We start from the raw sequence: 144179 nt of genomic DNA on the forward strand, positions 1-144179 counted from the left end.
AAAGAAGTATTGATGGTAATTAATATGCTTAGCTTTCAAAAAGTGGGAAAAGCAAAACTGCATCAATAAGGGAGAATATTCAGGAATTACTGTGAGCCTAGAATGAAAATTTTATTGTAAACTGCAGATTTTAAATAAAGTGAATTTGGTGAATTGCACAATTCATTGTAAACAGATAGAACAGTCTGTAGTTTAAGAAATGATCAATCAAAGGGCAGGCTTTTAAATAAAGCAGAAATCACCTTATTAAAAATATGGATATATGCAGAACAAGTGAATTATGAACACAGAGATAAAGGAATTAACTTAAGAAAAGGAAGTGTGTAACATAAAATGTGACTCAAATAATACTGTAAACATGAAACCTAAAGTTAAAATGTACAGCAACAGTAAAGGCAGTATGAAAAAGAGCCAAGAGCTGCACAAGGGTATATGGTACAGCTGACATTCAAGACTTGTATACTAGATGTCATTGTGAGCATGAGAAGAAGACATTATTCTCTTCTGTAAACTGTGTTTTAGGAAGAATCATTTTGCAAAGATGCATAAGAGAAAAATTAAAAGAGTTCAAAATAATTTGCTTGATATTGAGGAAAAGCATGAGAATAAGCTAGTTGGATAATCTGTAAAAATGAAAAGAGCTGATTTTGTGACATTGTTGAGTAAGTGATGCTGCAGCAAGATAAGACAAACACACTTAGTAATACAATCTAAGGATTAACAAGTAAAGTGTTGAATTTAAACTAGATACTGTATCAGGGCTAGCCACTTGGCAGTGTAGATACTGGTCTAGGTGATTTTGACACCCTGACTAACACTGATATGACACTCAAACTCTATATAAAAGTGAGTTGATGATAGTATTGTACACATTACTAACTTACTTTGGTCACCACATAAAGCCATTTGGCCAAAAGCTATTGACATGTGAAAAAGCATGAACGATTTTCTTTCAAATAGTGACACTGAATCAGAAATGTAATTTCCCTAATGTATGGGGTTGATTTTGTTTGTGAGAAATTTGATATGTTTAAAGATACTGAGTGCACGCACAGAGTATATGTGTACAGAATCAATCGGACAGTAGCAGTGGAATCTTGAAACAGCACAGTGCTGTGATAAAGACATTTTGCAAGATTACACTGATTTATTTACTGGTATGAAGTACTTACCTGGAGAATATCATACTCAGAGAGGTCCAAATGCTATGTTAGGAAAACAACTTCCACAAAATGCACCAGTAGGTCTCTGAGATGAAATGAGCAAGAATTAAATCAAACATAGCCAACAGAAATGGATAAATAATGTCATCACTGTTGGTAATGGGGACGAGAGATGTATTTGTGCTGATCTGCAAGATCTTAATAAAGTGATTAAATGAGAGAGGGGTAATAGATTTGTATTTGTGTTGATTTGCAAGATCTGAATAACATGATTAAATGAAAGCATTAGCCATTACTTATGGTTGAGGAAATGCCAAGCTCCTTTCTAAATCTATTAGGGCAATGTATTAGGTTCATAGGTTCATACTAGGCTATCTGCCCTGGGGCAATTACAAGCCTAGCCCGATTCTATATGGCTTACGCCACCCCTTGATTTGAGTATACTGTGCCCTTTTTAAGGTTTAGTTTACTGTGCCTCTGTCTAATAGTGACACAGGAGTAATCCCTGGGACAAACCTACGATCCCCCATCCACCTATCGAGATTCTTCTTGAAGAGATTCAGTGAAGTGCTCTCCCTCACATGAACTGGAATTCTATTCCAGAGTGAAGGGAGCCTCTGGGTTATGAACCTGTCCCTCCAGCAAGTTCTATTTATTTCTGTGCTGAGGTTCAAGTCCCTCGAGCATGTGGCTCTAAGGGATTTAGATTTACTGATGTGGAGCATGTCCATTAATTCTGGATTTGACATAGCTTTGTATGTCAGGCATAGATCGCCTCGAAGTAGGGGGTATGCAACTGAGTAGAGCTGGAGTTTTTTTAACCGAGCAGCATATGGCATCTGTTTGAGACCCTTGATCCTCTTGGTGAGATACTTTTGGGGTCTTTCTAATTGCTGCAGGTGTCGGGTAAGGTACATCCCAAAAGGTGCATTGTATTCTATGATGGGCCTGATGAGGGATGAATAAAGGGGCACGATTACCTCTCTTGATCTAGATGTAAAACCCTTCGTGATGAGGTGGGCTATGTAGAAGGTCTTTCTAACCACTTTGGCAATGTGGTTTTCAAAGGAGAGATTGCTATCAACTTGGGTCCCCAGGTCCCTAATAACTTTCTCTGTACTTAATGGGTTTCCACCTATGTCCTAATTTGTGGGCACATTGTTTTTGCCAAAGGGTATGACTATACATTTTTTGGCATTTAGCTTTAAACCATGGTGCTGGCACCAGTTATCTGTTTCTGTGAGACCTTTTTGAAGGATGTTTGTGTCAGCTGGAGAGTTGATTATGGCATCCAGTTTGCAGTCGTCTGCGAACTTGGTGAGCCATAGTCCTCCCACGTTTGCCTGTACACTCAGTGATGCCCAGGAATGGAGCTATACACAGGAAGGGTCTATGTTTACTCATCAAAGGTTCACTTCTGCGATCCTCCATTTGTTGAACAGAAAACACAGAACGTTCACTTCAGTGAACATTCACATCACCGAGTGTTTTACAGAGGGAATGGAACTAGTTTGCCAACATTTGGCCATCACACACACCACAGTATGTCAAACCCACTCGGGTGGTGGGCTGCATCCCTCACCCCCTGAACTATATATACCAACTCTGAGATTGTACTGCAGTGGATAAATGGAAGTTCACAGAGGTGAACCTTCGATGAGTATACATAGACCCCACAGGAAAGGAATTTTGAAATGCTTAAGAAACTAGCAAGCAAACTGCATAAGTTGACATATTATGATATAAACAAGCCATCTATGTTGATGCCATATAAAATGGTAGTTAACTTCAGGGAAAATAGATCATGTGCCTATGAATCAAGAGCACTTAAAGATGTACAAAAGAGATATGCTGGAATAGAAATAGCATTCTTAGCAACAGTGTACAAATACAACTAATTCTGTGACTATATGCATGGCAGAGAAGTACAAGTAGAAATAGACCATAAGCTCTAGCTAAACATATTCAGAACATCTTTGTACAAGGCTCCTCTGAGAGTACATAGGATGTTGTTTAATCTGCAGAAGCATGACCTGAAAGTAAAATACAGGCCAGGCAAGGCACTGCATGTAGCTGATATGCTAAGAACAACATATTTATAAGAACAGAAAAAAAGAGTTACTAAAACAACTACAGATTCCTTGAGTCTTTCTGTGAGATCTGCAAAGGAAGTTTAGGTTAATAATGCAGCTAAGAGCAGCTGAAAGAGTCACCCACAGACTCAGTTCATATGCTACCAGGCCATCTCTTTATTGTAGACTGATTATCCAGTCACCATTCACATGACTTGCAAACACAGTTACTGAATGTCTTAATTAAAAAAGCACTGTGCACATACTCGGTTTGTGACTCCCCCTTTTACTGAAGTAAGACCTTTTCTCTGGGTTTAACTTTTATACAAGAATTTGCAAGACTAATTTGACTCTAATTATATCTATATTAATCATATAACAAAATACACTGAAATAGAATTTCAGGCAGTAAATCTGGTTCTGAACTACTTACACTGTGAATGCTTGAATGACTTTTTGATAAATTGCTCAAATCTAGTGCAGCATTTATAGTTCCTAGATGCTTACAAGTTTCCATAATTTGACTATCAACATTCATATAACAGCTACAACAGTCATAGGTTTCTCCTAAACCATACTAATACTTCCAGACTGGATTCATTACATAAATTCTACTTTGGCAACTTCAGTACAACTTCTGGAAAGTATTGAGTAGTATTAGCTAGCTTCTAATTTGAATCCATTTCTGGCAGCTTTAGCAATTGTCTACAAATAATTCTGTTCAATTGTATGCATCCTCATGCAAAAAACAAGATCTCAGCTGATAATAATGATTAATAAAAGTAGCTTAACTTATTTATTTATTGATTGATTGATTGATTGATTGATTGATTGATTGATTGATTGTATTTGATTACCAGAAAAGTCTGACTGGACAATAAAACTCGTTTTCAATGGATGCCTGCGCAGAACAGCTCCAACTGATAAAATATATGTACATAACATACACACCACATGTGAAGGTAGCAAACATTTCTACTAAGGTAAAAAGAGTAAAATAAAATTCACATTTTCATACAATGTACAGTATTGCATTCACGCTGCAGTCTACAATATACAGATTTTCATTCTTATTACATTTCACCACTAAAAGTGATGGATATGCATGTAGAAATTTAACTTAGATTAAAGAAAGGGCAGCAATGCAATCATACAAACAATCTTCGGGGTTGTGTCTGCATTCCAGAAAACAAAGTTCCTTTTCATTACAATAATTAACAGCGAGAGATATATATGTGCAGACTTCATTTTTAGATTCACTTAGTGAATGCAAAGAATATTCTGTAATAAGGAAGTAAGAGAAGTTGATAGTTGTAAATAATATATTTATGTCAACAAGAATTAATTTACAATTGTTTTGAGAAAGAAAGAGAGGACAACAGAATTTGGTCCATAGGAAAACAAATTAGGAGACTGTATGGGAAATGTTACCTGAAGTAATGAGGTGTAAGGCAGGATCTAGCATGGAAAAATGCAGGAGCACAGCCAGAGCATGCCAGATATAGTCTTAGTTGTGGTTTAAAGGACTTTAGATTGTCCATTTCTCTGAGAGAGGGAGAGGGAAAGTGATGGAGTTCCATGTTCAGTGATAACAACAATACTATAGACTGTGTAACAGTGGCAATTAAGACAACTCTGCAACATATAACAATTGCTGGAGTGTATAGACTGTCAAAGTCAAGTGTTGATGACCTAGAGGAATTCATACATTTCTTACATGAAACACAGGAGGGAAGAATACTTTTAGATGGGGACTTAAATTTGCCAGAAACAGATTGGAATAATATTGATTTGACAATATTAATAAGGAAATCATTAACAACGTATGTGCAGAAACAGCAATTGCTTCAGATTGTAAAAAACCTACCATGGGATGGAACATGCAAGACATTGTTTGTGTTCCTAAAAAAAATACTGTAACTTCAAGTTAAGTTTCACCACTGTTGATGTGCAGTGATCCTGGGTTTATAAAGGTTAATTTGTTGCTAGATAATTTTGCCAAACTGAAATCTAAACCAATTCACAGAACATTAATTACACATTATATGGAAGCAAAACAGTCCCTATGTAAAACTAACTGGAATGATGTGTTCTGTGAAAAAAACTGCAGATGGAATATGGAAAGTTTTGAAAGAGAAATTGTTTGAGTGCAAAAATTGTTTAACATCAGTATGTAGGCATACAACGTCAGTGAGACGGAAAGAGAAGTTGCAATACAACTTTGAAACCTGAAATAAATAAGCTGGACAAACAAATTAAGCATAGTGTGAGACAAGATCAAGAAAAATTTGAAGACAATTTATATAAAGATATTGAGTATAATAGGAAGCATTTTTTATATAGACATCATCATCATCATCTTCTTCTTTCAGCTGTTCCAGTTAGTGGTTGCCCCAGTGGATCATATATTTCCATTTCTTCCTGTTCTCTGCATCTTGCTCTGTCACACCAACCACCTGCATGTCCTCTCTCACCACATCCATAAACCTTATCTTAGACCTTCCTCTTTTCCTGTTACCTGGTAGCTTCATCCTTAGCATCTTTATCCCAATATACTCAGCATCCCTCCTCAGCACATGCCCAAACCAATGTAATCTTGCCTCCCTGGCTTTGTCTCCAAACCTTCCAACCAGGGCTGACCCTCTAATATACTTATTCCTAATCCTGTCCACACTCATCACACCCAGTGCAAATCTTAATATCTTTAACTCTGCCACATCCAGCTCAGACTATTGCCTTTTTGTCAATGCCACCATCTCCAACCCACATAACATGGCTGGTCTCACTACCCTCTTGTAGACCTTCCCTTTCACTCTTACTGGTACTCGTCTGTCACAAATCACTCCTGATACTCTTCTCCACCCACTCCATCCTGCCTGTACTCTCTTCTTCACCTCTCTTCCACACTCACCATTACTCTGAACTATTGATCTCAAGTATTTAAACTCATCCACCTTCACCACCTCTACTCCTTGCATCCTCACCATGTCTCTATCTTTCCTCTCATTCACACACATATATTCTGCCTTAGTCATGCTGACCTTCTTTCCTCTTCTCTCTAGAGCATATCTCCATCTCTCCAGGGTCTCCTCCACCTGTTCCCTACTCTCACTACAGATCACAATGTCATCTGCAAGCATCATAGTTCATGGGGGCTCCTGTCTGATCTCGTCTGTTAACCTGTCCATCACCACTGCAAATAAGAAAGGGCTCAGAGCTGATCCTTGATGTAATCCCACCTCCACCTTAAATGCATCCGTCACTCCCATCGCAGACCTCACCACTGTCACACTACCCTCGTACATATCCTGTACCACTCTTACATACTTCTCTGACACTCCCGACTTCCTCATACAATACCACAACTCCTCTCTAGGCACCCTGTCATATGCTTTCTCTAAGTCTACAAAAACACAATGCAACTCCTTCTGACCTTCTCTGTACTTCTCCATCAACACTCTCAGAGCAAACATCGCATCTGTAGTGCTCTTTCCAGGCATGAAACCATACTGCTAATCACTAATCATCACGTCCCTTCTTAACCTAGTTTCCACTACTCTTTCCCATAACTTCATGGTGTGACTGATCAATTTAATCCCACTGTAGTTACTACAGCTCTGCACATCACCCTTATTCTTAAAAAGTGGTACGAAAACACTTTTTCTCCATTCCTCAGGCATCCTCTCATTTTCCAAGATTTCATTAAACAATCTGGTTAAAAACTCCACTGCCACTTCACCTAAACACCTCCATGCTTCCACAGGTATGTCATTTGGACTAACAGCCTTTCCATTCTTCATTCTCTTTATAGCTATCCTTACTTCCTCCTTGCTAATACATTGTACTTCATGATTCACTATCCCCACATCATCCAACCTTCTCTCCCTCTCATTCTCTTCATTCATCAATGCCTCAAAGTACTCTTTCCATCTCCTCAACACACTCTCCTCACTTGTGAGTATGTTTCCCTCATTATCCTTTATCACCTTTACCTGCTGCACATCTTTCCTAGCTCGGTCCTTTTGTCTAGCCAGTTGGTACAGGTCCTTTTCTCCCTCCTTAGTGTCCAACCTTTCATACAACTCTTCATATGCCTTATCCTTAGCCTTCGCCACCTCTCTCTTTGCCATGCACCTCATCTCCTTATACTCCTGTCTACTTTCTTCATCTCTCTGACAATTCCACTTCTTCTTTGCCAACCTCTTTCTCTGTATACTCTCCTGTACTTCCTCATTCCACCACCATGTCTCCTTGTCATCCTTCTTCTGTCCAGATGTGATACCAAGCACCTTTCTAGCCATCTCCCTTACTAGCTCTGCTGTAGTTACCCAGCTATTTGGTAACTCTTCACTGCCACCCAGTGCCTGTGTTAACTCATCCCTGAACTCCACCTCACAATTACCCTTTTTCAATGTCCACCATTTGATCCTTTGTGCTGCCCTCACACTCCTCCTCCTCTTCTTGATCACCAACGTCATCCTACAAACCACCATCCTATGCTGCCTAACTACACTTTACCCGGTCACCACTTTACAGTCCCCAATCTCCTTCAAACTGGCCCTCCTACATAAGATATAATCCACCTGTGTGCATCTTCCTCCACTCTTGTATGTCACCCTATGTTCCTCCCTCTTGGTAAAATATGTATTCACCACAGCCATGTCCATCCTTTTCACAAAATCCACTACTATCTGAAATAAATAAAAACATACAAATTGATAAACAGTGTGTAGATTCTAAAATTTATTCTCAGACACAACCAATTATAGTGACATTCAGGTCACCTCAGATACTGGAATCAAATTAGATTATATTGAAAAAGAATTGAGCAAACTGGATCCAAACAGGGAGGAGACGGAATTAGTACTACTTACCTGAGAACAATACAGCAAGAACTTACAGTACCATTATCTCTATTATTTACTAGGTCATATAAATATGGGCTAATTCCTCATGCTTAGAGACATGTGCTTATTAAACCTGTCTTTAAGGGAAAGGGGATTAGGACAAACCCAGACTCATATAGACCCTTAAGTCTACTTTCATGTTATGGAAAAATAATGGAGAAGGTAATATTGGATAAGTTATTGTCAGAATTGGATAGGTTGGGACTTGAAACCATATATCAGCATGCATATGTTGAAAATAGCTCTATTAACACCTGTAACATAATGTTTTATAGAACCATAGGATCATAGGAGATTACTAGGCTATCGACCTGGAGGTCATTTTGAGCCTAGACATTTCAACCCAATATAATACTATAGAAGTATTAGTCAATACCCAAGACTGTATTTAGTGATGCGTGCCCATGTCCAAGAAGGTTGTGGGCACTATCCCCAGTAAGAATTTACAGCATCCCTTCCACTCATCCAGGTTCCTCTTGAACAGTGTCACAGAGGTGCTCTGTTTCACATGAATTGGTAGCCTGTTCCAAAGACATGGCAGTCACTGCTAGGTAAATTTGTCCCAACAGCAAGTCCTAGTTAAGATGCAGCCCATATTTAAGTCCCTGTAACAGGCAGCCCTAGACTCATTTGATTTATGGATGTGCAGTAAGCTCATTAAGTTTGGCTCTTGGGTTGCTGTGAAGGTCAGGCATAAGTCTCCCCTAAGAAGTCTATACGATATGGAGCATCATGACAGGGACTTTAGTCAGTCCATGTAAGGGACATTCTGGAGGCCCTTGATCATCTTTGTTAGAAACTTCTGAGTTCTCTCTAATTGGTGCAGGTGCTTAGTACGATACATACTGAATGGGGTGTAATACTCGATTATGGGCCAGATAAGTGCCAAATATAGGGGGTTTTAACCTCTTTTGCTCTTGAGACGATGCCTTAATCAAGTGAGCTATGTGGAAAGCTTTTCTTACAAAGGTACTCATATGGTGGTCGAAGTTAAGGTCACCATCAATCTGTGATGCCAGGTCCCTTACCACTTCATAGGTATTTAATATATTGTTGATTTGATAGTGTGAAGTGACATTGTTTGTGCTGAAGGGAATGATAATGCATTTATTTGTATTCAGTTTGAGACCGTGACTAATACTTCAGTGGTTGGTCTGTATGAGACCCTCCTAGAGTATACTAATATCATTTGGGGATTCAGTGATTGCACCTAGTTTGCAGCCATCTGCAAACATCGTCAGCCACAACCCTTTAGTTTTCACCTGAATGTCTGAGAAGTATATACCAAACAGTAGGGGGCCCAGCACTAACCCCTGTGGCACCCCACTGGTAACAGGTCTGTTGGTTAATGTATAGTCACCCGCTTTGATAGTGTGTGTCCAGTTTGTGAGCCAGTTGGCAACCCATCTTACAACAAAGGGGTTTACATTCAGTTTTCTAAGTTTATGCCTGAATGTGGGATTGTGTTGAAAGACTTTGCCAAGTCAAGGTATGCTGTGTGCACAGATTTGCCCTTATCACTGACCTTGGTCACACTTTCAAAGAAATCCATCAGATTTAACAGGCAGGATGTGCCCTTCACAAAGCCAAATTGGGTTGGATCTATAACAATATAATAACAGTTATGAATGAAAATTTGTGCTGTGATGTAAGTTATATAGATTTAACTTCAACATTTGACAGGATCATACACAAAACACTGATCAATAAATTAGAACAACCAGGTATCGATTTACTCTTGATAAGGTGCGTGGCTTACAAATAAGATATGGGAAGAATCATAACAGCAATTGGACAGGTGAAATTCTTGGTTACAGTCAGGGTGTCCCACGGTGCTTTGTCCTATGCCCTTACTTGTTTAGATTGTATCTTTCAGACCTAACTTTTTCATCTGAAGTCTTCTACAGTCTATATGCCGATGATCTGAAACTGGCTAAACTGATTACATGTGTTACAGATAAGGCATTTCTGTAAAAGAACTTGACTAAATTGACCATTTGGGCACAGGAGAATAATATGCTGATAAATACATCAAAAACTAAGCATATGAGATTTGGGAGACATAAATTGAAAGGTGAATATTTAATACAGCACACAGTGATTGAAACTGTAGATTCATTTAAGGACATGGATATATGGCTAGATCTAGTTTTGAGTTTTTCTAATCATATCAACCAATTGGGTTATAGAACTATAGTTTGTATAAAAAGATTTATAAAGTCTTGGAAATCAGAAATGATGAAGCCATTGTCTATTAGTTACATTAGACCCAGATTTGAATATGGAATAACAATATGGAAACTTTATAAGAAAACAAGCATGAGTAAACTGGAAAGAATACAGTGGAAATATACCAAGGGTACCCATGGATGTGAAAATTTAAGTTATTATGAACGACTAAATATCTGAACTTGTATAGTGTCTCTTACAGATATCTTAGAGGAGATCTTATTCAGGTATATAGGGCATTTAGAGACAACTATTTCTGGGAATTCTTGGGGTTATCAAAAAGTAGTAAGGAATCATCAGGCAACCTATGTAGAAGATTCTATAGTAATGCGAAGTGTAATAATTGGTTCACCGAGAAAGCAGCTGATGCTTGGAACAGACTACCAAATTACATTAAAGCAGGCAGTAGTTTAAATATTTTTAATAACAGCCTGGACACATTGTGGGAAAAGTGTTTTGGTATATTGGCAGACTAGAAGGGCATTAATGTCTGTGCTTGAAATATTAGTTGTTGTTGTTGTTGTTGTTGTTGTGTCTTTCGGCTTTTCCCGATTAGGGGTCGCCACAGCGGAACTCCGGTCCGCTAATGATTGGTAGTTGATTTTTACATGCCGAGTTACCAGCCCTGAAGCACAACCTTCAACGAAGGTACGCCCATTCACGCATGTCTCCACGCAGAAGATGCTCTAGCTGAGAATCGAACTGGACAGCATCTAAGTGTGAGGTGATAGTGCTACTTTTTAGAGATGTAGTTGGTGTACAGGGAGTCTCCTGCTGCATTAGTTGATTTGGTTGCTAGTAGTTTAAGAGTTTGCCTGTAGAATACAGCATTCTACTACTAGGGCACTACATGATTACACCATTTATGGACGGATAGTGTTCTGGTTTGTTAATAAGATTATGAATAGTAACTAGCTGTGAGAAGGTTAGATAGTAGGGCAGTCCTATTCAGTTTAACCATTTCAGAGCCAGGCAGTGGTGTATCCTATGAGGTAAATTAGATGCAGATCTAGAAACTTTGCTATGCCATTGTTCTAACTGACCTTTCTGTGTAGATTGTAGGATTGCAAAAATGGGAGTAGCAGTGTTCATTCTGGCATTATCCATTAGGTATAGCTTGATCTGACCAAGTGAGCTGAGATTTTGGTGTTTTTTTAACTGTGTGTTCTATGTGAAGCTCAAATTTCATGTCTTGTATCTATGATTGGGTCTAGAAATTTAGTGTGTGTGTGTGTGTGTGTGTGTGTGTGTGTGTGTGTGTGTGTGTGTGTGTGTGTGTGTGTGTGTGTGTGTGTGTGAGAGAGAGAGAGAGACAAGTTAATTTTTTGTACTATTTGATGAGGTTATGTAGAAAAGAACATTTTGTGCATTCAATTCTTTTGAAGCAAATAAAAATGATTTACTTGAAGTAATTGAGAATCTGCTAGCCATGTTTCTTAAATTACTCGTAATGAACTAATTCTGACTAAGAACCATTCTGATCCTTTCTGCTTTCCTCAGAATGGTTATATTCTTAGCCATTTTGTCATAGAACATTTTTGGCCTCAACTATCTACTGTGTAACAACTTTAACACTTGTTCGCTGTAATCTGGGACTAATTATGGCAATGAGGCAGGAAGTCCTGACCCTTGTGATATTCTAAAATTGACAAGTAACATCAGTTTGATTTAACTAAACTTTTTCAAAAAAACATAATTTGTCATTTCCAGCATTGAATTTGTTTTGAAATTGTGTTTATGCTGTCCCTTCTTTCCTCTTAAGATTCAAAGGAAGCACAGTTTTTATTTAATTTGGGTAATCTTCTCACTGTTTTAAAGACATGGGGTTTACCTATTTAATTATTTTTACTTGTTTCCTAGCTAGTTGTAATATTGTGGATGAAGAACTGCTTAGACAGCCAATTAGCTGTTGTGTTAGGCTTTAAAACACACTAGGAGCAAGCGAAGGACTTAACGACATCGTTTGGCATTTCCAGTATTGAAATCTTGATTTTGAAATGTTGTTGGCCTTTCACTTTCTTCCTTTTACGGATCCAAAGGAAATACAGTTTTATTTAATTCCGGTGCTCTCCCCTGTCTTTTTAAATATGTGAGAAACACACATTTCATTATTTGAACTTGTTTCCTGGTTTGTTGTGATCGTATGGGTGAATGATTGCTTAGGCAACCAGTTAGCTATTGTGCTAGGTTTTAAAACACACAAGGTATGAATGGATGCAACAACAGCGAACGTCTGGCAATGACATGAAGATGCAGAGATGCATGATAGTATTGTGTGAGTAAGTGCAGGATACATTTTACAGTTATAGTTTAGGATAATTATCACACATAAAGTTATGATTTTTGTTCTGCTTAGTTTATATAAATAATTTGTGTATTGTCTATACATTTAAATTTTTGGCATAACCCCATATTAAAAATTACTATTGTTCATCTTGAATATTACTTTGTCATGAAATTAATTTTTGTGTACCTTTTCCAGGAAAAGATATTAACAATTATTTATTTGATAAGATCCTGAAAGAAAATCTTAAGAATATTTGTGAAGTCTTAGAAGGAACCACATTTTTAGACTTCCTGTTTCTGGACTAGAAGTTAAAACTTTGTATTTTGTTATAGTGGTTTTAATCTTGAGCTTATCTGAGAAGTGTTACATGAACTATTCCTTTTGAATTTGACTTTATGGAATATATATTAGAAGAACTCACTGTTTCTAAATTAATTGTATAATAGAATCTTCAGGGCTGAATCATTAAACTAAAATATATTTTATGCTTTAATATGGACAGGAACAACATGTACAGTCTTCTTTTGTGTTTTAAGCAAATTGTTGTATTGATTGCATTAAGAGCCAGCAGTATATTGGATTACATATTGTTTGCTTAATACTTTTCAATTAATTGTATAATATTATTTTCTGGGCTGAAAAATTGCACTAAAATATTTTTTCTGGTTGGACATGGGCAGGAACAATTTGTTATACTGTCTGCTTTGTATTAGACTGCATTAAGAGATAATATCTTGGATAATATATTGTTTGCTAATCTGTTAAAATATAGTATTAGACTTTATAATGGATACTTTAAAATATGTATGCTTTGTATTATTTATTAAAATACAATTTTTAAAATTGATGTATGAGATGCAAAGCATAAATAAAAAGTAATTGTACTAAGACTGAGGAGTTAATGCTAATAGAAGGTAAACATATTGATGCATGAATAGAATGTCAATGTAGTAAAGGTAAATCTTTAAATTCAATTATAGATTATCTGAAAAAGTGGAATGAGGACCTAAAATTAATATCTAGAGATGTTATTCGGAATGTTGTTGCTTGTAATAGAATTTCCAATGCATATACTACTGAGATTCAAGAAACTTCAGGCAATCCAGCTATTGTTATCAATACTGAAATGATTACCAGGGCAGATCAGGTTAAAAAAAAGAAATAAGAAAATTAAATATTTAAAAAGACAGAAAAAAATGTAAGTTAATTCAAATTAAAAGACTGGCTCCCAGAAAGTTATTCTGTTGGTAAAAGTGAAATATCAGAGGGTGTTAACTTTTCTCAAATAGATGCTACTTCAGGGTTTGTAACATCTGATTATCTTAGTTTAAGAAGTGCAGAATTAGGTGAAAATAAGTTATTAGAAGTACATGTGGCTGATCAAGTACAAGTCAGAAATAAAGATCAAACTTCAAATAGGAAGTTAGTTAAAATAGGCCTGGAGAAATGTTAACAGTTTTACAGGATGTGAGTCATAGGAATAACAACAGTGAAGACACTCAAACATCTACATTTATGGTAGGTACACAACTGTACTTTGCATAATCAACTTCTCTGATGATATAAAAGCTGACATTTTGAATGCACCTTTAAGTTCTAAATTGGTACTTCTGCTACACAGATTCTCAAACAGTGGGATGATAGAGGCAAATTAATGCATGGCATATCTAGGATCCTTCATGTACATGAGTTCTCCCCAAACAAGGTGCCTCCCTTCAGAGGGCATAACAAAGAAAAATCCCAGCCAAACAGAAGTCATGGATTGAAAAGGAAATGGCAGAAGGATAATTCTTCTAAACCAAATAAGAGAAGTTCTTTTCTGAAAAAAGGATCAATCCCTGCAAAGCGGTGACTGTGTTGAGTTGCAGAGCACATTTTCTTCTCGTCTGTTCTTCTTTCCCCCAGGCTCTTTCTCAACTTTCATAAAATGGTTTCTGAGAATAATTTGTAGAGGATACAATTGGGATTGTATAGAAAATATTCCCCCTGTCAGGGGTGTTCCCCACACCAACCAGACCAGACAGAGCTGTTTTCTCTAGTGCTCCATTGCATGGTAGAAGCGGGGGTCAAACAGATCCTCAATCATTGAGTGGAAAATCACAAATTCACCCCCAGTCTGGCACCCATGTCTCTGATGGACAGAGGTAGACAAGTAAGTAAGTTAATCTCCAACTAACATACCCCCCACATAACCCTTAGCTACTTCCTTACTAACAGACCCCACCATATAGTTGTCCAAGGTACTCGGGGACAAAACTGGGTTGGGTTGCACAGCTAAGCTTATAAAGACCCTGGTGGTCATTAGCCTAGTATAAACCTATGAACTAAGGAGAAGAGCTTTAGGTGGAGCTAATATAATTGATTTAAGGATAATGTGAATGTACTGATAGAGTAAAAATAAATTCTTAATGCTGGCAAAGTCACTTTATCAGGAAAGGTCATAATAAAAGGCTATGTGAATCTATTGACAGAAAAGAAATAAACTCTAAAGACTGTAACAGAAATGTTAGTTCTTAGAAACTCAATGCATAGATATTCTGATAGCAAGCTAAGTTCAGTTGATAAGGAAAGGGTCTCATTGTCATTAGTCTAAGGTCATCAGTTAATAGACCTTCCTTAAATTATTGATACATTGATAAATGGAAAATAAAGTTCAATGTAATAATAATAATAATAATAATGCATGTCAGAACCAATGATCTCTGGAATACCCTAATAAATCAAATGAAAAAATATCAATGAGATATTAGAGTCTAATTCAGTCAATGGTGTTAAGTGAAATCACTCTGTTATTTATTTGGAATGACTATTGATATATATAAAAGCTCGTTTATTTAATTCCTGGTTACATCAGTCAATTATTATATAGAATTTATAGTTATTAAGAACTGGGTGTGGGGTTAACATTATAGAAAAATGTTCTCACAGGATATTTTCTATCTTAGTCAGTATGGTATTAAATATTTAGTAGGAAGGTTGTCAGAATATATGTATTTTTAGGGAACCAAAAAACATACTGCTGGAAACAGATGACTTAATTATACTATAAAACATATTATACTGATTATATTATACCGATGTTCAAAATGTATATAATAAGGTTACTAAATTAAAATATATTATTAATATCTGCAGTTATGACATGGTAATAATTACAGAGATATGGGATTCTACTAAATTTCTACTCCGAGGATTCAGAAAATATGAGTGTTTAAGGCAAACCTTAAGGGGAGGTGAAATTATGATCTTGATCAAAGATTGCATATAGTGAGAAGCAATTCTAGCTGATGTTAACATGAAGACATTTATAGCTGATTAGTTATATCCCATTTCTTCTATAAGAGCAATTACAAAACTTAATTAAAATAATGTTATACTTCTGGGAAATTTCAATTATCCAGACATTGATTGGGGTTTCTCAATACTACAAATACTCATGTAAATCTGGGTATATTCTATCATTTTATAATTTGAATCAATTGGTCCAACGCAACACTGGGAAATATAAGATGATGGACTTAATAGCAACAAATATTAGTTCCTTAATAGGTAAAACAGAAGTCAAATGTCTTTTGGACAGTCAGAACATAATTCATTAAGTTTTAATATAAAGACAGGTAAAGCATATATTAAAAAGACCATTATGTATCTTCTTCTTCTTTCGGCTTTTCCTGGTTAGGGGTCACCACAGCAGATCACCTGTCTGCTAATGATTGGCAGTGGAGTTTTATGGTGTCAAGTTGCTAGCCTAGCACCCAACCTTCCACGGAAAGCACACACACTCACACCATGGCCAATTTAGAGTATCCAATCCACCTACAGCATGTCTTTGGGATGTGGGAGGAAACCGGAGCACCCGGAGGAAACCCACATGACCACAGGGAGGACATGCAGACTCTGCACAGAAGGCACCCCAGCCGAGGATTGAACCAGAGAACCTCTTGCTGTGAGGCAGCAATGCTAACCGCTGCACCACCGCGGCTGCCCAAAAAGACCATTATGTATGATTATGGGAAAATTAATTATAAATTAATTAAAAAGGAAATCAATAAAATTAATTAAAACATGCAATCAGTTGTTCCTGATTCTGAATATATTTTGAAAAATATCTTGAGCAGAAACATGAGGTAATCGATTGTTAGAAAAAACATATGATAAATATCCTTTTGGGTGGAATAATAATTTAATTAAATTACATAAGAAAAGAAGATTGTTCATGTGATATTAAAAATATTCTGCAAAATATAATAAAAGTAAAATGTAAAAGAGTTCCAAAGACTTGCAGCAAAAAATAAGAGAGAGGAAAATTAGATATGAAATAATAATTGTTACTAATAATAACAAAAAGCATTATTACAAGTATATAGATTTATAGAATAAAAATTATAATCCAGTTACAGCAATTGAGTTGGAAGGAATTAAGTTATTTGACCCAGTAATAATTGTAAATTAATTTAATAAACATTTTACCAATATAACAAATGTTTAGGAATAAAAGATTTTAAATTTAAAGTGATAAATGTTCAACCTAAAATTTCAGTAGTGAATACAGAGAGGGGACTAAGAAAACTGAAAAATAAGACATCAATGGACCCAGACAAAGCTCCTTCAGTATTGTTGAAAACAAGTAAAGATTATATAACAGTTACTCTTATTTGTATTTGAATTCATTATTAAAGACTTGCACAATGCAAGAATCTTGGAAATTATCATTTTTACATGAATATATAAAAAGGGAAAACTTCTAATATGAACAGGTGCTCTCGCCCAGTAAGTTTGATGTAAAGTTTTAGGAAAGTGCTTTGAAAAAAGCTTGGTAGATCTGATTGAGGAGTATAGAGTAATTAGTGAGTTGTGCGATATTAGACAGCATGGCTGTATCAACGGGAAGCCAGCATTACCTAATCTAATGGAATTGTATGACTCTGTAACATTAACAATGGATCAATTCACCAAAGCTACCAAGAGTTTGGCCGGAGGAGTGGACTGCTTCAAATGAAAATTACATCAATCTGCTGTTGGCTTCTGTCAGAGAAATATGTATTAATATATATGTTTAGTGCTTATTAGAAGCTAAAAGAGTTAACACATTTCATTCTATTTTATGTACAGCTTAATTCTGTATGAAGTTATAAGATGCCTTTTTCAAACTGCAGTATGCTTTCTGAAACTGCAAGATGCACCCTGACCTAGTGTTTGCTAGCACAGCAAAATTCATGTTATGCCTTTTGGAAATGTACTGAGAAGCAGGTGGTTATCTGCTAGGTCAGGAAAATGAATGAATAGTGTATGAATAGAACAATACTGTTTTCTATAACATGACTGCATATTAACAATCAGCTCTGTTCGTGTTATGAGAACATGCACAGCTGCGGAAAAGAAGAGATACAACAGACAAAAGACTGCTTGAAGAATCTGTACTTGCTTTGTGCTCGAATTAGCTATAGTACCTTGAATGGTAATATAACATAGTGGGAAGCTATATCTAACCGGTGGTCACCAAGGCCACGTTGTTTTTCTTAGGAAGTTTTTCATAAAATTGATAGTGCAAGCAGAAAATCATAGACAAACAGCTGCTATGAAGTAATGATGTTAAAACTTGTGATCTGTTATGTCAGCTTGGTAGGCAATGTCTTGTTAGAAAATGTATAAAGATGATCTTACTTCCTGATTTTAGTTAGACAAACTCTGTATTAGCACGTTTTTGTCTCCTTGCTGCAAGATTAAAGTGCCTTAACCTGAACCTGCCGTGTATTGTTCATTTTGAAGTTTATTTTTCCTTTGACAGCTTCTACAAATATAAGTATTGATTTTTACTGATCTGCACTTCATGAACTATTTTCTGTTTTGCTGCTGTATTTTTACTGTTTTATCTAATCTGCTGCACTTTGGAAGTTGTAACTGCTTTAAACTACTGTTGCCTGCATTTCCATACCTCATATACACAGTTTCCTTGTGCTTTAGCAAAGGCTAGATTCAGATCTGCTGAACCTTGACTTGTCTGTGACCTCTTGAGCCCAGAAACCAGCCAACTTACATTAAGAGGGCATCTTGTGACAGAAACGTGTAGCAGGGCCTTTCCAAATTAGAGTTTGCTGGGAGAAGGCTCTGTGTGATTAGTAGTTGGGTTAATTTTGTTTAAATTCGATGGTATTTAAGCCTCACATTTGCATGGTCTTACATGTCATACAGCACTGCACAGTGGGGGTAACCACTGGCGGTTATAGATGCAAAAACTAAATTAGCCTTATTTTTCCTTAGAAGCCACCCTTTCTCTGACTGAGGAGTCCTTTTAAATTGTGCTTAGCTGCTCAGGGAGCACTTCAGCTGGGCCTTCTATAGCACTTGCTACTTGAACCAAAACACCACCTAATCACTTATACTCCTTTATAGTCTCGAACCTTTTGAGAGCCCTAATTGCATAGATCTGCTACTAAGCCCACAATATAAACACATCTATTACTCTCCCCACTAAAATAGTAAATTTATATGTGGCTTTATGGACAGTCATATTTCCTCCATTTCTCCTGCTAACCTGATTGACATGGGTATCCCTAGGCAGTGTAGCAATTGCGTCATGTACACTGATAACCCACTACTCCTATATCACTCAAGTTCAATTTGTGAGAGATGCATGTACTCTAAGAATTTGGAATCTTTGCTGTCTCATTCACAGGATAATGACACTGAACAAGTTGTCAGCCCACAGACTACACCACCTGCGCAAACCATGCACTCACCACATAGACCATCCTATGCAGAGTTGCTCAATAGAAATTTACCTAAACACCAGAGACCTCCAAGAGACAAACATGCTACACCTAAAACAGTAATACAGTAGATACTACACCCCATAAACATAAAACCATAAGCACAAGTGTTTCACCTAACAAGCCCCTAAGGCATAGCACATCTAAACAAATTCTTTTAGTCATAGGTGACTCCATAGTGAGACATGCAGATGTCCCGCTCACCAGGCTGAATAAGGAGAAGGTTAGGTGATCTGTCTGTCAGGTGCCAGGATCCACTAGATCACACACACACACTCAAGTCTCTCAATATCAGGTTCTGTTTTGACTCTGTCATAGTTCATGTTGGTGTGAATGACTTGAGACATACCTCACTGGACTATATGAAGAGAGACATGATGCTGCTCTCTGAATATGTGTCCCAGACAGGTATGTCCCCAGCCTTTAGCAGCATACTACCATCACCTAAGATGATACCACAACATAAACAAAAAAATAATTGACTTCAAAAATTGGCTTAGCTTCTGGTGTCATTCTAAGGGGATCCAGTACATGACAGCCTGAGATGACATGGTAGACAGACCCCGCTGCTTTGCCAGAGGTGGTCTTCACCTGTCACCTCTGGGATTTTGGTTACTGGCTAAGGTGTTTGCATCCTCCTTAGTGCCTTTTTTAGGCAATGTCACAAGAACAAAATTCCCGATGTAACTACAAAAAGAAAAATTCAGGGTAATGCTGCTAAATGTTAGGAGTCTATCTTGAAATTGCACTCACTGGAAGCAGCCCTCACCTTAGAAGATGTAGACATCTGTGCATTCACAGAGACTTGGTTTAAGGCCATGGAAAGCACCCCAGCCATACTGTGTTATAATGTCTTCCACACTTTCAGACCACAAACTGAAAGTGTGAGAACTAAAGGAGGTGGAGTATCAATATTCATCAAATGTTGGAGGTATGACGGGGAAAAAAGAGGTAACTGGGAACATATTTTCTGGGAGTGTGGTGAGTTGCAACACTTAAAGGATTCCCTGCAGGATGCACTGTTGGAGATGCTAGGTGGGCAGATTGGAGTGGCGAGGGAGATGATTTTTCTGAGCTATGATACAGAATCGGAATTGCCTAGACACGGTAAGGCATTGCTGTGTCTAATTATGGTGGCTGCCAAAAAAGCAATTTCTAGAAAATAGAAATCAAAATTTCAACCAACTATATTAGAAGTAGTGAATATTGTAACAGAGATAAAAAGAATAGAACTGAGATCTTTAGAAAAGGATAGGAGCAAACTATATAGGAAATAAATGGAAATTGTGGGAACAATACATACAGGGGAGGAATGAGGTTTAAAAGAAGGCAGGACTTAAATGAGCTATTCCTTTTAACTACTTCAGGTACAATTGACTGTAAGTAAGACCCCCATACCAAGTTTTTGCCAGCTATAGGAACCCCTGCATGAACCAGGACACTCATGCTGCCTACTTGGATCTTCTTGAATCACTCAAAAGACAACCAAACACCTTGGTTATGGGTGACTTTAACTACCTGTAAATAGAGTGGGCAAATTATACATGTACTAATACACTTGCCCAAAGGTTCTTAGACTTCCTCATCTCCAACACCCTGGATCAGTTGGTTGACAACCCCACAAGGGGCCCAAACATTCTGGATCTGTTGCTCATTAACATGGGTGATCATTGCTCCATCTCATGTGTGCAGACCTCCCTGGTGAGAGCTGATCATAAATCATTGTCATTAGAAGTAACAATAGCATATGACCCCCCCCCCCCAATTAGCAGCAACTAAACTAAAAAAACTTCTCCAAAGCCAATTCCATCCTATTACATGATGGTATGAATAGCTTCATAATCCTATCCCTCACCGATGGCAAAGGCATTTGTACTGAGATATACACCAATGTCTTGTATAAATATCTATACATAAGCATTGACTTAGCCATACCTGGTAGGACCAAAGCAAGATCCTCAAAAAATAACAAGCCTGCCTGGTGGACATCCGCCATCAACAGGGTATAAAATAAGAGGAAGAAATTGCTATCCAAGGGCAAGAAGAAAAGGTTGGAAGCACTCCCTCCTCAGCTCAAACAAGCAAATAAGACACCTCATAAAGCATTCTAAAGCCAACAACGAATCTAAATTAGCCTCCTTCGCTATGGATAACCATAAGGTCTTCATTAGCTTAATCTGAAACCTTAATAGAAAAACCCAGAACTGCGCAGAATCAGTGGTTAATGGCACCACCTACACTGAACCCATGATATAGCCAACCTGCTAGCTGACAGGTTCAGTGAAAACGTCTCACCCTGTCCCTGCCGCATATCCATCAAAGCATCTCTACCACTGTCCTCCACCTAGTATTTCCAAGGAGCAGGTCTTAAACACTCTTGCCAAAGCCAAAAACACAGCATCTATGGGGCCTGATAATATCCCAGGCTATATTCCAAATGGGCTAAGACGGGAACTAGCTGCACTCTTGGGTACTCTTTTTTAACCACAGCCTAAACACTGGTTTTGTCCCTGCTGAATAGAAAACAGCAACTGTCATCACATTACATAAAGGAGGTGCCTCCACTGACCCTGGAAACTATAGACCCATAAGCTTGACCAGCCTTATCTGCAAGGCTGTGGAGAGAATCATCATGAACCTCATCAAATACTCAACCTGACCCAGTTTGGCTCCATTAAAGGGAGATTCTGCCTGTTAAACTTGGTTGACTTCTTTGAGACAGTCACCAAAGCCCTGGATGAAGGCAAATCAGTGCATATGATCTACCTGGACTTGGCCAAAGCCTTCAACATTATTCCCCACTGAGGTATCATTGATAAACTCACCCAGCTGGAGAGCTACCTGTATATTGTCAGGCGGATTGCAAACTGGCTCACTGATAGAATACACACAGTCGAAATAGGGGATTTAACCTCCACCAGCAGACCCATAACCAGCAGCATTCCACAAGGATTGGTGCTGGGGTCCCTGCTGTTTGGTATCTACTTCTCGGATGTACAAGCAAACACAAAGGGTCCATGGGTGACAAAGTTTTCTGATGACTACAAACTGGGAGCGGTTATTGATTCCCTAAACAATGTCAACATCCTACAAGTGGGACTTAAAGAGAAAATGACTGGTGCCAAAGTCATGGGCTTAAACTAAATGCAAAAAATGCATCATCATCCCCATCAGCAAGGATGACATCCCTGCAGATTACCACATTAATAGCAACACCTTAAGCATGGAATCAGTGGTAAGAGATTTGGGCACACAGGTTGACAGCAACCTTTCCTTTGATCACCATATCTTCACAGTGGTAAGAATGGCTTTGTATGTCACCCACCTCATAGGTAAGGGCACAAGTAAATCCAAGAAAAATGTAAATGACTTGTAAAACATACAAGACGAACCAAATACACTTGTAGAACTCAGGTTTATTGCTTGAAAATCGACCAAGTACTAAGCGCTTTCACCCAAACAGTGGGCATCATCAGAGTACAATGTCACTCATAAAATTCTCAGTTTAAATAGGTGCATCAATAAATAATTATTCAATTAGTTAATTAATTAAGCACTTCTATTTGATGCTGAGACACCTAATATGTAAAATCATGATAAAAATACTGACTAAAAATTACAAAATACTACATACTAGAATACAATTAAAAATACAACCTGATTTTAAATACTTTAGTTAGTTCAATAATTTATTAATAATTAATATAATAATTAATAATTTACACAAAATAAAATAAAATGAAATAAAATAAAATGAAATGAAATGAAATAAAACACACAATGCATAATTAATAAAAACCTGAAAAGGTGTAACTGAAAAATGTATATAATAAGCTGTATAACTCTAAAACCTATAAGAATAGCGATTTGTATTTAAGTACACTGGCTATGGAAATACAGTCATTAATACCAGGGTATGTGTTAGCATTAAATCTAAGCTGCCACAAACATTCCTTAACCTCTAATAGTGTTTTTTCATCACCACCCTTATTGCTGTTAAAAGGTATTCTATCAATAACAAAAAATAGAAACCTTTTAAAATTATCGCATCTTGTGCTGTGTAAATACAATGCACTTGTATCCTTCTTATTTTTAATGTCCCTAACATGTTCACCTATTCAGTCTTTTAGCATCCTAATGGTTTTCCCAACATAATATGCTGGACATGTAGAGCAGGTAGCAAGGTATATTACCATTTTTGTTTTGCAATTACAATGTCCCGGGCATCTGATGGTTTTACCATAGTTAGGAACTACTACATATGGACCATCATTGATAAATCTACAGAAATGACAAAACCCACATTTACCCATCTTAGACCTAACATATGTATTCATACTCTGTGTTGATTCAAAATACTCTTTCAGATTCATGCCTCTACTGTATGTCATTTTTGGCAAAAAACCCAGAATATCAGTGTATTCACCCTGGTTCATGAATACACTAGACCAACAATCCCTTACAGCATTTTCTATCTTCATGGATGTATCATTATAAGGGATGACTAGAATGTCATTACCAAATGATGGTCTGTTTGTACTAGTGGTATTAGGAAGACCAAATTTAATAATAGGTTGGTAAACATGATTTCTTTTGATCCGTATCTCGTTACTGATATTGTTGATCAATTCACTCGGATATCCTCTATCAGAAAACATACTGGACAAAATTTTCATTTCATCAAGGAAAACTACATCTTTACTGATAATTCTAGATAATCTTACCATCTGTCCTTTGACCAAATTCTTCCTTTGATGGTAAGGGTGACAACTATCGAAATGTAAATATGAATTGGAGTGTGTTTTTTTCCTATGAATATTGGTATCTAACGTGTCATTGTTTTTATACAATAAAATATCAAGATATTCACAATGATTGTCAACCATCTTACTAGCAAAACTCAGGAAAGTTGTTGTAGTATTCAGGAATGATTCAAACTCAGTAAATCTTTCTTTAGTACCCTTCCAAAAAATCAGAATGTCATCCAAAAACCTCAAGTATAAAACCACATCATCCCAGAAACATGAGGAAAAAATCGTTTGTGTCTCCCAAAATGCTAACACCATATGGGCATATATCGGGGCACACCGTGCCCCCGTTGCTACACCCGTTTTTTGTCTGAAATATTCGCCGTTCAGGAACATGAAATTATTTTCAAGGACTAGTTCCATTAGTTCCTTAATGAATCTACATTTATCACTACTAAGTGTACCAAACTTGAGTAGGCTCGCTTCAAACATCTCCAAACCTTGCTTGTGTGGTATAGCAGTGAAAAGACTCACAATATCAATAGTCACCATAAAAAAAAACCTTGTTTATTTCACCAAGCCTAGTTCTAATGTTGTCCAAACAGTGCCATGAATCCTTAACAATATGATCCAGATTACGTAAAACATCCTTACAGTGAAAATCAATAAATGAAGCCATAGCCTCAGTTTTGGATCCTCTGGCTGAAACAATGGGTCTAAATGGTGGGTCATGAATACTTTTATGTATTTTTGGAATACCAAAGATGGATGGAGTAATAGGATGTTCCACATTGAGAAAATTGTATTCATCCCTAGTAATAACTCCATCCATCAAGTATTCATACATGATCCAGTCCAATTTGGTGTATGCTCTATTCATTTCATGTCTTGACACCTTTTCATATGTATTATTGTCATTTAACATAGTTGTAATTTTGTTATAGGTAAGGGCATTTCATCCAGAACAAAAGAGGTTATAACCTCCCTAGACTCCTCATTCATTAGGCCAAAAATAGAGTACAATGCCCTTTTTGGCATGTACCTTACCAGCAGCAACTGGAGTGACCTCAATGGTTTCTTACAAAGAAAAGTCAGCATCTCCAACATATGCCATATGTTGACAGATTGAAATCAGTGTCAGTATAACCAGTGTCACACAGACTACTCAGAGGTGACCAGTGCCTTGCATATAAAGCAATTGGTGATCCTGCAATAATGGAAATGCTGCTCATTCCAAAGTTAATTGGTACATGATGTACTTGCTCTAGTGACCTCAACCTAATATGTGACATCAGCATGACTTGCTGGAGAGACAGATATGTCTCACAGAGGTTACATCTCCTGTTGAACAAACTTCCAATTCAGGTGAAACAGAGCACTTCGTTGACCCTATTTAATGTAATTTGGATGATTGGGTGGGAAGCCGTAAATTCACCCCAGGAGTTTTATCTGTGTCCCTTTTAGATGGGGCAGTAGTTGTTGACTTAGGTGTATACAATACATTGATATTCAAGGTAACAGAGTTATTCTTGGCTAGGCGTGTAAGGGCACTAGGGCCAGTAGCATAATAACCTCCTATGATCCTATGATCCTATGAATCCATGACAGCAGTGGTAATATATCTAGATTTGGCTAAGACATTTGATATACTACCTCATAATACAATATACAAATCACTGGCTAAGAATAACTATAGTCTTTATTTGGTTAACTGGATCATAGCTTGGTTACCTAATAGACAGCAGATTGTGACAATTCATGGAGAAAGTTCTGCCCCATATTGCGTTACTGTAAGAGTGCCACAAGGGTCAGTATTGGGCCCACTATTGTACAATATCGTGTTTGCTTCTGTCCTGACTACTGAAGGTAGCTGGATGACTAAATCAACTGATGACTATAACCAGTTTTTTAATGATTTTTCTGTAAATAACAATCATATGTAAGTTATATCTTTATGGGCTAAGGAGGCTGGTATTAAATTCAGCTTAGATACATCTACTGCCATGTATTTTGGAAAAGATACTATAAAGTTATCTATATTTTTCAATATTCTATATTATCTGAAGTTAAAGAATGCAAAGACTTGATGATATTAATCACCTGTAACTGGAATTTTACTAAACATGTTAATATTATTATTATTACAAGAGCTATGAGACAACTTGGTATCATGTTCAAAAATATTTCAAAACGACATGAACAATACATGATTGAATTGTATAAGACATATATCAGGCCAGTTGTGGACTACAATAGTGCTTTTTGTATGAATACAAATGTCACTTGGCTAAACTTGAGAGGGTGCAAAAACGTTTACAAAGAAAAATCTATAATTGAGGGAATATGGATATAAAGATAGATGCTCTTACTTAAATTTATTTACAATCTGTTGTAGGTATTTAAGAGAGAAATTAATATTGCCTTATAAATCATTTAGGGATGCAGCTCTACAGGCTATGTTAGATCTGGATACGAATGATAATGCAAAGGCACATAAGCATAATCACATTTCTTTAAGATTAAGGCTTTCAGCACCTATTCTGGGTTTATGGAATAGGCTGCCAAGCAGCATTAATCACTCTGAAAACGTTACAATTTTTAAGCAAAGGCTTGATGATTGGGAAGGGTACTTAACATATGATCCAGGTGTAGTGGATGGCTCTAGTGCCTGAATGTTGTAACCAAACTTGTGAAACCTATGTTTTACACCGTTGGAATTATTATTTCTACTTGCCCATTTGACTGACAGTATTGTAGACTTAATGTTATGTGCATGCATTTCAACAGTTTGGCAAAAAATTGGAATGCTTGTTTAGAAAATTGTGCAGCACTGCTTGTTCAGGTATTCCAGGCCTGGAAATTAGGAATTTCAAAACCATTGCCAGACATTGTATTGCAGTATGTTTTAACTGAATAACCTTAACATGGAGTGGGGGTCTACACAGAGCAAGACACTGAGGTTTTTTTACTGGAATAGAGGAAGTCTTAAATTCTAGTGATGGCAGGAAAGCAATTTCATGTGAAATATCCATTCTTTTCAGTTTTGCTTGCTGTACATACATATTGCTTAGTCATGAATCATTTACTCGATTTATACAGACATATTAGGCAAACATGTAACATCACATGCTCTCTGGTTACACAATGTCATTCTAATAACTTACTCAAGCAGCTTCATTTGCATGGTATTAGGCAGCTCTGTAGGCATACCTACATTGTCACCTTGAACATAGGACTAACTCTGGATCCAACTCTGTCATTCAAAACACAATTCAAAAGTCTCAGCTTAACTGAAAGCTGCCTGCTCTATCTCCAACACTTAACAAAAGAAGCTGGAAAAGTTCTAGTTAGAAATGCCTTTGGTCCCAGACTTGCATATGCTCTGCCAGTTGTCTCACACTACTCAGTCTAAAATGCCAACACAATTCAAATAGCTATAAAGTCAATCTGTAGATTCATTAGCATTTCTCCCCAACTGGAGCACCATTGCATCACCCTGCAAAAAGTCAACAGCCTACTAGTAACAGCTTGGGCCATCCCTGTGTTACTACTCTTACCTTCAAGATACTTAATAGCAGATTCTGCCTCTCTTGGAAACATTACAAATAAGGTCTTCTCCATATTCCCTTAGGAACAGAGTGAATCATGCTATAACTCTAATAAGACCTCATTTTGGATTTACTGCTGCAAGAAAAAAAAAGCTTTAATAAATTTGCACCTTCTAACAGAACCACCTCCTAATAGAAATCTGGCAAATTACAGAATACTGACCTTTCAGGGAAAAATGCTGTAGTGTCCTAAAGACACGTGCATATGCTCCCGTTTCCAGGACAGAGGGTGATACTCTGCAACAGTCATCTAATTAAGCTGTTGGGCTTCCAGGTGTACAAGAGCAAAGCATCAGCACTGTAAGTATGTAAATAATCTTAACCCTCTCTCTCACTGGATTACAAAGACACATTTTAACTATTGATCGCCTTAACAATAACTCCTCCTGCACTGTTCTACGAGTAGTCTTAAGAATACCCCCCCACCTGATTTATAAATGCACATTGCTCTAAAAATTAAACAGCAAAATTACAGCAGATTCCCACATCGGTCCAAATGTATGGTTGACGCTTTCATTATTCTCCAAATCTATGTAAACTCATGCAGCAAATAGTATAGTAAAAATAGATATTAATTATCTTTCACTGGGAGATGTCTTTCCAGGGGAAAAAGATGAAATGGTATCAATTCAGTGTTATTATTTATAATTCTTTTATATTTTTTGTATCATTTCTGTTATAAATATATGCAACATTTGCCCACACTGATGCAGTCCTCATTTTCAAATGGATTTTGTTGAACACGTTTGTGTTTAGTTTTATCTGTAGAATTCAGTAACTAATCTCACTGAAATTAATGTAATTCTCACATTGTAATGTAGCATGCTATAACCTGTTGTAAATATTTGTGCTTAGGCACATGGATGAAAAGGGTCCAAGGACCAATTCACTTACCTGGTAAACAAAGCATGAATAAAGTACATAAAACATTAGTCCTTATAGATGCGACACTTCATCACTGATAGCAGGGCATGCTTTTAGTAGCGGACACACCTGACTCTATCAAGCCGTCCTATCATTATGACATCTCCCAGTACTTGTAGTTCAAAGTCATCTCTTGTAGTAGCTTTGTAGTTCTTGCAGCTTCCCAGTAGTCAGTGCTGATTGTGATGTAATCTATATTTTTTATTTTTTTATGAATGCTAGTACTTTTATTTATTTCTAGTTTTTATTAATTAATTAATAAATATGTATATATGTATGTCATTAATAAAAATGTAATCTATAACACTGCTAATCTTTTACTAGCCAGGTCTTCATTGCATTCCTTTAAAATTCTCAGTATGCATGCATTTCCCCGGTTTGTACTGGTACTTGCAGATTATATTTCTGTAGTGTTGATAATACTCTCTGCAATTTTGCAGATTCTTTGTGTAAAGACTTCTTAAAGATACTTTGAAGTGGCTTGTGTCTACATTCCTTTGTGATATTTTCTCGTATATGTAGTTATGGAATGTTTCACTTTTGAAAAGTGTTGTTACCATTATTTTATATAATTGTGAGTAGCTTGTCTGCATATCAGTCAGTTTCCTCTTTTCCAATAAGATTGCTGCTAATGTTGCTGATTTCTAGAGCCTGTGCCTCAGTTAATCACCAGCAACTCAAAACTCTTTTCTTAATCTGCTGGCCAAGACCAGACTGTTAAATAATGGAGCATGTTCTTTGACAAGTGCAGAATAAACTTTAACAGATACTGTACAATTCCCAAGAAGCACCTCAGACATGATTTGTCAGAAGGTTTTGCACATTTATAGCTACATGAACCTTGGCAACATTGGGCTATCAAGCATTCTCAGGTAGCACGTCTCAAATTCAACTATATGTGACAACTTTTTTTGGCATTTGTATTTGTTGAATTTTTGACCATGTTTCTTCACTCTGTCCTACAATTACATTTGTCATTTGATATGTTCATTTGAAAGATGGCTTTTATTTTTCATTTGTTAGTGGTTTTCTAATTTTTAAGGTAGAATTCTACCGTCCTAAAATGGGGAGTACTGAGCAGGTTGTGGAGCCACATCTACCATCTCTTTCAGCCAGCACACAAGCATATATTCTCTTTGGAAAACTATAACACATAGTGAGTTTTTTATTCTTTACTTTCTCATTTGCCTGAACTTATGGTGGCAAAACCCACTTTGAAATGCTGGTTCCCAACTTCCTCTTTTGCGGGTTTATCTAATTTACATTTCCACCTAGTATAGTTATTTTTTAAGTAATTTGATATGATCCAAGTCAAACAAATCGTGGAATAATTGATTAGAACCAGTAGTAGACCTTGATATTCAGTAAGATAGTGCACACAAGTGCAATTGCCTTCTGCACACTGTCTTTACTTCATTGCAGTGGAATAACATGATTCAAAGAGCTGAATCATGGTACTAGCAGGGAGAGGTGCCAGGACACTGTCCATCTTCTTGAATGGTGCACAGGAGTGCCTGTCTGAGAAGAGGACTAGAAGTATCTTTGTGTAATCTGACAGTGATATATATAAGGTTACTGTGTAAATTAGCTATTTACTGCTTAACTCACCTTATGAAGCAGGTGCAGCAGCCACTTGATGAGGTATGCGGTAGAGCACTACCTGATTTACACAGAAGTGCTCATACACCACTGGCATGAATGACTGTGATTTATGAATGAATTGTGGTCATTCATGCCAGCAAGGTTAGGGTCATTGTCATATTATGGTAATGTGGGAATCTGATGCAGTGCTTGCTCCCATTGGCAGAAGCTCCCCATCATTGTGGAGGAGGGTCAGGACAAGGATATGTGTCTGTTAGCAGGTTTGCCAGCACTGTGTTGCCTTCCAATCACATTCCCAAACAGCCCTGCAACTCAGGCACTTCTGGGTTGGAAAGTAACTTTGGTCGGCCGTGCAAACAATAGTTGTCAATACTATGTTACTTGATCCTGGTGTTCCATACTATGTGCACGCTTCAGCAACCATAACTCACAGATCTGCGCATACTCACAACATCCAACTGATGGCTGCCAGTGGCAGTCATCCGTACATTTGCACATCATAGGATTTAATGATGCATGTTGTCCCTCTTTTCCCAAAATAATTCATGTCCGGGAAGCTGTGTCTTGCTGAACAAACAAGTAAAGAAAAGGAATGGCAAATTTCCCATGATTTTAGAAGAAATATATTTTAAATTTCTTTACCTTATGCAGAAAACTGTGATTTATATATATATATATATATATATATATATATATATATATATATATATATAAATAAATAGAACGTGCTGGAGGGACAGATTCATCACCCAGAGACTCCCTATGCTGTGGAACAAAATCCCGGTACATGTGAGGCAGAGCACCTCGCTGGCCTTGTTCAAGAGGAATCTTGACCAATGGATGGGAGATCGCAGATATACCCCAGGGATTACTTCAGTGTCACTGCTTGACAGAGGCACAGAAAAATGATAGGCATAGTTTTTATTCAAACTAAAGGGGTGGCGAAAGCCACATAACTATGGGCTAGGCTTATAAATGCCCTTGGGCAGATAGCCTAGTATGAACCTATATATATATATATATATATATATATATATATATATATATATATACATACACACATATATGTATTAGGCAAAATAATTTAATATGACAGGAAACAGTAAAATCAAGTTTCATACTGAAAGTGAAACGTTGATAGACAACATAAATGAATCTCAGCTCTTTGCATTGCTTGTGAATAGAAAGATTTTTTTTGTGGGAGGTTGACATAATGCTTAAGGTATTTACCTTACAGGCACAAGATGGAGGGTTTGGGTGGGAGACTGGCATAATGGTTAAGCTGTTTACCTTACAAACATAAAGTACAAGATTTGATTCTCACATGGGATAATTGGCTAGGTATAAAATGATCCACAGGGGCAACCAGCCTAGTATTAATCTACAAACTTATGTAGGAAACTCTGTTGTTAATAGGATTTCCTGTTGTGCAATTGAGATTTAAGGGGGGTAGTATGTCACAATGCTAATATATTGCTGAGCAACATACTAGCAGGGGGGTCATTGCAGTCATGTCAGTTTTAGCTGTTGTTTACATGCTGTTGAAGTCCCCTCTTTTGTGTTGTGGACACACAACATACTTTATGTAAATGGCATATGATCAGTATGAGCTCATTAGCAGTGGAACTATGCAGCATGGGGCAAGACCACACAAGAGGTCTCATATGATCCGTCATCATGGTGTTAGTGTGGTTTGTGAATCAGACAAGGCTTTGTTTTACCTGCTGTGACACATAAACTCTACAAAAGGGAGTACACTGATTCTGAATCTGGCCAAGAGAATGTTAGACCAGCAGCAGCTCGTTCCTTTCTCTCAAGGGTTTTACATATTAATAATAAACAATGAGGCTTCTGGGGTCCTTCATGTGACCCATTTCTAATAAATGGGTAGGTTACTCACTTTTCTGCTGTACGTCTACTATTCTGTTGTTCTTATGTTATTTCTGTAATTGTTCTGTCAATCTCAACCAGGCTCCTAACCTACGGGTTTAGTAATACAAGCTGTTGTTCTCCCCTTTATTAGATCACATATATGTTTATGTTAATTTAGGATGCAGTTCAAGCCTTTGAAACATATTTAATTGCAGTTCCTTAACAAAAAATACTTCTATGCCAAATCTAATGTACAGCACTTTGATCTATCCCACATATCTAGATATGGTGGTGCCATGAGTCATTTAAACAGTTTTTTGGCTGCCAACTACTAAAGTTTATCTGCTATATTTGATTGATTCTTCATCCCCCGAAACTCAACATGGCTGGAATTTCACTAACTGGATGAGCCCTAACCCCAAGAAAAGTGTATATTTCTCCAATCTGTACTTGTTTTTAGGCCATACAGGTAAATGATTTAGACATTATGCTTACATTCTGTATGGTGATCGTGATACAGTGAGGTTAGGAAATTAACTTTTTTCCACTGTAGTGTAATCTTGGAGTTGGTATAATAAATTTATAGGGGGTGTGGGGGCAGAGCCTCCCACATGGGGGATGTAGGGGGGGCTTGCCCCTCTGCAGAAACGTAGCAAAAAGTGTGTTTGTTAGTTTGGTGTTGTTATAGGTGGAGGAGATGTTATTTACATGTGCGTTGTAATTTTAAATCTTATGATGCCATGTTTCAGTGTTCTGAGGTTTTGTTGTTTGGGGTTTTCAGTGTTCTGGGTTTTCGATGTTATGATCTCAGTGTTTTGAAGTTCAATGTTATGAGATTTCAATGTTTTGAAGTAGACTCATATGTGTGTGTGTGTGTGTGTGTGTATATATATATATATATATATATATATATATATATATATATATATATATATATATATATATATATAGGTCTACTTCAGAATGTCGACCGTTCAGAATACTGACTTTCATATGGCCGACACCATATGATCAACATTCCGAAATACGAACATCCTGGAACAGCACCATTTACCTACTTGTAAACACAGTAAAAATGTGTTATGCAGGGGGGCAAGCCCCCTTGCACCCCCCACATCCCCTGCTACTTAAATATTCTTACTCTGAGATCGCACTACAGTGCAGAAAAGGGGAATCTCCTAGTCCCGCACAGTAGCGGGATCTCAGCTAAAATTTGACGGCCTTTCAAACATTCGCTCATATGGTGTCAGCAATATGACTTTCGAACATTTGAAAGTTGGAACAAATGAAGGGCTCCCATATATATATATATATATATATATATATATATATATATATATATATATATATATATATATATATATATACGCATATATTACACACACACAGACACACACACAGCCCAAAAAATGGACTTACATTAACCAATGACAATACTCCCATTTTTCTGAGCCATGGCAGTCTTAAGGTCGGCATATATAAATTTGGGGGAGTGGGGGCTTGACCCTACAAAAAACAAGTTTAAAAGAGAAGATCAAGGTTCAAGATTTGTTCATCTCTTGAGTTTTCAGTCTTTCTTTTTTGGTGGGTCATCATTTCATATTACTAGTTCCAAAATTTCAATAGGGAACCAACTTTGACACCTTATCAGAAAACGAGGAGCTTGTTTGGCAGCTGTCACTGGAGTAAATTATTGTACTAGAATAAGAACTACATTGAAATGCAGATAATAAAATCCACTGTTTTTTATGTCGTATGATTTCTAGTGGTGTTTCAAAATGATGTGATCTTTGTATAATTTTAGTTCTCAAGAAGTCTCAACACATTTGGAAGTTAAATCATTTAACCATGTAATAAAGGTGACATGTTTTAGTTTGTTACTGCTTATGGTTATTTTTATTTGTTCATATTACACAAGTATTTAGTCATTCAGCACATTCTTCTTCTAAATATCATCAGAAAGAAATGTGATTTTGCAAGAGCTATTTATGTCTGTTGAACTGAATGAAACTTTAACTGCAATTGAAACTGGTGAAATGGATGCTTACATTTTGTCCATGGTTCATGAAAAACATATTTCCTACTTTATCTAAAGAAAAGGAAAAGTTATATGCATCAGGCATTTTAGGAGAGCTAATACTCTAATTTGAATATTGTTGTTTGAGTCATGTACAACCAAGTAAACTACCAAAAATCATTGAAACATGTAAAGCACAGAACTATAATTTCAAACACACAATAAAACTACTTTCAAGAAAACAGAGTGCAGTGGTATTGATGCACAATTATATTCAACTGAATTTATCAAGAGAACATGTGCTGATAATATAAAATATGCATAGGCATGAGTTAGGGTATACTAAAAGTGCTCAGAACATACTTCCCTGCTGCCACTCAGTCCTACCACTCCTAACTCGTACCACCTAGATTCCCGTGCACTACCACTAAGTTAACTGTCCCTTCCAGAGCCCTGGCCCTAACCCTAGAAACAAGTAATGTTCACTCCCTAAACCTAAAATCCCCCTCCCATCCACTACCTTCCAAAATGATCTGATCCAACTTTCAATCACTCCCTAAACCTAAAATTCCCCTTAACCCTAACCTAGTGCTAAGTCTGACCACTCCTTAAACCTAAAATACACATTCTCACCTTAAACCTAAAGTCCATCACCCTGTTGCCCTTCCCCACTTACTAATTCCACAATGAGACCTTTATTACCTATGACCACTGTGGCAGCTAGGTCCCAGAACTCACACTCAAGGTCAAGCAGCTGCTCAGCTAGGTGGGTAGACAAGGGAACAGCCACTCAAGCCCCTGGCTGTGAGTTCCCAGATTTCAAGCTGTTGGGGCTCAAGCGTCTGTAAGGGTCCTCATTAATTACTTGAAAGTAAGTTGACTGAGTAACTGAATAAATGTATTGGTGCACATGAAGGTGTAATTTATTTAAACACTGGGCCAGATTCCCAAAGAGATGATCTTGGTGTAAGTCTGCTCTGATTCCAAAAGACTGCTCTTAGTGTAAGTGGTCACTTACAGTGAGCGCAGGACTTTTGAAATCAAGCCCATTAAGTAAAATTTGTTCAGTCATTTGCAAGTGCACCTGTCAGATAGCCAGGAAGCCAGGTGCAAAATGCTCATTTTGTTTCTTTGTTTGTTTCTTGGAGATGTTCTGATGCTTTGTTGTTTTAGCTATGACTGTTCCACTGAAGGAAATTCCTTTTTCAAAGAAAAAGTAGCTTTTAGGCTTTAAGTCTTAAATTATAAAGTTTATTCTTAGATCCTTATTTTGCTTTGCTCAAAACAGCATTTGCAAGTCTGAAACACATGACCAGTAGGTACATATAAATGCATATTAAAGCTGATCAAGGATGCAGATACTTTTAAGCAGAACATGCAAATTTAAATAATTTGAGATAAACAATGGCTGGAATTCAGAATAAATCTCACCACAAGCTTAAACTACTTGGCAAAAAGGGCCAGTTTGTGTGATCATGAAAATTGAGATTCAGAGACAGATTAGCCATAACAAAGAACGACCTCACTATCTGCTAATCTGTATATCTCTGAACCATGTGTTGTTACTGCTAGTACTAATAAGCACTGTGTGGTATTAATCACTTCTGATGGCATTGGCACAGGTGCCAACTCCATTCACTGTCCCTCATACATGCGCACATTGAAACCCACAGATGAGCGCACCCCCCCATACCTCTCAATTCTCCCTGATTTTACAGAATGCCCATGATTTCACCTCTTATACTTGCTGTGTCCGTGTCACAGATACATACAGTCAGTTAATAATGTCAGACATTAGAATTTCATATTTTGTATTCTTCATTTGAAAATTCTGGGTGCAAAATTTATTGTCCCTTTAACTTTTACAGTACCTTAGAGTGATATTTCAAAAACATCCATTGTACCTAGTGTCCACACCCCTATCATAGATTTTGCTCATTAGTGTAGGGGAGGTTGAGAGGTATGGAAGAAGTCCCACCACACACACACACACACACACACACACACACACACACACACACACACACACACACACACACACACACACACACACACACACACACACACACACACACACACACACACACACACACACACACTAACCTACTCTACCTATCCCCTAGCTAACATCTTATTGTGACTACCCAGGAAGACACACACATACAAACACTTACCTGAGACCACACATACCCCTACAAACGCATACACACACACACACACACACACACACACACACACACACACACACACACACACACACACACACACATACACACAGGCACACACACATTTAGCTCACTGCTAAACTTTCTGACACTTACCTTCTGTGTGGTTTCTTTAACTGAAAGTAATGGGTGATTGTGGCCTTTTGGATGTATTAATTAACATGCTAATTCACTCAATATGATTTTCTGAATCACTTGGCTGCATAAATCCCTTACCACAGGTACTTCTGAGGGAGAGCACATGGCTAATTATCATGTGATGCTCCCCAGAACGCCTCATTAGGATTGCAGTAGGCAATCGAAAGAGCCCATTGTGATAAATCTACAGACTGCATAGAATCACTCCAGTGGGAGTGTTTAAGACTCAGAAAGGGTCACTGTCAGAGGAATATAGCTGCATTAGGGTTACCTCTGGGGATTGTGAAGTTAGAGATTAGCCAAGGCTGAATAAAGCTAATCATTGGGAGAATAGCAGACTTTGACACTTAAAAAATAAAATTTGAGTATAGGTAAGTACTAGACTAGCTGCCTTTCCACCCCATTTTAAGCCTAGCCAATTCCCTTTCAAAGGTGAGAATCATACCTTGTACCTTGTGTTTGTGAGCTAAACGCCTTAACTGTTATCCCAACCTCCAACCTTCCTTATTATCTGTTAAGATAACAGCATTGATTTCACTGCCTAGCTAAAATGTGAAAACAACTTTTAGTACAAACATGAGTTGAATTTATATAGAATTGTCATTACATGGTTAATTGTTGTTGTAACGTCTATCATGAATGAATGCAGAGAGAGAATAAAAAAAATGAAAAAAGCAATGACAAAAATGAACTGACATTTATAATGACATGACTGAAGTGAACTTTCATTGACTGTCTGGAAAAAAGAAAATTTTATCATCAGAAAGAAATGTGATTTTGCAAGAGCTATTTATGTCTGTTGAACTGAATGAAACTTTAACTGCAATTGAAACTGGTGAAATGGATGCTTACATTTTGTCCATGGTTCATGAAAAACATATTTCGTACTTTATCTAAAGAAAAGGAAAAGTTATATGCATCAGGCATTTTAGGAGAGCTAATACTCTAATTTGAATATTGTTGTTTGAGTCATGTACAACCAAGTAAACTACCAAAAATCATTGAAACATGTAAAGCACAGAACTGTAATTTCAAACACACAATAAAACTACTTTCAAGAAAACAGAGTGCAGTGGTATTGATGCACAATTATATTCAACTGAATTTATCAAGAGAACATGTGCTGATAATATAAAATATGCATAGGCATTAGGTTAGGGTATACTAAAAGTGCTCAGAACATACTTCCCTGCTGTCACTCAGTCCTACCACTCCTAACTCGTACCACCTAGATTCCCATGCACTATCACTACGTTAACTGTCCCTTCCAGAGCCCTGGCCTTAACCCTAGAAACAAGTAATGTTCACTCCCTAAACCTAAAATCCCCCTCCCATCCACTACCTTCCAAAATGATCTGATCCAACTTTCAATCACTCCCTAAACCTAAAATTCCCCTTAACCCTAACCTAGTGCTAAGTCTGATCCCTCCTTAAACCTAAAATACACATTCACACCTTAAACCTAAAGTCCATCACTCTGTTTCCCTTCCCCACTTACTAATTCCACAATGAGACCTTTATTACCTATGACCACTGTGGCAGCTAGGTCCCTGAACTCACACTCAAGGTCAAGCAGCTGCTCAGGTAAGTGGGTGGACAAGGGAACAGCCACTCACGCCCCTGGCTGTGAGTTCCCGGATTTCAAGCTACTGGGGCTCAAGCGTCTGTTAGGGTCCACATTAATTACTTGAAAGTAAGTTGACTGAGTAACTGAATAATTGTATTGGTGCACATGAAGGTGTAATTTATTTAAACACTGGGCCAGATTCCCAAAGAGATGATCTTGGTGTAAGCCTGCTCTGATTCCAAAAGACTGCTCTTAGTGTAAGTGGTCACTTACAGTGAGCGCAGGACTTTTGAAATCAAGTCCATTAAGTAAAATTTGTTCAGTCATTTGCAAGTGCACCTGTCAGATAGCCAGGAAGCCAGGTGTAAAATGCTCATTTTGTTTCTTTGTTTGTTTCTTGGAGATGTTCTGATGCTTTGTTGTTTTATCTATGACTGTTCCACTGAAGGAAATTCCTTTTTCAAAGAAAAAGTAGCTTTTAGGCTTTAAGTCTTAAATTATAAAGTTTATTCTTATATCCTTATTTTGCTTTGCTCAAAACAGCATTGGCAAGTCTGAAACACATGACCAGTAGGCACATATAAAATGCATATTAAAGCTGATCAAGGATGCAGATACTTTTAAGCAGAACATGCAAATTTAAATAATTTGAGATAAACAATGGCTGGAATTCAGAATAAATCTCACCACAAGCTTAAACTACTTGGCAAAACGGGCCAGTTTGTGTGATCATGAAAATTGAGATTCAGAGACAGATTAGCCATAACAAAGAAAGACCTCACTATCTGCTAATCTGTATATCTCTGAACCATGTGTTGTTACTACTAGTACTAATAAGCACTGTGTGGTATTAATCACTTCTGATGGCCCTTGTTTTGCATTGGCACAGGTGCCACCTCCATTCACTGTCCCTCATACATGCACACATTGAAACCCACACATGGGCGCACCCCCCCATACTTCTCAATTCTCCTTGATTTTACAGAATGTCCATGATTTCACCTCTTATACTTGCTGTGTCCATGTCACAGATACATACAGTCAGTTAATAATGTCAGACATTAGAGTTTCATATTTTGTATTCTTCATTTGAAAATTCTGAGTGCAAAATCTATTGTCCCTTTAACTTTTACAGTACCTTAGAGTGATATTTCAAAAACATCCCTTGTACCTAGTGTCCACACCCCTATCATAGATTTTGCTCAGTCTAGGGCAGGTTGAGAGGTATGAAAGAAGTCCCACCACACACACACACACACACACACACACACACACACACACACACACACACACACACACACACACAGACACACACACACGTGCGCGCGCACTAACCTACTCTACCTATCCCCTAGCTAACATCTTATTGTGACTACCCAGGAAGACACACACATACAAACACTTACCTGAGACCACACATACCCCTACAAACACACACACACATACACACACACACACATACACACAGGCATACACACCTTTAGCTCACTGCTAAACTTTCTGACACTTACCTTCTGTGTGGTTTCTTTAACTGAAAGTAATGGGTGATTGTGGTCTTTTGGATGTATTAATTAACATGCTAATTCACTCAACATGATTTTCTGAATCACTTGGCTGCATAAATCCCTTACCACAGGTACTTCTGAGGGAGAGCACATGGCTAATTATCATGTGATGCTCCCCGGAACGCCTCATTAGGATTTCAGTAGGCAATCGAGAGAGCCCATTGTGATAAATCTGCAGACTGCATAGAATCACTCCAGTGGGACTGTTTAAGAATCAGAAAGGGTCACTGTCAGAGGAATATAGCTGCATTAGGGTTACCTCTGGGGATTGTGAAGTTAGAGATTAGCCAAGGCTGAATAAAGCTAATCATTGGGAGAATAGCAGACTTTGACACTTAAAAAATAAAATTTGAGTATAGGTAAGTACTAGACTAGCTGCCTTTCCACCCCATTTTAAGCCTAGCCAATTCCCTTTCAAAGGTGAGAATCATACCTTGTACCTTGTGTTTGTGAGCTAAATGCCTTAACTGTTATCCCAACCTCCAACCTTCCTTATTATCTGTTAAGATAACAGCATTGATTTCACTGCCTAGCTAAAATGTGAAAACAACTTTTAGTGCAAACATGAGTTGAATTTATATAGAATTGTCATTACATGGTTAATTGTTGTTGTAACTTCTATCATGAATGAATGCAGAGAGAGAGAATAAAAAAATGAAAAAAGAAATGACAAAAATGAATTGACATTTGTAATGACATGACTGAAGTGAACTTTCATTGACTGTCTGGAAAAAAGAACATTTTTAAAATACTGTGAAAATACTTGTAAAAGTGTAATATGTGTAAGTATGCCTACAAGTACAGTAAGCACCGGAAGCACTGCAGATGTATTTTAATAAATGATAAACACAAGGAAATAAGTGGGAAATTGACAGATAATATTAATGTAGTAGAATAGAAAAAATTAAAAAGATGATTTTTTTTTCAGATGTTTGGTTGGGATATTAAGGAGGAAGACAAAAGGTTAAATGAATGAGAAGAGAATACTATACATATAAAATTAGGTGGTAAGAATAACCATAAAGAGAATCGCTTGATTTTGTGGGAGTAGATGTTAAAATGTGGGAGCACCTTCAAAAATGTGTAACAGATACAGGACAGTAGTTGAGTTTATGACGTGAGTCAGAATGAAAGTTGGAAATGGTCATAATCTGCCATAATGAATTTATGGAAAGAGATGTGAATTAAAAGTGGGAAATCCTATCAGGAGTGGGTTTGATGGTTCCAATAACAAGGTAACTCACAAACTGATATTGGAACAATAAATAATAAAATATAGAGAAACATAAAGTAAAATACAAAGTATTCACGGTATTTAAGTACGTGAAAGATTTTCATAGATAAGGAAGATAACAGCAGATGGTAAAACGGAAGAGAAGGAAGGATAAAACTAGGAAAGGTGAGTGGGCAGAAAGGGGGGAAAAGACAAGTCAGGAATCAGATTCAGATAAATAAAGCTACTCGAGCAATTTATCAGTTATGAAGAACTTGACAATGTTGGGTTCAGAAGCAAAAGTAAAAAGAAAAGAGTACACCCAAAGATCAAAATCAACATATTCTCAGGGAAAAATGAATATGAGCACAGACATAAAGATAAATTACAAATTGTAAGAAACAATAAAAGACAAAGATATTGTAGCAGCTGCTAGAGCAAAGAAAGGGGGGATGTCAGGAACAACATGAAATTGAAGGGAAGAAAAAGTAGAATTGTAACAAAAATATAGGAGTAATTATACAAGACCTGGATGTACTGAATGGTATGTTTCTTAATTGATTAATTGAATTATTGGCTGTGTGTTTGGTATATAAGAGGAGTTTTCTATTTGCTGTTTTATCTACACTGAAGAAGGATTTTTTACCTGAAAGCTTTGTCTTAATAAACAGCTTATTTTATAAGTTGCGTTGCTGAGTTCATAGTTTTTCTGCCTGTACTGAATGATAAGTCAGATTTAGTACAGAAAGAGAAAATGCTTACCCACATTAATGATTGAGAAATGTAATACCCAGATCATACATGGGATAGAAGAATATTTTTCTTTGGAATTTTTTTAACCTGTTTAAAGACAATATCGTTAATAATTTAGATTTTAAAATGAGTTTAAGAAAACAGTGATGCTGGTTTTAAATGAGAGGTAATTTTTAAACTCCTACAAGTTAGCCAAGTTTAGAGAAGAAAACAGGAAGCACCTTAGACTCTAGAGTTAAGTAGTGGACTTTGTGAAGAAAATAGTTTCATAAGGATAATGATTGAATGAGAAGAAATATAAGGAAATATGGTAAACAGAAATAGGCAATGACAGATTGATGCAAGGAAATGTAATGAAGAAAAAAAGGAAAATGATGAGGCAGCTCCGATTTCCACATACCGTGTATCATGGATGTAAGGTGAAACTAGGTGAAAATTTAAAAATGTTAATTTCTGATTGAAATGATAGTACAGAAAAGAATACAAGTGAATGGCATAATTTTTGTTAATAAGGCACATGCTACAGATCACATTAATATCTGGTATAGTTCATTTTTAAATAAGGAGATTATAGCTAATATCCAAAATCTGAAGGTATTGGCATATACATGGCACAACGGTCAAAAAAAGATTGATAACTAAAGTACAGTTGTGAAGATGAGGAAATCCTTTATAATTATTCCTTGGAATGTTGTAGATCTTAAAGATAAATTTGAAGATAAAGGTTTCACAAATTATTTTTAAAAAGTACATACTAAATTTACAGGAAACATGATCTGTTGACAAGGAAAATATAAAATTATATGATTATGTTAAATATATGGTGTGGCAAAAAATAAATAAAATATTTAGAATAGTTGTAAATGGACATATACATCCAGCCATCCTTCTATCCATCCATAACCCCTTTTTCCCATTTTTGCACATGGGATCGAGGTGTCAATATACTATTTATAAAAATAATAAAAGGAATATAGTAAAAGTTCATGATTATGGATGAAAAATGCATTTTGATTGCATTAAAGATTAACAAGATTAACAGTCAAAGAAATACATCTGTTCATAAGTCCCACAAAAAATTGGGATAATCTGTTAAAAAAATTGAAAAATATACAGCAGCCAACTCAAGAGCTACTCTTTGATCGGAGAATAAAAAATTGATTTGATAATAGTAGGAAATCTAAATGCAAGAACTTGTCAAAACCAGAGCTTTTCAAATTGCATACAGAAAAAATCATACTCATCCTCAGATGAAATAAAAGGGTAAATGAAGCATGTATAGAATTGTTGAAAATAATAATCAAGTTGAATTTAACAATACAAACTGGTGATTCAGGAAAGGAGAGTTTAACATGTATGTGTTATTTCCATGGCACAGTTTCAGTAGCAGTCTGTTGTATGCAGAGAAAAAGTAGGTATTATTGCTCAAATAAAACTGAGTTTAGAACAGAAAGTTACAATTATCTGATCATAACAGAATTAAAGCAAAATGGGAAAGAGGCCTAAAACTTGAGATGCCATTCAAAGGAAAACATTCATAGAACAATAAAAATTAGTTAACATCTGAAATGGTGGCTATGGAAACAATTGCAACAATAGTTAATCAATACAGAAAAATATTAGTTAAAATAAGTAGAATCAAGAAATAGAAAACACAAACAAAATAGTAACAAATGAAGTCAAATCAGTTTTAATAAAAATCACTGGAAAATGAGATAATCTTGAAAAGATTATATGATAAAGAATGCTTAATGAAGAAGAAAGATATGAAACTGAGCTGTAGCCCATGGATGAGAAGGGGTGAAGAATATTATAATATAATTAGAAAGATTAAACATTGAAACTATAACTTAATAAACATAACAAAATAAGGATATTTTGAGGAAAAATAGCAAGAAATGTTAGAGGTACTGGAAAGTAGAGGTATAGACACATGAGAAATTAATAAATTAAGGGATGAGTAAAAAAAAACAAAGGGGGTTGAGGACAGTAGTATGATATTTTTCAGGTAAAAGTACAACAATGACAGAGTAATTAGAAAAGGGATTTTTTGAAAAGTGAATAAAAGGCAAGATTTATTAAAATATTTATAGAAAACATCGTCATTAATGTTATCAGCATACTCATGAATGATAAAGTTCCTTGTCCCTGAATGTTGTATATAAGGCAACAAAGGAAGGGTGAGGGAAAGTCTTTAGTTAATATTTTAAACGCTACATTGATAGATTATAAGTTTCAGATTCCTGGAAAAAGGAATACTTATTCTGATTCATTAAAAAGGCAATAAACAGAACCCAAATACCTATAGATATATGAGTCTATTAGTTGCTTCCATATTTTTATGTTTATATTAATGAAAGAATTAAAAGAAGATATCAGGTGAATAAGTCATAGGTTCATAGATTCATAGGATGATACTAGGCTATTGGCCCGGAGGCCCTTATAAGCCTAGCCAAGAATTTAACCCATGTTCCCACAAAGTCAGCACCTGTTTTCCCTGTCCAGCAGAGACACGGGTGGGATCCCAGGAGTATATTTTCTGTTTCCCATCCAATCGTCCAGGTTCCTCTTATAGAGGGCTAGTGAGGTACCCTGCTTGACATGGAGAAGAAGTCTGTTCCACAGATAGGGGAGTCATTGGAACACAAATCTATCCTGCCAACAAGTTCTATTAATTTTACAGACCAGGTTGAGACCTTGCATGAGGGTTCTTTTAAAACGTAATTTACCTGTGTCAATGATAGGTCTCCATGCACAGCTTGTTTTATATTATAACACATGATAAGAAAATGCACCATACTCAGGGGACATAAAGTATGCTTAAATTCTAGATATGGAATAGTCTTTTGACAATTCAGAAAGATCAAAGCTTTGGGAGAGTATTGTAATAGATGTATTCAAGGAGGATCTTATAGAAGATGTGATGAAATTGAATTATAATAACAAGACTATAGTTAGAGGGAATTAAAAAAAATGAATATATAGATTGGCTCTCTATTGAGAAGGATATTAAACTGGGGTTCACTTTAGTTTATTGGCTATTTATATTTTATACCAATGAAGTAATAGAGCAGTTATCCCAGATGACTGGAGAGTAAGCATTCTAATGCCAGTATACAAGAGCAAAGGGGAAATTCACAAATGTAGGTGTACAGAGGTATCAGATGCTTTACCTACTCCATGAAAGTGCTGGAGAGGCTGACTGATAAATGAATATGCAGATCAGTAGAAAGTAAGATAGGAGATGAACAGTTCAGATTTAGATCAGGATGCAGCACAACTGACCCAGTATTTGTACAGATACAGACAGTAGAGAAGAAGCTGAAGATGTGGAAAGAGATCAACTGGACATGCCTCGACTTAGAGAAAGCATATGATAAGGTCCCAAGAAAGCTGATGTAAATAGTCTTATAGTGGTTTGAAGTCCCAGAAACACTGGTAGAATTAGTACATGCTATGTACAAGGACCTAATGATGCAAGAGCAAACAGTGTTTGGACTCACAGAGAGATTCCCAGTGGGAGTGGGTATGCATCAGGGTCCAGCTCTAAGCCCACTGCTATTCCTATTGGTGTTGGAGTACACTAGCAAACAGGGCAGAGGAAACAGAACAACAGGCGCAGGTGATGATGCACTAGAAGCAGGCTCTGAAATTAACTTTAACAAATTATGTGGGCATGGAATACAAAACTGAAGCCACATGGCAGGAAACTGAGTACAAACAAGATAGTTGTCGTGACTGACATCAAATGGGAGAAATCAGAAGAAGCTTAAAACTGAGACAGAAAGGAAAATAGTGGAACAGATTAACAACTTCAAGTATCTTGGAGGGGCAGTTCAAGTATCTTGGAGGGGCAGTTGAAGATAATATTATACAAACATCAGATCACTACGTCTGAAGACAAGGATTGCTAGCTTTACTTGTGATTTTAAAACCGTTATTTTTTGTAGACAGCAACATCATCAATAAAGAGTGTATGAAGGTCTTACATTCTTACCATATTTAGCTTTAATTAAGACTTTAACAGAAATAGAAACTGCTAAATAGTGTTTATCAGAGGTAGAGTTGTCAATAGTGAGCACACAAGTGGACCATATGTTCTTATCAGACACCCCTTTTAGAAGTGTGTTTAGTTCTTTCCAGAAGTGTTTACTGTTGCAAAGCCCTGAAGGCCTTGGAGGTAGTTGTTTTAGCAATTCTGATAAATGATTGGCAGTTATTATAGACGAGCTTAAAAAAACTCAATATTTTTTATCACTGATGGTACAGTGGGTTAACCAGGCTTTGTCTCTTTCCAAGATCTGGACCTTCAGTTGAGAGAAGAGCTAATCTGATGAGTACCCCCAAACTTGTAGTTTTCTTACAGGGATATGCGTGTACAGAATGTACTAGGGCACCTTTGAAAGTAGACAATTGCCTGGCCAATGTCAAGGGCATCAGTTACAGGTGTCAGTTCTACACAATTCTTGTCAAGGAGCCCTGGAGGTATCTTTTGTTAATACATCTAGATGCGATAACATGAGCTGTTGTCAATTTCCATTGTAGGTGCACCTTGCTGGCCAGTGGTTGTTAATAAAGTCAGGAAAACATCCCAGCTGCAGATATGTTATTGGTCCTATTCCCTACCAATCAGTGGAGAATTGTATGTGTATGACTGGATCATTGTTGGCAAGGATATGAACAGATGGTCACTTCTTACTTAAGTACCTGTGCTTGGTGAACCCTACAACCCTGCAAAGTAGCAAAGGCACAAATGATATCAAGGCGTTGTGTTTGTCACTGGCATCCTGGCTTTGGGAATAGCCAGATAAACTGAAATGGTCACGTGGAGGGAAGGGATGAAGCTACTATTGTCTAGCTGTCCTGTGGAGAATAGGGATGTAGAACTTTCCACTGATTTTGCAATACTTGGAGAAGATTAGGTACCTTGCTGACCACATTACCTGTGCAGGATGGGGAGTAAAAGAGCATCCTGTGCATGACACATGGGTATGTGCATCATGAGCAATGATGTCATTGCAGCCCGTGCAGGATGGGGAGTAACAGATCATCCTGTGCATGACACATGGGTATTTGCATCATGAGCAATGATGTCATTGCACAACACACCTTCTGTTCATGATCCTGATGGCTGCCAGAATGTAATAGGTCCCTGTGCCCCCTATGTAGCTCTCCATGTGAACTCCTACAACTCAGCCAAAGAGGGAGTAGTCATAAGGTTATACCCTCCACCAAAGTTCAGAGAAGTCAGGAGGTTCATCTGGCAAAATGTTACATCAGGGATTACCTGGTAGGGAACTATGGTGGCATGCAGGAAGAATGGAGGGAAGCTTGGAAGTAAACCTGAGATTAGTAATGGTTAGGTAGGTAACAGAGTCCATAAAACATTTTTACATCCCTATTGAAGTCACAAGTACTATTTCCTTATGGTTGATAACAATGACACAGCAGATGGCATTGTTGTCTCACAACAAGGGTTTCCCTGGTTCAGTTCTCAGCTGGGGTGCCTACTATGTGGAGTCCTCATGTCCTCCTTGTGTTTGCATGGGTTTCCTCCCACATTCCAGAGATGTGGCACTTCAAATTGACCATAGGTGAGAGTGTGTGTGCAAGTATGTGGTATGGAAGTACAACCACGGCTGAGCTAGCCACCCGGAGGTATGAACTGAACCTTGACTCTAAATGATTGTCACTGTTGAAGTGACACAACACACCCCATATGCAAAAATCGGAAAAAAATGGGTGGTGGATAGGATGTGGATGGGGATAGCTTGAAGAAGGGACAGATAATGATTTTATTTTCACCTTGAATTAGAATCTGGGTAAAAAGGCTCTATGCTCTAAAAAAGGGACTTTAACTGGAAGTTGTGAAGTTGGATATGAGTACTTTACTCACTGATGCACACTACTACACCTGTTATATAGCCTATAAACTCTCAATATGGAATAACATTTTGAATTTGTATAGTATAAGAAAGTTTATCTGTGTGTGTGTGTGTGTGTGTGTGTGTGTGTGTGTGTGTGTGTGTGTGTGTGTGTGTGTGTGTGTGTGTGTGTGTGTGTGCATGTATATCTATATATATCTATATATATCTATATATATATATATATATATATATATATATATGTATGTATGTATGAGAACCTAAGTATTCATCGAAAGCATAAATTGTCAGTCCTACAGTCATTAATCTACAAAGTATTGAAAAACAAATAAAACAAATGTTTTTGCAGGGGGCTCTAGACATCACAGTGTACCGCAATCACAGCCGGCATTTTTAGAACAGATGATTTTTTGATCAGCAGTACCAGCTCCCTCCCCATCACTGAAAAAACTCATCGACAAAACTCTGTGCTCCCATATACATATGTGTGTGTGTGTGTGTGTGTGTGTGTGTGTGTGTGTGTGTGTGTGTGTGTGTGTGTGTGTGTGTGTGTGTGTGTATTCATGTTCATTTCATCTAACTCCTTTTCATCTCACAAATCACTGAAAAAAATTCAATGAAAACATATTTCACCTAAAACACATGCTTCTGAATCAAAATTCATAGAAACCTGCATGACTATAAGAGAATAACTGCTAGTGTGCATTAGGATTTTACGATTGTTAGAAATAGAATTACCATGCATATTAGTTTAACCCCCCCCCCCCCGTAGAAGTTTGTGCAGTAGCAGTGATGTACTGTGTGGGTTGCTTTATGTTTTCCTGTGGCTGTGCAACTGTGAAGTTAGTATATAACAGTAAGGGGGAAAAGACTGTAGGAGATCTTGCTTTCAGGAAAAAAAAATGAAAAAGTATGCGCTGTATATGAAATCTTCTATGAAATATGATTCAGTGAACATGTTTTGGATGTTTGCAATTAATTTTTTGTCGGTAATTTATGATTGATGAAAAATCAGTTAGATGTAATGCCAAACATGCACACACATACACACATAGGCAAATACATTCAGACATGCACATATAAGCTTAAATCAGATATACCCGTTGCTCAAGCTTTTGCTGAGAGACTGGCTTACTGCCTGCTGTGATATTCAGAAAGTTTATTCTCAATTATCGTCTGCACTTTTGATTTAATATCTCTGTAATCTGTACAACTGTTTTTACTGTCCTTTTTGTTGTGAGATAGAGCTAATATCTGTTAGTGTTGACCTCAGTTTGTAGTGAAATCCTTTGTCTAGAGGCCTATCTGCTTATGTAGTGAGAGAAAGTGAACAGAACTGGTTTTATCTGAGCAGGGCATTCTTGCAACTGTTATTGTTTGGATACTAGGTTTGTTTTCTGTTTTCTGTGCCTTAAATCAGATATACCTGTTGCTCAAGCTGTTGCTGAGAGACTGACTTACTGCCTGCTGTGATATTCAGAAAAGATAAGAGTTTATTCTCAATTATCAAACACTGGACCGCACCCAGTTTGGTTTCGTAAAGGAGCGATCTTGTCTCCTTAACCTGATTGACTTCTTCGAATCAGTCTCCATAGCCATCGACGAGGGTAAGGTGGACCACACAGCCTATCTGGACCTCGCCAAGGCCTTCAACATCATCCCCCACTCTTGAATCATAGCTAAACTTACTAAGCTGGGCATTAATCCCTACGTCACTCGATGGGTTGCCAAGTGGCTTACTGACAGAACCCACACTGTAAAAGTAGCCGACTCAAAATCCAGCTCCAGGCAAGTGACAAGTGGAGTACCTCAGGGTTCAGTCCCGGGACCGCTCTTGCTTGGCATCTACTTCTCTGAAGTACAGGCCAGCACTAAGGGACTCTGGCTAACAAAGTTCACAGATGACTGCAAACTGGGAGCCATTAATGAATCCCCAAATTATGTAGATATTCTACAAAAGGGCCTTACAGAAACAGATGCTTGGTGCCAGAGCCATGGGCTCAAGCTCAATGTCAAGAAATGTATAGTCATCACCTTTGGGAAAAACGATGTACCCATGAATTACCACATAAGTGGCAGTGCACTAAACACCGAAAGTGTGATAAGGAACTTAGGGACACAGGTGGACAGTGGTCTCACCTTCGATAACCACATAGCCACAACAGTCAGGAAATCCTTCTATGTAGCACACCTCATCACTAAGGGCTTTTCATCAAGAAAAAAGGAGGTCATTGTCCCACTGTACTCATACCTCATTAGACCCATTATAGAGTACAACGCCCCATTTGGTATGTACCTCAGAAGACATCTGCAACAACTTGAAAGGCCACAGAAATACCTCACTAAAAGAATCACAGGCCTAAAGCGGATGCCCTATGCTGACCATCTAAAAAAATTCCACCTATACTCTGTCGCATATCGTCTACTCAGAGGTGATCTATGCTTAACATACAAGGCCATGTCAAACCCAGAGCTGTTGGACTTGCTACACTTTAAAAAATCCCAATCCCTCAGAGCCACACACTACAGGGATCTAAACCTTGTCATCACAATAAACAAAACATGCTGGAGGGACAGGTTCTTGACACAGAGACTCCCCAGACTCTGGAATAGACTGCCCATACATGTCAAGCAGAGCGGCTCTTTGGCCCTCTTCAAAAGGAACCTTGACGATTGGATGGGAGATAGGGAATTCACCCCGGGGATCATGTCAGTCATCCTGGGCCGATAGCTTAGTACCAACCTATGAACCTGTGAACCTATGTATATATATATATATATATATATATATAAAAAACGTGTGTGTAAATGCACGTTTATGAGTATATTGTTGTTGTACACATGCATCAGCACACACTTCATCACCCCCATTCCACTGCATGCCACGTGTCAAATCTGCAAACTACTGAACATGAATGATTGCAAAAACAAACAACACTTATAACTAGATGTATGTTATTGTTTTTTATCCATCTATCCCTAGCCGGGTACCTTTCTCCTTTGCTTACATTTGCATTGATAGCTCTCTTTCTTTTTGGCTGGAAGTCAGAACTCTACAAAACTATACTTACTCGCATGAATCATGCCAAATACCACAAGTCTGCCAATAAATAGCAACATTATATAAACCTTATTAAAGTGTTAATGTTCCCCTTTGTTACCCACACCCTCGAGCGTCAGGGCATGGTGCCCACAGTACCTTAGTTATACATATTAACTTCATCATCATAAAACTATGACCAGAAGGATAGCAGCACTAGAATGCTATAGCTGACTACATATCAGTCAAGTACATATCAACAAAGTGAGTTTGTAACATGTACAGAAAGCTATCCTACATGTCAACAAGCTGAAAGTTTGACCAGGACCAGCACAACACCTGTATATGCATGGGGTTATAGTACAGATTAGCTGTTTGCAGGAATAGATTACTTATCACATGCACAGCTAAGCAACTACCATTTTGGTCAAAGGTAGTGTCTCATTTGAAGGTTTCTTCCTGTTTGGCAGTTGTGTTACTGTGGAATCAGTATATATATGAGTAAGGATTTGTGGGGGCAAAGACCCTTATGTTAAGCAATTAGTTTTCTGTTGTGTACAGTGGGTGTGTATGTTTGATTAGGTGTAGGTTTTTGTGATGGGCTATTGTTTTAGGGTTTCTTGATGTATTTGTTTTTTCTGTCTTTTTTTCTGGTATCTATGTGTTAGCTGACATTGATTTTGCGGCCAGTTTGTGTGCGTGTGTGTGTGCGTGTGTGCGTGTGTGCATGTGTGCATGTGTGTGTGTGTGTGTGTGTGTGTGTGTGTGTGTGTGTGTGTGTGTGTGTGTGTGTGTGTGTGTATTCATGTTCATTTCATCTAACTCCTTTTCATCTCACAAATCACTGAAAAAAATTCAATGAAAACATATTTCACCTAAAACACATGCTTCTGAATCAAAATTCATAGAAACCTGCATGACTATAAGAGAATAACTGCTAGTGTGCATTAGGATTTTATGATTGTTAGAAATAGAATTACCATGCATATTAGTTTAACCCCCCCCCCCCCGTAGAAGTTTGTGCAGTAGCAGTGATGTACTGTGTGGGTTGCTTTATGTTTTCCTGTGGCTGTGCAACTGTGAAGTTAGTATATAACAGTAAGGGGGAGAAGACTGTAGGAGATCTTGCTTTCAGGAAAAAAAAATGAAAAAGTATGCGCTGTATATGAAATCTTCTATGAAATATGATTCAGTGAACATGTTTTGGATGTTTGCAATTAATTTTTTGTCGGTAATTTATGATCGATGAAAAATCAGTTAGATGTAATGCCAAACATGCACACACATACACACATAGGCAAATACATACAGACATGCACATATAAGCTTAAATCAGATATACCCGTTGCTCAAGCTTTTGCTGAGAGACTGGCTTACTGCCTGCTGTGATATTCAGAAAGTTTATTCTCAATTATCGTCTGCACTTTTGATTTAATATCTCTGTAATCTGTACAACTGTTTTTACTGTCCTTTTTGTTGTGAGATAGAGCTAATATCTGTTAGTGTTGACCTCAGTTTGTAGTGAAATCCTTTGTCTAGAGGCCTATCTGCTTATGTAGTGAGAGAAAGTGAACAGAACTGGTTTTATCTGAGCAGGGCATTCTTGCAACTGTTATTGTTTGGATACTAGGTTTGTTTTCTGTTTTCTGTGCCTTAAATCAGATATACCTGTTGCTCAAGCTGTTGCTGAGAGACTGACTTACTGCCTGCTGTGATATTCAAAAAAGATAAGAGTTTATTCTCAATTATCAAACACTGGACCGCACCCAGTTTGGTTTCGTAAAGGAGCGATCTTGTCTCCTTAACCTGATTGACTTCTTCGAATCAGTCTCCATAGCCATCGACGAGGGTAAGGTGGACCACACAGCCTATCTGGACCTCGCCAAGGCCTTCAACATCATCCCCCACTCTGGAATCATAGCTAAACTTACTAAGCTGGGCATTAATCCCTACATCACTCGATGGGTTGCCAAGTGGCTTACTGACAGAACCCACACTGTAAAAGTAGCCGACTCAAAATCCAGCTCCAGGCAAGTGACAAGTGGAGTACCTCAGGGTTCAGTCCCGGGACCGCTCTTGCTTGGCATCTACTTCTCTGAAGTACAGGCCAGCACTAAGGGACTCTGGCTAACAAAGTTCACAGATGACTGCAAACTGGGAGCCATTAATGAATCCCCAAATTATGTAGATATTCTACAAAAGGGCCTTACAGAAACAGATGCTTGGTGCCAGAGCCATGGGCTCAAGCTCAATGTCAAGAAATGTATAGTCATCACCTTTGGGAAAAACGATGTACCCATGAATTACCACATAAGTGGCAGTGCACTAAACACCGAAAGTGTGATAAGGAACTTAGGGACACAGGTGGACAGTGGTCTCACCTTAGATAACCACATAGCCACATCAGTCAGGAAATCCTTCTATGAAGCACACCTCATCACTAAGGGCTTTTCATCAAGAAAAAAGGAGGTCATTGTCCCACTGTACTCATACCTCATTAGACCCATTATAGAGTACAACGCCCCATTTGGTATGTACCTCAGAAGACATCTGCAACAACTTGAAAGGCCACAGAAATACCTCACTAAAAGAATCACAGGCCTAAAGTGGATGCCCTATGCTGACCATCTAAAAAACTCCACCTATACTCTGTCGCATATTGTCTACTCAGAGGTGATCTATGCTTAACATACAAGGCCATGTCAAACCCAGAGCTGTTGGACTTGCTACACTTTAAAAAAATCCCAATCCCTCAGAGCCACACACTACAGGGATCTAAACCTTGTCATCACAATAAACAAAACATGCTGGAGGGACAGGTTCTTGACACAGAGACTCCCCAGACTCTGGAATAGACTGCCCATACATGTCAAGCAGAGCGGCTCTTTGGCCCTCTTCAAAAGGAACCTTGACGATTGGATGGGAGATAGGGAATTCACCCCGGGGATCATGTCAGTCATCCTGGGCCGATAGCTTAGTACCAACCTATGAACCTGTGAACCTATGTATATATATATATATATATATATATATATATATATATATATATATAAAAAACGTGTGTGTAAATGCACGTTTATGAGTATATTGTTGTTGTACACATGCATCAGCACACACTTCATCACCCCCATTCCACTGCATGCCACGTGTCAAATCTGCAAACTACTGAACATGAAATGATTGCAAAAACAAACAACACTTATAACTAGATGTATGTTATTGTTTTTTATCCATCTATCCCTAGCTGGGTACCTTTCTCCTTTGCTTACATTTGCATTGATAGCTCTCTTTCTTTTTGGCTGGAAGTCAGAACTCTACAAAACTATACTTACTCGCATGAATCATGCCAAATACCACAAGTCTGCCAATAAATAGCAACATTATATAAACCTTATTAAAGTGTTAATGTTCCCCTTTGTTACCCACACCCTCGAGCGTCAGGGCATGGTGCCCACAGTACCTTAGTTATACATATTAACTTCATCATCATAAAATTATGACCAGAAGGATAGCAGCACTAGAATGCTATAGCTGACTACATATCAGTCAAGTACATATCAACAAAGTGAGTTTGTAACATGTACAGAAAGCTATCCTACATGTCAACAAGCTGAAAGTTTGACCAGGACCAGCACAACACCTGTATATGCATGGGGTTATAGTACAGATTAGCTGTTTGCAGGAATAGATTACTTATCACATGCACAGCTAAGCAACTACCATTTTGGTCAAAGGTAGTGTCTCATTTGAAGGTTTCTTCCTGTTTGGCAGTTGTGTTACTGTGGAATCAGTATATATATGAGTAAGGATTTGTGGGGGCAAAGACCCTTATGTTAAGCAATTAGTTTTCTGTTGTGTACAGTGGGTGTGTATGTTTGATTAGGTGTAGGTTTTTGTGATGGGCTATTGTTTTAGGGTTTCTTGATGTATTTGTTTTTTCTGTCTTTTTTTCTGGTATCTATGTGTTAGCTGACATTGATTTTGCGGCCAGTTTGTGTGCGTGTGTGTGTGCGTGTGTGTGTGTGTGTGTGTGTGTGTGTGTGTGTGTGTGTGTGTGTGTGTGTGTGTGTGTGTGTGTGTGTGTGTGTGTGTGTGTAGGTTTGCAGACGCAAAAGTAAAGTTACATTAGTAAATGACACCTGAATCTTTAATGGAGAAAATGCCCAACAAAGACCAGAACGTGGAAATTAAAATCTAAGGAACCCAGAAGAAGAACTGTTCACAATCATTTCAAACGTTCATTGCACTCTTTATTAAAACAAAAGTATTAAACATGTTTAATACTTTTATTTTAATAAAGAGTGGAGTGAACGTTTAAAACGATCGTGAACAGTTCTTCTTCTGGGTGCCTTTGATTTTAATTTTCACACCTGAAAATTCAGTTTTCAACCACCCATAGGTTACCCTTCCTTCAGTACTGTTTCTTTAATTGCCTCCCTTTGCAAGTAAAGCAAGGTAGTCATTCAGTTTGTTGCTGAGTTTGGAAGGTGATAACTTAGTTTTGAAATGCATTTTGAAAAACTGAACTTAGTTCCAAGCAACATATGGAAGGTATGGATTTAATTCTGACCTGTGCTTGGACAACAATGACCTAGTTCAGTACAGCATTCATAGGTTCATAGGTTCATAGATTCAGGAGATGATGATTCAGTTCCATCCGAAAAGTAATGATTTAATTCAGCATTGTATTTGGAAAATGAGTATTTAGTTTAGGGCTATGCCTGAATAGTGGTTATTTAGTTCTGGGCTATAATTAGAAGGTGATTAGTTCAGGACAATATTTGGAAGGTATTAATTTAGTTCAGTGTTGCATATGAATGGAGTGATACACCTTGCATACTGGGCCATAAAACATGAAGCAGGATTTAAGAATGGTTTTATTATAGTGCTCTAAAGTGTATAGGTAAGCAGTAATCCACAGAAGAAATATGAATAATGGAGACAAAGTCTGAGTGATGAAATGCTCTTCAAGAGCATGACTAAACTGGGTCCTGTTCCCTGAAACAAACTACCGAATGAAGTATGAAATCAACAGCTCTTAGCAGGTTTGAAAACCTGATTACAATACATATTGAGAACAAAGCCAATTGTATCTGTTTTAGAGACACTGAATAGGAGTCATCACCCTGAGTATGCAATACTCTTAAATGTCCATAGAGCTGTAATGTGTAAAAAATACTGCAACATGTAAATGTAGTACTATCATATAACTGCAGCCATCTATAAATATACCTTAACATTCTTGTATGTTCTAGCATATAACTGTATTATTAGTGTACTCCAGCCATCTACAAATGTACCTTAACTTATTGTATGTTTCCTACCATCTTTAACTGCATATTGTTATTTACTGTATGTTTATTGCCCTCTGGACCCAGTCATGACTCAAAAGGGTCAGTAAAACAATACACCAGCTCAATTAACAAATAACAAATCAGCAAATAAATAAATGTCAATATAATCCATACCTCCCTGCCATGGTAATAGTTATTACAGATGTGAATAAACAGTGCATTTATGTCATGCTTTTAATGTTTAACTAATTGTTCAAACCAGGAGTGATAGCAGGCTTTAACCCTGGATTTAATGTCAATTAACCAATCAGTTGCTGTGTTTTCTTTTGATTTACCCAGAGTGCTATGAAAGAATCCAAAGATTCACTAGGTAGGCACTAAAGCAATTGACAAAGGCTGAGATTAATGGACAATCCCTTTGTGTAGAGTGTGGGATGTTAATGTCATCCTGTGTCACTGTAATTCTTAGAATAGCATAAATACTGGGAAAAAAAACAAAAAAACATCATGGAATAATGTGCATGAACAAAAGGGTCCTTACATAACACACAACTGAATGACAGTTTTGAAGTGTTAAGTTATGGTGTAACTCAGAACTTGAACTGCAGGTCATAAATATGTATCATTATGTATGCAAATAGCATACTGTCAGGTCACCACTGTGCCATACACCTTGTATAGTGTTGCACATATTGATGGTACATAGCTCGTTGTAGGTAATACTATTGCAGGAAGGATTCATGAGCTGGAGAAGCTTATAAAGCAAGCCTCCCTGCCTCCTTCCTACAAAATACATACAAATGAATGAATGCAATACTCCAACAACAACAGTCTCTCCAGATATATAGCTACCCACTATAATTTAATCTAACTTGACATAGTCTGTTTGTTTATGAATTAAGCATTGTAGCAGTGTAGTACAAAAGAATGATGATCTGCAGAATTGTTAGCAATGTGTAGTCATGAATATCATTGTCACACCACCATCACTTCTGATAGCACAAAGGGATAAGAAGGATTCACACTACAAAATTAGCCATTATACTTCCCACTCAAGCTGAGGAAGGACCTGCAGGCCTGTGGTGTTTAACATCGCTCAGTGTTCTTATTAGTCCTTTGGAAATACAAGCTAAGGCAAAGTGTATATTTTAGCATGGATAGGTTTATGGATAGATTTGCTAAGACAGTTGAGTACTAAGTTTATTCAGTGCCAAGAAAATGTGGTGTTTGGGCTGCTTAAAAATTTGGGTGACATTTCTGAAGGACAATGATAGTATTTTAATAGGCATAAATAAACTCTTGTTTTGTAAAGGTTAAAGAAAATAAATTTTGTGGGCTGACCCCAGGAAGCCAAATTAAGAGACACGTCCAAAGTGCTTGTATTATAAATTGCAAGATACTTTTGTCTGTATATGCCTTGTTTTGAAAATGTTTTCAATATGGAGTATGTAGAATGATAACCATGGTAATAAAATATTTTTATTTGCATTTGTAAATAGAAATTAAACTATGTTTTGCAAAACCTGCCAAAATCATATAATGAGATGAAGAGTAACATTAAATACTGCAAGCAGAAGATAGTTGTATAATCAGTAAAAGTACATATCACAGTTAGTATTTAAAAAAAAACAATAATCAAAATAGTAAGCGCTGGAAAATAGCATGTTTTTGTAGAATATTTAATGTCTTTCAAATTGTGCCTCCAATATATAACTGATCAAAAAGGTTTATGTTCAGACTTCAACACATACAGTACCTCTCAACCTCTTAGAGCAAGAAATCTGGACAAAGCCATAAATATTGGGGGACAAAGGCCCCAAAATAGGGGCAAGTTTTAAATATTGCTCCTACAAACTTAGAAAGTTGATAAAATAACAGATTTTGCATTAGCATGAATTTTCTGAAGAGTATGAAGTCTGAAACTCAAATTTCTGTCATTATTTTCTGACTTCAGTCTTTAATGGATTGTCAAATATTTGCCAGAAAACTACAATTTTATGAAAAATGGACTAAAAATATGAGGCAAAAATCCATACAGTTGAGAGGTGTGCTTCAACACCCTACATGTATTATGTTGTAGCTGTCAATCCACAATCTATTTTTTTTTAATTACAATTGCCCTTCATCTATTGTTAGTGTAAGGATTTACCCATGGACAGTGTAATTTACCCACCTGGGCTTTGACCTCAGGAATACAGTACACAGTCTGCAGGAAAACCCAATACTGCTCATGCATAAGTAGTGCTTACTTTATAAGCAGACATATCTACTGCATGGAAAAGAACTACCATTTTCATTGTTATTATCCCGTCAGCCAAAAACTGACTTAATGAAGGTCTTCCAGTATGTGTATCTTAGGTCCATGGTGCTTCTGAGTAGATTCTACAGTCATTTATTTTCCTGATACATTTATTTTCCAGTCACATCTATCCAACCACCTTCTATCCCACACCTTCATTGTTATTTTTGTAAACCCATACTTGCATAAATCTAAAGCTAGCTATGATAGGGCTCTTTAGCATTTTAAGTTTTCTGAAATACTTACATCGGTGTCAGTCCGTGGCCAAGGATTCTTTTTCCTTTGGTCTGCTTTCATTGCTGTACTTACTACTGATAACTGCATCTCCTCTGTGTTCAATATTTTCAACTGTCATTTGGTTATTATACTCTGCTTTGTTTTCTTGTTTGGGAATATCCAATATAGGGTCCTTGCCCCATTTTCAATATTCAGGTTGTTGGGACGTGGCCTTTCCTGTGGGTTCCACTTGACCTTAATCACGACTACTAGTCAAGTTTAATTTGTTATGTTTTTGAACCCACTCTTTAATTAGCAGTATTAAACTCAAGGAATTGTCTGTACTGGATCAATGCTTACTCGGTCGCAGATCAACCTTCACTCGCTTACAGCCTCATCATCAAAGCAAATCATACTTCCTCCATATCCTTTCCAGTTCTTTAATCTCTGCTGGGTGTCAGCCATGGAAATTTCAGGGGCAACGGCTGCGGTGGTAGCTTTCAAGATGTAAAACATAGTTGTCCTGTAAGTATGACATAAAAACACAGACACATTTTGCAACTAGTACTCTTTTTAATGACCATAGTTTAAACCCATTTCATTTGTTCTTTTCAGGTAAATTCTTTGCATGGGTTTTAGGACAGGTCCACAAAAGAATTTGACTAAAGTGACCATCAGGACACAGGAGAATAATATAATGCTAAATACATCAAAAACTAGGCCTATGAGATTTGGGAGACAATAATTGAAGGGTGATTGATTATTTAATATATCATACAGTGACTGACACTCTGAATTTATTTAAGGACATGGGTATATGGGTACATCCAATGAGTTTTTTGATCATATTAGCCATTCGGTTAATTGTAGTTATAAAACTATATATAGGCTGTATAAACAGATTTATAATATCTAGGAAATCAGAAAGTATGACATTATTGTGTGCAAGTTACATTGGATCCAAACAAGAGTATGGAATAACAATATGGAAACCTTATAACACAACAACCATGAGTGAACTCAAAATTGTACAGCAGCAATATACCAATGACATTTATGGATGTGAAAATTTAAGCTATTATGAAAGACTAAAATATCTGAAATTGTACAGTGTCTCATATAGATATTTAATAGTAGATCTTATTTAGGTAACGGCATTTAGTGAAAACTACCTCTGGGAATGTTTGGGGTTATCAGAGAGTACTAGACAGCCAGCAGACAACCTATGTAGGATATTATACAGAAATGAGAGATGTACTAATTGGTTCTCTGAGACAGTAACTGATGCGATGCGTTGACTAGACTACCAAATTATATTAAAGCAAGCACTAGTTTAGATATTTTTAAGAACAACTTGGATACTTATAATGGGAATGATTATTTTGGCATTCTGGCAGACTAGAAGGACATTACTGCATGTGCCCCAAATATATGTATGTATGTATTTGTGTATTTAGTTGCAGTGAAGACAGCTAGATTACACCTGGGGACTTTTACTGGGATGTCAGCAACACTCAGCGTTCGGGATATTACAGTTCAGATATCAAAGCATAATAGTGGCAGATTTGCTCACATTCTGGATTTGTTTTATCTTCATTATCCTCCAGATGTATTATGCATTTAGTTTGGTGGAAAGGATTCAAACAAAATGTTGTGACTATACCATCCAGTTTTAATTCTTAATGATTTAGAGTACAGACTATTATTTCCTATATACTATTATAAATTCTCCCTTATATTTTTATGAAGGTTTGCAGAAGGGTGGATAATGTGCCAGCAGTAAAAAGACACTTAGAATGATTAATACAGAGTGACAAGGGAAATAATTGTTTTAGAGTATAGTGGTGAAATATTTATTTATTTAATTTAACATTTGTTGACTGGGAAAGTCCAACTAGGACAGAGCCTATTTTCAGTGGAGGACCAGGAGAAATGCTCCAGATGCATGTCTTTAGAATGGGTGGAAATTGAAGTACCCAGAGGAAACCCACATGAATAGAGAGAGAACATGCAGACTCCGCACAAAAGGCACCCCAGCCAAGAATTGAACTGGAGAACCTCTTGCTGTGAGGTGACAGTGTTAACCACTGCACCACCCAAAATAGCATCAGTCATCACCCTTGAAATCTGTGTCATAATCTTTTAGTCAGACATTGTTACTAGCAGCATGAAGGTAAACTAATTTTCATGTTTTAAAGGACAGGTATAGGACTTGATGAGATTTGAACTCATGACACCTGGTTTATAAGAGCAGTGCTCTAACCCCTGAGCTACAAGGCAATACTATAACAGAAGAGAATGATGGAGTGCATTTTAGTAATGTTAGGATAAACTATTTCATTCAGTTATGGTTTATTACTAGAGTTAGTGGAATAGTTTTCACAAGGAGTTCCCAGGTTTGCTGAGATGGGAAATGCCTAGAAATGTGTGTGCTTTTTCTATGTGCAGTGTACTGCTGCTGTAAAGTGGAAACAACCTAAAATCAAACTGCAGGTTGATGAATAAAAGATGAGGCACTGAAGTACACCTGTTCCTAATATCACACAACACAAATGAACAAGGCCAGGGAAGATGGTGCCTAAACAACAAATAAGTGTACTGAAGTCATCAAGTCTTAGACTAAGAAACATGGCAAAGCTACACCCACTCTGTCAGGAAGGTAGGCGTTTGACTACTTCTCTGCAGTGGTGGCGTTTCTTAACCGGGTTGGCTGACAATCAATAAAGACTGAAGTATGTGGTGAAGAAACAGCCAGTGGTGGATGCCTATTAGTAATGGATGGTAAAACTGACAGTTGTGGTTGGAAGAATGTTGCAAAATGACTGTAATGGCTGAGCAACAGTAAGAAATGCTTGGATGAATTGGCAAATGAGTGTAGAATAAATATGACTCAAAAGATTAGGAAGGGGTACAAGGAAACCAAGACAAAAACGCTACAGAAGAGACAGGAGTGGAGGGAGTATTAAAGAGAGTGGGAGATAAGGACAATGGAACAAGTTTACTGAATGTCTTCATACTATCAGTGACATCCTGTTTACTCATTTGTTGAATATACCAACAGCCTGCAAACAAAATGGCTGTGATCAAGGTAAGTTTGGTGTGGTTATTTGGGCTTAATGTAAGAACAGATGAGTTAAGAACACATTTTCTATTGTGAGCACAGAAAAGAGAGTAATTTACATGACTGTAAATATCTTTACACAAACTTGTCAAATTTCATGGAATTGGATCTTTCATGGTTAAATATTTCCTGTGGTCTAATGCTAGGCATGATTTTGAGGTACTTTTCCACTACAAAGCTGAGTTTTTCATTTGTTTTTTTCCCACCAGGCCTGCCCGATGGCTGCACTTCTATCACCCAGTCACCCATTCATTCTATCGGGGGGGGCAGGTGAGTGACAGGCATCCTCATAGTGAGGTGAGAGTCTTAAAAACTCATTCCTTCCTATCTGGTGTCCCTTATTAGCCCATTTACCCCCCCCCTATGGTGAAGGTCAGGAGAAAAGTAGCAGGCCAGCTTACCAGCCTAGCAGGATGGCCTATCCTAGTTAGAGCCTCTCCTTCCACTGAGGCAGTCGGTGAGCTCTGCTTCCAGTCTGCTAGATACAGACAACATGCCTCCACATGCTTTCTTGGCTTATGTGCAAGCATGCAGGCAGCACATGCTAACACACTCATGATCCATGTGTATAATACATAGAGCTCCCTCTTGATATCATCCATCTGGTGAGCCTGAGTCACCTCCCTCCCCATTATGATGGGCAAGTCAACAACAGCCACTTACCCCTACCCTCCCTTGCCAGCTCCTGCAGGTACCTGAGCTAGTAAAGGAAATTGGGTCACTTACATATCCCTCCATGTCATAAAGCTAAGTCAAAGCTGAGTTGTAAAGGTAATATAAACTGGCTAATATTCATCACTGTGAAACATTTCAGTCAAAAGCTTGGTTTGACAGAACAGAGACACCAAACATAAAAGACATTTTTTTCTGATTTCCATTATCCTAGTACTACTGATCCTAACCCAAAATAAAACTAAATTTTAACTGTGGATACAGAAGAACTGACTGTGTTGAGTGTGGAACACAAAAACTCTTGTTTAGAGGATATGGTAAAGGTTCTCTAAAATATAAAGTTAACCCCAATTGAGAAGTTTTAACTAAAATAATTAAGGAACCCAAGTGTATTTTTATAATGAATTTTTTTCTATCAGTCACCTGCTTACTACAGTTTATTATTTATGTATAAAACAATGCACATCTCCAGAATATCTGTACTAACAATCTCTTTGTCTTGATTCTCCGCATACTGTTATTTGGGAAATACCCTACTTGTATCATCTTGTTTACTTCAGTGCCCTGAAATACATACTGCCTCGGATCAAGGTTATGGCTAAAAAATGTCTACTGGACCAACTCACTTACCTGGTTAATGACAGTGAAATAACATAGAAGGGTAAAGCCCTAACTATGGCCCAGACAACCGAGGTTTGACTAGTGGCCTTGACATTAGACCATCTATCCTGGGAAGAGTGACTCTCTCTCTCTCTCTCTCTCTCTCTCTCTCTCTCTCTCTCTCTCTCTCATGGATGCTAAGACATCATGGAGTGACTGAGAGGTTATGTCTTGCAGAAGTGAAAGCTACAACCCCCCATACATGCCCATTGCACATCATCCCTTAGCATATTGTGGCCATGCATAGTGGGAAGAGACCCCTCCCTTGAGATCCACTTGCAGCTGATGACACCACTTTCATTGTTTGACCCTCACCCATGGAGCCCACATCCTTTGAGAGGAAACAGGTCAATTGAGTGCATAGGGCAAAGGCATGATGGTAATTTAAGGGCTGGAGGAAAAACAAACACTTGGTTAACAAATCTATGAATAATAATAGCCAGGGAATTGTTATGGCTAGGCTTGTATAGGCCCTAGGGCCAATAGCCTAGTACCAACCTATGAACCTATGAAGATACTGTGCCATGGTGCTGGAGCCAGGGTAATGAAATCCAGGAAACTAAGTGCCGTAATACAGTAATACATCTCAAAGAGACGTACATTTTGTTGACTTACAAACTCCATCTTTCTTGTGAGGAAAGTTACTTTAAGTATGATTTAAAATGTTTAAATTGTTATTTAGATGAAGAGAAAGAAGGCAAAAAAAAAAAAAAAACACCACTGCTTATGAAAATCCTTTAGTGGACATGGAATATGAAAGTGATTTACACATTAAAATAGAAGAGCATTGAATTCACTATGAAAGTATAATGGCAGTCATGTCCCATTCCACCATCCACACATGGTCTTGGACCCATGTCCCATTCCACCATCCACACATGGTCTTGGAGCCATGTCCCATTCCACCATCTACACATGGTCTTGGAGCCATATCCCATTCCACAGTCCACACATGGTCTTGGAGCCATGTCCCATTCCACCATCCACACATGGTCTTGGAGCCATGTCCCATTCCACCATCCACACATGGTCTTGGAGCCATGTCCCATTCCACCATCTACACATAGTCTTGGAGCTATGTCCCATTCCACCATCCACACATGGTCTTGGAGCCATGTCCCATTCCACCATCTACACATGGTCTTCGTTGTATGAATTCCTTTTTTTAATAAAAAGGCCTCCTGAAAAAATCCTCTGCTCTTGCAAAATCTACTTTTAGTTATTCTCTTTCCAACTTGATAGTGTCAGAACTAGATTTCAGATGTGCATAAAGGACATTTATTTAATGGTTCATATAAAGCATTGTTCAGGTTGACTCAGAACAACCCAGATGTATACATTTGAGAAAAGTGTGTTCATGAGTATGTGTGTGTGTGTGTGTGTGTGTGTGTGTGTGTGTGTGTGTGTGTGTGTGTGTGTGTGTGTGTGTGTGTGTGTGTGTGTGTGTGTGTGTGTGTGTGTGTGTGTGTGTGTGTGTGTGTGTGTGTGTGTGTGTGTGTGTGTGTGTGCATGTATGCATGCGCACATGTGTTGGTGTGTATGTGAGCATGTCTGTGTGCGCTGTGCTAGTTTCTGTAGAGTGAGCCAATTTTTACTTCTAGTCTTAATTTAAAACATTCTGGAATATAAATGAGCTGTTAACAAATGAGTCATGCTAAAAATATCGTAAGTATTTAAATTCTTTATATGCTGAAATTTAAAGATACTTGAATATGTTATTCACATGCTTTGTTTTGCTTCACCACCAAATCGCTATATATAAACTTAAGGAATAACTGATTTGCTTCTTCCAGCTAATTGTATTGCAAAAAGTTGCTTCTTATTTACTGAGAAAATGTTACTGTAATATTTATGACATGATGTGAGCTTTCTCTGCAGAACTCTTTTTCTGCTTTCAGTTCATTGACCCATCTCATTGTTATCTTTGTAGTTTCTATGCAGACCTTTTAACTAGGTTAAAAGTAAAAGATATTTGTCATAATAAAATCAAAGTACCAGTGGTAGTAACAGGCACCAAGCAAATATTGAGCAAGAAACTGTGAATGAAACACAGTGTAATAAAGTTTGCCAGCAACACAATCACATACTGCATGTACACACACACACACACACACACACACACACACACACACACACACACACACACACACACACACACACTCACACACTCACACACACATTCTTGTCATAAAGGCTGAACCAGAATTTCTGTAATCACTGTATTTCTCAGAAGTGAAACTTTCACCTCTACCAGGAAGAGTCAGTGGAGAAGGGGTAACATTTGAGCTCCTGTGGTCTGGGGCCTTTTTAACTCATTATTCTCCATTCTACCTTTTTATGTTCTATTTGTTACAGAGTAAACTCACTAGCTACAAGAGCTTCTTTTCCAGGAGAATCCAGGGCAGTCTCTGGCTAAGTGATTTTCTCAGAGCTGCATCATTTATAAGTGGAGACTGAAGGCCTCAGACTAGTAAGACAGGATGAAGCTTACTAAAAACAGATTGTGGCCTTAACCATCTGTGCTGAATTACTGTCAAATAGTCACTGGGGCTCTATAAAGGAATCACATTTTTCCAAATTCCTGGATTTCCGCCCACACTTTTTAAAGTTCAATAAGCTCAAAAAAGACCAGTACCATGGATGTTGCTGCTTTAAGCAACTGGTTTCATAGATGTAATAGCTCTAACCCCAGCAGGTTATTTGCCTTGTCTCAGACTGGTTTCACATCAAATATAAAATGTCAGAAGGAATACTGTAGGACAAAACACACACACTCGTAATTCGCATCTGGCTGACATTGACATTATTGCAGAAAATCTTGCTTTAGTATTTTTGATTCTGGCCCCTTATCTTTTCTTCTTGTGTTGAGCAGGAGAGTTTGGTAGCTCTACCAGAGCTGCACACTTTCTTGTGAGGATCCACTTCCATTTAAGATCTTTAGCTATAACTTTCTTCTTCCCAGAGATACAAACCTTGATTCAACAATCAGCTAATAAACTATGATATATGGTGGTTGTGTTTACTCTGATGCATTTTAAATTACTTTAAATTCCTTAATATTTAAAACAGATACCTCCAAACTCATTATTTAGGCTGCTATTCATTGTCAAGTCACATAGTACACAAACCTTTGTTGCATGAGAAGCAGCCTCATTCAATGCATGTTGTGATTTAAAGTCCCCAGTAGAGCTACTGAGCAACAAGGAAAATAGCATTGGATATGTATGCAAATTACTGCATAGTGATATGCACATGAAGGTACACAATCTAATAACTGTATAATGAGAAGCAAATCAATGCTCCTGAAAGCAGGTCACTATTCAGTGAGGTAGAGAGCAAAAGGCAATCAGCAAACTCTTGTTACTATGACAACAAAAAACTTACACAAAATTGAGAAGTTGCAACAAGCAAAGATGCAAGCAGCAGTGATCGTACAGCAGCACTTATTGTCTGCATAATGGTTATGGAGTTTACCTCACAGACACAAGATACAGAGCTTGATTCTCACCTTTGGTGGAAATTGGCTAGGTGTAAAATGGCGAACAAGGATAGCTAGCCTAGTACTTCCCTGTGAACCTGTATGTATGACTACCTCTCACATGATAGCTCGATACAATGGAAGATGGTGGACACCAAAGTATGCTACAGGGATATTCCAGGACAAACAGAGGACACACTGGGAATAACACAAGCATCAACTTGCAGAATACTCAGTACCCTACTTCCTCATGTGCATGAGCATATCTGTTTCTGCAACACACTAGAGGGGGAATCTACAATCATTCATGACTTCTGTAACATTGCCCATCTCCTAGAAGTAATGTGTACAATAGATTGAATTCATGTGGCGATAAAGGCCCCATCTGTTGTCTGTATTTAGCAGTGTAATCAGTAGGAATGGCTACAATTCAATAAACTGCCAGCAAGGGAGCCCGCAGGATTTTTTGCAGGGGGGTGCAAACCCAAGCCCCGCCCACACGACCCACCCCCTCTGCTGCCACGCCCACTCGGCCCCACCCCTGCCCACGCAGCCATTCAAGTGCCCCAATACTTGGCTATTTTTCCCCATTTGTCATAGACACTGTTCAAATCTCCCAGTGTGCATACTGTTTTATGCTTTACTTCTACAATGATTACAGAAATTTGGATTTCATTTACAACTTATTTCAAATTTTATAGCACAAACACTGATAGACATTTACTAAACCTGAACAAAGCAATAGTCTTACAATGAAAAGAGACTTAGCATTAAAACTTCTCTACCTTTGAAACCCACACTCACAGAAACAGCATTGAAACCCGCTTTCAAAGAAAATGCATCTGGCCAGTGGCAGGGTAAGTTTACCTTTGGGCTGTTTTCAAATCATAGACTCCTTGCACACATTTCTAGAACCATGCAAAAATTATTTGATTCACCTTCCTGACTGTATTAATTATACTATATAATAATTGAATTATATCCCTTGTATAATACAGCACCACTTGCTAGAGTGTGTTTTAAAATTATAGTTCTGAACATTTTTCCTTTAAGCAATGAAACAAATCATATGAACCAGTAATGACAACCTGCCCAATTCAGAACATTTCAACCATAAAGGGCCACTCTACTCAAACTTCTGTCATACAATCCACCAATATCAATCAATATGCAGAATCTTTGCAGAAGTAAAACTCATCTGAATAATTCCACATTAAAGAGATCTGAAACCAGTGAAGAGGTTGTTGCTAGAAAATAACTTTATATTCAGTGTTTCATCTACAAATTCACTGCCTGCTGCCCTTGAAAAATAAATTGCCTATGTTATATTAAAAAAATGGTAAGCTCTTAATATTGCAATAGGGAATGACTGACAAACCAACACGTTCATAGGCATCTCATACAAAGGAGGGCACACATAGTGAAGAATTCCCATTTCCCCCTTAAAATGCATCAAGTACTCAGCAACTGAAAGGGCATGCAATACTAACACTTCATCTGCTTGGTGTGGGAGTAGCATCTACAGCCTTCTGCACCAAAGGCAATTATGGTACTAACACTGCTTTCAAATTCTACAGCGCAAACAGTGACTACCATTAGCTAAACAAAACAGTTAATTGCACTTAGTACGAGCAACAGTAAATTTCTCTTCCCTTGAAACTCATTCCTAATGCCTTACTCTCACATCCTATATTTTTGCTGTCATAACACTATTCAATGTTCTTTAAGCACTCTCTAAATGTGGGTATTAGTTCCTTCAATAATTTAATCTCCAGTTACTAATAAATCATTTCTTACCCAACTAATTTTTCACCTATTATTCAGTACTGTTTGATATTCCAATTCTATAAAAGCATAATCTTCATTACAGTTAGTTTTATCAACCTCACCATTTTTACCACCTACATCACTTGCTTGTAAGGATACAATTCTCTTCTAGTTGCTCTTTGAATCCTCAATCTGCTGAGAATCCTGAATTACAAGTGTGTCATCTGTAGCATCAAGTTTGATACAGGTCAAGTGAGCTATACTAGTAGAGGGTACTTCCTTTCCTTAATGTGTGCTACTTGAACTTTGCTAAACATGATTTATCATCAGCCTAGTAATTAAAATACGTAAGAGTTTGCCAAGTTGTGCCAACTGCACGAGTAAAACCATCCTCAGCAAGTCCAAATTTATTGCCAACAGTAGTAAGCAAACCCGTCTTCTTACATGAGGAACACAAGTCTCCAAAGTTATAATGTACTGTACCTTAATATACACAAAGCATGTAGTACATTGGACAAGATATGTAATACTTCAGCAAATCAATCAATGATACACATTTAAAGGATGCATTTTCAGTGACAAAACAATTAAAAGTAAAGAATTATAAATCAAAAATATATAAATCAATAGCAGAATTCACAGACTTTTTAACAACTAGGAAATGTAAGTCAAATTGTATGAAGGAATCACAATATAGAATTTAATATAAAATAAAGTGCACTGAACTAACCTTTTATTCTGACCTACAGCACCAGTTTTGCATGTGACACTGCTAAACATCTATAACTACTTGAGCTCGCAAACACTTGTGGTCATGGCTCAAGTTAAACATAACTTTGGCATAAGGCACGGAGTGTCATACCTACAATCTGTACCAAGTTATAACTAGCTAGGCCCTTTATAAGCAGAAACACTCTAGCACTTCAATCTGTCCCTTTCTTCCAACAAATAGTTAAAGAATCAGAGGTAAAAAAATAAAATATATCACATAAAGGATACTCCTACCAAGCAGTTAAACAGAAAACCACAAAACATTGAATGGCTAAAGATACAGTCTGCTCATCATGCAACCATTGTTATCTTTTGTTTTAAACTCCATGGACATAGCAAAGTACAACACTCAATTAACACATACTTCTAACTATTAAGAATGACAAAACATCTACATATAAATTTCATATTTCTCTCTTTCTACAAAAACACACTCAAATACATTAAATATGTAACACTGACAATGAAGAACAAAGTTTTTTGCCTTTAATTTTATATTGCATCCTCACTAGTTTTGTTTGCACTCAGTTTTATCCTGTTATGGTTTCTATATTTATTTCCTTCCACCAAAGTAAGTAATTAACATCTCACCTTATCATCTCAGTACACATCTTTAAGACCTCAGACTTAGCTAATGCATCATATTCCCATTCAGTCTTCAGTGTAGTATATCTTCAAGACTGTGCAAAGGAAATGTCTAAGAATTTCTAGATGCTATGAGTTTCATCCAGAACTGTGCCAAAGAACAGGATCTCTCAAGAACCATACTCGGATTAGCATTCCCCTCTAGAACTGTACTGCAGCAAAAGACGCTACTTCACAGGGATAGCTGAGTGCTGATCTTTAGTGTCCCGTATGTGTACAACTACTTTGTGTCATGAATTTCAACAGACTTTCAGCAGAGTAAAAATTCAAGAAACCAGTCCAGTGAGAGTGCATCTTCCACTGTATTATCTGTTTCTCTATATGATGCACAAGAGCTAAAAGCCTTTCTCTAGCACATGATCAACTACATCTTTCAGACATACTAAGACTTCTCAGTTTTAAAGATCTTATTTTGCTAGTCTCATTGCAAACCCATTTCATTAACCCGTACTACCACACCTCAATGCAATGCTTCTTTTTACAATGGCTTCACAGATTCTGTACTCTGTTGCCATACTAACGGGTTTACAGTCAGCCAGTAGACAATTAACACAATCTATCAATGAAGAACATGAACTCGATGACTTACTCTTTAACCTTGTTCCCATTAATAAACAAGCTGGTTATATTATAGAGTACAATGCCCCTTTTGGAATGTACCTCACAAGACATCTGCAGCAGCTGGAAAGGCCACAGAAGTACCTCACAAAGAGAATTACTGGCCTCAAACAGATGCCCTAAACTGATAGTCTCAAAAAACTCCAGCTTTACTCTGTAGCATATCGCCTACTCCGAGGTGATCTCTGCCCAACATATAAAGCTATGTCAAACCCAGAGCTGTTGGACATGCTACACCTAAAGAATCCCTCTGAACTACACTTTCTAGGGACTTAAACCTTGTCACCACAATAAACAGGAATTGCTGGGGGGATAGATTCCTGTCCCAGAGACTTCCCATACACTGGAATAGGCTACCCATCTATGTCAAGCAAAGTTCCTCATTAGCACTCTTCAAGAAAAATCTTGATGAGTGGATGGGATATAGGAAATATACCCCGGGGATCACTTATGTGGCTCTGCTCGACAGGGGCACAGGAAATTAACTTTCTTGGGTTGGCATAAGCCAGGGAACGTTGTTGGCTAGGCTTACTTAGGCCGATAGCCTAGTACCTACCTATGAACCTATGGTGGGACACTAATTTCCTGCTGAGGAGTATTTCTATGCTACAAAACTTTTAGACAACAATCCTCACAGCTACTGCTTAGTGTTCTTTAACATCATATTCTTCAAAACCTAAAATAATGCTTTACCTGACCGTATCTGACAGAGTATAACATGGACCTATGTATAAACAATCAAGACTGTTCAAGCCTTTTAACTTTTGGTCCGTATACTGTAGACCATTGTACAATACAACAGACTGGGTATGCCTTCTCTTAGAAAAAAGAGTTATTATACTATTCTGCCACTTGTCAGAATCGACAGTTCATACTTTTCAGAATACCTGAAATACTAACGCATATTAAGTACATTTCTTATGTTTACTTTGCTCTGTGGTCAGTGTAGTATTGTACAAGATAGCATTTCTTCATCTTGATTGATCGTTACTGTGAGTTACTGTGGTATTAATTACATACAGTATGACTTATTCTGTCTGTGCTGTATGCTCATGTTTTCTCAAGGAGTCAGTACCCTTATCAACTTTGAATTTGAAACCTTGGATCCCACTTACATCCTTCTAAAAAGTAAGATTGGGTTCCTCTTCTGCTGAAGAGTTTTACTCTTGATTGTCATCTTCCATGACCTGCACTACAAGGTCATTGTCATTATCTCTCTGAAATTTCTTTTACTTGAAATTATTTAATTTTTTTTCTGTCCTTAGTGGCTACTGTATCAACCAAGGATTGTCTCTCTAGTTCTCCTGCTACCAGCTCTTCATTATGCTCTGGTAAATATGCTCTGATCAATGTATCTCCTGCGTGTGGTTCCTTGTCCGGTCTCTAAATAACATCCTGTGAAAGACTTTCTGAATATGCTGAAATTAGTTTAGATAGTCCATGCATGTTGTATTGGGAGTTTGGACTTAAGCAAAGCCTGTGCAGGGAAGAAGGGGTCTTGGATACTAAGGAAACCAAAAGTAAACAGCAGAAGTTGTTTTGCATCGTGCTCGTGTGCTCAATGAATGAGGAAAGGAGGGAAGTGCGATTCAGGCCCTAAAAGGGCTTGTAAAAACTTGCATAACTTTGGTTTTTACACATTTAAATATGTCACAAATAACTGCAAAATGAAATCATGTACATAAGTGAAAAATTTCTGGCTGCAGTTCTGATAAGTATATTTCAAGAGTGCCCACATCTTTTGCTGAAACTTTGGAACATTAAGACCACATTCTGAAGTTCCATTTTAAATTCCATAATTCCCAGCTCCAGTTTGGTATGTAACATATTAGAGAACATAGAAGAAATAGATAAAGTAGGCAGGGTAACTCAAACAACACTCCAAGATCCAAACGCTACAACACCAATTTATATACCTGGATTTTATATCCCCTAGCAAAACACACACACACACACACACACACACACACACACACACACACACACACACACACTACCTTACTAAAGCTGCCCATTTTAGTTCCCGCTCCACTAAAGCGTCCCATCTTCAGTCCGTTTCGTTCCCACATGCAAGGGTCCCATCTTCCGTCGTTCCCCACGCAAGGGTCCCATCTTCCGTCCGTTTCGTTCCCACTTGCAAGGGTCCCATAGCTCCCACGCGATGATGTCACAGCATCCTCTAAACTGTTCAGTTCCCGCAAACTGCGATGATGTCAGCACGCCTGCTACTGGACTTCTTAAAGCAGAATGCCTTAAAAAAAAACTTTTTTTTTTTAAATGAAAAGATTAACTTGTCAGCTGATTCCAGGGGGGTGCAAGTGCACCCCCTTGCACCTGCCTGCGGGCGCCCTTGACTGCCAGGTAGAATGTAACATGGAGGTTGAAAACCAATATGTCTGCACAGTACCCTAGTAGTGCCCATGATTGACACACTTGGCATACATGTCACATGTGGTATATAGGTCATATTTATTGTAAATTTTTGCAGGAGTAAATGGACTGGGCCACTCAAATGGAAAGTTGTAGGCAGTGTGATAATCATACATAACAGTCCCAAAGACAGTGGGTTGAAATTTCACTCTCCCATAAGTTCCCACCATGTTTTACATGATGGCTGCAGTGCAGAACAACAGCACTCATGTGCAAATCAGAAACATTGTAGAGTACGTGTTCAGCTTGTAGAAGGCCTACTTCTGCTGCCAGGATATGTTTGGGGACCACTGCAATCCACTCCTCCTACAGCCTGCAAGATGTTCATAGCATGCTGCATCTCATGTCATAGCATGCTGCATCTCATGTAAAATTATTACTAGGAAGCATGCACACCATCTGTCCATCCCAGGAACTTCCAGACCTGCTATAGCAATCCCTGTCACAGTCAACACACCAACCTCAAGCAGCAGCTGGGGCTGTAAGGCTGAGAGGCAAGACGCAGCAGCCACACCACACCACACCACACTGCAGACAGTGATAGGCACACGTACACTGCAGTGCAAGTAAAGCAGCAACAGCATCTGATCCAGCTTTATGGGCCCATGACATAAGAGAGAGATCAGTTGGCATAATGGTTAAGGACTTTGTCTTCAAGGTACAAGGTTCGATCCTGACCTCTGGCCAGTGCCTGTTTGGAGTTTGCATCTTCTTCCTGTGCCTGTTATCTCTGAAAAACTACTGAGTGTTTCCATCTCAAACTCACCAATGAATGGAGCTGTGGCAGCAGCACAGACTTTACATAGTGCCCTATGGGGGAAGAGTTGTACCGACCAACTGCTTTGGGCATCTACTGTGGTGCCAGCATCCTCATGACAGTAGAACACAGATCACAGACTGTCTGCTGTGGCAGGGCTAGCAAATAAAATATGGCTGAAGGTGATTCAGTTACATTGCCAATTTTCTGGTGATAAGCGAGATGGCCTACTTTAACCTAGCTTTAAGCCCTAGATCAATAAGCTACTGGTTGGCTTGTGCCCAGTTGCCCAGCTTGGGTTATCTGAGATAGTTCTGCTGAGCAAAAGTTGTATATAAAGCCACCAATCAACCTGCTAAATATGAACTAAGAATTACTACACTCAGTGTAGGTTCATTGACAGACACAGCTTAAAAGTGAATGACATGATGGTAAGGAAGATGCTGGAAATCCTATGTATCCAGGAGACAAGATGGAAGACCAGTGCAGCAAAGTCACTTAGCTTGGGATCCAGAGTCTATTACTCAGGAGGATGGGCTAGAAATGGTGCAGGAACTGCGGTGAGGGAGCGGCTTTAGTAGACAGTGAGGGACATCATCAGAATTAGTGACAGACTCATGGCAATCAGACTCTAGCCTAATAACAGGGCAGTATACATAATCTCAGTCTATACCCCCACAGCAGGATAGTGATAGTGAGGAAAAGAGTGCATTCAGACTGCAGTTGAAGAGCTTACTACATAAAGCAAGACAACATGAATTGGTGTTAATAATGAATGCACATATTGGGACAGACAGAACAGGATATGAGGACTGGCTTAGTCCACATGGGTGAGGCAACAGATATGAAGAAGGAGAGGCCATTCTAGACTTTTATCTGCCATATGGCTTGATAGTAGCCAACACATGGTTCAGAAAGAGAGACAGTCACAAGATTGCACACTTTCTCCTAGTAAGGAAAGGGCGTTAGGGTAGAATCAGCAATTGCAAAGTCGTCCCCAGTGAAACAGCTGGCACACAGCATAAACCAGTGATTTCCACAAAAAGATGCATTGCAGTGGTCAGCGAAGGTTCTAAGGTCAACAGAGACAAGACTGGAGACCTGGAAGCTGACTGGACAGTTCAAGGAATTACTCAGGGCTGTAGCACCTCAGGAAGAAGTGGAAATAGGTGGAGTTAAAGCAGAATGGCAGAGCCTCAAAACAGCATGTGTGAGGACTATAGAACAGATGTGTGGCCAAGCCAGGTATGGAAATAAGGTACATAAGCAAAGCTGATGGTGGAATGCAGAAGTCTAGGAAGTCATCAAAAGAAAGAAAGAATGCAGGAAACGTGGGAGATAGAAAAGCTGGACCAGACTAGGAAGGAATACTGGTTAGCTAGCTAAGAAAGGAGATGCAATAGCAAAGAACAAGGAATCAGAGCTTGGGGGCACCCCCTGGCTGGGGGGCTGCCACAACAAAACTTAATTTCCTCTTTAAGGACACATGTAGAGTACATCCTTAGTAGTATTTTGTGTGTGCATCTTTAATATGATGCACATACATTTAAACACTGGAACGGACCATGCACATTTTAAGAGATGAGCATGGAATTGGATTTTTATTGTTATGAAGCATTGTTGTTCTGGACGAACACAGGGTCTTGTGTGTGTGTGTGTGTGTGTGTGTGTGTGTGTGTGTGTGTGTGTGTGTGTGTGTGTGTGTGTGTGTGTGTGTGTGTGTGTGTGTGTGTGTGTGTGTGTGTGTGTGTGTGTGTGTGTGTGTGTGTGTGTGAGAAATGTCCCAGTTAGGGATGACAGGTTGGTTAACTAATTCAGACTCAAATCCTGTACCTTGAATACAGGACCCTAGAGCCTGAATTATCTACATCAGTTGCCAAACTGTCATCAGCAAGTGCATTTCAACAGTGCCCCCAAAAAGGGGAAATGGGGTGCTGCGCTCTTGTGCGTGTCCTCCTTTGGATAAGATGTCTAGTAACTACAAACCTGTTGCCAGTTTGACAGCCATTCCCTATTGCAATATTACCAGTTTACATTTTTTTATGTAACATGGGCAGTTTATTTTTCAGGGGCAGCAGGTTTTATGTAACATGGGCAGTTTATTTTTCAGGGGCAGCAGGTACTGAATTTGTACATGAAACACTGAATTGTAACATTGCTTGATGGCAGCATTTTCCTTATTAGTTATAAATGTCTTTAATGTGGAATTAGTCAGATGATTTTTACTTCTGCAGATAGTTCACTGATATTGGTGGCTTGTAATGACAGAAGTTTGAGTGGCCTTTTGTGGTTGAAATGTCCTATAATGCGTAGTTTTGTCATTATTGGTTCATACATATTGTTTCATTACTTACTGGAAAACTGTTCAAGCCTACACATTTACACACTCTAACAAGTGGTGCCGTATTACACAAGGAATATAATTTAATACAATCAGGATGGTGCATCAAAGAACACATGCATTGGTTCAAACAATGTGTGCAAGAAGCCCATGGTTTGAAAACAGTCCAAAGGTAATCTTAATCTACCACTGGCTAGATGCATTTTTTTTGAATGTTGGTTTCAATGCCATTTCAGTGACTGTCATATTCAAGGAGAAAATTACTGTTCATGCTAAGTCTGTTTTCACTGTGAGACTGTATTGTTTTGTTTAGCATATGGCTATCAATGTTGATGCTATAAAATTTGAAATAAAAGTTTTAAATATCTCTAATCATTGTAGGAGTAAAGAAGAAAACAGTATGCACACTGACAGGTTTGAGCAGTGTTTATGGGGAGAAATAGCCAAGAAATGAGACACTGGAATAGTTGTGGGGTGTGCTGCCAGAGGGGGGGGCTACTGTGGGGGAGGCTCTGATCAATTATCCTGCCTAGGGCCCCATGTGACCATGGTGTGGATCTGTATCAGAGGCACTCTACTAGCTTCTAGAAAGTAAGTTAGTAGATGGTATGACATGTCTCATGTATTCAAATGAGACACTGAGGCTGGATATGCGTTCAAGTTGTTTATTATACATAAGCACATCAAGAGCTGTAACTGGAACATCTACTTCGAACTTCATATACTTACTAACTGACTCATTATTTCTAACACACTCACATGTGCATGTCTATTCAAGCTAGCACTCACACTGGCTGACTATACAAAACGGCACTGATCTAGCACATGCTCAGTAACTTATATGCACGTGCTCTCTGACTACAGTGGCTGACTAGAGTCAATGTACACACTCATCTACAGATGGCATAAAGAAACTATATTAGGTTGCAAGCAAAGACAGAAAGATAAATAAGACTTCCAGGAGTACTTCCAGCAGCTTCTGAATGAAGAAAACCCCACAGAAGCTGTACTGCCCCAGACACAGCCTACGATGAGAGAAGAGGAGGAGCCCACCACAGAAGAAGTAAGAGCAGCACTAAAGAAAATAAAGTCAGGGACAGCAGCAGGGTCAGATGGGGTCACAGCAGGTATGATAAAGAGCCTGGGTGAGATACAGGAGGAATGGCTCCTGTGGGTACTCATAGCAGTGTGCAGAGAAAGGCATATCCCAGATGACTGGAGAATAAGCATACTAGTGCCAGTGTTCAAGAACAAAGGGGACATTCACAATTGTGGGTAGTACAGAGGTATCAAACTCCTGTCACATCACATGAAAGTTCTGGAGAGGGTGTTTGATAAAGAAATAAACAAAGCAGTAGAAAGTAAGTTGGGAGATGAGCAGTTTGGATTCAGATCAGGAAGTAGCACAACCAGCCTGATGTTTGCAGTGAGACAATTAATTGAGAAGAAGCTAGAGAAGAGGAAAGTCCACCTGGGCATTCCAAGACTTGGAGAAAACATATGACAAGGTCTCAAGAAAGCTGAAGTGAGCAGTCCTGCAATGGTTTGAAGTTCTAGAAACATTGGCAGAATTAGTGCAGGCTATGTACAAGGACCCAATGACTCAAGTATTAACAGTGTTCAGTCTCAGAGAGGGATTCCTGGTGGGAGTGGGTGTGCACCAGGGTTCAGGTCTGAACCCACTGCTGTTTATATTGGTGATGGACTACATTAGCAAATAGGTCAGAGGGGACAGACCAACAAAGTTACTGTATGCAGATGATGTGGCTTTACAGCAGACTCTGAGCAAGAACTTCAGTAAAGGATAGAGGGGTGTGGAACGCAAAACTGAAGGTACATGGGATGAAACTGAGTAGAGATAAGGGAGTTGTAATGGCAGCAAATGGTTGAGTTCAGAAGGAGTTGAGAAATGAAATAGAGGGAGAAGTAGTGGAACAGGTTAACAGCTTCAAGTATCTGGGAGGGGTGGCAGAGAAGGAGGGAAGTTTAACTGAGGTAGTCAAAACTAGAATCAGAGGGGTTGCAGCCAGTTGGCAGTGACAGGTATATTATATGACAGGCGAATGCCAAAGAAGTGGAAGGTAAGGTGTACAAAACAGTGGTGTGACCAGTACTACTGTATGGTACAGAAACCTGGGCATTAAAGGCAGAGCAGTTGAGTAAGCTAGAGGTGATGGAGAGGAAGTGCCTGCGACAGGTGGTGGGATGCACACTGTGGGACAGATGAAGAAATGAGGACATAAGAGCAGAACAAAGTAGCTCCAATTGCTGAAAAGGTAAAAGAGAACAGATTACAGAGACTCAGGCATGTGCAGAAAAGCAGAAGACAATCTGGTGAAGAAGATTTGCAACAGACAAGAAGAAGGCAAGAGGAAACAAGGGCATCCAGCAAAGAGGTGGATGGATTGTGTGAGAGAAGTCCTGCGACAATCAGGCATGAATATTGAAGAAGACAGGAGAGTGACACTGAATAGAGGGAGATGGCAGCAGTTGACACCACACCCTCACCCCATGTATAAAATGGGAAAAAGGGGAATAATAATGATGACATGTACACTGTAACAATGTGATGTCACACAAAGCAAGCATGATGCATGCAGTGTTAGTTTCTGTCTGTGCTGTGCAGTATATGACTGAGTCACACTGTGCATCAGACTTCTCCACATGCACCACACAGGATGGGACTTTAGTGAGTCACAGCTGTTATCCCTTGCACTGGTGCCAAGGGATACCATGACATGTGGCTGACGTCACATCTTAAGTGAATGGCCATGTCACTAAAGGTGGGGATGTGGGTCCTGTTGTAAGGGTCACTCTGAATCACAGACAATCTCCTCCAATGACAAGGAAGGATGGAAGTGAGAGAACAGAGATGGACTTCAGTTTCAGTTCTCGAAATGAAACAAATCAGTAGTTGCATTACTCTACAGCTTGGCTTTTATCAGGTATTATAGTGTCTTTAGTGCTGCTTTTGTGAAACACTAAAGATTTTGACATTTATTTACCAAAGGTTCTATTTGGCAAGCCATACCAGGCGAAAGCCTAATTTATAATGCCCTTTCTTTACACTTACTAATGTCCAAGTGCACTTCATGAATTATGTGCAGCATTTGATTACATCACTGATTTGCCACAATCCCCCAGTTAACTTGAAAAGCACTCCTTCTGACTTATGCATTTTATTATGGAAATAATAATAAAGACTAAATAATAATGTAAGTTTTTTTCTTATCTAACCACCTGTTGCACCATGTTTAAGGCATTCTTTCTATTTTTTATTTATTTATTTGTTTATTTATAGGTGTGCTGGGCCATGGACTCTTTTCATCCATGACCGAGGTACAATGATAATTATAATAATACGTAGGAGACCATAATACTGCAGAGCAACAGAATTCTTAGCACAACATTTATGAGCAAAGGCAAAAATAACAATAGGACATAGGCCCAAAATCATGGACAGATTTTAAATATTGTTATTATAAATTCAGGAAGCTGCTAGAATAACAGGTTTCACATCAGAATGCATCTTCTGAAGGATATTAAGTTTGAAACTCAATTATCTTACATTATATGGTAACTACAATCATCAATTATTTGCCAGAATGCCACAACTTTTGAGAGAGAGACAGACCAAAACTATAAAGCAAAAGTCTGGACATTCTGTGAAAATCTAGACAGTTGAGAGGTACACATACAATAGGATAGAGTTTTCTTAAGATGTTATTAAAATATAGCTGATCTTTGGAACATATAATGCAAGACACTTAAAAAATAAGAAGTTTAGAGACTTGATTAGGGAAAAATAAAGAACAAATTAAATATATTGATGTATAGATGCTGAAGTAGAATTTTGAATCTAAGTGAAAAAGTAGTTAAGGAATAAGTAAGCAAAGTACTAGAGGTTCAGTATAGTTTATTAATTTGGATTTTACTGACAAATATTACAGCTTTAGTGCAAGAGTGTGTATGTATATGTATATATGGGTCCCCTTCACATGATCGACTTTTCAGAAAGTCGACTTTCATATGGCCAAGACCATATAATCGACTTTCGAAAAGCCGACCATGGGGAACCGCTATCTCCGTACAGTGTGAAATGGGAAAATTTCCTTCTTCCACACTGTACTGCTATCTTGGAGTTGGTATATTTAAGTTACGGGGGGTGTGGGGACAGAGCCCCCCACTGGGGGTGCAGGGGGACTTGCCCCCTGCTAACAGTTGAAAGGTATGTGTTTGGTGTGTGTTTTTTGTTTATTTTACATGGTCGGCTTTTCAAAAGTCGATCATATGTTCTCGGCCATATGAAAGTCGACTTTCTGAAAAGTCAACCATGTAAAGTAGATCTACATATATATATATATATATATATATATATATATATGTGTGTGTGTGTGTGTGTGTGTGTATAAATATATATATATATATATATATATATATATATATATATATGTGCTGTTTCAGAGGATACAATTTTCCTTCTCTAATTTCTGTGGCGGCTTGTAGCATCGGACTTCAGGACTGCAGCCCCCCCCCCCCCATGTGTAAAGAAAAGAACATACATTCCATTTTGTAAAATAAAAAATATAAATTAAACTGGCTGGTTAACCTTAGTGCTCTAAGCGAGTCTGACTGACTTGCAAAGTCGCAGAACTCGAACTGCGCATGCTTGGCGAGTTCCGTTTTTTTATTTTTTTTTGTTTCGGTAAATCTTGACTTGGACTGTTGTAACAGCAGTATAGAATGAAGACTACTGCATCAGAGTTTGATGCCCAGAAGTCTGTATGGTTAACCGCACAGTAAAGTGAAAATGGGTTGGACTGCCACGTCTGCAGTGACATACGTGATGTGGACGGCAGGATGGCTACTGATTGGTTCTCGCTCTCTTTCCAAAAAGAGAGCGATAAACAATCAGTACAGGCAGTGCACAGTACATTTCGTTAGTCTACGGTCATGGTGCTACCATTGCCAACAGTTTTTTAGGGCTAAATAAATCCAAAAATTGAGATTTGAATTCCTAAATCTTCCGGACGTAGCTACTTAATTTCTTTGTTGTTTGTGATTGTGACGGAGACGGACAGTCAGTCACTGAAGATTATTAGAGGTAGAAGGGTAAGGAAGCCCTAATTTTAATTACATTTTAACTATTAATTGGGAAATTAAGTTATGAGGCAGGCCAAGAACATAAAGATTTATAATGGATTTCTTGGGAGGAGGGATTCAAAGATATTGGATGGGTTAAACTTATCTGTAGATTGGAGGGGGTTGGTATTAGGAATATGGCTCAAATAAACAAATACTGAAGATTGCAGGAAGATGGCAGGATGCTGTGTCACAAAGAAAACTGTCAGCAAATAAGACACCATTGAAGAATAGGTATGGCACATGAATAATTGCATGCTAACAGCGGGGCATTCAGAAGTGAAAGAATCAGATGACCAAATTAAGTAATGGTTCTGTCAGTGATGACTGTACACAGTCATGGACCAGTTGCACATATTTCCTAAAAACAAGGTTCCATGGTACAAACACATGGCTCTGCAAATTGAACTTCTTGCTAAGGCATTCCAGCAGACTGTGAAAGCCAACTGTATGATTTTTGGTAAACAATAAGAAACATAATATGTTTATTTTGATCACATGTGATTACATTTACCTGTGTCTTTCCAAAGATTTCCAAAAGATTGAACTGAAGCATGTGTGCTGAGAGATGTTTTCTGACATTTTTAAGTACATGTTGCTGTTCTGCACATTGAACTGCCGACTAGTTGGGGGTTTTCGAAATGCTGTGTTCATCATCTTGTTCTGTAGTAAAGCAATATTTTCTGTATTCTGTGTATATGTGCGTGGACATTCGGCATATTTCTTTCTGGTGCCCTTTTCCCCAGATTAAAGTTTCCAAAAAACATCTGTATTGTCTTCTACACAGTGCTGGGTTATGAGCCTCATGGGCCTGGAGATGAAAATTGAGAGCCTCTTTATTTGAATAGACAATTGAACAGCAGTTCGCACCAAACTGGGAAGTAGCCAGCCCTTCTGGTATACAGACTTAAGGTTGTTCATTTTTGTTAGGTGCCTGCTGGGCCATTTCAGTTATGTAAAAGTTTTTTTACAGTTCCTAAAATTCCACAAGATTTTGCAACAAAATGTTATACAGGTAACAGATAAGTGAGAGGTTCAGCTGTAATGGAATAATATTTGCTATGACTAGTTTAAGGATGTTTGATATTTAACTGCAATTCTTTATGGGGTATGTATACTGGCTTCTGAGTTTATTTTCTAGTTTGACTTGTACATCTGATTGTTTGTTTTCTCTCATCTTAATTTTGCAATTGTGTTTTCCAGTGTTTGATAACATGCTATATTTAATTCTGCAAGGTACAAATAGTAATACATTGTACAGATATTAAATTAATATGTCAGATGCAGAAGTTGAGTGTGGGATGTGTGCTTATCATAGCAGATTTCTCTGTAACTTAAGGAAGTCTGTTGCTGCCCTGCCGTGCAAAGAATGATTAGCTGTTTTGTTTTTTAAATGGCGTTTGTATGTTATTCGGACTTAGGTTATGGAAATTATGATTTTTTTTCATATTTTGGTAAATAACTTTGCAAGGAAGCATCTGAATGTGTTAAGTAATACCTCATTTGAAGACAGTATTAATAGTTCCAACAGGCCGCGGTGGTGCAGCGGTTAGCTTTGTCACCTCACAGCAAAAGGTTCTCCCATTCGATTCTTGGCTGGAGCACCTTCTCTGTGGAGTCTGCATGTCCTCCCTATGGTCGAGTGACATTAAAGACATGCAGGTAGATGTGTGCGTGAATGGGCGTGCCTTCTTTGAAGGTTGGGTGTCGGGCTGGCAACTTGGCAATGTAAAAATCCACTGCCAATCATTAGTGGACAGGAGTTCCGCTGTGGCGACCCCTAAAGCTGAAAGACGTTTTTTATTGATAGTTCCAACATGGTAAATGAACTTTTCCTGTATGGTGTACAGATATCAAAGTTTGTTTTGGACTTAGGTTATGGTAATTATGAAATTATTGGTAAATAACTTTGCAAGGGAGTATGTCAGTGTGCCAAGTAATACCTCATTTTGAAGACAGTGTTACTCCTTACAATATGGTAAAAGAACTGTGTCTGTGCACTGTACACATGTACAGATATCACAGTTTGTTTAGTCTTGTAGGATTATGAAAATTATACATTTCCAATACTTCTCATTATTATGCCCATATCTGTGCAAGGGAGCATGGTGACGACACAAATGATACACCACTTTGAAGCTGACATTGAGACACACAACTTATACACTGATATGTAGCCTCTGTCTGATACAGGTGATGAGATATTATGCTTTGTTTATTTATCAGTTATGAGAAATATTATATTAATCATATTTCTGTGAATATCTCCATAAAGGAGCATCACACAGTAATGGTTAAGGTATCATTTTAAAGCTGACAATAATACAAACAAATTAAATACAAATTGTATGGGTCTACATGGTACATTGACCAAGATATTGTGCATTGCTTTTCCAAAAAGGTAAAAAATATGCACAATATCAGCATTCCTTGCCAAATATTTAATAATTACTTTGATACGCACTACCAACATTTACACTGTTGGAAAGGTCAGTGTCTGCTGAACAACTTTCTCATTTACATTTTTAGTCTAGATCTTATACTTAAAGAGTTATGAACATTTGTGTTCTGTATGGTATTACAAATGGATTTTCTGAAAATTAGCTCAGGCTGCACTGTTGTTCCTATGGTGGAATTAAGCAGGCAGCTTTTTCTGAGCTACTCCAGTGAGATATGCCCTGCAGGACTGGAAAAAAGAAAACAGCTTATGCAACTGTGATCTCACTGCAAAGCCAAAAAGATGTAAAAAACATTGAGGGACTTGTCAGTTCTGGGTGCTGGAATCAGGGATGTTACATTCTAAGATGTTCCACTTATTGAATAATAGAACTAATATTTTTCTTAGTATCTCATCCTTGTTAAATATAACTCGTAAGAATTGTGAATAAAAAGCAAAATCACATTACTTTAGACTTTTGCCATTCATATATCCAGAACATAATATACAATCCAAATATTACTATTTTGAGAAAGAGCACTTGAAGAGAATGCATGTACTCTAGGCACATGTTACACATACATATATTCAAATAGTATAGGCACAGACAGTAATGCCCTTCTAGCCTGCCAATAACAGATATTTTCCCAACTTAGCAACTTGGTTCATATATGACCATCATTGCCTAAGCTTGCTTGACATTATGACTGTGCATCTAAATCAAAAGCCCAAGATAATCATATTGGGTGAGAATGCATTTAGGATGTGTAATCTGATAGTTTTTCTAGATGATTTTTTTAAGCAATGAAAATCTGTTAAGATGACATAATCACTGACAGCCAGCATCTTTAATTAAAGTCCCAGTTGTTGTGGTTTTGACTGAGCATACATAAAATTACCACTTTGAACCTGTTTTATAATTCCAGTGAAAGTATGCTAGCAAATGTTGTTGTTGTTGTTGTCTTTCGGCTTTTCCCGGTTAGGAGTCACCACAGCAGAACTCCGGTCCGCTAATGATTGGCAGTAGATTTTCATGAACGCCGAGGTGCCAGCTTGACGTTCAACATTCAACAAAGGCATGCCCATTTACGCATGTCTTTGGAACGCCCACCCAACCGCAGGGAGGACATGCAGACTCCACACATTCCCAACCCATTCATTTTGCTTTAGAGTCTTGCAAGAAGTAAAACAAAATGTCAGAGGTGGTGATTTGGAGAATGATTTAGCACTCATGGAATTAAACTGGATATTGAGATTAGGAGCACATATAGAGCCAGGAATTAATAACTATTTATCCATCAAGCCAGTACTAATATCCAAGAAATAAAAATTCCATGAGTACCATGTAATAGAATATATAATGTGATATATATATATTTTTTATATAAATGCAAGGTCTATCCTTACTCTTATTTTTCTTTTGTATAATACTTTTTTAAATTATTATTTTCATCATATACTACCACACACATACACACATATTGTCATTGAAAAGTTTATATATATCTGAGTTTGTTTTCATATTTTTAGATTTAACATAATAATATAACATTTATGTAACAGATATTTTATATTAATTAAAACAGACTTACACTGTTTTCATTATACATAAAGTTTTTTACATAATATTAATGTTTTTTGTATAAAGTAGCTTTGCGTGAACCAGTTTAGTTCAGTGATTTTATCTAAAGTTTAGGCTACTATTGTTTTGATACCTCTCTACATAGTAGCATTTATGATTTATTCAGGTGTTCAATAATTACATTTCATATTCAATTCTTTATATATAAATTATGTATAAGGGTTTATGTAATGGCCTATTTAAGGACAACATTGGTTGTTAACATCACCCTTTTGCACAGTCAATAACTCTGAAGAACAATAATGGAACAAACAGATATACATGAATTTAATGTTGATCAACCTTTTATACCATCTGTTACTTGTATTTCATGAAACATTCTATACAAGATACAGTGATTTATTTTACTGTTTGACTCGTAACTATTTTTCTAAACTAAGTGTGTTTACTAATGAATGTTCTTTTAAAGTGAGATCTTCACTTTATTTTAATTAATCAAAAAATTTTCCCGCGCTAAGCGGATGTATATAAACCTAACAGCTGATTATTTAAAGTTATCTGATGAAGCGTGGGTGGACCACGCGAAAGCGCTTATCTTCTGTATTTTATTAAAAGCTTTGAACTTTTTTTGAGTTGCCAGAGTTCTTCAATTAGCCACTTGTGATTTATTTGGATTACTGCATGCTCCTTCGTGTTTGGTACTTCACTACGATATTTCACAGATTTGGTGTTTTTTGGTGCAGCACCATTCAGCAGGGACACCGACTACTGTTTGCGTTCTTGCGCAACTTAGCAACTTGGTTCATATATGACCATCATTGCCTAAGCTTGCTTGACATTATGACTGTGCATCTAAATCAAAAGCCCAAGATAATCATATTGGGTGAGAATGCATTTAGGATGTGTAATCTGATAGTTTTTCCTAGATGATTTTTTTAAGCAATGAAAATCTGTTAAGATGACGTAATCACTGACAGCCAGCATCTTTAATTAAAGTCCCAGTTGTTGTGGTTTTGACTGAGCATACATACAATTACCACTTTTAACCTGTTTTATAATTCCAGTGAAAGTATGCTAGCAAATGTTGTTGTTGTCTTTCGGCTTTTCCCGGTTAGGAGTCACCACAGCAGAACTCCGGTCCGCTAATGATTGGCAGTAGATTTTCACGAACGCCGAGGTGCCAGCTCGACGTTCAACATTCAACAAAGGCATGCCCATTTACGCATGTCTTTGGAACGCCCACCCAACCGCAGGGAGGACATGCAGACTCCACACAAAAGGCACTCCCCGCACTCCAGCTGAGAATCGAACGGGAGAACCTCTTGCTGTAAGGCAACAATGCTACAGCTGCACCACCGTGGAATAGCAAATGTACTTTCTTTTTTTTTTCTCTATCCTCTAAGAATAAATGTTTACATATTTTGCAGTCTTGGTTTCTGCACCTATAGTAGCAAAATGTAAGGTAACTTGTTGAGAGACATTATGCACTGAGACCAGCTGCTCAATTTTCAATTTCAGCCTCAGGACAATGAGTAGTAAATGGCATATATAGAAGGTTTTATAGTATTTTAAGCTAATTTCTTGAGATGAACAAATTAATAATTAACTATATACTGCAATGGTTTAATACACTCCAGTGACTCATGATAGCTTCAGGCTACATCTGCCAAACACATCTTCTCATCAGGTGCAGAAACAGAGTACGAAGTACTGCTTGCAGCACACTGCAGAGGTAAGTCTTCAAAGTGATCTGTATATACATGTAACAATGTGCTGTGTAGAGTATTCAGCATGCGGCATAGTGACTGAGCATTTATTTCATGCAAATTGGTAAGCATGGCCAGCATTGATCCCACTGTACCATAGCCCCGCCCCTTTCCAGTTGACCACACCCTTTACCATAAGCCCCACCCATTCAGTTGTCTCCTGCAGAACCCCTTTGAAATGAAGTCACCAGCCGCTGCTGTCTAATTTACATAAATTCTTACTCTTAGAAAATTAATATTAACTTTGTACTTTAATGGTTTTCTAGCTCTTATTGTAATATTACTGTTACAAACATGATATATTTCTATTCTAAAAAGTATTTATTTTTAAACAAGAAACAAAGCTTCAGCTACAGAATTGCTGCTGCAAGTATTTTAATCATCATATTTATCCAGCTTTTATATGATATCAATCACTCATTTTATTTATGCTACTTGGTGAAAGAAATTAGATTAATACTACATTTGATATCTGGCTAGTTCTCCAAATGAACCAGGGAAATACAGATAAACCAAAAAAAAAACACAATTCAGCAGTAAAACAGGGCAGCAGACCCACAAATAAAACCAATGTTAATTTATTTTAAGCGCTTTTCGTTGCTGGAATAAAGCAACTTCTTCAGAAAAAATACACAGTAAAAAACAGTGTTATTTAAACAGATGATAGTAATCGCTTAATTAGGCACACCTCTTTCCTGCCACATATTTAAAAAGACATTACACCACTAAACTAACCAAACCTGATTATCCAAGTTAAAAAATAATTTATACATACAACATAATGATAAAATACTATATTATGTTGAAATTATATAAAATGATCATTCACTGATAAAACTGAAACTAATATTTTATATATATATATATATATATATATATATATATATATATATATAATATTTATATAATATTATCCCAACAAATAGTGTCTACCGAACCAGACTTCTAAGTTTAAGCAAACATGCAATGTTACATGATTCATTCAGCCCTAGAGGGGCAAATGCATTCAAGCAAATTTGCCATAAAAGCTCATGTTCTTCAAGTAATAAATTCATAGGGCTGCCTCTCACGTTAAATTGAATTTGATCTATAGCTTTGAACATAAATTTATGACCTATATTCTGGGAAACATGTTTAGCCAGTGAATTGTCTAATCTATTTGTAGAAATAGCATAGGTATGCTCGTATATCCTGTCCCGCAGTCTACGTTCGGTTTTACCCACGTAGAAAGCAGGACAGCATACACACCTTGCCAAGTACACCACAAGTCTAGAATTACAATTCAACTTAAACAAAATGTTAAACCTGTTATCATTAACTAAAACAGTACTAACAGCCTCCACAAATCTACACATCTTACAACATCCACAAGTAGTCATCCCTGCATGTCTAGGTATATTACGATGGCCACCACTATCCAAGAGGTTTTTTAAGGTTATAACCTCTACGATATACTGTCATAGGAAGTGGACCCAGTTTATTCAACAATAAACTGTCATTCAAAATAAGTTGCCAATTCTTATGCAGAATAAACTTCACCCTACCACTGTCTGCACAGAAAGTAGTTATAAATCTATCTTTAAAATTATAGTCTAATGATTGTGGTGTACCCTGTATTGAAATAGAACCTACATTTACTATAGAAGTTGTTGTAATATTATCTTGTCTACAAAAATGCAGAATAGGGTTAACTAAACCAATTTTGGACTCCTAAGATCTGCTATACCCTCCCGCCAAATCCTGCCTTGGGTTCCCTCCTGGGTTATCTAAATCACCCTGGACAACACCTCAGTAAACATCACTCTTGTATAAGGTACTTTCTCCACTCTCTTAACTACTGGAAGTGCTCGTGTTTGGACTCCTAAGATCTGCTATACCCTCCCGCCAAATCCTGCCTTGGGTTCCCTCCTGGGTTATCTAAATCACCCTGGACAACACCTCAGTAAACATCACTGTATGTCACAGTGTTTGGATTTTTATTCAAGAGTATTTCTTATGCTAGTATTTGTCCTCTACTCTTGTTTTTTGTACTAGACTACTGCCAGTCACTGCCAGCAGCGAATCCCCCTCCCTGCTTAGTATAATTATCCTATCCCTTAGACTGCCTCTTTGTTTCACCAGACCCTTGCCTTCTTTATCTAGCCCTTAAGCTATCTGTGATTTTTTGTACCTGCCATTCCCTTCTCCCACCTCCAGTGCTCTTCTCTCCCCCCTAAAGACATTCTAGTTTCTCCCTCTACCTCCCTTTCTGATTTTTTTTTGTGCTCTCCTTGACTCTTCCCTTCTTCTTGGGTGTCTTTCCTTTCTTGAGCCCTGACCACATCTCAGTCCCTTAGTCTTATTCAACAGTCTCTAGGCTGCACCTTTACTACCTCTACACTATTCTAGGCTTCTTTGAGCCTATCCAAAACGGTTTCTCTTTAGCCTCACCTATACTTTGGTTTTTTCCCCTATCCTCCACTTTACCCCTAGCTACCCTCCTTTTGCCAGACTACTGCCACTGAATTCCACCTTACTGATTGTTTTCACTCCCACTGCTCTCACCTGATTTTGTGAACCTCTGGTCGCTCTTCTATGTTTCCTCATTCTGGCTAGTACCTTTCTCTCTATTTAGTGCGTACACCCCTTTCATTATATGAATCCTCTCCTCACTGTGTCCTCCACTACTTATTGGGTGTATCCTACTGCTATACCTCTCTCCTCATACTGCTGTCTTCATCTCTATTCTCTAGAGGATTACCTTTACCTGTTTACAAGATAGGTATTGTGCCCATTTACTGTCTCTTCCTGAACATTTCCTTTCTACTGCTACCTTTTCCAACTGTTGTTTATTGTAATTCCTGCTTTTCCCTCTTCTCTGTATCCACTGTTTCTTCCCACCTCTCACCTGTTTTTACTGCCTTCCTTTTTTGCTACTTGGATACTCTGCCCGCCCCTTAGCTCTTGACTTCCGCTTGCTAACTTATATGTAGATGTGTTTCCTTAGGGCGCCATCTTTACTCTCCCCTCCTGCGCGTGGCTGCTGACTGAGCCGTTGGGTCTACTAGTGTTATTCTGATAGTAAGTTTTGTATGCTGAGTTAATCTAGCTAGTTAACTGAACAAAAGCTTTACCTGTCTTGTTACTGAATTACATTGAATGTAACCTTATGCTGTGTTACTTCCTATGTTGTGTTGTATTTCTTTTGTAAAGCATTTTTCTGTTCCTTTTCTTGGATACTTTTACTTATTAGTAGCACAGATTATTGCCGCCTAAACTGTTGCGCCTGAAACGCTGAGGATTTTTTCTTTCTTAGAGCCTGTTTCTGTTTATTATCCTGGATACTTTTACTTAGCACAGTTGATTACCGCCTAAACTGATGCGCCTGAAACGCTGCTCTTACTAAATGCGCCATAGCTATTCGTGCTTTTTGATCCGTTTTTAGGATTGTAACTTAGTCTGTATTTTCTCCTTTACCTGTATAGTGTTTATTGATTAATAGCATAGAAGCTTGCCGCCTTAACGGTTGTACCTGAAACGCTGCTTTCACTAGATGCGTTACAGCTAATTGCACCTTTAGTTGCGTGTTTTTGGATTGGTAAATAGTATGTATGCAAATGGTTATTTCTGATGTTGAGCAACGTTATGGTTATTGCTGGTTATTTGAATACTATCTCTTGAAATGGAATTCTACGTACTCATTTAGTGTAGCTTTTTGCCTTTGGGCTAACCTTACATTTAATTTTGGTACTGCTAACCTTATTGCTACTTGAGAAAAGGGGGTGCTAGCGATTTGAGCTCTACATTCGCCAGTCTCTATGCATTGCCTGTATCTTAAGACAATACCATTTTTTGTTTACTTATTTCTCCCCTGTATGTGCAAGATAGAATTCTAGGGGATTTAGTTAGTGTGATATAGTAACTCTACTTTTATGTACTCCAAACATCTGTGATTTAGGTGCTCTCTGTTACTCCTTTTTTGTTGGCCTTGTAGTATCTAAGTTTAGCTCTCATAAGGCTCTGTTGACTGTTGCTAGTTTATTGAGGGATTGTTATTAACTGTGATGGTATTTCAAAGAAAATAGCTTTTGCTACTTTTTGTCTTTTCTTTGTGCTTGGCTATGTCGCTTTGATTTTTAGCTTAATCTGTATCAGGCACTGTTACTTAATGAGGGTTCAACTTGGGGATAGCACTGAAGCTATATGAATACTTTTTTTCCCGCCTTATCACTGTCGAACCCCCTCTAGCAAATTGCGCGCGTTGCACCACATTACTGCATTTGGATTTAGCTATTGTTACTGCATTGTGTTTCTGTCTTCTGCTTTTACAGTTGTGTTTTTGTGTAACCTGATGCTGATGCGTGCTTGCAGGAAAGAAATTGTACTTTAATCTTAACACTTAGCTGCCAAGTATATTAACATTTGTTATAATTGCCTAGTAAATACATATATATGTCAGTCCTATGTACGATCTGATTTGTAGGTCAGAGTACCACTGTATTACATGCTGCTTATTTATTGTCTTTTTATTTATCTTTTCTCTACCAGCTTGTATAAGGTACTTTCTCCACTCTCTTAACTACTGGAAGTGCTCGTGTTTGGACTCCTAAGATCTGCTATACCCTCCCGCCAAATCCTGCCTTGGGTTCCCTCCTGGGTTATCTAAATCACCCTGGACAACACCTCAGTAAACATCACTGTATGTCACAGTGTTTGGATTTTTATTCAAGAGTATTTCTTATGCTAGTATTTGTCCTCTACTCTTGTTTTTTGTACTAGACTACTGCCAGTCACTGCCAGCAGTGAATCCCCCTCCCTGCTTAGTATAATTATCCTATCCCTTAGACTGCCTCTTTGTTTCACCAGACCCTTGCCTTCTTTATCTAGCCCTTAAGCTATCTGTGATTTTTTGTACCTGCCATTCCCTTCTCCCACCTCCAGTGCTCTTCTCTCCCCCCTAAAGGCATTCTAGTTTCTCCCTCTACCTCCCTTTCTGATTTTTTTTTGTGCTCTCCTTGACTCTTCCCTTCTTCTTGGGTGTCTTTCCTTTCTTGAGCCCTGACCACATCTCAGTCCCTTAGTCTTATTCAACAGTCTCTAGGCTGCACCTTTACTACCTCTACACTATTCTAGGCTTCTTTGAGCCTATCCAAAACGGTTTCTCTTTAGCCTCACCTATACTTTGGTTTTTTCCCCTATCCTCCACTTTACCCCTAGCTACCCTCCTTTTGCCAGACTACTGCCACTGAATTCCACCTTACTGATTGTTTTCACTCCCACTGCTCTCACCTGATTTTGTGTCTGCAACGCTACGCTCCCCTCCCTACCCCCAAATCCCACCCACCCCTAGAGGTCCTTATCTTATAGCTCTCTAGACACACCCCTCTTATCTCCTACCCTATCTCCATCCTTCTTATCAGTAGACCTCTCCCCTTAGCAATTATCTCTCTTCCTTATCTCCTCCTCCTCCTGCTCCACCCACCTCTAATCCTCCACCTCCAATCCTCCACCTCCACACTATCTTCTAGTTTCCTTTTACACCTATTTATTTCATTTACATCATTACCCATCTTTTAATTTCTTCCCTAACCAAGCCTAACTACACATTGTACCTGCTAACTGTCCTAATATCTACCTGTTATTGACAACCTCTTCCCATTTGCTTTCTTCTTGTTTCTTTTCTTTCTTCATAATACACCTCTCTACTAATTTAACACATACCTACTACCTATTATACTGACCAACTCTCCAAAACTATATCAGTCCTAAGACTTACTCAACACCATGTCTCCAACACTAAAACCCTTTCTTATATACATCCTTCTCTCCACCACTATTTTAGCCTCGCTTTCTATATCTTACTATATCACCTTCTTTGAAAACAACTCATTAAAGGAACAAAATCATCATCTCCAGCAAACACTACCATCCTCTTTTCTTACTACCCTTAATCACAGTAATATAACCTGCTCTGCCAATTATCTTCTACCAAAATACCACAGAACAACTCCTATGACATTCTATGTTAACAAAAAGAATTGTAATAACTTGCTGAAAATCCTTAAATTTCTATCCTATTCCAATCAGTACCTCCTCCTACATGGAGATATTCACCCAAACCCTGGTCCCTCTACCAAGGCTAACCTAAACACAAATAGACATCCACCAACTTTACCTTCACCATGCACTAAAATAACTAACTCCCTCCTTATAGCTCACCTTAATATTAGAAGCATTAATAACAAAGTTCATCACCTCCATGCTTTATTGGACTTGCATTCATTTGATATTTTATGTCTTACAGAAACATGGTTAAAACCCTCTACCCAGGACCAGGAAATAACCCCACCTGGCTACAACATACTCAGAAATGACCGTAAAACCAAGAAAGGTGGTGGGGTAGCCATCATCTATAAATCTAATCTCCAACTTACCCTCCATAATGAACTTTCATATTTAGACCCTAAAGCTGAATCCCTATCAACCAAACTCCAGATTAACAACAAAAAATCAATCTACTTAATTTGTATGTATCTTCCCCCTGGTAATAATACTCAGACTCTGGAAAACTTACTTAGTTCACTTTCCAACCAACAACCCCAAGAAACCATAATACTTGGTGACTTTAACATTGACTGGATAACCTGTTCACACCAGCACCCAACTAACCATATTAATCTCCATGGGTTCTCTCAATTAATAACAACTCCTACTAGAATCCATAAACAAAATAGAAAAGAAACAACTCTTGACTGGATCCTTATAAATAACCAACCTTGCAGTTATACTCCAGGAACCCTTCCAGATAATATTAGTGATCATATGCTTACATATGTGATAAGACAAAAAGTGAATATTCCACACACTCATAAACTGAAAACATCCCGCTCTAAAAAGCTCTTCAACCCAGATAACTTCCTTACTGATTTGCAGGCATGCGATTGGTCACCTCTAACTCATCTTGAACTTAACAAAGCTGTGACCTACTTTAATACAACCTTTCTTCAAATCCTTGATCATCATGCCCCTTTTCTCTCTACTAGAATAAGATCCAAACCTGCTCCATGGCTATCTAAACAAACAAAAGAAAAATGTTCCTTAGAAATCAAATCTGGGCCAAATGGAGAGGTAGTAAATGTGCATCTGACCACCTCCTCTTCAAACAATTAAGGAATGCTACCAAGAAAGATACTGTTAGAGACAAAAAGGCATATTATCTTCACCTTCAACAAAGCAGTCAAACAACCCCTCAAAAGTTCTGGTCAAGTGTTAATAAACTTCTTAAACCTGGACATTCACCTACTCCTACCCCTTCAGGCTTTTATCTCAACAATGCTAAACAGATCCCAGAAGCCTTTAATAAGTATTTTACTGAAGCCATTCAATCACTAGCTAACTCATTACCCACATCTACTGCTTCATTTCGTAATACCTCCTTACCCTCATCCAAGACCTTTCAGCTCCAACCCGTTGCTACTTCCCTTATTTATAAGCTCCTTAAAAAACTAAAACCTTGCACCCCATCTGCTGACAAACTACCATCCGAATACCTACAAATAGCTGCAAAAGCTATCAAATATCCAGTATCCATACTGATAAATAGGACTATCACTGAGGGAACAATCCCAACCTTATGGAAAATATCTCATATAATTCCCCTACACAAAGGAGGCTCATCAACTGAACTCTCAAATTTTCGACCTATTGCCTTACTTTCCCCATTAGCCAAGATTATGGAAAGATGTGTTCATAAACAAATTCTTAACTACCTTCTTCAAAACAAACTTCTAGCTGACTGTCAACATGGTTTCAGACCATTCCACAGCACTACAACTGCCCTCCTTTCATTCTCTGACACCATAAATACTAATAGAAACAAAAATCATTTCTCCTCAGCACTATTCATAGACCTTTCAAAAGCCTTTGATATGGTTAACCACAATTTACTTCTTGACAAACTAAACCTTTATTCTCTCAGCCCACACTCGCTACAGTGGTTTGAGAGCTATCTCCAAAACAGGCAACAAGCAGTCCTATGGGAGAACAACCTATCTTCCTTACTCCCAGTAAATATTGGTGTTCCACAAGGATCAATCCTTGGCCCCCTTCTTTTCTCATTATTTATCAATGCCCTACACCTCAATATACCTCAAGCCACCTGCATTCAATATGCTGATGACTCAACATTAATCTGCACTGCTAATAATATTCCATCCCTCCAGTCACTCACCCAAACAGTCTTCTTAACTGTCGAAAACTGGTTTATGCAACACTGCCTCCTCCTTAACCCCAAAAAAACTAAGCTTCTTCTTTTTTCTCCCACTCACAAATCTCCCACACCTCTCTTTACTATCTCCTCAAATAATGCAACCAGTATTAACCCTGATAAGACCACTCGATTACTAGGTGTAACTATAGATAATAGTCTCAATTATGATGAACACATTAACTCCACTATTAAAGCTGTAAACAAAAAAATTGGGACTCTCTACAGAATTAAACCCTTTCTGACCCCAGTAGCTAGAAAAACCATTGCTCAGACACACCTGATCTCCACCCTCTTCTATGCCTCACCTATCTATACTAACTTATCCAAAAATAACATTACCAAACTCTCTATCTGCTACAATAGCATAGCCAGATTCATTACTGCTACTCCCCTAAGAACACACCACTGTCTTAACCTCAAACAGCTAGACTGGTTAGAGCTAACTAACCACTTACTCTATCAACAACTACTCATCATTCAAAAGACCCTCTTCTACCCTGATGTCACCCCTAGCCTTACAAAACAGATAATCCCATATAAAAACCTTGCCACACTCCGTTCTGCTAACAAACTCCTAGTATCCCTAACTAAATCATATAATAAAGCTGGAGATTCATTATTTTCAAATTCCATAGGTAAAATCTGGAATCAACTCCCTCAAGAAATTACTAATCAAAACTCTACCTCTCTTTTCAAAAAACACATCAGAGAACATCTTAAAGCACAGTGGTTGTGTCCTTGTGCTAATCCCGACTGAAACCATTTCCTCATTTACCTAATTTTTCCTCCCCTTTCCACTTTCTGAGCTCCTCACAAACACTTTCAATAGTTTTGGGATTTGTATCTGAGAATGTATACTTTGCCAGCAACCTTTTTAACTTCATCTTGTGTTATTGTTTCTGTTTTAATAAGGCTAATACAGTAGTATATATTAGTAGTAGTGTTATAGTTTCTTTTTAATAAGTCTAATACAGTAGTATATATTATAAGTTTATCTCCTATTTTTAGTATCTCTTCTGTGGTGAAATTGAATTTTCTTTTTTTTTACATTGTATTGTGTACTCATATCAATGCTTTATTTGTGCCAATGTATTGTTTTATTGCCTGTACTGGAGCTTTTCTCCCTGGGCCTCTACTGAAAACGGATACATGTCCAGCTAGACTAGCCCGGTCAACAAATGTAAAATAAAATAAAAAATAAAAATTCTTCTCTTCTCAGAGACTTCATGTACAAGTTGTTCTATCAAATAATAAGGATAACCACGTTTCCTGAACATATTACTCAACAAGTCACATTCCAATTTAAAATCTACTTCCAAAGTAGTCATCCTAGCTGCCCTGATCAGTTGTCCTTTGACAATTGATCGCTTTTGATAATATGGATGGCAGCTAGAAAAGTGTAAAAAAGAATTGCAATATGTATGTTTCCTATAAATCCTTGAAACATAACCTTTGTTGACTCTGTCTTTAAATAGTTTAACATCAAGATAATCTATAGTATCTGTGTTAAAAGTTGACGTAAAAAACAAAAACTCAGTAGTGGTATTCAAATAAGAAATGAATGTGTTAGCTTGTATATTATCACTTTTAAACAGAATAAAGATATCGTCTAGAAACCGTGTGTAAAAAATGAGGTTCGCCTTGTGGTGAGACATATTCAGAACAAAAGTCTTCTCCCAGTATGCCATTACCAAACTGGCAAAACTGACACCACAAGGCGACCCCATAGCTACACCTTGTTTTTGAAGAAAGAATTCTTGGTCGAATAAAAAATAATTGTTTGTAAGAATAATGTCAAGTAAAGTTTCTACTAAGGTGATTTCTTTAGTTGGAACATTCTTAGATCTAAGCAAAAGGCTAACCCATTCTATTCCTTCAAGGTGGGGGATAGACGTATAAAGATCTTTAACGTCTATAGTTAAAAAATTGTGACTAGCATCAAACTCCAAGTTGTTCAGGCTCTCAAGAAATGACCAAGAGTCTTTACATACTTGGACTTCAGATACAAGGTATTTTTCAATATGTTATCCACTACTTTAGCACAAGGATATGTTATAGACCCCCTCCCATCAATTAATGGTCTCATAGGGGGGGTTGAACATATCCTTGTGGATTTTCGGTATCCCAAACATAATTGGGGTTTTAGGCCAAGCCAAAGATATGAAGTTAAATGTATCCATATCAATAATGGCATCTATAAAAAAATCATTAAAGTAGCCCTTAATCCACTGATAGGCTACATTAACTTTGTTTAATGAAACCTTAAGGTATGCTTCTGTGCTGAGCAATCTACGCATTCTCTTGATGTAATCATGTTGGTCAAATATGACCAACCCCCCGCCCTTATCGGGTTTAATTACTCATACACTTGCAGAAACCAAAGTTTGTAAGACCAGGTTTTCATTAAAACTCACATTGTTTTTCTTTCTGCCTGAAAAGATGTTACGAGAATACAATAAGTGTCTGAAATCAATCTCACACATTTGTTCAAATGTTTTCAAAGTAGGGTGTAATGGGGTGTTAAATGTGCTAGCTACCCTCAGTTTATCATCCCCTGAATTGTTACTACTAAATAACAAATTGATGTTCAACTTCCTTACGTAAAGCTTCAAGTCAATAACTGTTTTAACAAAATTCAAGGGTTTATCGGGCACAAAGGTAGAACGTTTGGCCACCAAATTCACCAAAACAGGGTAAACAGGAAACGAAGAAAATTTAAAAATGTTAAAGTCACTGTCAGTATATTTTACAATGTCCAATGCAGGAAAAACATCCCCTACTATTTTCTGTGCTTGGAATGTTGTTGGTTATTCTTCTGGTTTTGTTTGAATGACTTGTTCTTCGGAATTGCTCCTGTATAATTGCCCTTCTGAAAATTTCCAGATTCACTGGTGGTAGAACCACCAAAGTTATTACTTTCATTATGTTGATGGCTTACAGGGTTATTGTTATTATAATTCCGAATCCGTTCACTGTGTCTAATTATACCCTAATTATTCTCATCATTTGTTGCACAAGCTTGAACTATATTATGTTGTTCTTGTACAGCCGTAAATGATCTAATAATATTGGAGCAAGTGACGGTTTAGGATAAGCAGAACCAGTATCATAAGCCACGCGGTCCCTTTTCATCTTCTTACACTTGTTCCCTTTCAATTTTTCAAGTAATTGGTTAATACTAGAAAATGTACGATCGTAGTCATATTTATATCTAGTGAAATCATTACTAGAAGTGATCTCACTGTTCAAAGCTGAAACATCACAAGTCAAATCTTCAGTCTGTAATAAATAATGTTTGACCATAAGCTTCATGAGGTCAAAGCCCTGTTGGTCGAATAGAGAATTCAGTTCTAAGTGAAACAATGAGTCTGGTACCAACCCAGTCGGGTACCTGTGTAGACTTAGACCCTTCGGAACAATATGTTGGTCCAGGCATTCATTAAAATATCTAACTTCTAACTGCAAATTCTTTAATTTTAATAGTTTATTGTCCAGAGACTTAAGTTTGTCATTCAAACAAATTACACCAACCTGTTGTTCACTATGCATATCGGCCGGTCGCTCATGGTCGGACCATGACTTAAAAGAAAACATAGAAGTATCCTTAATCCAAGCGGAAAAATCAGGAGTGCCAATAAGCCTTCCGGTAATATTACAAGATGTATTATGCTGATCAATGCTCATGTTGTCCGATATTGGGACCTCGGTTGGTGTGCGCTGACCTGGTGTAATAGAAGCGCCCAATAAACCGTCTCCTGGACTGTTGTTGTTGACTGAAGTCGAGTTACAGCTACTAGATAACAATCCACATGAAGCTGTCTGTGAAGGAGCATTTTGAAACAAACGCTGTTGTTGGGGATAAAGTAATGTCCACCTTTTCGAGACGAGAAGAAAATCTGTCCATACGCTGGTTCATCGCGTTAATTAACATAGTTAAGTTCACTAGTTCAGACTGAAGTTGTGAACTGAATAAAGTAGGACTGCTCGGGTTACTGCTGACACCAGACGCCATACTCCAAATAAACCAGGGAAATACAGATAAACCAAAAAAAACCACAATTCAGCAGTAAAACAGGACAGCAGACCCACAAATAAAACCAAAGATAATTTATTTTAAGCACTTTTCGTTGCTGGAATAAAGCAACTTCTTCAGAAAAAATACACAGTGAAAAACAGTGTTATTTAAACAGATGATAGTAATCGCTTAATTAGGCACACCTCTTTCCTGCCACATATTTAAAAAGACATTACACCACTAAACTAACCAAACCTGACTATCCAAGTTAAAAACTAATTTATACATACAACATAATGATAAAATACTATATGATGTTGAAATCATATAAAATGATCATTCACTGATAATATAACTGAAACTAATATATATATATATATATATATATATATATATATATATATATATATATATATATATATATATATATATATATATAAAATATTTATATAATATTATCCCAACAAATAGTGTCCACCGAACCAGACTTCTAAGTTTAAGCAAACATGCAGTGTTACATGATTCATTCAGCCCTGGAGGGGCAAATGCATTCAAGCGAATTTGCCATAAAAGCTCATGTTCTTCAAGTAATAAATTCATAGGGCCTCCTCTCATATTAAATTGAATTTGATCTATAGCTTTAAACATAAATTTATGACCTATATTCTGGGAAACATGTTTAGCCAGTGAATTGTCTAATCTATTTGTAGAAATAGCATAGGTATGCTTTATATCCTGTCCCGCAGTCTACATTCGGTTTTACCCATGTAGAAAGTGGGACAGCATACACACCTTGCCAAGTACACCACAAGTCTAGAATTACAATTCAACTTAAACAAAATGTTAAACCTGTTCTCATTAACTAAAACAGTACTACCAACCTCCACAAATCTACACATCTTACAACTCCCACAAGTAGTCATCCCTGCATGTCTAGGTGTATTACGATGGCCACCACTATCCAAGAGGTTTTTAAGGTTGTAACCTCTACGATATACTGTCATAGGAAGTGGACCCAGTTTATTCAACCTATATATTAGTTTCAGTTATATTATCAGTGAATGATCATTTTATATAATTTCAACATAATATAGTATTTTATTATTATATTGTATGTATAAATTATTTTTTAACTTGGATAGTCAGGTTTGGTTAGTTTAGTGGTGTAATGTCTTTTTAAATATGTGGCAGGAAAGAGGTGTGCCTAATTAAGCGATTACTATCATCTGTTTAAATAACACTGTTTTTCACTGTGTATTTTTTTCTGAAGAAGTTGCTTTATTCCAGCAACGAAAAGCGCTTAAAATAAATTATCTTTGGTTTTATTTGTGGGTCTGCTGCCCTGTTTTACTGCTGAATTGTGTTTTTTATTTGGTATATCTGGCTAGTTGTTATAAAGTAAATAAGAATTAGTGAGAATTCCTTTGTAGCATAAGTATAGAGAATACAGCAGTTGCTATATATATATTAAGAGCCAGATGTAATCAAACACTTTAAGTGCTCTTTACATTGCATTTCTCATTGTGGTTACCATGTAATTTTACACAGCACACAGGAGCAAGACCTTTTACTGTCCTTAGTACACACTTGTTTCATTTATATATATATATATATATATATATATATATATATATATATATATATATATACATTTTTTTTCAGCTTTCCACATGTTTAGAAATATTTCTGATAGAAAATAACCTATTGAGAAAAATATATACATTTAATTTATATTTTCCTAACAGAATATTTACTTTGTGCATGCAGTTTTAAAGCTGAAAGCAGTGTGCCAGTGTATGACCTCTCATTCCATTCTGTTAGCCTTTAGCTAACAGGATTTTACACTAAGTTTAACACTGTAACAGACTGCCTGGCAGCGTATTTTATGAAGGTGACTTCTCAAAGCTAGTTTGCATCTGCTTTTTTAGAGGATTTAATTTCAGTAAATTAAATGTACATTTATATTGTTAGTTGTGCTTTTGATAGTGAGAAGAATTTTATACAAGCACAAGAAATTTACAGTCTGTCATGACTCAGACCCTTTTAGCCAGGCAATGTATTCTTTTGCCGCTTTTTTATTCCTTTACATGTTTCCAGTGATATCACACTTCACATTTCTGTCTCGCGGGTTAAACCGCCCACGTCTATTCAGGAAAGATTTTATAAGCTGGTATCCCATTTATTTTGAGATCCAATACTATAACATCTCCCACTGAACAAACATGAGGACCAGTATATGTTGCTCTAGCTCAGTGGGTGTCTTTATCAGTAATCAGACTTTATTGGTTGAGTGCACTTCATAAGCCACACTATATCTTGGTCGTGGTACACTTGGTCCACTGTCAAGATTTACACTGCTTGATGCCTTACACACTACAGTCTACATTTTATTGCAATAATTACAAGGCCAACTATAACCAGTATAAGCTGCATTACTTTCCCTCCCCACCCACTGATAGAACCACTCAGCCAACAGAGCCACATTTCTTTCTCTGTTTGTGTTTTTTTTTTTATCAGTGTCTTCAATTAGCCTGAGGTAGCTTCTGATCTCATGTTCATTATCATGAATATAGATATAACATCCTCCTCTCACCAATGTACAAGTACCACATTTACTAACAAGCTTCTGCTCTCATGTTCATTGTCATGAATATACACATAACACCCTCCTCTCACCAATGTACAAGTACCACATTTACTAACAAGCTTCTGATCTCATGTTCATTGTCATGACTATACACATAACATCCTCCTCTCACTAATGTACAAGTACCACATTTACTAACAAATACATATTGACTCAAATGTAACACTGCCTAATTCCTCTAACAATACTAACTTTCAGATTTCACAAACTGCTTTCCCTGTTCCATAATAAGAGACATTGCTACTTCTGCTAAAACATAATTTTCTGTGTTCATTTTAACCAGTGCTTATTTTAGCTTTTCTAAATGTAGTACAAGTGTCATTGCTAAAATGTTATATAACAGTACAAAAGCTGTTGGTGGTTATTCCTTCTTCTTGTAGGCAAATGTCAACAATTTCATGCACAAGTCTTAAGAAAGGATGTTCAGTCTTCATTTTTGTAATAGAGTCAGTCTTTAAAGCTCCAGAAGTAAGAATGAAGCACTACTCCTCATTTTGAACTATCTCCACTTAGGTTCAGCATTGACAGATGTTAAAGTTTCTGTCAGAAAGCTGCATCCTTGATCATCTACTATAAGAATGGATGTGAAAATTATCAGGATCCTGTTCTGTCAGGATGTACTTTCAGGTCTATCTGAAAAGAGTGAGACACATATTAGTAGTTTTATTGGATAATAGACCCTATTTATCAAATAATAGTCCCCTAGGTAAAGAAAAACAATGATCTGTTTTAAAGTTTCTATATGTTTGTAGATTAAACCACTTACTTGCAGTTGATTTTTATCCAATTAAGCTTGCATGCCAGTAATCTTGCTTTAATAATAATGTAGAGTCCTTCTCAAATTATGCCCCATTTTACATGTACTACAAACAGGTAGACCATTACAAGAATTCCTTTTTCCAATTGCACCTACAACTTTTCCCAAATCTCATTTTGCTTGCAAAGTTCTCCAGCTCTCCAGTCTTTCCCCTTTTTGCTACTTCCCTCTTTTCCCAAATCTCATTTTGTTTGCAAAGCTGTCCAACTTTCCAGAATCTCCCCTTTTTGGTATTGCAGCTGGCCCCACAATTTTAAAGTTCTTTAGGAAAGATCTCACCTGTCAGCTATTTGGAAGCCCCTTAAGGTATTATAACTTCTTCCAATGCCAGTCACTAGGGCTGGTGTCTTCTCAACTTTAGTAAACAAGGGAAGGGTAAGACCTCACCCTGTCAGCAGTGCAGAAGCCCCCATGTCTTCTACCTCCAGTCTATAGAATGGGCCCCCCTGGGAATCGAACTTCTTCTTCATCCTTTCCATCCTCCCTCTGTGTCTTTTGCTACCTCTGTTTCCTATCTCAATAGCCATTTTCTTTAATCCCTCTTTTAAGGTAGTGTGAAACCTTTGTTTGATTCCCCAAGTTTGCCACATTTATTTTGCTAACTTTTCTGTTACTTGGGCTCCCTGATCAGTGCACCTCCTGAGCTATACTTTTGCCCTTTCCTAGGGCCCCAGAGCTTATGGGAGTCAGTACTGCTCCCTCTGTTACTCTTTCCTGCATTGTGCATTGCACATGTGACACAACATGGTTTTGAATGTCTGCTCTCATGTTTTCCCATTTAAATCTAGAACTGACAATTTGTTGTAGTTTTTCCCTTCATAATTAATTTCCTTTTTTACAGGTTCAATTGTTTTATCTATGCAGAGGACCTTTTTTGAATTATCCTAATACTGACTAGAGCTTTGAGACAACTCATGGCCTCAAACTCTTCAGTTTTGTCTTCCTTGATAATATTTGGATTTTGTCTCAAAGTTTTTTAACATACTTCATAACTGTTGGCTATCTTTATGTTTTTTTGCTTTTGGGTCATATGGGTATTTTGTTCAAATTCTGGACCCCATAATGGTCTCATTTCATTTGTCCCTAAAACTGTTAGTCCACACACATTGGGTGTTGTGATGATCTCGTCACACCTAATATGTGTGACTAGAATGCTCGTACTCAGTGCATTGATCTTTACAAAAGTGAGCTGTACAGTGTAAAAGCAAAAGATTTATATTTAAATCCATTGATATCTCACACTTAATCAAAAGTTTCTGCATCATTTCTCTTGTTTGGTTTTCTTCAATGACATTTACCTCCCACTTCCAATACTGTGAAGCATTCTGTATTGGATATGTTTATTCAGTACTGAAAGCCCCTTCTTTTGCTAGCTGATCTATTGTTTGCTTGGCCTGACTATGCACTTTATCATTCGTATGTTCTTTGACATTATTTATGCTCACTATGGAAGGATTATCATCTTTTATCAGGTTCCAAATGTTTGTTAACTCTTCCTGGTGACTGATTGATTTACCGTCAGCTGCAGTCAAGCCTCTCCTTGAGCTGTTATGACTCTGTCATAGTCCATGTTGGTGTGAATGACTTGAGACGTACCTTGAGACTGTATGAAGAGAGACATGACTTGAGCTCACTGAATATGTGTCCCAGGCAGGTATGTCCCTAATCTTAAGCAGCATTCTACCATCACCCAGAATGATGCCTCAATACAAACAGAAAATAATTGACTTTAACAATTGGCTTAGTTTCTGGTGTCATTCCAGGGGGATCCAGTACCTGACAGCCGGGGAAAATATGATCGACAGACCACTATCCTTTGCCAGAGATTGCCCGCATCTGTCTCACTTGGGCTTCAGGCTTCTGGCAAAGGCTCTTGCCTTCCCCATAGTGCCTTTGTTTAGGAAATGTGATGAGGTCAAAACTACCAACATAAAAATTTCAACAAAATGCAAATTAAAGGTCATGCTGCTAACTACTAGGTGTCTAAACATGAAAATGCACTCATTGTAAGCATTCTTAACCCTGAAAGATGCTGACATTTGCGCAGTCACAGAAACCTGGTTCAAAACTGCAGAGAGCACCCCAGCCTTACCTGGTTACTCATCCTGTCATGCATTCAGGCCCCAAACTGTGAGCAGCAAAATCAAAGTATGTGGAGTTTCACTATATATATATATTAAGGACATACACACCTGCAGGTTGGTCAAACAGTATAATGCACAGAAAACACTCTAGGTGCAGTTAACCATTGACAAGACCCCTATTCAAATCATAGCTAGATACAGGTCCCCACATTTGACTCAAGGTGCCCACTCCGCCTATCTGGACCTCTTTGAATCCATCAAGATTCAACCCTTTACCCTGATCCTGAGCGACTTTAACTAAACAAACATAGATTTGAAGAACTACTCATCCCAGAATACAAATGCCCAGAGATTCCATGATTTTGTCAATCCAAGTGCCTTGGAACAGCTAGTTGATACCCCCAAAAGAGGTAATAATATCTTGGACTAGGTATTAACAAACATGAGTAACCACTGCAGCATCCCTACAGTATCATCCTCCCTGGTAAGATCCGACCATAAAGTGGTCACTTTTGAAGTCACCATCTCCCCTGACCCCCATCTAGTTAAGGTCAAACAAAAAAACTTCTCCAAAGCTGATTACAACCTCTTGAGAGATGGTATAAACAGCTTCACAGCCCCCTTCCTCTCTGTAGGAACTGGAACCAATTTCCAACTCTACACCAAAGTACTATACGAGCGTTTATATAGATGTATGGAATCAGGAATACCCAAACAGGACAAAATCATCCTCCATAGGGAAGAGTAAACCTGTCTGGTGGACATCTGCAATAAATAAACTCTATAACAAAAGAAAAAAATGACTGCCCAGGACCAAGAAGGAGCAGGTGCCCAATTGGAAGCAGTCGCTATTTAGCCTGAACAAGCAAATAAGAGCACTAGTGAAATCCTCCAAAACAAACTTTGTGTCCAAATTGGCCACATCTACTAGAGACAATCATAAGGCCTTCTTCACATATGTCCACAGTCTCAAAGGAAGCACCCAGATCTGCTCAGAACCTGTGGTCAAAGACACCACATACACACATGCTGTAGATATAGCCAACCTGCTGGCTGACAGATTCAGTGAAAACTTCACCCCTCTGCTCCCCCCCCATTAGTAAATCTGGACATCCCCATTTCCTGCCCCCTTTCCCTTATATCTAGGGAACATGTCATCACTGCCCTCTCAAAGACAAAAAAATACAGCCTCCATGGGACCCGATAACATTCCAAGCTGCATATTACATGAACTCAGGCAGGAACTTGCAGCACCATTAGGCGTCCTTTTCAACCAAAGCCTGAGTACCAGATTTGTCCCAGCTGAGTTGAGGACAGCCACTGTCATCCCTTTGCACAAAAGTGGGAGAATCCACCAATCTGGAAAATTATAGACCCATCAGCCTAACTACCCTGATCTGCAAGGCCATGGAATGGATTATCATGGACCTAATTAACAAGAACATTGGCAACCTCCAAACACTCGATCACAAACAGTTTGGCTTTGTCAAGGGGAGGTCATGTCTGTTAAATGTGGCCGACTTCTTCGAGACAGTCACCAAAGCCATGGACAAGGTGAAGACGGTTTACACTGCCTACCTTGACCTGACCAAAGCCTTCAACATTATTCCCCACTTGGGCATAATAGATAAACTGTCTCAGCTAGACATCAATCCTTATGTTACCTGATGGGTAACAAACTAGCTCACTGATAGAACCCATCTAGTCAAAATAGGGGAAGCCACCTCAAGCACTAGACCCATAATGAGTGGAGTACCCCAGGGATTGGTCTTGAGGCCTGTGTTATTTGGGATATACTTTTCTCAGGTGCAAGCCCAAACCAGTGGGCTATGGCTGACTAAGTTTACAGATGACTGCAAGCTGGGGGATTTCATCAATTCCCCTAGTGATGTGGACATCCTCCAAGAGGTTCTCACCCTAAGAAATGACTGGTGCCAGAAACATAGCCTCAAGCTGAATACCAAAAAATGCATCATCATCCACTTTGGGGAGAGTGATAGCCCCACAAATTATCACATTAATAACAATGTCCTAAGCATGTAGTCAGTCGTGAGGGATTTGGGCACCCAGGTTTATAGCAACCTGACTTTTGACTTCCATGTTGCTTCCATTGTATGGAAAGCTTTCTACATGGCCCACCTCATAAGTAAGAATATCTCATCTAGGAACAAGGAGGTCATAACATCCCTATATTCTTCCCTTATAAGGCCCATTATTGAGTACCTAGCCTCTTTCGGCATGTTCCTCACAAAGCACATGCAGCAACTGGAGAGACCACAGAGGTTGCTCACTACGAGAGTCCAGGGCCTCAAACATCTGCTATACACAGATAGGCTAAAAGCCCTGTCCCTCTACTCAGTTTCATACAGACTCCTCAGAGGTGACCTCTGTCTGGCATACAGAGCAATCTCAGACCACACCTTGATGGGAATACTGTATATCCACAAGTCAAGCTCCACTCAAGTAGCCCACATGTGTGACCTCAGCCTGGTCTGTGATATCAATAGGACTTGTTGGCAGGACAAATTTGTGTCCCAGAAACTCCCCCATCTGTGGAATAGACTCCCTCTCCACGTCAATCAGAGTACCTCTTTAACCCTTTCTAAGAGCCACCTGGATAACTGGATGGGAAACAGAAAATACACCCCTGAAATTCCACCTGTGTCCATGCTGGACAGGCACATCAGGTGCTAACTTGTCTAAACATGGGCTAAACTCTTGGCTAGGCTTATAAGGGTTTCAGGGCTAATAGCCTAGTAACTTCCTATGATCCTATGATAACTATTTAACCATTAGAGCCTGACTAAAAATCTAAACATGAAAGTTATTCAGTAGACACTGATCATTCCAAGGGTGTAAAGGGTGATAGTGTGTATCTAAGTCATTATTAAATATTTGCCAAGGAATGCTGATGCTATGTATATTTTTTACCTTTTTGGTAAAACAAATGGCAATATCTTGGTGAATATACCATGTAGACTCATGTAATTTGTAATTAATTTATTTGTGTGAATGTCGGCTTTAAAAATGATATCTTGACCATTACTGTGTGATGCTTCTTTACTGAAATATTCACATAAATATTATTAATATTATATTTCTCATAATATGAAAATTAAACAAAGCATAATATCTCATCACCTGTAACAGTGTACAAGTTGTGTGGTTCAATGTCAGATTCAAAATGATCCATTATGTATGTCGTCACCATGCTATCTTGCAAAGAAGTGGGAATAATAATGAGAAATATGCTAATTTCCATAATGCGACAAATAAACCAAGTATTTGATTTCTGTCCTTGTTACAGATGAGCATTATTTTTTGTAGAAATAGCTATTTGTTCTGCTGTGAATGTTATACTTCACCCCTGACATTGCCTTACTTCCTTGGCAACATATTCACAGAAATATGGCAAATATATACATTTTTATAATCCAACATGCAAACAAATCAAAATATGAAAAAGAATCATAATTTTCATAACTTAAGTCATAAACAAACTATGATATCTGTATATGTGTACGGCATACAGATACAGTTCTTTTATCATCTTGTAAGTACTAATACTGTTTTCAGAATGAAGTCTTACTCAGCATGTTGGTATGTTCCCTACCACAGTTATTTGCCAAAATATGAAAAAAATATTTAATATGTTTCATAACCTAAGTCATAAACTGTGATGTCTGTACATGTGTACAGCATACAGATATAGGTCTTTTACCATCCTGTATGCACTAATACTGTCTTCAAAATGAGGTCTTACTCAGCATGTTGAAATGTTTCCTACCATAGTTATTTACCAAAATATGAAAAAACATATAATAAATTTCATAACCAAAGTCATAAACAAACTGCGATATCTTTACATGTGTACAACATACAGATATTTCTTTTACCATCTTAAAATGAGGTTTTACTCAGCATGTTGACAAGTTCCCTAGCAGATTTATTCAACAAAATATGAAAATTATCATAATTTTCATAACCTGAGTCATGATATGTAATAGCTGTACATATGAGTATAGTATACAATTACAGTTCTTTTACTGTGTTGTAAGTAGTGAAAGAGGTTTTCATAAAATTTAATAGAGTTCTCCTTATCATAGCATATCATAACAAAATAAGGGTCATGCTGCTAAATGCTAGGAGCTTAAACCAAAAACTACACACCCTGGAAGAGCTTCTGTCACTGGCAGATATAGATGTCTGGACAATCACAGAAACCTGGTTCAAGGCCTCAGAGAGTACCCCGGCCTTGCAAGACTACAGTACTTTCCACACCTTCAGACCACAGAATGAACATGTGAGAACCAAAGGAGGTGATGCTTCTATCTTTATTAGAGAGAAATTCACATCCCATCTAGTTATACTGGACAACTCCATGTAGTTACTGTAGGTTCATGTTATGGTGGGTATGACCCTCATTCACATCATAGCCAGTTATAGATCCCCCTCCATGAGTCATGACGCATACAAAGTCTGCTTGTTCAAACTGCAGACAATCCAAATATTACTGAATATTCTGGTTATGGGGGATATCTATTATCCCACCATCAAATGGGAAACCTATGCTATCCCTAACTCACTAGCACAAAAGTTTCTTCACTTTGTTTACTCAAATGCCCTGGAACAAATTGTTCATACCTTGACAAGAGGAGCAAACATACTAGATCCGGTTCTCACTAACATATCAAACAGATGCACTGCCACAACTGTCGGACCCGCATCAGTTAAATCTGACCACAAATCAGTCACCTTCAAGCTGGTACTAATACCAGAACACACAAAGGGCGAAATCACACTAAAAAACTTCTCCGTGGCAAACTATACCCTCCTAGGTAAAGGTATAAATGCATTCAATGCCCCACCCTCAGCTGGAAGTAATAACTACACCGAAGCTTACACTAAAGCCCTGTACAATCACTTGCATAAGTGTATAGACTCGGCTGTACCAGAAAGAATCAAAGCCAGAGCCCCAAGTAAAACAAGCCACCATGGTGAACATCCAGCATCAAAAAACTTTACAATAAATGCAAAATGTTGCTATCCAGGAAAACAGTGATGAGGCCCCAACAATGGAAAAGCACCCTCCTCAGCCTCAACAAGTAAGTAAGACAACTTGTCAAATCCTCTAAGGGCTTTTTTGAGGAAAAACTTAGCAAACACAGCCAAGGATAACCATAAGGCCTTTTACAGTTACATACGTAGCCTAAAAGGTAGGACCCAAGGAAGTACAGAACCAGTGACCAATGCTATCACACACACTGACCTCACAGAGATAGAAAACTTGCTAGTGGATATGTTTGATGAAAATTTCACTCTCCTATCTCCTCCAAACATATCACAAACATTCCCCCAAACTTTTCCCAACCCTACATATCTGAAGAGCAGGTCATTAAAGCCTTGCCCAAGGCAAAAAGCACAGCTTCTGTGGGACCAGACGGCATCCCAGGCTGTCTTCTAAACAGGCTAAAACATGATCTAGCATCGCCATTATGTACTCTTTTCAATCATAGCCTAACCACAGCTTTGTTCCTGCAGAATAAAGAAGAGTAACAGTTATTCCCCTCCTTAAAGGTAGCTTAGCAACAGAATTACAGGCCCATAAGCCTGACCAGCCTCATCTGTAAAGCCATGGAACTTATCATTATGGGCCTCATAACTAAAGACATAGGCAACCTGCAAACCCTGGATACTACCCAATTTGGCTTTGTCAAGGGCAGATCCTGCCTGTTAAATCTGGTGGATTTCTTCAAAAATGTGACCAGGGCCATTAATGAGGGCAATCTGTGCACACAGTATACCTCGACTTGATAAAGGCTTTTGACACAATCTCACACTCAGGCATTCCCAATAAACTTAGAAAACTGAATGTAAACCTCTTCATTGTAAGATGGGTTGCCAACTGGTTCACAAACCAGACACGCGCTAACAAACTGGGTGACTCCACATCAACCAGCAGACCTGTTTCCAGTGGGGTGCCACAGGGGTCAGCGCTGGGCCCCCTACTGTTTGGTATATACTTCTCAGATTTTCAGGTCAAAACTAAGGGGTTGTGGCTGACCAGGTTTGCAGATGACTGCAAACTGGGTGTAATTATTGAATCCCCAAATTATGTCAGTATACTTCAGGAGGGTCTCACACAAACTAACGACTGGTGTATTAATCACTGTCTCAAACTGAATGCAAAGAAATGCATCATCATTCCCTTCAACATAAACAATGTCCCTTCATACTATCAAATCAACAACAATACCCTAAGTGCTCATGAAGTGGTAAGGGACCTGGAATCACAAGTTGACTGCTACCTCAACTTCGACCAGCATGTGTCTACTGTAATAAGGAAAGCTATCTATGCCACACACTTGATTAGTAAAGGCATTACCTTGAGAGCAAAATAGGTTATAACCCCTCTATACTCTGCACTAATCCAGCCCATAATTGAGTATAACACCCCGTTCAGCATAGGTTCATAGGTAGGTACTAGGCTATCAGCCCTAGGGCCTATACAAGCCCAGCCAAAAAGGTACCCTGGATTTTGCCACCCAAGAAAATTATTTTCCTGTGCCACTGTCGAGCAGAGCCACAGAAGTGATCCCCGGGGTGAATTTCCTATTTCCCATCCAATCATCAAGATTTTTCTTGAAGAGTACTAATGAGGAGGTTTGTTTGATATAGATAGGTAGTTTATTCCAGAGTATGGGAAGTCTCTGGGACAGGAATCTATCCCTCCAGCATGTTCTGTTTATTGTGGTGACAAGGTTTAGGTCCCTAGAGCGTGTAGCTCGGAGGGATTGGGAATTCTTTAAGTGGAGCATGTCCAACAGCTCTGGGTTTGACATAGCTTTGTATGTTAGGCAGAGATCACCTCTGAGTAGATGATATGCGACGGAGTAAAGCTGGAGTTTTTTGAGACGGTCTGCGTAGGGCATCTGTTTGAGGCTGATAATCCTCTTTGTGAGGTATTTCTGCGGGCTTTCCAGTTGTTGATGTCTTATGAGGTACATACCTAAAGGGGCATTGTACTCTATAATGGGTCTAATGAGTGATGAGTAGAGGGGAACAATGACCTCTTTTTTTCTGGATGAGAAAGTTTTTGTGATGAGGTGTGCCATGTAGAAGGATTTCCTGACTACTGTGGCGATGTGATTATCAAAGGAGAGACTACTGTCCACCTGTGTCCCAAGGTCTCTTATCACACTTTCAGTGTTAAGTATACTACCGCCTATGTTGTAGTTCATGGGTACAGAGTTTTTATCAAAGGGGTTGACAATGCACTTTTTGGCATTGAGCTTGAGGCCATGGCTTTGACACCAGGCATCTGTCTCAGTGAGGCCCTTTTGTAGGATGTCCACATCGTTAGCAGTTTCGATTATGGCTCCTAGTTTGCAGTCATCTGCGAACTACATTAGCCAAAGACCTTCTGTGTTAGCCTGTACTTGAGAAGTAGATACCAAACAGGAGAGGACCCAGGACTGAACCCTGTGGTACGCCACTTGTCACTGGTCTGAAGTCGGATTTGGAGTCTGCTACTTTCACAGTGTGGGTTCTGTCAGTGAGCCAGTTGGCAACCTATCTTGTGACATAGGGATTTATATCTAGTTTAGTGAGTTTATCTATAATTCCATAGGGGGGGATGGTGTCGAAAGCCTTGGCAAGATCTAGACAGGCTGTATGAACCACCTTACCCTCATCTACGGCTTTGGTCACTGCTTCAAAGAAGTCTATCAGGTGTAGGAGACATGATCTGCCTTTTTCAAACCTGAACTGGTACAGTACAAAGCACCTCCTACACTATGTACAGCACAAAGCACCTGCAGCAACTGGAGAGACCTCAGAGGTTTCTAACAAAGAAGATCAAGGAACTCCAGCGCATGCCTTACACAAACTGATTAAAGTCCCTGTCACTATACTTGGTATCGTATAGACTTCTTAGGGGAAACTTATGCCTGGCCTACAGAGTAATCTCAGACCCAAACCTAATGAACTTGCTGCATATCTGTAAATCAAACAAGACTAGCTAAATATTGCCTGTGCCTTAAATAGGACATGCTGGAGGGACAGATTTATCTCCCAGCAAGTGCCGTGTCTTTGGAATAGGCTACCAATTCATGTGAAGCAGAGCGCCTCTATGACACTATTCAAGAGGAACCTAGACAAGTGGCTGGGGCACCATAAATTCTTACCAGGGATAGGGACCACAACCCTCCTTGACATGGACAATCATTACTAAATACAATCTCAGTACTGACTGGCATTTCTATGGTATTACATTGGGATGAAATGGCTAAGCTTGAAATGAACTCTGGGTCGATAGCCTAGTAATCTCCTATGATCCTATAGTGGTCCTACTTGGTCATGATTGCTTTCTATCCTTTATCAGCAAGTGCATGTTGACAGTATATCCTGCATTACTACCATCACACCATTATGGAGATCAGTCAAGAACATGTCAGTGCCATCTTCATTTAGGTAAAGTCCATCACTTCTGAAAAGGTGAACATCTTCTGCAGTGATGCTGTTATGGCTGATAGTTGATCCACTGACCCTGTGCATCAAGCCATGCATGAACCCATTCTATAACCGTCTGGCCTTGTGCACTGCCCATTGGATGTTTGCATTTCTCCAATTCTGGTGAAGAATTATGTCAGACCACACAAAATGACAACATGATCACCAAGACAGTGTTCAAAAATCGCCTTGATTTCAAACCTCAACTCTCAAAGTGGATGAGTGATGACATCATTCTCTCCAGTGTGCAACACATGAATGTCAGGCTCAGGGTAGATTGGAAACTTCTCTTCCAAGAACTGCAAGAGTCCACTACAGTGCATATCTCTTCTTGCAGTCCAGTGTACCTTCACGCTAGATGTGAGAAAGCTCAAGTTGTAGTATTTGTCACTTCTGGAGGAATGGCTGGAAGCCCAGTGAATGTAGAAATGGCCACACACCCACACAGCCACACTCTCAGTCATCGTTCTCCTGCTCTTGAAGCCATGTCCCTGTCACAAGGTAGAACTATGGCAGTGATGATGAGCTATGAACAAAAAGTGGTTGGTGTTTGTCAAGGCAGTAAACAGGACTCACCCTGGGGGGCACTAATAATGAGGGAAGCTGTCAGGTTTTTATTTATTTATTATTTATTTACTTGACATTTGTTGACCGGGATATTCAGACTGAGTGGCGGCCCAGGGAGAAAAGCTCCACAGTAATTCTAAGCAATAAGCATTATACAGTAAGATAGATACAGTATTTAGTATACAATAAAACAAAAAAAGCAAGTTTATAGACAGCCATACACTATGATGAGCAATGAATTCTGAGGATGATGTACAAATACCATATATAGTGTACTATGAGACAAAAATAAGCAAATTTTTGTAACAGTAAAGTAAAGATAAACTGCTACTAAGCACAAAGAGTTCAGAGGATGTGGTACCGATACCATAAGAAGTAATAATGAGCACATTTTTTGTATCATTAGAGTTAAGATATACTGCAACTAGACACAAACAGTCCTAGGGTTGATGTAATTGGATTCTGCGTAATAGAATCCAACTTATTAGTTACTGTTAGTGGTTGGGAAAAGAAGTAGATAAAGTGGTTAGTGAAGGAGAGTAGGAAGAGTTCAAGTAGGATGATTGCAGTAACAGGACCAGGTGCTGCTGAGGTTAGTGAAGGAGAGTAGGAAGAGTTCAAGTAGGATGATTGCAGTAGCAGGACCAGGTGCTGCTGAGGTATAATCTGAGAGTTTTCTCGAATTCCAGAGTGTGGGCAATATTTCTTATGGTCAGGGAAGCTTTTTCCAGGAAAGAGCAGGGCAGTAGCTGCAAATATTTTGTCCTAAAGATTTTTTTGGGCTTGTGAATCTTTAAGAGGTATTGGTCAGAGCTTCTGAGAGAGTGAGGGGGCTTGTAGAGAGAGACAAGAGAGGAGGTACTAGCGCAGGAAGAGGGCTTATTCAGAATAGAATGGATAACAAGTAGCTGAGTAAGTAAAAGATAGTTTGGAAACTGTAGTCAACTGAGTGTCTGGAAAGCCTGACAGTGATGTGATCTGGAAGAGAGATTGGCAGCAAATCTATCAACTTTGTTGTAGGCGGTTTCAAGTTTGGAAAGTTGTAAGGTCTGAATGTTGGTTAGGATTGGGGAGCTGTAGAAAAGATTGAGAAGAAGGTAGGCTTGGGCAAGTGAGATCCAAGAATTTGTGGCTGAGGAACCTTTTGTTTCTGTACAATAGGTTGAGCTTCTGATGGGTTTTCTTGATACTGTTGAGTACATGGAGATTAAATTTAAGTTGTTCATCTGTTATTGCTCCAATGAGCTTGGTGTGGGTATCAGGTATTATAGTAGTGTTGTTTAGGGAGGAGATGGTATATGAGGATTTAAGATAGTAAACAAATTTAGGGAAGAAAAAAAGTTTGGTCTTTTTTAGGGTTTATCATGAGTGGGTAGTTAATAGGCCAAGTTTCTGTGAGGTTAAAAGATGTTTGAGTAAGGGTTAGCAGGTCAGAGAGGTTGTCAGCAATAGAGATGATAGTAGAATCATCTGTGTGCTATATGAGGAAAGACTGAGGGCAGGATGTGTGGAGTTGGTTGGTGAATATGTTGAAGAGGAGGGGGCCTAAGACAGAACCTTGGGGATTTTTTTTTTATGGGGAAAAAGAAGATAGACAGACAGCCATTTTATAGATTGATTACAGAAAGTCTGCGGGGTAGCTGTTGAAATAGGAGATAGTTGCAGGAGAGAGGTTGAGTTGGGGAGTTTGGAGAGGAGAATGGGATGAGAAACAGTGTCAAAGGCTTTAGAAAGATATAAAAAAGCCAGGATACTAGTTTGTTATTGTCTCTTGCTTGGGGATGACATTAGTAAAGGATAGAAGTGCAGTAGTGGTGCTGTGGTGAGAGTGGAATTCATGTTGAGTCAGGGTGATCAGGTTTTTTTGAGTGAGGTAAGCAGTGATTTGTTTGTGTACACAGTGCTTGAAAATTTTAGAGATGGAGGGGAATATGGCAATAGTTCGATAGTTGCAGAGCTCAATTGAATTACCACCTTTGTGAATGAGTATGGTGTGGAATTTTTTCCAGAGAGTGGGGGCAGTGGATTCTCTGATTGAACGGTCGATGAGGCTGGAGACTGGATGTGCTATGGAGTTAGCAGCAGCCTGTAGGTAGAGAGATGGCAGGTTGTCAGCTGAAGGGGAGCAGGGTTTAAGTTTGAGAAGTTTTTTTAATGTAACTGGTTGGAACAGGATTTAGAGAGAAAGGGCTATTTTGTCGTAGAGGGGAGGTTGGAGGTATGGGGTGGGTTGGAGTTTTGCATAAGTTTGCTGATGGTATCTATGAAGTATGTGTTGAATATGGATGTGCCTTCAAGGGGTGAATGACTGTTGCATGGGTTTGGGGTTGAGGGGTTTCCTGGATAGATAATTTGATTAACGGTGTTCCAGAATTTCTTAGGGTTTTTGGGTCCTGTAGTTTGGGTTGTTCACACAAGACTATGAAAAACAATCTCAGAAAGTGTAAGTAAAGGCACTACCAGAGACTGGTTAACAATTTTTAGGACCACAATATTTTGGGAAGGGAAGAAAAAGAGAATGAGATTAAAGAAATTGTCATCTAGGTCAATTACAGGGGCAGTTTAAAGAAGTAGAGGAAAGAAACGAACGGGGGTAGGGGTCAGCAAACAATGATTCAGAGATGTGCAGGAAGCCTCTACAACAGACCGGATATTATTAATTTAACAAAAGTGAGAAATTATTTTACATACATTAATGCAGCATAATACAGTTCAGGCAACAGGTGAGTTGACTGCTGGTGTATTTCCCACTTTTTGGTCAGGTCAGGATAAAGTTAGTCGGTCATTTTATTTTTCTTATGTGTTCAGGGTGGATAACATTAATGCAATATAATACAATTCAGGCAACAGTTGAGTTGACCGCTGGTGTGTATTTCTCCCTTTTCAACCAGGTCAGGATAAAGTTAGTTGGTCATTTTATTTTCCTTATGTGTTCAGGGTAGATAACATTCATGCAGTGTAATACAATACATTGTTCAAGCCTAACCTCCGGCCAGTGGTTGAATTGAGCTTGCATGTTCTCCCTGCACCTCTCTGGGGTTTCTCCCACCTCCCAAAAACATGCTGCATGTGTTGATCTGAAACTCACCCAAGAATGGAGTTGTGGGCAGCAGCACAGACTCTAGATAGCGCCCTACAGGGGGAAAATCTGTATAAACCAAGGGCTTTGGACCACTACTGAGGTGCACAGTATGCTCAGTAGATCAAAGTCTGCACGCCATAGCAGAACTAGCCACTTGACTGGGTAAAATATGGCTCTAGGTGATTCAGTCATGTTGACTAATGTCATCAAATGGGCTTGAGTATTTGTCGGTCATAAGTGGCTTGAGGATCCTGCCTACTCTGACCTATGCCTGGGGTAGTCTTCAGCATGACTCCACATTGACAGAAACCAAAATCTGGCATGTACATTCATCAATGTGATAACGACTTTTAGTATTGTGAATAACAGTGGCAGCTGCTGATGGCTTTACTTGACAAGTGATAATGACTCAGTGTTATACTGTAACAGCACATATTGTAAATTAATAATATGATAATGACTTGCATTTAATTACTGCAAGGTTTTGCATGCTTAGACAAAGGTGATAATTGCTGCACATAACCTCCTAAGTAGACATTCATTGCATTCCTGGTGCAGGAGTGATGTAAGACTGAGTCATTACTATCTGTTAGGAAAAGACCTGAGTAATTCAGCATAAAAGTAGTATTAACACTTATATATATTACTGAGGCCTTCCTCTCACCTAGACTGTACACACCAATGACAGAGCCGGAAGTATTGCCCAACAGGTTTGGTTGATCGATGCCAGAATTACTGTAGGTGGTTATTGGGCTAGTGACCTGAAGGCCTTTATAAGCCTAGCCGTGTGTACCCAATATAATACTAGAGAAACCCAATATAAAGGATCTTGCCAAAACTAAAGATCTTAGTTAGCAATGACTGCCCGTATCTAGGAGAGTCATAGGTGAAATCCCCGACAGGAATTTATGTAAAATAGTAATAACATTTATCTCACTAAGCCAACTCTCTAATTAGAATCAGACACATAAATGACAAAGTCAGATTATTGTCCAGAGTATCTTGTTGAGCAATGTCAAGGATATTGTAAAAGCAGTAAAAACATTCAAATCCTTGCGCCATCCCTTTCACATGAAGTATACTCACAAATAGAGCAAGAAATAGTGCCCAAAGTATCTGGCTGACCATGGCCAGCATTACTGCAAAATTAGTTCTCATCTGAACTGTCCACACAAATGACAAAGCCAACCCCTCCCCAAAAAATGTGGTACAGAAGGACAATGATAAAACCAGAATCTATAGAACATGCATTGTTTCACTACACACTAGAGGAAACAAGGAGACATGAATGCCTGTATGTGATCAGATAAGAGAGTGAAGTGATTATCTTGAAGAGGAAGGACAGATAGTGGGAGGATGATACAAAAGCAGCCGAATGTGGGGGCCAACTGCTTTCTGGATCAACAAACTATTTCTTGTGTACTTATGAAACTGGCACATCTCAGTACTATGTTCTAGCAGCAAAGAAAGCCACAGTAAGACTTTGGAGGAAAACTTCCACTCCACAAATACAACAGTGTTGGTAAGTACTCAAAAGTATCTACCATGCTGAGCTATGAATAGCCCAGTACAAAAACAAGGAGTCTCAGCTTATCACAAAATGGAAACTATGTCCTGTAAGTCCTTCTGCAACCAGGTTTGCAAAGTGTAAAGAATTAGAGTCTATAATCCTGTACAGCAGAGGCAATCTCCAGAATCTAGAAACACACTAATTAGCAAATAGTATAATTAATTAAATATTCACATATGCAGAAGAAATCAACAAACTTACAAAACCTAAATATAGCTTGATTTTGATCTTGCTCTTAATCTTAGTTTTCATTAAAAAATTAATTATAAATCTAATAATAATTGTTGTACTACTTTTATTATTATTTTATCGGTTTTATTCAGTTTCTGTATTAATTGTGCCTTAAACTTCACACTCATTAGTTGCTAAATTGGTATTGTTCATAGGTTTCAACTACATAGCAATATAATGAATCAAATTGTAATGTTATTTAGGACAATATTGCAGAAAACAAATATTGATATATACTTTTTCTAAGAGTGTGTTGTTACTATTTCAATGTAAAAACATTATTGAATTCAGATGTCTAGTTAATATTATCATAAGCTTGGTATTCATGCTCTTTATGAAAAAGTACAATAAACAAATGCAACAAAAGTGCATTCCTTTTTAGTAATACTCACTCAAGCCTAAAACTCCTTTTTTGTATTCTTAAAGTTCACACCCTTACCACGTTATGGCACCCTGAACATTTTTTGGGTCTAGGTTCTTTAACTAAGTGACTTACCAGCTAAAAAGAGGAAGTATCAGAAAGGAAAGGAGTTATTAACAAAATGACACTCAATCTAGGATGTCTTGTGGCTGAGAATTTAATCTTTGTTTACCACTCATTATTCATATTTTCAAATTTATGTCCATAATTTCATAACTGAGAGACCTACATGTTATTGAGGTGTATGTTGTGAAACATCAGTGTGGGAGACATAACAATCCACTGAAAATGCTGGTTTATATCATACTACACTGGAAATATTGCTAGTCATTAGCTTGTAATTATGAAAATAAGCAATATCTCCATAAGTACTTAATACTTCAAAAACCAAGTAACTTACAAACTGTTGCATGACATTAAGTGAAACTTTAAATGCTGTTGAGGAAAACTGTCTTTGATATTTGCACTGTAAATTGCACATCTTGAAAGATATCCAATATTATTTGTATTGCTAATTATACAATTAAACATATGTTTTCAAATTTCTGAAATATCTCAATAAACATGCACTTATAGAGTATTTTTTTTTTGTTGTCACGTGAAAGCTTATGTCTGGTCAACAAAATGTTTTAACAATGTACATCTAAGTTGTACAGTTTTCAAGATATGAACATTTGTAAAAGTTTACAAAACATATAATTTGGGGGTTGTGTGTATTATAATATATTACAGCATTTATGGAAAAGACTATGAATGCACTGACTAGTGTCTCTGTAAAGAATAATTCTTCCTGATAACATTGCTATTTGTACAGTTTTAATAGCTTTTGCTGTAGTTGCATTTGTGTATGTTATGCTTTTTAAGTTTATTTTTCACATAGATGTTAATGAGTTAAGTATCTTTGAGGTATAAGTACACACACAATGTTGTGGCTAAACTGTTAGTAACAGCCCCAACATTTGAACACACCTGCCCCTACATTATAGGTTCATAGATTAGTACTAAGCTAACTGCCCTTGCGAGCCATTTTAAGCCTAGCCAGTTATCCCTTGTGAGATTCAAACCCTGCACCTTGTGTTTGTAAGGCAAACACCTTAACCATTAGGCCACCCTCCCAACCCTGGATTGGGAGGTAGGTTTTCTAAAGAATACACCTGCAAAAGCATAAAGCCTAAAATGTATCTCAACAAGCCATAACAGAGCTTCATCCAGGTAAAATATTCTGTAGATTTCCCTCGGATTACATAAAACCATGCATATAGTCACTGCAAATTACAGTTAGTAGAGCCTATAATAACAAAATACCTCTCACTGAAATTTGACTAAACCAGACACAAAAAGCACATAAAGTACATTTCACCATTTTTTGCTAATTCTATTGTATGTAAACACAGGCTTCTCATTGTATTTTGTGAGGACTTTATGATGTGGTTATGCCTACCAGAGCCACAACTCAACTATGTTAAAAAAACATTAAAGGTAATTATAACACTTTCTTGGCCAAAACTTCAGTGAACAGTTTAATGAAGTCCTCCCCCATGGATAGGTAACACAATGTGATGGGATTACTAAACATCCCCATCTTCGCCTAAATGTGTGACTGGAGGAATTTCACTGGTTCTTGATTTTTTATTGAATCCCATAGTACAGAATATGGAATGTTATATTAAGGACTCGTGGGATTTTTTTTAAATAAATTCAGGGTTTTTAAATGTGAATATGAATTTGATGGTATAAGAAATATTGTTTGCAGTTGATATTAGTTCAGTGTTCACCTGTATACCTCACAATGTAGGCATTGAATATGTCAGGCAATTTTTGTGTAATTTTACCTCCTTTTCTGATAGTGATGTGTATGTTTGCAATGTTCTTTTAGGGCTTTTGTTATTCAATAATTATTTTATGTTTAATAAATTGATATACAAACAACGGAGAGGAGTGGCCATGTGATCTGCTGCAGCCCCAGCCTATGCAAAGTTGGTACTGGGATGGTGGGAGCAGAATGTATTGAAACCTGCTATGGCTAAATATCATGTTAAATTTTATGTTAGGTTTGTAGATGACTTGTTTTTCATTATGGAAGGGACACAGGTACAAGTGTATGAATTTATAGACAACTTGAACAAACAGTCTGAATTCCTGAATTTTATCTTAGGAGATATGGGGCTACAAGTCATTTTTTTTAGATATTACAGTTAAATGGGACGTTGGCACTGGTGAATTCTGTAGTAATATTTTTAGAAAAAATATATTTGTTAACAGCTACCTACATTATGGAAGTAATCACCCATTGTACATGAAAAAAATAATATTCCTAAGGGCCAATTGATTAGTGCATCTAGAATGACATCTGAGGATTTGGAATTTGAAAAAAAATAAAGTTTATAGTTAGCATGTTTATAGAAAGAGGGTATAAAATGGATATGCTACTTAAGTTAGCTGATGAAATCAGAGGGTGTAGATACTCTTGACTTTCCACCTATTTTGAAGTTTGGTTTAGTGATGAAGGAATGTGGAAGGAGTACAAGTCTAGAGAGAAATGTTAATAATGAAATGTTTTGCTGTTTGGATATGTCATTTGACAGATCCAGTATAATGTCTATTATTGGGAAAAACTGAAATATAATTAAGGTTAATTCAGATTTATTTAAGGTTATGGGGACAAACCAAAGTTTGTCTTCAAAAATACTTTCAATTTAAAAACGTGTTTATATAGAGACAACTTTAAAAATGTTAACCCAAATACCAGTATGAAATCAAAGGGAATGTACAAATGTGTTTTTTGTGCTGTATGTAGGTTTATTCTTGAAGGCCCTTATATAGAAGTTCCACACTTGGACAGGACCTTAACTGTTAGGGGGGTTTATAATTGCAAAACACAAGGAATTGTTTATATTGCCATTTGTTCATCCTGTGGGGAATTTTATATAGGAATGTCAACCAGGTGTTTACATCAGAGAATTAAGGAACATTTGTTTGCCATTAAGGCTAAAAATGATAACAATGCATTATACAGACACACACTTAGATGTATAGATTATAAAAAGTTTTTATTTTCCATTTTAGAACAGGTACCGAAAAACTTGAGAGGTGATTGTTATAAGGATCAAGTTGAACAAAGGGAAACTGCTTGGCAGATAAGGTTGGGGGCTGATAAGCAGCCAGGTATAAATGATACCACCAACATAAAATGTTTTTTGAAAGACAGGAGGATAAAAGTTTATAAACATGTATAAATGTGGTTAAGATGAATGAAAACAATGTATTTGTAATTTAATTATTTGTTTAGGTATCATTTTATATGCTGTGTTTTTATATATTGTGTTTCTTATGGCAACATTATGATTGAGTTAATTATCTCAGGTGTGTTGTTTAATTAATTAGAGTTGTTTCACTAATTTCTGTCATTTTTCTTCCAATTTGTGGCATTGTTTTGGATCCAGCTCCTCCTGATAGCGGGTTTGTTTTTAACTGCTGTATTCTCTCACCTTCTAGCCCTCCCTCAGGGGTCCACTCTCTATACAGTAACCCCTTGGCCCAGTATACAGATCCCCCCTTCCCTTGAGAATCAGGTGCCTCACTAGCTACCTGCCTCAGGCCTTGTAATGTAGGGTCTGAGAGCTGAGCCTGTCTCAACTTTGTCTTTGTAATCCTTCCCAGCTCCCCTTCCACAGGAAGTCTGGCATCCTCTGACAGTGGTGCCTCACTGTCACCCTGGGTACTACTACTCACCTCTACCTTTGCAGTCACTCTGTCCAAGGGAACATCGGTACCCACAAGCAGCTGTGGCTCACCTCCAGTCTCACTGCTACAGAGTAGCTCTCTCCCTGAAGTAACCACATCACCAATCCTGGCTGCAAGTGTGCAGTGTGTCTGGGTCTCCGTCAGGCTACCAGACCCACATGCTTGTCTCCAAGCCTGACTGCATGTAACTGTATGAGCACATGGTGCTAAATTGTCAAAATCATTCCCTTTCAGGACATCTGGAGGGATATCCTCAAACACACCTACTTGCTGGCTTCCTTTTCCACCCTCCCAGTCAAGGTGAACCCCAGCCAAAGGTATTTGGAATGGGGTCCCTCCTAACATTCTGACTGGAATAGACTGCCCAGGCAAGTAGTGCTCCTCTGTAACCATTGTAGGCTTCACAATGGTTATGTCAGAGGCTGTGTCTCTCTTAGCAATAGCCTCTTTGCCATTCACTACAATAGGATATAACCTCTGGTGGTAGTTTGGTACCCTTGCTGTCTCAAGACAACTTACTGTTGGCATTTTGTCCCTCCCACTTACTGGCTCCCTCACCTTTTGTTCCTCACCTTGCCTCTGTAGATATGCCATATGGCCCCACTGGTTGCATTCAAAACATTTAACCCTATGTCCTGGATGTGTACCTGGACCAGTGGCTTCCCTTGCTACTGGCAAATTCTATTGGAGCTGTCTGGGCTGCCCACCATGGGTTCCTTTAGACCCATGAGCAGCAATGGGTGTCCCTTTCCTGTGCAGTGATGCACTGCTTGCTATATATAGGAGTCCCTTCTTCCCCACCTCATCTGAAGTAGCACATTGTCTATCAGCTAACCAGATCATCATGTCCTCAGGCAAAGTGCTAAGGGCTTGCTTCCACACCAAAAGGTCTGCCAGCCCTTCAAATGTGGTGACCAAACATCCACTCACCCACCTATGAAAATAAGTGCTCAGTTCAGCAACATATTTACACACACTTTCATCTGCCTTGCATCTATGATCACAAAACGTTTTCCTATAAGCTTCAAGTGTTAGCTTAAAAAATTCTAGCAAACAATTCTTAACAGCAGTATAATTTAATAAATCATTGTCTGATAGTTTGTAAAGTACATTTACAGCTTTGATCCGTGGTGGTGATGCTGTGGTAGCGTTGTCGCCTCACAGTAAGACGCTGTCCGGTTCGATTCTCAGCTAGAGCGTCTTCTGCGTGGAGACATGCGTGAATTGGCGTACCTTCGTTGAAGGTTGTGCATCAGGGCTGGTAACTCGGCACGTAAATATCAACTACCAATCATTAGCGGACCGGAGTTCTGCTGTGGCAACCCCTAACCAGGAAAAGCCGAAAGACACAAACAAACAAACCATGGAGTAAGGGGGTCAGGAACTGTACCCAGAGCCTTTGGTCAACATCATACTGTTTACATACCCTCTCAAACATATGAATGCAACTATCAACATTATCCCCCTCTGTAACCTGCAGAAGAAATTTACTGACCTTTTGTGCTTCTGGGGTCCAGTTACTCCCTTCTGCATTATCTCCATGACTCTGGCAAGGAGTCAGCATCTCCTTTTCATGCAGCCTCTGACTCTCCTTTTCCACAGCTTCCATTTCCAAATGCCTGGCCTCCAACTCAAGTCTCTTTAGCTCCAGATGGAATTTTAAGTCCTCTGCAGAAAGGTTGAGCTGTCCATTCCCTGAGTGTTATATATCTCCACGGTGACTCTGATCATCCTCCTGATTGCTATTTTCTGATGCAGCTGTGACCAAAGCTGCAATCATGTGTGCCTTAGTCAGGTTTCCATGCACCAGTCCCTTAGCCTGGCACATCTCAGCCAACTGGCTCCTTGTCAGCTTACCATACTCCTCTGTTGACATGCTTGCCTGCTCTCCCTGACTAACTAAGCTAACAACAGAAATAAAACAATTGTGATCTGAACTCTGAATATTCACTGTGTGGCTGATTTAGAGTACAAAAACACCTTCAGTGATCACTGTACACAAGCTACAGGAATTCAGTATCCGCACCACTACAAGCCAATAGTATGTGATGTGGCTATTTCACCACAATGAAACAATTAATATTTGATGTGGCTATCCCACCACTGCCAAACAATTAATATGTAGTGTGGATATCCCACCACTGCCAACCAATTTATATGTGACACCCATGCACTAGCTCAGTAATCAAGGAGCCTCAATCCTCACCGCTAGCACCAGTGAGGGGCATCCACATTGGGAAGGATAACAAGTACACACACAGTAAAGTACAATTTCCCTTAATAGCACACAGAGATCACAGTCAGTCTGGGGCTGGTTTCTCCCTTTCTCTCCAGATCCCCAACAAGACTCTGCATTGGCACAGCTATAGGGTCCAGATCTCAGCCTAGTGGTTAAGCTAAAACCTCCAGCACCCTCTCTGTTCAACCAGTGCTTCATGTCCCTGCCCATGTAGCTGACACACACACACTTTAAGATTTGATTTAAATACAAACACACAGACACTACTGGGGAAGGCTGGCACAGGTTCTCCAGCTGTGCCCCCTTTCAGCCCAGAATATAAGGTAGTAATTAGTGCCACCAACTACTAATATCAGCTACTAATAAGGCCCTTACCAAAGGGTGTCCAATTCTACTGTGCAATATTGTTATCCAATTAGTAAGTGTGACCAGAACTTTTAAGGCTATGGGTGTGGCTTAGTACAGTATCACTAAATACATGCAAGTACTCTAGAGCTTAAATTATTTCTACACAAGACAGCCACACTTGAAAGGTTTAAACATATTTAATAATAAATAATAGAAACACAAGACAAATCTCCTCAATTCAACACAGTGCTAGTCAAGAGTTCAGACAATGGAACTTTAAAACAATACTGTAGGATTGTCTGACAGAAATATAGAAAACAGCTAGTCTAACCTTACTATTTTCTATCTATTTCTAAGAGAAATGCTAAAGTCTGAGATCCTACTTACATACAGAGCAAGCAAGTGCTGGTGAGTGGATGTTCTGAAGACAAATGCAAAAATGCTATCTCTCTCTCTCTCTCTCTCTCTCTCTCTGAGATACCTTAAATTGATAATACATCACTACTGACTCATTTTAGATTACATCATTCTTGACACTTCTCTGGTTCCCAGGCTACCAGAAACTCTATATTTACATTTCTTAGTAAGCTTGCACCTGGTCAGGAAGCCACAGCAATAAAATGCATCATACATGTAAAATCTAGCAATTAAATCTGGTCTTAAAACAATATAAAGAATTCTTTAGTCCAGACATCCCGTCTCTGAGTTTTGAGCTCAGTCATAAAATGGTTTACTTTATCATCTTTCTTCCAGCAGGGTGCACTGTGGTTGCATTATTGATGTTCAGAACTTATAACACAGCTTTTCTTACATTTAGATTTCTTACATTTGTAAAACAGCCTGTGGATTATATTAATATTTACAATGACATATAATTATCTACAAAATTCTATCTAGCTGGGCTGGCAGCCTTTCAGTTTTTCACAACTCCCATTGCCAATAAAGAATGCATTCTCAAGAGGAAGCTTACATATTGCAGACATTGTCATTATACAAGCCTGTGTGTCTTGCAATACATAGTGACAGGACATGAGAAAGGCAAGTGTCATCTAAGTAGAGGACTAAATAGTAGATCATCTTATATGACAGAAATGCATACTTTAAAAAGGAAACATTGCCAAAGTCTTAAAACAAGTATCACAATTATAGCAGAAGTATTGGATCTATTGTCAGCCATCGAATGGGCTAACCATCAAACAGCTGAGCATCAAACAATAAGCATCGAAAGTTCACTCAGTGAACTTTCATTTCATTGACAGGGTAAGTAACTACTTGTCCAACACTTCCTTGTCTCAAACACGGAAGTTTTTCAAACCCCTTTCCCCACTGTAGTGCAGTCTCGGGGTTGGTATATATATTAAGGGGGGTGTTGGGGGTGAAGCGCTCTTTGTTGGATGGGGTGTCCCCCACCTTGGTGGGCTTAAAACACTTCTATGTGTGAGACTTACCCTGTCAATGAAATGAAAGTTCAGTGAGTGTATTTTTGATGCTTATTGTTTGATATTCAGCTGTTTGATGGTTAGCCCATTCAATGGCCGAACATAGACCCGAAGTATCATATAGTTTATAAGGAAAAAATAAATGAGAGTTACACAAAGGCTGTGTTTCTGTCAATGAGTGAGTGATGATCCCACAACAAAGTCATTTATTTTCTTCCTTCAATGCGCTACAAAGGATCCAAACAACAGAGAAATAGTAGGTACTCACAGAATCCCTAAAAGCTCACACCTATCACAGGTATAAAGCCCCCCATATTAAACACAGGAAGGCCAAGGAATGCTCACCATTATTTATAGCTTTGTCCAGATTTCTTGCTGGTTGAGAGGTATGCACAAACTTCTTAACTGCTGCCATAGATTGTTTGCTCACTCTCACTCTACACACACACACACACACACACACACACACACACACACACACACACACACACACACACACACACACACACACACACACACACACACACACACACACACACACACACACACACACACACACACACACACACACACACACACACAGAGTCTCTTCTGCTTTCTTATGTGCCTTCACTCACACAAGATCGCTCAATTGCTCTCATTCTCCCTCTCAGTCTTTTCTGCTTTCAAACACACATTCACTCACACAACATCGCTCTCGCTCTCACTCTCTCTCACTCTCTCTCTCTCTCTCAATCTCTCACTCATACAGTCTCTTCTGCTTTCATACATGCAGACATTCTCACACTTGCAGACATTAACATAAACAGACATACACACACACACACATATTAGGAATCAGAACATATGATACAGTGACTGAGCTGCAGGCTATACTAGTACCTAAAAAATAAAAAAATAATAAATGTGCTTACCTGAATTTTCCCTTCCACTTACGATATTTGTGTCTTTCCTTCAGCTGTCTTGGGCTTTATGTAAAGCTTGAATGCTGAATCCATGGGCTGCAAGACACTTCGATAGGAAGTTAATCTGGAGGTCTGGCTCACACTGAATGGTTTGCTGTGAAGAGGGATCGTGTAGCAGTCTCTGTGTAATGTATGTCTTCTCTAAAGAGAAAGGGAACAATGCTGCTACAGGAACCCCTATTTATTTACCCCCAAACAAAGAATCGTGTGGTGTGGAGGCAGAGATGTTACTGAATATGACTTGTATACAGTCATACCAAACATCAGCTGTATCCAATACGCTGATGACTCCACCCTGATTTGCTCATCTACTTCTCCGACAGACCTGAGGGTCGCTACCCAGTCCACCTTTAATACCATAGAAAATTGGCTCTCTGAATGCAGATTGTTACTAAATCCCCCCCAAAAAAATGCTGTTATTCTCTCCAACTCATAGGTCTGCCGCCTTCACCTTCACCATAAATGCAAAAGATAGGACAATAATTTCCCCTGACCCCTCTACAAAATTACTAGGTGTCATTATTGACAATAACCTGAAGTTTGACCTACTTGTAAATCAAACAATCAAGAACATCAATAAAAAACTTGGGTTACTGTATAGAATAAAAGCCTTCCTAACTCCTCTAGCTAAGATGGCTATAGCTTGCTCTCATCTACTCTCAACACTTTTATACGCCTTCCCCCCTTTCTCCAATCTAAACAAATCTGTACTAACTAGACTGTCAACCTGTTCCAATCATTTTGCCAGGTTTGCCGCTGGAATGCCTTTTAAAACACACCACTGCATCAACCTAAAACAGTTTGGGTGGCTAGAACCTTCCAGTATCATCCAATATAACCTGCTGATCATGGCTTACAAAATCCTTTATAACCCAGATAACACACCAGCCCTTCAAAATATTATCACTCCCCACAACAATCCAAGACTGCTTCGATCCTCGAACAAACTTCTAATTCAGGCAATCAAAATCAACAATGCAGCTGGAGATGCCCTCTTTGCTAAAGCTGCCGGCAGAGCCTGGAACTTACTTCCAAGTGATATTACTTTGCTCTCCTCCTCAGGACAATTTAAAACTAAACTCAAACAACATATGGCATTTAACTGGCTTTGCCACTGAAACAAGCCCGGGTAACTCTCAACATGAACGTGAGTAACCCAACTAACTATTTGCTGTTAATTCTCTCCTGACTATAACCAGGTGTATCTCATGTATTCCTTGGTAATACTATTTATGTACTCTTGTATTACTTGTATTATTGTATCTGATAACTCGGATCTTATCTCCCCAGGCCTCCACTGAAAATGGACATGGTTCCAGTTGGACTATCCTGGTCAATAAATGTAAAATAAAATAAAATAAATAAATAAATAAATAAAAAGATGTTGCTATGACTGCATGAATCTGATTCTTTGCCACTGCTTGCATCACCCGGAGCAGTGAAAGAATGCGGGATAAAGTTTTTGATTTATTTCTAACACCCCTAAGTAAAATAATAGTTTTAGAAGATCTTTTATACTTTTTCTATATTTTGATTTAATGCAGGTGAAGGAAGAAAGACAGTTTGCCTTTATCACTGTGACATCAACGGTAAATTAAAATGCAATGCAGAGAAAATTGACTAACTGTGAGAGATCACAACCACCGAAAGACAATTTTCATTAAAAATTCCTATGTAAACTAGTTAACTCCACTGTAAAAATAAAATTGAGAAGGTAATTAACAAAGTTAAGGTACCTTTTCAGTTTAGTTTTCGGCAGTGGAGTTGTTAGTTGCCTTTGTGAACATAGTCGTACTGCTAAATGACACTTGGATGTAACGTACAATGATAGTTATTGCCTCAGGAAGCACTCAGATGTAACCTTAGAAGCACCCTGTGGTGGTACTTGGGGTTAATGAGTGAAGGAGAATAAACTCTTAGTAATCTGTTCATCTTGAGTAAGCAAAGGTAGTAAAGAAATGAAATAAACCAAACGGATCCGCAGCAGGCAACCAAATACAAGCAGTGCAATAACTCCAAAGTCCACAGTAGTTTCCAAAAAAGAGCAGTTTAATAAAATCCACAAATAAAATCCATAGATGAAATCCACAGATAAGTGCTTGCGTTCCAGTTAGTAAAATTGTTAAGGAACAGATACACAACAAATTTTACCAATCGTTTAAATGGGGACTAGTTTAAAGCATTCTCAGTACTTCAGCCAATCCCAATCAGATGTGACCAATAATCTCTCACAAACCCTACACACCCCCAAAAATACAGACAGCCACACACTTTCGGTAGCTAGACTTAAAATGACTAACACAACTAAATAAGTAAATAATAAATGTGGAAATACATATAACATGTAACATATAATTTACTACTAAACACCTATCTATTAAGGCCCTTTCATTTAAGAATACTATTAAACGAAGCTGCCAAGCCAGTTCAACCTTTTCCAAAAGAACTGGCCATGCCCCACCCCTTATGGTTGGGTGTACTGTATCAAGTACAACAAATCTAAACTCATGTCCACAATTAGACATGACATGTTTTGCTAAAGATGTTGGCCTGGCTTGAATGAAACTGTTTATTCATTTTTTAGGTCCAACTACTGAAAGAGTGTTTCTATCCATATTTTTTGGGGGTGTGTAGGGTTTAGTGAGAGATTATTGGCCACAGCTGGTTGGGACTGGCTGACAGACTGAGTACATTTCAAACTAGTCCCCATTTAAAACTTTGGTAAAATTTGTTGTGTATCTGATGAAGTTCCTTAACAATTTTATTAATTGGAATCTGTGGATTTCATCTGTGGGTTTTATTTGTGGATTTTATTAAACTGTTCTTTTTTGGAGACTACTGTGGACTGTGGAGTTATTGCACTACTTGTATTTGGTTGCCTGCTGCAGATCCCTTTGGTTTACTTCGTTTCCTGTTACCATTTTTGTTAAAAAGTAGGAAAGACCTCAAAGTGTCAGCAGTGTGAAAGTTCCATCCAAGTCAATCTATTCAGTCAGGGATCTACAATCTCCTCCACCTCTGAACTCCAGCACGTGATCTTCTTCGGAATCAGAAAATTCTGTCCTCATCTTCTCTCTCCTTTACTTATCACCATGTAGCACTGTCTTCATTTCCTGCCCCCACCGAGCCCCCCGCCCCAATATGCCAAACTGTGTGAAGAACTCCTTTTCTTTTTCTGAAGGTATTTGATTTTAGAGAATAACATATACAAATCTGGTTTTCTGTCATTGATTTTAAAAGATTGCTCTGGTGGTGTACTCTTTATGTTTACTATAGTGATATATATATATATATATATATATATATATATATATATATATATATATATATATATATATATATATATATATATATATATACACACACACACACCACACACACACACACACACACACACACACACACACACACACACACACACATATATATATATATATATATATATATATAGTTCCCTATCAGAAGCCTGAAACACTATAAGCTTGAAAATCAAAATCCTGAAACCAAAAGCCTGAAAACTCAAAATCCTGAAAACCCAAAATCCTGAAACTCAAAATCCTGATAACACAAAATAGACATACTGATGTCATTGTGGCTTTGCTATTGTTAGCCCTGTGGTGTTAGGTCATGCGTTGGGTTCAGGTAAGTGTGCGGTTGGTTTTATGTTAGGGTTAGGGGCGGTATAAGTGAGTTAGGGCTAGGGCGCAGGTTAGGCATGTATGCAATAGTGACAAAAATTAGGGTTAGGGGCGGTATAAGTGAGTTAGGGCTAGGGTGCAGGTTAGGCATGTATGCAATAGTGACAAAAATTAGGGTTAGGGGCGGTTTAAGTGAGTTAGGGTTAGGGCGCGGGTTAGGTGAGTGTGCGATAGTGACGAACCTTAGGGTTAGGGTTAAGGTCAGTCGGTAGATATTAGTGTGTTTGTATTGGCATATTAGCATTATCTGTGTTTTCAGGATTTTGAGTTTCAGGATTTTGGGTTTTCAGGATTTTGAGTTTTCAGGCTTTTGGTTTCAGGATTTTGATTTTCAAGCTTATAGTGCTTCAGGCTTCTGATAGGGAACTATATATATATATATATATATATATATATATATATATATATATATATATACACACACACACACACACACACATATATATATATATATATATATATATATATATATATATATATATATATATATAGTCCCTATTAAATTGCTGAATGTTTCAAAGTTCGAATGTCATATGGTCGACACCATATGATCAAACTTTGAAAAGTTCGAAGGTGAAAGGCAACGGCTTCATACACACAGAATGGGAACATTCTGCACTGAAGTGCAGTCTCGGAGTTGGTATATTTAAGTAGGGGGGGTCTGGTGGGTGCCGGGGGGCTTGCCCCCTGCTCAGAGCGTTAAGGTAAGTTTTTTTTTTACTTTTTTATTAGATATTCGAAGTTTCGCTCATATGTTGTCGAACATATGAGGTTCAAAATTTTGAAGCTTCAGACTATATATATATATATATATATATATATATATATATATATATATATATATCTAGGACTATTCACTGAAAACACATTTCACTGAAACACATTTCACTGTGCACAATTCACTGAAAGCTCAATTCACTGAAAACACAATTCACTGAAACATATTTCAGTGAAAGTTATATATGGTCTTTTCCCCACTGTAGTGCAACCCTGGAGTTAGTATATATATAAGGAGGGTGTGGGGGGCGCTGCTCCCTACTTTGGGGGGTGTGAGGGGCATAGCCTCCACCTAGTTTGGATATATATTATGTTCAGTAAAGAGTAATTTATTGGAATTGCAAGTATCCATGTATGTAGTTCAAAATATTTCAAATAGGTGACAGAGGTCAAATATCAATGCAACTGTGTTTGTCATCATTGCACGAACCAAAAAGAAAGATAAAACTGAAGACCACAGATGAAGAATCCACTTAAAACACCAGTTTATTGTACCTCTAGCGCTTCGGCATGTCATCATGTATGCTTCAAGATAAAATATTCAGATACATGGTTTTGGAATTATTTATGCAAATATGAACAAGCAATATTTGATGCCTAGAGGCATATTAGGAGGTAACTGCAGAAACGCCTGGAAGTGCACTCGGCTTTAATGAGTGTTACATACTTATGCTGCTGTGCTGTGCACACCTCCATATATACCTGCTTAAATGGTCTGTTAATCTATGCTTCAGTATTACACCAAAACAGATTAGCTTATCTGAGTACTTCCTGTTGTGGTTACTCCAGTGAAGCCTACACTGAGCAGCAAGCAATGTAGTGTAAACCTGTCCTTTCAGTATGTTTCTTGTCAACTGCTTCCCACATTATAAAGTATGAGATAGCTAAGAGCCTCCACCAAAACAGAGGTCTACCTGATCATACATATGTAACAGCTGGAATGTCCACAAAGATTCCTTACTGGGAGAATATATGGATCACCTTAAAGCCCTATCTCTATAATGTGTCTCCTGTAGGTTACTGAGAGGCAGTCTAAGTCTGGCATGCAAGGTGTCCTTGGATCCATTTCTGATGGACCTTGTGATGACCCCTTACTTAAATCCAGGACAGTAATTAAGGAGCCTCAATCCTCACCACTGTCTCAGTTAAGGGAGCATCACCAAAACCAGGGATATAACACACAATTTACCCCAAGGGTACACTGGGAACAGGCTCCAAACCTGGCACTGAACTATTTGCTTCAATCCAGATCCCCAAATGAGTCTTCACACGACCCACTGCAGAGCACTGTGTCCCATTTCTAGGTATCTGACACACTCAATCTTAAATATTTGATAATCACACATGCAAACACTCTTGGGAAAGACTGGGACAGATTTACTTGCGATGTTCTCTTTCACAAATTACATGGTAATGCTGCCACCAGTCAAAATACCATGATACTTTTCAAAAGGGGTGTTCAATTATATTGAGTAAAATAAATATTGATATAAAAGGTAGTATGCAATCCAAACAGTAAGGCTTTTCGGAGTTGCTCTGGTGTTATTACAATAAGCATAAACACTCTCAGGTTACTAAAAGTACTTTCTAAATAACAAGCCACCATAGAAGGTAGTAAAATATTTAATAAATAAAAATGATTTAAAACATATATACACTGAATAACATTTCAATAAACCACAGCGTTTCACACACAGGAATTAGAAAATAGCACTGTAGGATAGGTTTCACACACTGATTAAAGAAAAACTCTAACTATCTAACTGTAACTCCCTAACTGTCTGAATAATAACTGTCCCTGTCTAATCTAATTAAAAATAATAATGTGTCCACTGTTTAGGCTGTTCTCTGGTCCTCAGCACTGGAATAGCAACCCCTACAATTTCTGCTGAACAACTCTGGAAAGCTCAGAGTGATAACTACTGGTCTTAAAAACAACTGACAACTACAACAGCTACTGAGCTACTCAACTGAACAACTACAACTGCCCTGAACTGAACTGAACTGACTCAGAACCTCCTTTTTATAACAGAATCTTTTAAAAGTCACAGAAAGCTGTTATAAAAATTCTACTCTCTCATTTCAGACTTTTGAAAAGTAAATGAAAACAGCTGCTGCAGAAATTCCATTCCTTTCAGCTATAGCACACACCTTCAGGTCAGCTGACTGGCACAACCTGCATTCAGAACTCTTTTTAAAAGACATGCACCCTTGGTCAGTCAGAAAACATTGTTTGATTCTAACATTTTACACAAATCAAAGAAACAATCAAAAAGCATAAACGTATTTACAAAATTACAGCTAGTCATGCTTGCATTTATAACACAGGGTAATTTATAATTATTTTATTTATAAAACTGCAGCCAAACATGCTAGCACAGATAACAATATCTGATATCCTCTCAGACCTTTTGCACATCCACCGAATGAACAACCTCAGAACCACTAAATCCAAAGATTTAAGTTTTGCTTGTGACATAAATAAGACATGTTGTTGAGGCAGATGTGTGTCTCAGAGGATCCCAATGCTCTGGAACAGGCTCCCCATCCATGTGAAACAGAGTCCATCCCTAACCCTATTTAAGCATAACCTTGACCAATGGAGGTCTGGCCACCATTTTTCTGATAGACAGAGGCAGACAGTAATGCCCAAAGTAACATACCCCTCTACACACATAACCTCCAGAAACTTCCTAACTAAACTAACATACCCCCTCTGAATAAATGCCCATGATACATAGGGACACAATTGGGTTGGCTTGCATGACCAAGCTTATAGAGGCACTGGTGGATGTTAGCCTAGTATATACCTATGAACCTATTAAAAAAATAGTTGGAAGTTACCTTGAGAGACATAATTTCCATAAGGATATAGTCTCTTCATCATCTAGACCCAGGGAGTTATAATGCCATCATGCTACTACATCCATGTTGCAAACAGAATACACATTTACTAATGCATAAGTGACATTACAAGGATTTCATTTCCCAACTGCATTTCCACCAAAAGTGCCATTTCAATGTACTATAAGCACACCATTGCACATTTGTAAACAGGCATATATAAATTATTCAATTAGGCGATCACTTGTTCTTTTCTGCTTTGCTTTCAGACTGTTAGACTTCAATTTTTGGTCCACAATGACTAGTCAGTGAGTCATTCAGTCAGTTAGCTAATTAATGTCCCTTTATTCCAACTAGTTGTGATTTCTACCATAAAGGTGGTTCATACATCATTCACCTGCAAACAGGTCTGTCAGATTAATCACTTCCTCACAAACCATTGGCAACATGGTGCCCTAAGAACTAACATCTACATTGTCCCTCTTCAGGGTTCAGGCTTGATTCCTGTCAGCCTGAGGTTTACGTGTGCTTCACATGTCTGTGTGGGTTTTCTCTGGATATCTGCTTTTCTTCCCAAAAGCATGCTTGCTGACTGGCTACTCTGAAGTGTCCATATATATTGCACTTACCCATGTTCTTGTGGCCCTGGTTGTAGCTATGAATGGTCCTTATAGCTAGTTCATTACCAGATAAACACATTAACAAACTAATATTAAACAACATTTTCAGTGAAGAAGCCTACTAGATGAACTGTTTTTTTTTCAACAAGATAAGCTGCTGACAGCTCTCACATAAAGAGAGGCTGCTTTAACACGACGGCCAGATTACTTAATCATTTATCATAGGAATGCATTAAAACTAAATAAATTGTCAAATAACTACTCCCCTGCACGAGTTACTTTCAGTCCTTTTCTATTTGTGTGAAAGAGATGTGCTTTAACACAGGATAGCAGTGAACCTGAATAAAACAGATGTAAGTTCACTGCACATTTCCTGACAATGAAAGCAGTCTTAATCCTTATCTTTTAAATACAGTTCATAATTTGATATGTTTTCTGAAGACCAGATTCTGTAATTTCAGCTGCTGGCGTCTCCTTATGCAGTAACAGTGGTTTTGCATTGTATTTTGTACCTTACTTTTGAACATCTCCAGAGTGCTCTCACATCATTCTGGAAGTTCTTTCATAACATTGCATATTTTGACTTAGTCATTCCTACTGATTCCATACAATTATCCCATACAATGAAATATGTCACTAGCAGCAGCAGGCATATGCAAATCTGCTTATAAAAAGTACTTTGTCTGAAAATCATCTTCCTAAGGCAGAAAAAGCAAATTTTTTGTGGGTCACTCTCCCAGACATTTTAATTTACATGCCAAGAGTAGTATAGATTTTTTGTACACTTCACAGTGAAAAGCAAGGTGATAATAAGAATTACCGAAGGAATAATGTGAATTAGCATGCCTTATTGTCATGTTTTCTATTCCTTGTCGGTTTTTCTCTTTTACTATGTTAGGAGTATAATTTTAGAACAAAAAAACATTCACTGGAAGGGAGCAGAAACACCACGTGTAAAATAATTTGTATTTATCCACAGAGACTTAGTGCTTTTGTCCAAAGATTTAATCAGAATTAAGAATATCATTTTCATAGCTACAGTACTTCCACCAAATATCTAGGTATGTAATGGTTTTAGTCTTTCTTTTGCCAGCATTTTCTTCAGATGAAGGTACAATTTATGTTGTAAATGAAGAAGCCTGTGTTATGTGTTTTAATGTTTTATTTCCTCTCATCTGTTTTTGTTTTTTTTTTACTATATCTTCAGAATTATGTTATGCTTAGAATCGGACTCAACTTTCATACAGCAGCAACGCATTATGGGTAAGCAACGTCAAGTTTTTTTTCTTTATGTGTGAAGAAATGTATGCTTTGTTTCCAGTACTGCATTGTGCAGTATAGACAGTCGAATTAAGTCATTTTACTTGCAATATCTGGAAATACTCATTCACTTTGACTTAACAAAGAAATATAGTAATGTGTGTACTGTGACAGATGCTGAGGTGTTTGGGTTTCACTGGTGCATACTTTTTCCATATTTCACATATCCCTCAAAGTGATGTCATGCTGTATAGGCTGCAGCTGTAATAACAGTGATGGGGACCGTACTCAACAATAAAATAAGATACAGAAATATTTGCTTTGTACACCAAAAACAATATAATGTGTTAATGTATGTGATAAGGGGGGGGGGTCCAAAATCCATGAGGTTCTTCAATTTCCTAAATAAAGTTATCTTATGCTCTTTTAAGCAGAACTGCATCATACAAAGCTTTCTTCTTCATAAGTTGTAATAAGTGGCCATCATTAGCACTTGATTTTCAACAAGAAAGTTCTTATTGTCTTTGTCACAGACTAGTAACAATTATTATTATTATTATTGTTACTGTAATTTTTTATGAAAAAAAACAACCTGCTTCCTAACTTTTTCTGCCATTTGTTATTTGGAGGAATGTTATATTTGACTAACATTTTAGCTGTTTAACAGTAATGTCGTTGTCATAACCACTATTGTATGTGAACATTCATATAGCATTAGTATACATTGACAGCATTGTCTTACAAGCATAAGCAGCAACTTTATTTCAGAAATGTATGAAGAGTATCAACATTTGTTCCACATTTGTAACTATTGTCCTACCACCGTCTAATACATTGTGATCCAGACTTGAATAACACTGTTTACAGCATTTTGATTAGTCAAGAAGAATCCAGGGACAAAGACCATCTTCTCTAAAATCCCCTGACTTTTAACTGAGGCCCTTCCCACTGACCAGTTTGGCAATATCCTCAGTAGAAGTCCATGTATGTATGAGTACTTGTCTGTAAAGATAATCTGTATCTGCATTCCTCTCTTGTAGGTGGCATGTAGCCCTCTGCTTTTCATAGGTGAACATATAGCCATTTTAGTAGTGTCACATACTAAACAGGTAATTGGCCTAAAAGTAGTTGCATCATTTTATAGTGCTCCTTTATAGTGCTCCTGCATGATCTGTGGGTTGCAGCTATTGATGTCTGGCATGGGTTATTGCAATCAGTTCTTCACTGAGCTTGATGAGTCCAGAATTCTTAAACACTGAGGGGTATATAAAGATATTTTACTCTTTCTTGAAATAAGTACTGCAAGTGGTTCATTTTCCCAACTCCCACAAAAAATGTAAACCCGATGCAACTAGTTATATCTTGTGAGAGAAAACAATAGGTCAGTTTGTGTAAGAAAATATTAAGGCTATCATATTTGTCATTACATTTCATTATGAATAGCTGCTGGCATCCTGAATTATTTTCTTGTGTGGGGTCATCACATTACAGTGCACTCTTACAATTATTCAGCTGATGCCATAGCTATAAAAATACATCAGAAACATAAATCTTATTTACGTTACCCAGTAATTATAAAACATTACCAGATGGTAACTTTGACCACTATCATAACTATACTAACAGATGAAGTTGCCTCAAGTCTAAATGAATTGGTCAAAATTTTCAAGGCCTCTGACCATCAGAAATACATAAACACACAAATTGTTTAATTACTTATATGGGAGAGGCTTGGAATTTATAGTCCACTCCAAGGACTCTACACCATTTACCAATGGATGACTTGTCTAGCAGTGGGGAACTACTGATGCTCCTGCAGGGAAAGGACATCTGAAGCCTCTCATGCTGTTAAAATTAGACCAGGGTTTGACAGTCTGGCATATAGCGAGTTTTTTTTTTTTATACAGAAGAAGTTACTGGCATTTCTTTTACCATTCCAGTTGGTGCCTGCCTATCGTACAGAGAATGACTTTTACCTGGGGACTTGAAGTTGTTTCTGAAATGCACTCAGATTTCTGGTTTTAGACACAATACACGGTTGAAACGTTAGAAGTGTACAAACTACTTCAAGACAGTTTTTCAAATGAGGCCTTACTGTGGTCCATTGCACTTGGTAGAAATACAAAACAGTTGACTTGGCACCTGGCCTGCATACATGAGTCTCTGGTTCATTTCTTACAGTTTAACCAGTAGTTTAGTGCATTTCTTATAGCAAAAGGTGCCTTAGTTTTCAAGTTCCATACATGGCTACATGCTAATGTAGACTGTCCATTAAGGGATATAGTTGCTGTTTCATGTTAATGTTTGACAAGACAGGCTACTGTGGTCTTTGATAGAAAAGTTAACTGAGTTCTGTTTGGTCTCTAAGTATTTAACAGAATATACTATATCAGAATTAGGGTTGTTAAGGACAATCCAGGAAATCACTGAGGAGCCTAGTTCAAATTCCCAACTGTTCCAGAGCATTGTCTAGTTAAGAGACTTGTTCAAGGTCACGCAGTAAGCCATAGCTGATGGACTCAAACCATAGTTAGCAGCTCCTTGTCTTAGTCCTCTGTGCTAATTGCCAGAGGGCTCACTGTTGAAATGTTGGCACTCAAAATGCAGAGTGCTGACAAGCAGAAAAAAAGACTGGAAAACCGGAGCTCTTCTCCTTAAAACTTCTTTTAGCTGGGGGGGGACATAGGGGCCTGCACCCCCCATCCCCCTAACTTTTATATACCAATTCCCAGAGCACCATATCTCATAGAAAAAGGAATATTCTGAGAAATGGCATATTTGACTTAGTGTATGTAAGTCCGTTGTTTTCGCCATTCAGTCTCCAAGTTTTGGGATTCGCTCTAGCAGATTCCAACATTTCAAATGGTTACCTTGCCAAAGAATAACAAACCTTGCGGGCACTAATGGAATTGTTGTACATACAGCTTACACCTTGTGGGTACTGTAGCACAGATCTGCACTAGTAAGTAAGATCATTCCAAGGATCTGCTGTCACACAGTCAATATCCCTTTGACTATCTTGGTTTCTGTGTTATGTTCACTTTATTACTCTTCAGTACACATTTGCTGTCCATACCAGCTTCCCAGTAACAGAGAAATAATACATACACTTAAAAGCAGAAAGACCAACATTCATGGACAGTCTGATTTCAGAATGGAGTACCAGGTTACTTGGTTTCAGTTATATGACCATTGTTCTATAAAAATGACTAAGACAAGAAAAAAAATAAAACTAGCATTAAACAGAGTGATGGGCATCTGAACATAAAAAGAAGTGTTTGAAACGTTGGGAGGAGTTGCTGGGCACCCACTGTATTAGGAGGAGTTGGTTGAATGGTCTCTATGGCAGTCATTGTTCTGAGACATGAAAAAGGGAGAAGACCTTGGCCATTGTTTTCGGCTAGGATGAGTATCAAAACAGACCAAAATTTGTAGATAGTCTTACTTCAGAGGGGAAGTTAAGGGTGGTTTTAATACTATTATATGACACTAATTTGATAACAGAAATGACTAAGCCAAGAAAAAATAAAATTACTATTAAATGCATTTAGTCATGTAGTGAACAGTGACAAAATCTGGAATAGACTGCCCATACATGTCAAGCAGAGCACCTCCTTGACCCTCTTCAAAAGGAGCCTTGATGATTGGATGGGAGATAGGAAATTCACCCCGGGGATCACATCAGTCACCCTGCTAGACAGGGGCCCAGGGAAGTAAATATTGTGGGAAGAAATATCCAGGGAATTGTTATGGCTAGGCTTGTATAGGCCCTAGGGCTGATAGCCTAGTACCAACCTATGAACCTATGATATCTAGAGAAAGGCACATCAGTTAAGAGCTACTATAACATGAGACCCAATCTTAACAAATGTTTAGCATACCCTGCTTAACTCATTAAGGCTGTGCCTCACTCTAGGCAGTCAAATCAGCCTGGGATGAGATGGTAGACAGTCCTAACTGCTTTGCCAGGGATGGCTTGCACCTATTTCCCCAAGGCTTTTGTATATTGGCTAAATCTTTGTCCACCCCATAGTGCCTTTTTAAACAATGTCAGTCTTCTAAAGCTTTTACCATAATAAAACAGAATCCAGATAGCATTAAGGTATTGCTGCTAAACCCTAAGAGCCTTAACAAAACACTCCACTCCCTATAAATGGTTCTGAAGCTGGAAAACATTGATATAAGCATTGTCACAGAGACATGGTTCAAGACCAAAGAACGTTCTCCATCAGTGTAGGGTTTCAATTTGTACAACCCATTCAGACATCCCACACTACATGAAAATACTAAAGGCAGCAGTGTCTCCATATTCTTAAAAAAATTACCTCCAAACTCATTAGAGAAGATAATGACCTGGAACTTCCCCACATCCAACCTACTCTTAATGAAATCCCTCATCTTATCATAGCCAACTATAGGACCCAATCTAAGTCCTCTTCAGCCCATACCTCCTACCTAACCAGCATGGAGTCCCTATGCATGAAGTCAAACACCATTCTCAAAGGAAACTTTAACTACCCCTCCATTAACCAGGAGACTTAAAATCCTCAATCATGTATGCCCAGAAATTTCTGGACTTCATCAGTACAAACTCTGTAGACCTGATAGTTAATACCCGAGTCAGGGGTGATAAACGGGCCCAGGCAATATCCCAGGATGCCTTCTAAATAGCATGAAACATGACCTATCAGGGCCTCTGGAATAACTATTTAACTGTAGCCTCCAAACAGGCTTCATGCCTAATGAATGGAGAAAGGCAACAGTCATCCCTCTGCACAAAGGTGGGCCATCTACAGACCCTGGAAACTACAGACCCATAAGTCTCACTAGTCTTATATATAAAGCCATGGAAAGAATTATCATGGAGATGATCAACAGAGATATAGCAAACCTCCAGACACTGGACCCAACCCAGTTTGGTTTTGTCAAGGGCAGATCATGTCTACTCAACCTGGTGGACTTCTTTGAGAAGGTCACCAAAGTAATGAATGAGGGCAAAATCGTTCACACTGCCTACTTTGACCTGGCCAAGGCATTTGACACAATACCCCACTCAGGCACTATTGACAAACTCAGGAGGTTAGGTACAAACCTGTATGTTGGGTCTATATTATATCATCGAACGCTTAAAAAAGTGAACGCTGATTGATTGACCTAATTTAAGCGAAAGCTTACAATCTCAAACTGTCAGATCAGCGATTTTTTTCCCAGGGAAAAAAATCGCTGATCCAAAACACATACACACAACACAAGCACACCAAACAAACAGAAATCCACACACATACACCTAAAATCTGATACCTAACCCTACACTAAACTATGCACACACCACTAATTACCCACTTACCTTAACCCAAACCCTAACCCTAAGGTCCGTCACTATCGCACACTCACCTCACCAGCTCCCTAACCCTAACTCACTTAAATCCACCCTAACCCTCATGTTCACTCAATCGCACACACACCTAACCCGAGCCCTAACCCTAACTCACCTAAATCACCCTAACACTCACATCCACACAATCGCACACTTACCTGAATCCGACCGGTAACTTTCCATCATAACACTGAAAATACCGAAGCAACAGAAACGGATAACCAAATTCTTTCCCTAGGAAAAAATTAGAGTTTCTGCTGCTTCGATATTTTGCAGTTTTGCAAAAATAAGTTCGATCAATCAGCGTTCGCTTTTTTAAGCGTTCAAGGATATAATATAGACCCTGTATGTCACCCAGTCGATAGCCAACTGGCTCACAGACAGGACCCAGGAAGTTAGAAATGGGGAGTCCACCTCTACAAAGAGGCCAGTCACAAGTGGAGTCCCTCAGGGATCAGTCCTTGGATCGCTCCATTTTGGCATTTACTTCTCAGAAGTCAAGGCCAATGTCAGTGGTCTCTGGCTGACTAAATCTGCAGATATTGCAAATTAGGAGCTGTCATTGAATGTCACACTGACACAAATGTTCTCCAAGAGGGGCGGACACAGACAAACAATTGGTGTCAGAGTCATGGACCAAAACTAAATGCCAAGAAATGCATAATAGTATCCTTTGGGAAATCATCCATCCCTGGTAACTATCATATTGACAACACACCCCTTAGAGTTGACCCAGTAGTCAGGGACTTAGGGACACACATAGATAATAAGCTAGCCTTTGATCATCATGTGTCTACAGTGGTGAGGAAATCATTCTATGTTGTGCAACTTATAAATAAAGGTATGGCATCTAAGTCCAAGGAAGTCATTGTTCCACTGTATTCGGCATTCATCAGACTTATCATTGAGTACAATGCCCCATTTGGTATGTGCCTAACCAGGCATATCCAACAACTGGAATGTTCACAGAGGTTCTTCACTAAAATAATACAGGGCATAAGTAATATGTCCTATGCAAACCACCTCAAGCTCCTATCCCTGTATTCCGTCTCCTACAGGCTTTTGAGGGGAGATCTATGCCTGGCATACAGGGCATTGTCAGATCCCAATCTGATGGACTTCCTGCATATCCACAAAACAAACAGTACCAGAATTACCCATTCTAAAGACTTAAAACTTGCCTGTGATATAAATAGGACCTGCTGGAGAGATAGGTATGCATCCCAGAGACTACCCCGTCTATGGAACAGGTTCCCCATCCATGTGAAGCAGAGTTCCTCCATAACCCAATTCAAATGCAACTTGGGCAATTGGATGGAAAACTGGAAATTCATCCCTGGTATGGCACCTATGTCTCTGATGCAAACAGGTAACCTGTAAATGATTCATCTCACAGGCCCATGCTTACACTTATCATGAGTATTAGAACTTGTCAGAGATTTGGGATGCATGGCTAGGCTTAAAAAGGTCCTTGTGGTCATTAGCCTAGTAAACACCTATGAAGGGTCTATATTGAATTAGCGAATGCTTAGAAAAGTGAACGCTAATTCATCGACCATTTTTAAGCGAAAGCTTAAAATCTCGAACACCCGAAACAGCAATTTGTTTCCCAGAGAAAAAAATCGCTGGTCCACAAAAAAAAAAAACGTAAAACATTATATAATGTGGGGGGCTTTGCCCCCCACACCCCCCCTACTTAAATATACCAACTCCGAGATCACACCATAGTGGAGGAAATAGCAAACTCCCGAAACCGGCCCAGCAATTTTTTGCCCTGTGAAAAAATCGCTGTTCCGGGTGTTCGGGATTGTACACTTTCGCTTAAAAGGGGTCGATGAATTAGTGTTCGCTTTTCTAAGCATTCGCTAATTCAGTATAGACCTATGAATCTATGAACCTATAAAATCCTAAACTTGGTCCTTACCAATATGTTGCAGCTTTGCTCTGCATGGTGAAACTGGACCACAAATCAGTCACCATCACCTCAAGTCTGAGTCTGGAAACATCTTCCAATACATCAGTATTCAAGCATCATGCTAAGGCTAATCTACTAAAATTGAGTGCTGACCTGACTAAATTCAAAATTCCCTTCCA

This window comes from Protopterus annectens, chromosome 3.part1 (genome assembly GCF_019279795.1).
Source record: "Protopterus annectens isolate FY-2018-M chromosome 3.part1, PAN1.0, whole genome shotgun sequence".
Lineage (NCBI taxonomy): Eukaryota > Metazoa > Chordata > Ceratodontiformes > Protopteridae > Protopterus > Protopterus annectens.